The sequence below is a fragment of the Furipterus horrens genome, unplaced genomic scaffold (genome assembly GCF_987537825.1).
Source record: "Furipterus horrens unplaced genomic scaffold, mFurHor1.1.pri manual_scaffold_5, whole genome shotgun sequence".
In the NCBI taxonomy this organism is placed as follows: Eukaryota; Metazoa; Chordata; class Mammalia; order Chiroptera; family Furipteridae; genus Furipterus; species Furipterus horrens.
Window position 1 is genome coordinate 96,775,723 of NW_028327175.1, and position 143,642 is coordinate 96,919,364.

Consider the following 143,642-nt stretch of genomic DNA (forward strand, 5'->3'; position numbering starts at 1 on the left):
ACTATAGGGATGGAGAACAGATCAATGGTGGCCAGGAATTAGGGGTAGAGGAAGGATTTGACTACAATGGGGCAGCATGAGGGAGTTTTTGAGGGTGAGAGAACTATTCTGTATCCTAATTATGATGATGAGTAAATAAATCTATTAAGGTGCTAAAATACAGAACTATAAGCAGAAAAGTCGATTTTACTCTGTAAAATTTTTAAATAATAATTTTTAAAAATCTAATCAAAGTAGATAAAAAGCCAAGAGGAAAATTTGTAGACAACAGTCAGAGAATTCTGTAATATATAAAGTGTTTCTACCAAAAAGAAAAAGATCATATTGGATTAAAAAATATATGTGCTGTTTATAAGAAACCAACATGAAACATAATGATATGCAAGTAGATAACGGTAAAAGAAGGGGAAAATATATGGCACACAAACACTTAAGAAAAAATCTGAACTGGCCTGGCCAGGTAGCTCAGTTGGCTAGTGTCATCCCAATACACCAAGGTTGTGAGTTTGATCCCTAGTCAGGACACATACAAGAAGCAACCAATTAATGCAAAAATAAGTAAAACAGCAAATTGATTTCTCTCTCAATACATTTTTAAAAATTAAAAAGTTTTTAAAGCTGGCTATATTTAGATTAGATTATATTGATATCAAACAAAGTAGACTTCAGACCTGGGAAAATAATTATGAATAATGCCCTGGCTAGTGTGGCTCAGTGGATTGAGCTCCAGCCTGTGGACAGAAGGGTGGCTGGTTTGATTCCAAGCCAGGGCACATGCCTGGGTTACAGGTCCAAACCCCAGTCAGGGGCATGAGAGAGGCAATCGATCATGTATCTCTCAAACACTGATGTTTCTCTTCCTTTCTTCTTCTCTTCCCCTTTCTTCCCCCTCTCTAAAAGTAAATAATTAAAAATAATTAAAATCTTTTTAAAAAAAGAGAAAGAGGGAATTACATAATGATAAAAAAGTCAACTAACCAAGAAGACATAACTATCTGAAATATGTATACACTTAAAAACATTGTTTTGAGCCCTGACAAGTGTGGCTCAGTTGGTTGGGCACCATCCCCAAAACCAAGAGGTCACTGGTTCAATTCCCAGTCAGGGCACATGCCTGGGTTGCAGGCCAGGTCCCTGTTTGGGGATATACAAGAGGCAACTGATTGACGTGCCTCTCACACATTGATGTTTCTCTCCCTCTTTCCCCCTCCCTTCACCTCTAATAAATAAAATCTTTTAAAATATATATAAAGTCTTTAAAAACATTGTTTTGAAATACGTGAAGCAAAAACTGCTAGAACTGAAAGAAAAATAGACATCATACAAGCACCAATTTTACAGCCATGTGAAGTAGCACCTTTGAAGTGGGTCCTTCAGCTTTCAGCTGATAGCTGCCCCAGGCAATAGGAGAGACCCTGAGCCAGAACTAGCCAGATAAGCCACTCTTGAATTCCAGCCTCTCAGAAACTGTGAGACAAGTGTTGTTCTGTTAAGCCACTAAATTCTAGTGTAAACTGTTACTCAGTAATAGATAGATGATAAAGCCACCATTAAACCTCTCTGGTTCTTTGACCAGGACCTGAGCTGAGAATTTAAAGCTGCAGGCTAATCCTTTTCTTTCTGTAACTCTGCAGTGCAGTCAGAAATAGCCCAACTCACCAGTCTTAGCGTTTTCCTTATCCACTTGTTTTCACACAGCATTGGTTGCAATAGGCACTTCATCTCAAGCAACCATGAGTGGTAATTAGGTTATCTGAGATGTCTCTTTTTGCCAGGGATACCAGAATCCATCTGCATTGGCAAGGTGCTCAGCCCTGAGTTCAAGGTTAAAGACATAACCAATTAAATTTCACAATCCCATCTATGAAGTTCTATTTATCTTGCCAGCTGTCTTCTGACAACAGGAAGCACTAAAGGGACCTCAGAGGATGGACAAAGGGGAAAAGGGACTTCCTTCCATTTTTCCAGGTATTGTCTGTATTTCTCAAGCAGCAGCAAACATTTGGCTTCTGCCCTAACTACTTGCAGCACACATAGCCCGGGCTGCCTGTGGCTTTCTTCAGAAGTCTGAGCACCCATCACAGCATCCCTCCCCTTACTTCCTCAGTAGTCTAGGCACCACCCAAGGGCACCCTGTCCTCAGAGTTCTGAACATCAGCTGCATGGAGTCACAACTTAGAGCTCCTAGGTCCTGGCAAATTATAAATTGTGGTTTCTGCTCTCCTGACTGGTCTCTGATTGATAATAGTACTTGGTACCAGGACTGGGGTTGAAGTATTTGCTGGGTAAATTACTGAATAAAATAATTTAAATTGAACTTACAAGATCTAGGACACTCAGCTGCCGTCTTACTGTCCAAATTATTCATTCAATAATTAAATCATTCAATGTTTGATGTTCTGCTTCCACTTCTTAGCCCTATAAATTTATTTTTTAGCCTTACAAATTTAAATGAAACTGAGTCTCTGCAACCCTCTGTTTGAACAAGAAATCTGATAAATTTTGAGTTTTATTAAATTTTTATACGCAGGAAAAGGAAGGAAGTGCCAATGATCATTTTCCTGGCTTAACAAAATGAACTTTAATTATCTGTGTCTTTCAGAGAGCATATACATCAGATTAAACATCATTACAAGGGCAACAAATTATTAAATAAGATAACCAGAATGCAGACTTTTAAGGAATATTGGTTACAGTTCACAGAATATAGTAAAAACCCCTGAAGCCTGGATGTCTTAGAAGACTCATTTGAAAAAACACCACTTCTTGAAGAGGATTACATATTTGCACACTCACATCAGGAAGGATACTTTTGTGAATCCTCTCAATTTACTACTTTGTCAGAAATGGCTTTCTGATACTCAGTGAGGTCTGCATTCCTGCAGCTGTAGGACAAGTGCATGTATTTTATACTTTCCTAAGCTTTTTATTAGCATTTTAAAGGTTACTCCCTAGAATTCCATTAGTTAGCATTGAAAAAAAGGAAAGACCTAATGAGGCTAAAACAAAATACATACAATGAAGCACCAAAATAATTTTTAGATAATATTTATACACAGTGAAGTGCATAAGTCTTAAGTGCACAATTTGAAGAACTGTAATAGCTGTATACACCCACTTAACCACCGCACCAACTAAGATATAGATTTCTATATCCCCAGAAATTGTCCTCGGTGCTCTTACCATGAATTCCCCCACCACCACCTCACATGCAACCATTGTTATGATTTCTATCATGCTAAAACACATCTTCCAGTCCTTAAACTTTAAATAAATGGAATCATACAACATGTACTCTTTTACATCTGGCTTCTTTTGTTCAACCTAATTCTTTCCAAGTGTGTCCATGTTGAGTATAATTGCATTTTATTATTTTTATTGCTCATTGTATTCCATCATATAAATATACTATACTACAATTTGTTTGTACATTCTTCTGTTAATGAACATTATAGTGTGGCTATTACACATTCATATACAAATCATTGTTAGGACATATGTTTTCATTTCTATTGAACAAATATGCAAGAGTGGATTGGTAGATCATGTAGTAAGTGTATGGCTAACTTTACAAGGAGCTGCCCAAGTGGTTGTACCATTCTTCATTTCCACCAGCAATGTCTGAAAATTCTAGTTTCTCTACATACTCAACAGCAGTAGGTGTCATCAGTCTTTTTAAGTTTAGCCACTGGCATCTCATTGTGAGCTTAATATACATTTCTCTAGTGACTAATCTGAGTACATTCTTATTTGTTTATTTGCCACCCAGATATTTATTTGGTAAGGTTTCTGTTCAAAATTTTTGCCATTTCTTATTGGTTTTGTTCTTCATATTATTGAGTTGTAAGAGTTCTTTATAATTTCTAGATTCAAATCCTTTATCAGATGTGTTTTACAACTTTTTTTTTCAAGTTTGTGACTTTTTTTATTTTTTGAGCTGTATCTTTTGAAGACCAGAAGCCCTTAATTTTAATAATGTCCATTTTATCAGTTTTTTTCTTTTACAGTTGTGCTTTTTGTATCCTAAGAAATATTTGCTTATCTTAAAATCAAAAAGTCTTTTTTCTATGTTTTCTTCTACATATAGTTTGACCTCTTACGTTTAGGCCTATGGTCCATTTTTAAGACTCTATTTATTTATTTTTAGAGAGGGGAAGGAGGAGAAAAAGAAAGGGAGAGAAACATCAATGTGTGGTTGCCTCTTGCAGGCACAACCGGGGACCTGGCCCACAACCCAGGCATGTGCCCTGACTGGAAATCGAACCGTTGACCCTTTGGTTCACAGGACAGCACTCAATCCGCTGAGCCACACCAGCCAAGGCTTGACTTAATTTTTTTATTAGGATGTGAGTTTAGAGACCAGGTTTATTTGTTGGCATTTATATAGCTAACTATTGCAGCACCATTTGGTTTTTTTTAATAGAGATTTCATTGTATTAGTTTTAGGTATACAACATAATTATTATATATATATACATATACATATATCTCCAGAAAGTATCCAGCCATGTAGTATGAAGAATAGAGGTATTTACTGAAAAAGATACAAGATACAAAAAACATTGTACATAGGACAATGATGCCTCAATATTCTTCAAAGTAGGTACTTTGGTACCTCACACAGTTCTCCCAATTGCCATCAGCTGCCTCATTGTATTTTCCTGAATGTCATCAATGGTCTGAAATCTCTTCCCTTTCAAAGGTGATTATAGTTTTGGAAAGAGCCAGAAGTCACAGAGTGCCAAACCTAGGCTGTAGGGAAGCTGAGTCACCTGGATGATTTGATGTTTTGCCAAAAAACTGCATGAGACATGATGCATAAGCAGGCACATTGTCATGATGAAGCTACCAATCACCAGTTGCCCATAGCTGCAGCCTTCTGAATCATCCCAATAGTTTCCGCAGAGGATTGTTCAAGCTTAATGCAAAATTTGATGGAGATTCATTGCTCTACTCTCTCAGTCATTTTGAATGCAATGGCCATACAGTACACATGCTCACTCAATGGTGTCTACCACCCTCACTGACTAATACAGTGAAGTGTTCATTGTTCACACATGCGCATTCCAGTCCACTCTCCTTAGCTGCCAGGTTACATGGATGTCACGCAAACCATTCTCATTATATTAACCATAGCTGGACCTTTTCTAGACAGACCTCGTATACTGTGAAATAATAAGTACTGTAAGTAAAAGTGACACCATTCGTCGAAAAAAACTATCCCTTTCCCTGTTTCTTGTATTGTGAAGCTCTTTTATTACGTGCCTACACATTTAGCATTGCTATGTCTTCTTAATGAACCGACCTTTTATCATCATGAAATGTTCTGCTTTTTCTCTGGTAAATGTAGCCATTGCTCTTTTATTATTGCTAGTGGTTGCATCATATATCTTTTTATATCCTTTTACTTTCAACTTATCTGTGTCTTTATATTTAAATTCCATCACTTGAAAACTGCACAATATTTGGTCCTGTTATTTATTCTTTCAGCCTTTAATAATCTTTGTTCACTTACAGTTAATATAATTATTAATGTTGCAATTATTGCTATTATTTTTCTAATCCATTCTTTTTGTTCCTGTGTTTTCTTCTTCTGCCTTTGAGTTCTTTGTCTCTTAGAATTCCATCTTATCTCCATCTTTGGCTTTTTAGTTATAACTCCTTGTATGTTTTATTGATTGCTCTAGATATTAGAAAACTAACCCTTAACCCAGTTTACCTTGAATTAATGTTTACCACTTTAGACATATTCTGCCTTTCACAAAAATGTAATTTCATTTACCTCTTCCCATCTTTTGTGCTATTATTGTAATATACTTTACTTCTAGATATTCTATAAACCTCACAATGTGTTGTTAGCACTTTTCACTTTAAACGACCAATTTTCTTAAATAAATTAATAAAAAAGTCTTTTTTTTTTTTTTTTTTACCTACATAGTTTCAATTTGTGGTGCTCTTCACTGCTTCCTTTAGATATGAGTTTCCATCTGGTATCTTACCCTCTGTGTGGCAAACATCCTATTGTAATTTCACAGTTCATGTCTACTAGAGACAAATTATTTCTACTGTTGTTTATCAAAAAAGTCTATTTTACCTTCATTTTGAAGGCCATTTCCACTGGCTATAGAATTCTAAGCTGAGAAGGTTGTATTTTCAACCTTTACATATGTCTTTCTATTGTCTTCTGCCTTCCAGTGTTTCTGATGAGGTGTTAGCCATTGTTCTTTTTTTTAAAGATTTTATTTATTTACTTTTAGAGGGAGGGAAATGGAGGGAGAAAGAAAGGGAGAGAAACGTCAATGTGTGGTTGTTGCCTCTTGCACGTCCCCAACAGAGGACCTGGTCCACCACCCAGGCATGTGCCCTGATTGGGAATTGAACCAGCAATTCTTTGGTTTGCAGGCCGGCACTCAATCCACTGAGCCACACCAGCCAGGGCTCATGAAGTTTTTTGCATGTATGGGTTAATGCGTTTCATCAAAGTTAGAAAATTTGGTTTCACTTTTAGTTTCACCAAGTAAGCACCTAACCAACCTGACCATCCTAGAGATAACAACTGTAAGTTCTAGACAATATCTTTAAACAGCACGAAGGCACTGGATGGTGAACAAAGCTGGCATATTCTGAAGGGGGGGTTGAAAATTGGAAGACAGGACTGGCACAGTGTGAGTGTCCTACTTTTACAGCTCTTAGCCTGAGGTCAAGACAAAGACAGTGTCATGTAACAAGTGCTCTGTCCAAACTAAAATTAATATTTCTGGCTTGAAGAACCAGAGGACAGTATCTGGGACAAGTACAGCCAATGGAAAGTAAAGCGGTCTTGTGGAAAGAAGAGAGCCAGGGGAGTTCCAGATTCTGGCACAAGTCCGCCCAAGTCTCTGGCTGACTCCTACACCATGTATGCAAGGGCAGACTCAAGGCAGTTTAAGAGAACTGAACTGAGATTTGAGCTGCTGCCCAAAAGACAGAGTTTGAATTTGAGCCCACCAAATTAATTTTCTGTTTCAAAAAATCAATGCAGAGTTATATAAAAGAATCTAAAAATCTCTCCAAGGTCTGGGATAAAATCCAAAAATCTCAGCATACAACAAACAAAAAAATATGACCTATCTCAAGAGAAAAGAAAATCATCCAAGGTCAATCCTAAAATGAGCCAAATGTTGACATTAACACTATAGCATTTTATTTTAAAGTATCTATTATAATTATGCCAATGGAGCAAAGGAAATATTTTCACAATGAATTAAAAGATAGGAAATCTTAGGAGAGAATTAGGAACTGAAAAATAAATGGAAATTCTAGAATTTTGTTTTAACAATTTCTTTGTCTTTAGTATATGTCACATTTCCCTGCTTCTTTAAATTCATTTCTTATAATTTTTTATTTATTTTGTATATTATGTATAAAAGAAAAGCAGAGACTAATGTTTAATTTTTTTTGTTCATTTGTTTCTCAGAGGGTGCAATCCTTTTCCTCCATCAGGAGGCTGGGGTGGAGGAACGATTATTGCAATTCACCCCCAAAATATAGTTGATCTGGGGATGGTCTGCAGCTTTAACTAGAAGGAATTCACCTCTGAGTTCAGGTGAGATCAAGGAGCTCTCTCTGCCCAGTGCCATCACAGAGCAGCCGATCTTTGATCTTGTCAGGATTTGAACTCAGAAGGAGTTGTTGTTTAGCCTTGATTAGTTTTGCTTCACTTCTGTATTTAATTCTAGTAGTGTCTTAGAATCTAAGCACCGTGAAACTGTCAACTCTCTGCTTTGTAGACTCAACTCCATTGCCACATACTCAGTAAAAATTCCCAGAGCTAGTGGGGACTGTAGGATTGTCAGGTTGCTCAAACTATTTGTTTTTAAAGAAATATAATTATTAGAATATACCACTTTTTTTAAAGAACAAATTGAACTTACAGATATTGTACAAGCCAACTTTTTTTCAAATATAAATATTTACACATCTTTTGTTTAGTTGAAATGTTATTTTGGTTGTAAAACCAATCTCCCAGTTAAAAAAAATCAAATTCTATATTTGAGCTTCATTTACAAATGAACTAACAAGGCTTAAGTTAAACAATATTTTTTAATGTATTTTATTGATTATATTACAACAGTTCCAATTTTCTCCCCTTTACTCCCCTCCACCCAGCATCTCCCTCCCCCAGCAACCCCCCCCCCAAGTCCATACCCATGGTTCGTAAAAAATAACTATCCTTCCCTCTCAGATATTAAGACCCTTTGTAATCTTGTAGAGGACAATGGGCGAAGGTCTCAAGCTTCTCTAGCTGCTTCAAGCTGGACATGGTTGTCATCCTACCTACCCTGGGGTCCAGAAATCCCTAATAATAGTGGGGGTGTGGAGGGGAGGGTGGCCTTCCCACATGGGGAAGGATCGTGCAGACTCCAGGTCAGTTGGCTGTCTCCGGACAACGGCGTGCTTGGTTTAACAGGCTGGCATCCTTGTTGTGTTCTGGGGGCAACAAATTTGGCAAAAAGGGTTAAAAGACATCATTCAATCCATAACTACTAGATGACAAAAGGCAGGGATTAATTTTTCAATGTTCCACATTAGGGGAAAAAAAAAGAAAAAAAGGGCTTCTTTGGAGGAAGGTGTGCTAGGCACATCTCACCTGTCCAAAACCCCTTTGCCAATTATACTTAGTTTGGGCTGAGGGAAATAGTTTAGGTTTCCCCCCTCTCAGACCTCTGGGTCCTTTCTGTCCAAGCCATTAGGACAGAAAAGAGAAACCAGTTTTAAAGTGAAGCCCACAGACCACCCCATTCTTCACCAACCCAGCCATTTAGTTCAGCCAAACCGTTGAGTCTCAGGAGGCAGCACTGCAGAGAGGATTAAGTGAGGCTTATACGTATAGACAATCACTCAGGTAATGCGGTCACAGGCTTATGCCCTTTGAAAACAGAAAACACATGTTAATTTATGTAACATAACCCACAAACAAATCTCTAAATCTGTAAGACTGTCTTATTGGGAAGACATCCAGTTGCAAGTCACCTGACATTCTACTTGTCTGCAACTTGAATATCTTTGATGATATCACAGACATGGTTTAATTTTCAAGTGAAGCCATATTTTAAATGAAAAGAAACTTTTAAGACGGTTAGCTGCACTACTTTATAGTCTACCACTAATCACTGTGATTTTCCTTGAATAATGATTTTTCTCCCTAAGATTACCCTCCTTGTCTTTAAAGGGACTACATTAAGTCCATTTTTAATTTATCCTGTTCATTTGCATAAACAGAACAAGAGCAGCAAATGATCACTTATGATCTTTAGTTCTGCTTTGCTGGAACTTACTCAAGGAACATTTAGGGTGACCCTCAGTCTGCTCTTCAGGGCACAAAAGCTGGGTCACATACCTGGCATTCATCCTTGCCTGTACACCCCTGTCCTTTCCAAGTCTTTCTGGTTTTTCATTGTGCCTTAAGGTCCCTTCTAGCCATCTTTCAGGAACAACCTTCGTTCCTTCCCTGGAAAGATTGCTGTGGACTGCACAACCAACCATGGTACCAGGCCTTTTATCTTGTGGGCTTTTATTTCCTTTGAAAGTCATTCCCAGTTCCTCGGGGCTTTTTGGTAACAACCTGAGCCCAAGCATGTCTCCTTTAGGCTTAACATTCCAGTCAAAGACTTGGTCAAAAAAAAAGAAAAAAAAGGAACCTCTATTAACAACTGGTCTTATTAGTTCTATGCAAAGAAACTTATGTCACTACCCACTTGTCTAGAATGCCAAACTCTGGAGGGATCAGAGAGGGAGAAAAACACACAACGTGAAGGAAATTCTTTGTCCTAGTATTCACTAAACTGGCATTTCCATTCTTCATATTTTCATTTTTCCCTCACTAAAAAAAATTTTTTTTGTTTGTTTTTCCATTACTGTTGTCTCACTTTTTCCCCCTCTTGCTTCCCCGCACCCTGCCCCTGCCTTCCCCCACATTCAGTCCCCACCCAGTTGCCCATGTCCGTGGGTCATCTACACATGCTCTTTGACTCGACCCCTCCCCCTCTTACCCCCGACCCTCCCTCCCACCCCCCCTCCCACCACCGTTAGTCTACTTCTTGTTTACATAGCTCTGGTTCAACTTTGCTCATTTGTCCGTGTTGTTCATTAGTTTCTTGTAATAGGCGACAGCATAAGGTATTTTTCTTTTGTTGCCTGCCTTATTTCACTAAGCATAATTCTCTCTAGCTCCATCCATGTTGTTGCAAATGGTAGAAGTTCCTTCTTTCTTTCTGCTACATAGTACTCCATTGTGTAAATGTACCACAGTTTTTTGATCCACTCATCTACAGATGGGCATTTAGGTTGTTTCCAGCACTTGGCTATTGTAAATAGTGCTGCTATGAACATAGGGGTGCATAGGTTCTTTTGAATTGGTGTTTCAGGATTTTTCGCATATAATCCTAGCAATGGAATTGCTGGTTCAAAAGGCAGTTCCATTTTTAGTTTTTTGAGGAAATTCCAAACTGTTTTCCATAGTGGCTGCACCAGTCTGCATTCCCACCAGCAATGCACCAGGGTTCCCGTTTCTCCGCATCCTCTCCAGCACAAGTTGTTTGTTGATTTGTTGATGATGGCCATTCTGACTGGTGTGAAGTGGTATCTCATTGTGGTTTTTATTTGCATCTCTCTGATGGCTAGTGATGTTGAGCATAGTTTCATATGTCTATGGGCCTGCTGTATGTCCTCTTTGGAGAAGTGTTTGTTCAGGTCCTTTGCCCATTTTTTAATTGGGTTGTCTGTCTTCTTGGTATTGAGTCGTATGAGTTCTTTATATATTTTGGAGATCAATCCCTTGTCTGAGATGTCATTGGCGAATATATTTTCCCATATGGTTGGTTTCCTTTTCATCTTGCTGATGTTTTCTTTAGCTGAGCAGAAACTTTTTAGTTTGATGTAGTCCCATTTGTTTATTCTTCCCTTTATTTCCCTTGCCTTAGGAGATATATCAGTGAAAATGTTGCTGTGTGGGATATCTGAAAATTTCCTGCCTATTTTTTCCTCTAGGGCTTTTATGGTATCATGGCTTACATTTAAGTCTTTGATCCATTTTGAGTTTATTCTGGTGTATGGTGTAAGTTGGTGGTCTAGTTTCATTTTTTTGCATGTCCTTGTCCAGTTCTCCCAACACCATTTGTTGAAGAGGTTCTTTTCACTCCATTTGATGTTCTTTACCCCTTTGTCAAATATTAGTTGACCATATGAACCTGGGTTTATTTCTGGGCTCTCAATTCTGTTCCATTGATCTATATGTCTGTTCTTATGCCAGTACCAGACTGTTTTGATTACCGTGGCCTTGTAGTATAGTTTGATATCAGGTATTGTGATTCCTCCTACTGTGTTCTTCCTCAAAATTTCTGTGGCTATTCGGGCTCTTTTTTGGTTCCATATAAATTTTTGAAGTATTTGTTCTAGGTCTGTGAAATATGTTGCTGGTATTTTAATTGGGATTGCATTGAATCTATAAATTGCTTTGGGTAGTATGGACATTTTAATGATGTTGATTCTTCCCATCCATGAGCATGGTATATGCTTTCATTTATTTGTATCTTCTTTAACTTCTTTCTTCAGTGTAATGTAGTTTTCTGAGTACAGGTCTTTTACCTCCTTGGTTAAGTTTATTCCTAGGTATTTTATTTTTCTTGTTGCTATGGTAAATGGGATTTTTCTTTCAGTTTCTATCTCTGAGTTTTTATTGTTGGTGTATAAAAATGCCTTCAATTTCTTAATATTGACTGTGTATCCTGCTATTTTGCCCAATTCACATATTAGGTCGAGTAGTTTTTTTGTGGAGTCTATAAGGTTTTCTATGTACACTATCATGTCATCTGCAAATAATGACAGTTTTACTTCCTCTTTTCCAATTTGGATGCCTTTTATTTCTCTTTCTTGTCTGATTGCGGTGGCTAGAACTTCCAAGACTATGTTGAATAGGAGTGGAGAGAGCGGACATCCTTGTCTTGTTCCTGATCTCAGGGGAATGCTCTCAGTTTTTGCCCATTCAGTATGATGTTGGCTTCAGGTTTCTCATATATGGCCTTTATTATATTGAGGTATGCTCCCTCTATTCCCATTTTGCTGAGAGTTTTTATCATAAATAGGTGTTGTACTTTATCAAATGCTTTTTCTGCATCTATTGATATGATCATGTGGTTTTTGTCTTTCATTTTGTTTATGTGGTGTACTACGTTTATTGATTTGCGAATATTAAACCATCCTTGCATCCCTGGGATGAATCCCACTTGATCGTGGTGTATGATCTTTCTAATGTGTTGCTGGATCCGGTTTGCCAATATTTTGTTGAGGATTTTAGCATCTATGTTCATCAGCGATATTGGCCTGTAGTTTTCTTTTAAACAATATTTTATGCATGTATTTTTGTGCAAATATAATTCATATGCCACAAAATTCATCCTTTTACAGATAATCCAGTGGCTTTTATCTTATTTAAAAGGTTATGCAATCATCACCACTATCTAATGAGAGAACATTTTCATCATCCTTAAAAGGAATCTCATATACACTAGTAGACAATCCTCATTCACCCCTCTCCAACAGCCTCTGAAAATCACTAAATCTGGTTTCTGTCTCTGAGAAGCCTATTCTGGACATTCCTTTAAATGGAATCACACAATATGTGGTCTTTTGTGTCTGGCTTCTTTAACTGAGCATAATATTTTCAAGGTTCACCCATATTGTATTATGTATCAGTACTTCACTCCTTTTTATGTTTGAGTAATATTCCATTGTACACAGATAAATAGGTATAGATACTTATGTGTATCATATTTCCTTTATCCATTCATGAATTAATGGACATTTGGATTGTTCCCACCTTTTGGATATTATGAATAATGGTGCTATGAACATTTATTACCAGTTCTTGTTTGAACATGTTTTCAATTCTCTTGGGTAGATATCTGTAGAGTGGAATTACTAGGTCATATGATAACTCTACGTTTAACTTTTTTTTAAAGATTTTTTTTTTAATTGAATCTTCATTGTATTTTTTCCATTAGCATTTAAAGATCTTATTTATTTCTAGGGGCAGGGGGAAGGGAAGGAGAAAGAGAGGGAGAGAAACATCTATGTGCAAGAGACATCTTGATTGATCGTCTCTCACACACCCCCAACCAGGGACCTGGCCTGCAACCCAGGCATGTGCCCTGATCAGGAGTCAAACCAGTGACCAGCCAGGGCTCTATGTTTAACTTTGTGATAAACTGCCAAACTGTTTTCCAAACTAACTGAGCCATTTCAAATTCCCAGCAGCAATGTATGAGAGATTTAATTCCACAATATCTTCACGAACCCTTGTTATTGGTCATCTTTTTTATTATAGACATCTTAGTGGGTATAAAGTACTATGTTATGGTTTAATTGCATTTCCTTCACGGCTAATGATGTTGAATGCCTTTTTATGTGTTTATTGACCATCTGTATATCTTCTCTGGAGAAAGCTTTGCCCATTTTTTAAATTGGACTATTTGCCTTTTTATTGATGAGTTGTAAGTTATTTACAGATTCTGCATATTATATCCTCAGCAGATACATAATTTACAAATACTTCCTTCCATTCTGTGGGTTGTTTTCTACTTCCTTGAAGCACAAGTTTTTAATTCTGATGAAGTTTAATTTGTCCATTTTTGTCCCTTTGATGCTTATGCTTTAAGTGTCATCTAAGAAGTTGTTGCTTAATCCAAGGTCAAAAAGATTTACACCTATTCTTTCTTCAGGGAGGTCTTTCTTTCTTTCTTTGCTTTCTTTCTTTCTTTCTTTCTTTCTTTCTTTCTTTCTTTCTTTCTTTCTTTCTTCCTTCTTTCCTTTCTTTTTTCTTTCTTTCTTCTCTTTCTTTCTTTCTCTTTCTTTCTCTGCTTATTACTCATTTTCTTCAGTTTTATAGTTTTAGCTCTTACATATAGGTCTATGATTCATTTTGAGATAATTTTTGTATATCATGTAAGATAGAAACCAGTTTCTTTTTTTTTTTTTTTTTTGCATGTAGGTATCCAGTTGTTCCAGCACCATTTATTGAAGAAACATTTTTTTCCTCATTAAATGATTTCGGTACAGTTGTAAAAAAAAAACACAATTGACCATAAATATATGGGTTTATTTCTTAACTTTTCATTTTATTCTGTTGATTAATATGTTTATCTTTATGTCCATACCCATAGTCTTGATTACTGTATCTTCGAGGTAACCTTTGAAATAGAAAAGTGTGAGCTCGTTACTTTGTGATTCTTGTTCAAGATCGAATTTTAGGCCCTAGCTGGTTTGGGTCAGTGGGTTGAACACTGGCCTGCGAACCAAAGGGTCACTGGTTTGATTCCCAGTCAGGGCACATGCCTGGGTTGCAGGCCAAGTCCCCAGTTACGGGCATGCAAAAGGCAACCACACATTTATGGTTCTCTCCCTCTCTTTCTCCCTCCCTTCCCTGCTCTCTAAGAATAAATAAATAAAATCTTTTTTTAAAAAAACATTGAATTTTAGGAACAGCTTGTCCATTTCTGGGTGGGGAGCCAGCAGAGCCATTCATTCATTCATTCATTCATTTATTTATTTATTTATTTATTTTCCTCACTTGAGACATGCTCATTGATTTTAGAGAGAGGAAAAGGGAGAAGAGAGTAGGGGAGAAACATCAATATGAGAGAGAAACACTGAACAATTCCCTCTCATATATGCCCCGATCAGGACCAAACTGTTAAACTAAGCAATAGCCCTGACCAGGAATCAAACCCACAACCTTTTAGTTTATGAAATGATGCTGCAACCACCTGAGCCACACCGGCCAGGGCCAGCTGGGGCTTTTAATATGAACTGGAGATCAATTGAGGAGTATTGGACTACTAACATCTTAATAATTTTAAGTCTTCCAATCCATGATCATGTCTTTTTATTTATGTCTTCTTTGATGTCTTCCAATGATGTTTTGTAGTTTTCAGTGTATAGCTCTTGTACTTCTTTTGTTAAATTTATTCCTAAGTATTTTATTCTTTTAAAGAAATTGTTTTCTTAATTTCCTTTTGGATTGTTTGTTGTTAGTACAAATATAATTGATTTTTGTATATTAATTTTGTTTCCTAGCTGAACTCTTATTAGCTTTAGTAATTTTTTTTCTGGACTTCTTAGGATTTTTCTAGATGCAAGGTTATATCATCTGCAAATCGAGTTTTACTTTTTCTATTCCAGTCTGGATACCTTATTTGCTTTTCTTCCATAATTGAACTTCTAGTACAATGCTGAATATAAATGATGATTTGAGTGGTGAACACACAATACAGTGTACAGATGATGTGTTGTGGAATTGTGCATCTGGTACCTGTATAATTTTGTTAACCAGTATCACCCAATAAATTCAATAAAATGGAAAAAAGGTAGTGAGAGCGGAGATCCTTGTTTTATTCCTTGTCTTATGCAGCTTTCAGTAAGATGTTGTTTGCTTTGAGGTTTTTTGTAGATGCCCTTCATCATATAGAGGAAGTTTCCTTTTATCCCTAGCTTGTTGAGTGTTTTATCCTGAAAGGGTGTTGAATTTTGTCAAATACTTTTCCTGCATCTATTGAAATAATCGAGGGTTATATTTTAAAGTATATTTCATTGACTATATTGTTACAGTAGTCCCAATTTTTATCACTTTGCTCCCCTCTTCCCAGCACCCCTCTTCCCCCCAGCCATCCCACTGCCCCCAGTCCATGTCCATGGGTCCTGCATATAAGTTCCTCGGCCTCACTCTTTCCTATTTTGTTCTTAACTTCCCTCTGTCTATTTTGTACCAACCAATTATGCTTCTTAATCCCTGCACCATTTCCCCATTTCTCCCTCTTCCCCTTCCCAGCTGATAACCCTCCGGGTGATCCCCATACCTATGATTCTGTTCCTATCCTGGTTTGCTTAGTTGGATTTTATTTTTATTTTTTAGGTTCAGTTGTTGATAGTTGTGACTTTGTTGTCATTTTAATGTTCACAATTTTGACCTTCTTTTTCTTAAGTAAGTCCCTTTGACATTTCATATAACAATAGCTTGTTGATGATGAACTCCTTTAGCTTTACCTTGTCTGGGAAGCACTTTATCTGCTCTTCCAATCTAAATCATAGCTTTGCTGGATAGAGGAATCTTGGTTGTAAGTCCTTGTTTTTCATCACCTTTTCATCATCTTGCCAGCCCCTTCTTGCCTGCAAAGTTTCTTTTGAGAAATCAGCTGATAGTCTTATAGGTACCCCTTTGTAGGTAACTCTCTGCTTTTCTCTTGCTGCTTTTAAGATTCTTTCTTTATCTTTCACCTTTGGCATTTTAATTATGATGTGTCTTGGTGTGGTCCTTTTTGGGTCTAGCTTGTTTGGGACTCTGCTCCCTGGACTTGTATGTTTATTTCCTTTGCCAAATTTGGGGAGTTTTCCTTCATTATTTTCTCACATAAGTTTTCAATTTCTTGCTCTTCCTCTTCTCCTTGTGGCACCCTTTGATTTGGATGTTGGCATATTTAAAGTTGTCCAGAGGTTCCTAAGCTTCTCCTCTTTTCTTTGTTTTTTTTTTTTTTTTTTTTCCAATTCTTGTTTCTTCACTCTGTACTGGTTGACTGTTCTTTTCTTCCTTATGTTCCAAATCATTGATCTGAACCCCTATTTCCTTCCCTTCACCATTAGTTTTGTGTGGATTTTCCTTCATTTCACTTAGCATAGTCTTCACTTCTTCCCTTATGCATTTGCCATACTCAAGCATATCTGTCAAGCTTGTGAGCATCTTTATCATCAGTGTTTTGAACTCTGAATCTGTTAGGTTGGCTATCTCCTCATCACTTAGTTCTCCCTCTGGAACCTTGATCCATTCCTCCTTTGGGGCCATACTTCTCTGTCTCCTCATCTGACAGGCTTCTGTGTTTGTTTGCCTCTGTGTCTTAGGCAGAGCTGTCGCATCTGTTACATTGTAAGGGGTGGAGCCTTAGGGATTTGTCAGTACAAGGTGACCTGTTTCACCACATTGTGGCACTGTGTATGGGGGAGGGGGTCTGAGAGGGAACAATGCCGCTTGCTCAGCACTCACCCCTTTTCCAGGCACTTCTCCCACTTCCGTATGGGCCTGGTGCCTCTTTAGCTGTTGCCCTGGCCATCGTTCCCAGAGTGGGTGGGTCTGCACACATTCTAGGACCGTGGGGGCCCTTTAAACAAGCAAACTCTGCAGAGAGACTGGCAGTTTCTTCCTCCACCCCAACCCCCACTGGTTTGCACAGTCAAAAGCAATGAAGCTTTATTTTCCCCGGCTCTGGTATTGTGAGCTGTGCACTCTGGTCTGGGGCTGGTAGTGCTCCCCTGTTGTCCCTCCCTACTTTTAAATATGTGTGACTGTGCTTTCCGCTGGCCTGCTGCTGCTGCCACTACACTGCATCCTCTCAGCCCCAGCTTCGCCCCTTCTACCTGTCTGGATGAGTATTTCTTCTTTATATCTTTGGTTTTTGGACTTCCATGCAGCTCGGTTTTCTGGAACTTCTGGTTGTCTTTAGTTTTGAGGTAGTTGTATTCCTTCTTAGTTGTGGAGGGAGATGCAGCATGTCTGTCTAGGCCTCCATCTTGGCCAGAAGTCCGAAATAATCGAGGGTTTTGTAGGCAATATTTTAATTAGGAAAAACCACTACTTTTCAAATAGTTTAGTATGCTATATTTGTGGTTTATATGCATATATTAACATTCTCTTTTATAGGAAACGAGAGAAGTTGGTCACTTACATAAAGCATTATAAAATAAAGGCAAAAGCTAATTGCCTTTTGGCAAAACTCATCGTGTGTAACAACTGCCAGGATCAGAAAAACTATTTAGTGGTTGTAATTACATGTCCTGAAATAGGAACTTACCATGTTGTTTTTCAGATGGTACCTGGCCTTCAATAATCAGAAATAAGGTTTTCCCAAGAATAAAAAACACCGCACTGCATTTAGTGGTTAATGTAAGTCAATTGCTTTTCCTCTTGTGTCATCATATTATTAAAAGTATTAAGTACCTGGGATTTATGCAACAGCTGATTTATAAGTCAAATAATACACAAATTTCCTTTTAGAAAAAATGTTTTGTGGTCACAATTATTTCAAAATGTAATTACATTCCAATAAACTGACATATCATGTTTTAGCAATTATAGGAGTGTGATTTTTGACACATGGCAATTTTATAAGTTAGGCAAATGTAAAATGCTAAAAGATGTGAACAACTGTTCCTCTGTTTAAGTTTAGAGTGCTGCAAAATGGAGGTAATAATTTTCAATTAACATAATCAGACTATAATATAGCATTCTAAATCATAAAGACTTCAAATACAGATCTAAAGAAGGCCATTCCTTTGCCAAATGACAAAACTTTGGCAAATCAATACAGTGCCTTATAATAAAATAAAACTATGTTGGATTTGTTGGACTCATATATCACTTTAATGATAATTTCCACTGCAAAAATACCATTTAAGTACAAATTCAAATTACTAGGTCTTTTTGCCAGAGTTTATAGCAGAGCCAGTTGTTTTACACAAATTAATGTGGCTTTTTAAATTATATAATTTCCTTCTTTTAGAGTGTGCTTTCCTTCTTGCAGGCTGAGTTAACACAGCAGGGCAATTTCGTACACAAAATGTGCTATTTCCTTCTGAGATTGGTCGCAAACCACTCATGAAAAGCTTGAAAATTCTACTTTAAGAAGCTCAAACATGCCAATAACAAGTTAATTTTTCAAATATTGCTGAGTTTTCCATAAATAGGAAAACCTTCGATAAAAGGTAATCACATATATATAATAGTTTTTGTTGTGAACCAACATGACCTATTTCAATTCAAATACCATCACTTTCTTGTTTTGCTGCACTGGCTAGTACCACCTATACAACGTTGAACAGAAGTGGTGATAGTGGGCAAGCTTTTCTTTTTCCTAATTTTAAAAGGGTGCTTTCAGTATTTGTTTTGAAAATTGTATTTATTACATGTTTTTGGTAAATAAATACTCTGTAAAATATTTTACAAGATCCCTTCTATTAATTATTTGCCAAGAGTTCACAGCATCAATAGGTTTTGAAAAGTATGGAAAATTTCCTTTTCATCTATTGGTATGCTTATATAGTTTTTCTTTTTAAAACTGATATTGTGATGAATTACATTGATTTTTTTATGTTTAAAATCTCCCATTCTTGGAACAAACCCAATTTTGCTACAATGTATTCATTTTGTATATATTGTTGGATTCTATTGGCTAAGATTTTTTTTTAATTTTTTAAAAATGTGTTTATTGATTTCAGAGAGAGAAACACTTATGTGAGAGAGAAACTGATTGGTTGCCTCCCATATGCACCCCAACCAGGTATCAAATCTATATGCTAGGTATGTGCCCTGACCAGAAATGGAACCTGCAACTTTTTGGTGTATGGGACGATGTTCCAACCAACTGAGCCATATGGGCTGGGGCTTGACTAGGATTTTTTAATGATATACTGTAATTCAGAGGAAGATGCTCCTCTAACTTTCCAGTCTCCTGTTGTCCTTGGTTGTTTTTGACATTGAGCCTATACTAACCTCATAGAATTTGTGGTCCTGTTCCTTTTTTTTTTTGTTTTCTTTTCCTATTCTCTAAGAATATGTATTAATTACACTCTCGTTCAATTTCTTGAATGTTTAGCAGAGGTCAACTGTAAAGTTGTGAATGCTGTCATTAAATATTTAAAATACCATTCAACCTCTTTGATGATTTTCTATGTCATCTTAAAGTCAGTTTTGATAATTTGTATTTTTCTAGGAAACTCACCATTTGGTCTAAGATTTATTTTTAAGCCCAGCTTCCTAGGTCTCACCCCTGAGTCAGCACAGCTTAGTGGCCATCCCCAAGAATATGTTGGAAAATTCAAGAAGCCTTCTACAGCTATCTTGTGCCCTACATCTCTCTCCCTTTTTTAAAAGATCTTATTTATTTATTTATTTAATGATTTTATTTTTTTATTTTTAGAGAGAGGGAAAGGAAGGGAGAAAGGGGGCAAAACATCCACGTGCAAGAGAAACATAAGAGTGGTTGCCTCTCACACGCCCCCAACTGGGGACCTGGTCCACAACCCAGGCACGTGTCCTGGCCGGGTCTTGAACCAGCAACTTTTCTTCGATTTACAGGACAGCGCCTCAATCGATCGAGCCACACCAGCCAGGGCATCGTTTTTAAAAATTGGACTGGTCTCTTGCTTGCCCCAGATAGCACTGTAGTCTTATGTGACTGTGACATCAGCTTTCCCCAATTGTTTGGCACCCACTGGTATCATTTTCAACATCACCCCTCATCATGAGTTTTTTTGCAGCACTCCAAGTCAGGTCAGCCCCAGCAGTTGAAGCTGCCAGCTGTCATGGCTATCATGCCATTTGGAGGGGAGGGGAGAGGAAGGGAGGGGAGGGGAGGGGAGGAACATGGAAGCAGTTTGAAGATAAAATGCCACAGACTCCACTGTTATTCCCAAGGTTCATAAGTTGTTGTTGTTGTTTTTTTAATAAGTGGCTTTCAATTTGTTGTATGCCTTCAGTTAATTTCCAGAGTACTGAAATGGTTGCATCTGATAATTTTGCCAGTTTTGTCATCGTTTTTATTGAGGTGAGGATTTGCCAAGGTCTTCCTTCTGTCACTTCCCCTCTTCATTCTTCACTGCTTCTTACAGTGCTCTATATAAGTTTCTTCTTTGTGAAGTAAATCCATTAGCAATTCTTTCAGAAAGGATCTGTGAGAGATAAAATGTTTTTAAATCATTTTTTCTTATGAGCCCAGTTAAAATTATGTCTAGGATTCATAGTAGTTCTTCATTTTTGAGAATTATGACTCAACTATTCTGGAAAATTCTTAGTTGTTATATCTTCAAATATCATTTCTACCTCATTCTTCCCATATTCTTTCTGGAAACTCTATTAGACACATGTTGAATATTCTATTGTCTGTGTCTCCTAACTTCTTTTTCAGATATTTTTATCATTTTGTTTTTCTGTGCTTCAAATCTCTCTTCCAGTTCACTAATCCTTTCTTCGACTGTGTTCAATCTGCTGTTAAATCCATCCATTGAAGGCTTTATCGTGATCTTTGTTTCAGTTACTACATTTTTCATTTTTAGAAACTATATTTAATGCTTTGTCAAATCCTGGTAGTTTATAGTGTTTTTGTTTTTTTATTTAATTTTATTTATTTTCAGAGAGAGGGGAAGGGAGGGAGAAAGAGAGAGAGAGGAACATCAATGTGTAGTTGCCTCTCACACGCCCCCAACTGGGGACCTGGCCTGCAACCCAGGCATGTGCCCTGACTGGGAATCAAACCGTCAACCTTTTGGTTCACGGGCCAACACTCAGTCCACTGAGCCACACAAATCAGGGCTATAATGTTTATTTTCTTGAGGTTTAGATTTTATTTTATGTCTTTAATAATTTTCAACATAGTGAATTTTTAAAAGATTTTATTTATGTATTTTTATAGAGAAGGGAAGAGAAGGAGAGAAACATTGATGCAAGAGAGGAACATTGGTTGGTTGCCTCTTGTATGTGCCCCAACAGGGCTGAACCCACAATCCAGGCATGTGTCCTGACCAGGAATCAAACCTGTGACCTTTTGCTTTGCGGGACAACACCCAACCAACTGACCCACGCTGGTCAGGGCAACATAGTGAATTTTTGCATTTTCTTTCATGTTGTTTTTGTATCATCTCAACATCTAGGGACTCTGATTGTCTTAACTGTTGTAGTACTTTGATTCCCACATATGGAAAATTATTCCCTCAAGGGCTTCAGCATTTCTTAACTGTAAACTCATTTGGTTTTTTTTTTCATTTTATTTTGAGAATCCCTTGCAGCCTGGGGGAATACTTTCAGGGCTCCCCAGTCCTCCATCCTCATTTTTTGGTTCTTCCTCATGAGTATCTTTATTTCTGTTCATTTCTTGGCTTTTGAGTTACTGAACCATTTCTAAGAAGTGATCTGAAATCCTACAGACCTGTGAAGCCTGGTCAGGGGCTTTGACTTCTCAGGCTGAGTCAGGCAAGCTTATCACTTCTCTGGCTAGACACATTATCTCTAGTTTATCCTTTCACTGAGAGTGGCTTTTCAAGGGTCAAGCTTTATAGGGTTCTTGGGTACAATTTCCATTATAGGTGGGCCCAGGTTGATATATATATAAAATGTCCATCCCAATATTTTACACACATACACACACAGAGGAATCCCGTATTATCCTGTTTTGTTTTCTTCTTGGCAACCATAGTGAAGGGTCTCATCTCCTGTCACTCCTGATTACTGACTCTCATTGACACCTAAAGGAAGACACATTATCAACTCACTGGCTGTCATCTGCAATGTTTTATCCCCTATTTCTTACTGGATTCCTGAGATTTCCTTTTCTTTCATGGGAGCTCAGCTGTGCATTTAAAATAAAAATTTTAAATTTTATCACACATTTCAAAGTTTTAATAGGGGAATTTTTTTGTTATCTAGCCTGCCAAATCAGAAACATATGAGATTTTTCAGAGTACGATTCAAAACTGCTCTTCCTCTGCCAAAATTCTGATACAGCCCCCTAAGGAATATGCAAAATTTGGATGGAGCTGGGCCAGTAATTGGACAGAGGTGGAGATCATTCCTGTGTAATTTGAAAAACAACACACAAACCACTTCCCTAGTGTTCTGATTCAATTCCTGGTGTTTTAGATTTTGTATTACCTAACGCAGTTTCATGGCCTATAAAAGATACTGGGTGAATGTATACTGAATGAATGAATGAATGGATGGATGAATGGATGAATGAATGAATATCAGCACATGCTTTGTGATCAGCGTAAAATAATAAAAATGCCTATTGTACAGGCCTAATATATGATCAAGCTAGACAGTACCTGACACAACCCAACACATAGTAACTGCTCAACAAAGGTCCATTTTTCTTATCCTAAAACAGGGAAGAGGAGTTTACCACCACTACATGAGTTTGGCAGACTCAGGTCAGACTAATTCCAGGGCGTGGACAACCTGCATTACAGCCTTGGTCCAGGTCTCTGACAACCCTGATGAAGGTCAAGTGGGAAGCATGTGGGTTGGCCTAGATTCCATCGTTGGATTTGGACCACAGGTGCTTGAGGAATAGGCCAGTCAGCCTGGAGGACAGGTCCTAGGGGGTGTGTCAGTATTCTTTAGTAGGCCCCACCTATTCATCTGTTTGGAGCTTGGCACAGAGTTGTAAGGAGTCAGGAACACATTCAGTTGACACCCAGATGGCATCTTTTGCCCCATAAAGTCTTAGCTTTCCTTCTCCATCCCCTGTCCTCTCCTTCATTGTCTCCAGCCCTTTCCTGCCTCTCTCTCCAGAGAGCTCCTTCTCCAGCACAGCTGCCTACCCAAGGGGCCCCAACTCATCCACTCTCCAGGTGTCCAGCCTGTTGCAGAAGGGCCCAAAGGCTCTTCAAAAGCCATGTGCCCAGACAGGCTCCTTTCCCCCACACTCTGTCCTCCATGATTCCATCTCCAGAGTGTCACACTGGAATCCACCCTCCCCTTTTCTGCTTAGTCTCCATATCTCCTTGATGGTGTCTACCCCTGGGTATCTCTGCAGTCAGGCCTGACAGCCACCCTCTTCACCATTGCCTGAGGTCAGCCACTAGCACTGCCATCTGGATTATCACACCAGGGACGGTGGCCCCTGAGCCTGACCACAGCCTCAGATCTGCTTTGCCTCCAACAGTGGTTTGCTCTGCTTCTGTTCTTAAATGGGCCAACACTATAAACCAGAAGATTTCACATTAAAAAAAAAAAAAATTATGTCTTTGAGAAATTTTTTAATTTTATTTTTTGGTTATTCAATTACAGTTGTCCCATTTTTTCCTCCATTGCTCCCCCTTCCTTTGAGAAATTTGCTGTGCCTACATACAGTTCACCCCGTTGGAGGGAGAATCAGCTGTCCCCAAGTGGCAGCTGTTCCCTTCAGAGGGGACAGACTCCTGATGAACACAGACCCTAACCAGTCTGCCTTGCCCCTAAAGGCCCTTGAGATTGAGGCTCCTTTCTCTCCTGTTCATCATCATCCTCACTGCTCCCAATTAAAATGCCAAAGTTGCCCTGGCTGGTGTGTCTCAGTGGATTTAGCACCACCCTGCAAACCAGAGGGTCACTGGTTCAATTCCCGGTCAGAGCACATGCCTGGGTTGCAGGACAGGCCCCCAGTTGGGGGCAGGCAAGAGGCAACCACACATTGTTTCTCTCCCTCTCTTTCCCCCTCCCCTTCCGTCTCTAAAAATAAATAAAAGCTTTAAAAAATAAAACAAAATGTCAAACTTGCCCCTCAGCAGTTTGTCTAAGTCCCATAGAGGAAATGAGCCTCCTTAGCCTGGCATTCAAGGACCTTCCCCATTCTGTTATCGGAAAGGGAACCGGGCCATGAGTGGGTCTGCCTAGGGCTGGCTAGTAGTGTGGGTTCTTGACTTCATGCAAGGAAGGTTTCACAACATGAGTCCAGGTGATTTTTAGAGGATGTGTGTTAAAGCTTGGGGCAGTGAAGCCAGGATGGGTCTAGAAGTAACAGGAGAAGGACTAGGTGGGCAAACGAGCCTAACATGGGCTGCTTTGGCTCACTAAGTCATAGACAAGGAGATCTGGGGGACAAGGTCAAGGGTTTAGCCCAGGATGAGCTGTCCCTGCAAGTCTCATGGGGTCCCTTGAGGTTTAAGAGATGTGTGCCCATGAGGGAAGAAGAGGAGAGGTAAGGAAAAGGTGCTGGTGTGCTCCTGGGAGGGAGAACATGCACTGGAACGGCTTGAGGAGTTTTAAAGGCTAGGAGTTTAGGGGAAAATCTCAATATTCATCAGTTTTATGCTGATGTGCCAAAATGAGATTTATCCCCTTAATTTCATCTGTCCTTGGGTGTGGCTGACAAATAGCATTTACTGGATCTCTGCTACCCATATCCCTGAGTAGGGTGATTTAAGCTTTGTACCCTCTGTTGGGGAGTAGAAGTGCAAGCTTCACTCAAGTGTCTTTGGTTTAGGGAAGATAGAATTTACTAAACTGGCAAACACTTGGCATTTAGATTTACTAGATGGCTGCAAACCACTTGTTTAAACTATGTATCTCAGGTTCCCTGTTCTGCTTGTCCTGGCTTACTAGCTTGTCTCAATTCCTCCCATGCCACCTCTCTAGCCTCACCCATCCTTTTGCTCCCTGAGAGCACCACAGCTCACTGCCTCACAGGTCTCCCATCTCTCAAATGTATCCTGTTTCCCCAAATCTTCCTTGCATATAAATTGGGCTTTTGATCCTCTTTAGTTCACATAATTGTACAGAGCTATATACACAAATGTGTGTACACTAATGTCCAAGTAATAAATGTCCAAACCTGTAGAGAATTTTTATGTTTATTTTAGCCAAACATATGCCAGGGAGCAAGATTTTAAATGCTCCAGAGAATAATAGTATTGCAGTGTCTTTTATGCATTTAAATTAAGGAGAGAAATAAGAGAGATTACATAAAAGTGTGAAAAAACAAGGTGGAGAACAGATTACAGGAAGTTAACGAAATTATGTGCTCTCTTGGGGGTGGTCACTCTTTAGAAGGAGGGATGTTTCAAAGGTGTGTTAACCCAAATACACAGAAACAATGAACAGGGCTTGCTCAAGGCAAAGATAGCTCTTTGGAAACAAGTTATGTGCCTGGGGCATGACTGCCCACCATGATCTGCCCAATTACAAATGTATGACCAGATCACCCTGTGAAGTCACTTCCCATAGAACCCCTTTTTTTCATCCATATAAAGTATGGACACTATTCAATGGAATGTCTTTGAGGAGAGATTTCCCCTCAAATTTTATTATGATAAACTTCAAACTTAAAAAAGTTGAAATAATTGGTTAACGAGACCCTGTGTCCACCACCTACATTCAACAATTGTTATCATTTGTTTATGTGTGTTTATAGGATCGGTCGGTTGGTTTTGCTGAACCATTTGAAATTAATTAATAAACATCATAACATTTCACTTTCAGAATACAGTGAATATTTTAGCATGCATCTCCTAAAAGTACATTCTCTTCAAACACAATACCATGATCAGAATCAAGACAATGAACAATTAACAATAATTTGCTGTATAACATTATCTAGTCCATAGTTTTTCCCAATTGTCTCAGAAGGTATTCATTTTGTGGCTGTTCTGTTGTTTTGTTGGTCACATCAGGATCCAATCAAGGCTTGAGGGCTACGCCACCTTGTGTCATTGTGTAACCAGGCAGCATGGGGTCTGGCTGCTTGTCACCATGTATATGCATAACAGGAAGATTCATAGGGAAGGAAATAGGTTTTTACTAACAGGGTTCCCAATTAGAGGGAGTTGGGAGCATTCCTGTTCTGGGCCCTTCTCTTTCCCAAGACACAGGAGCTCCCATGCTCCCCAAAACATTGCAACCCAAAGCCATGGGCAGAAGTTCCCCATTATTTCATCTGTCCTTTTGGAGCTTAAGCTGGCCACACAAACAGGTCTCCATCCTCTCTGGAGTGTGCCCTTGTGGGTTTCAGAGTCGCCATCATCTCACAGCAGCTCTCTCTCTCTCTCTTTTCTCTCTCAGGGTCTGGGGTGCACTGCCAGATCACTCCAGACAGTCATGCAGGAGAAGCTCCATCTGCAAGGAACTTCCCAGCTCATGCCTCCATCAAGGCAAGAGAATGGAAGCAGTCCAGGACCTGTGTGCCATGCTGCACTGGGCTGTAGTGTCCCAAGGGCTGGCACCCAGCAAGGCATATACCCCAGCATGGGCCCCTGCCTCCAGGAGCTGGCTTCCAACTGTGCGAGGCCTAAGACCCAAATAGTCCCAGCATCTGCCACTCCCACCCGTGCAGAACAAAACAGGAGCACAAGAAGACAGAAGACCAAGCAGCCAAGAGTTTCTCCTCGCCTTCTGTTTAAAAGTCCTCTCCCAGAATCCTGTGTGCTCCAGAAGCCAGTGGGAGTGTCCAGCTTTTCAACCAATGAGGGTAATGTCGGCCATGTTTGCCTTTGCCCCTCTTCCAGCCGCCATGTTGCATAAGCGGGCAAAGTCTGCAGTCACACATGCTCTGTACAAGCTCCCTTCCGCTGAGTGTCAGGCTGCTTGTCTGCTTCGGGCAGTCTCCCACCTCCAGCGGCCCTGCCCTTCACAGGGAGGGCAAGCTGCTTTAATCTTCAATTCTTCCTTGGGGTTTTCTCCCTGCCTCCTCCAGCAATTTGGCCTGACCACTCTGTTACAATTGCCTCCACAAATCCTTTGTCCCTTACTTTTTTTTTTAAGCAAACAGGCGAATTGTCTCATATAAAGTTCCACCTTCTGGATTTGTTGCATTTCCTTGAGTTGTCGTTTAACTCATTCCTTTATCCCCTATATTTCCTGTAACTAGGAAGAGAAGTAAATGTAAAGGCTTGACTAGGCTGTTAAGACACTTTGACAAGAATATCTCATGGTTGGTGCAGTGTACACAGGGGAAAGAAGTTTGATTTAATCTCCATGTTCATACTGATTATCTGGCACTAATTGGTGAACATTACAGGGAAAAAGAAAAAGCTGTGTATAGAGATCAGTGCTGCTGAATGTAGCATGGGCTTCCTTGTGTTCGTGAGCCCCGTATTCACCAGGAGTGTTCCCATAGGGGCTGGAGGACCACCAAGTACACTCATGAGGAGTCTCTTGCATTGGGTAGAGCATCACACTCCCCTCACCCACTCCAGCCGGATACTTGGTTGTCATAATGACTGCAAATGTTCATAGACAGTGGACACTCATGCTCTATAACATGTGGGATGTAAAAAGAACTGAGAACTTCTGGCTGAGAAGCTTGTATAGAAAGTGGCTTTCGACCTTCTTTCAGCAATAAAAATACTTTTCAAATAATAGCTTCACAGACCCACAATACAGAATAGAATCACAGTGCTTAAAGCCAGGGTGGCTTGCACCATGGCTCCTCTCCAGAATGCTAAGGCACTAAAGGACACATGTGAAAACCAGAGTTCAGTGGCCTGAGATGCAGACACATCTAAAATTCTCTGCTTCTATCACAGGATTAGGACATCCATTCCAGTCCTCACAGCCGCCACCACTCAGGCTCTGGATATCTGCAGGCAAACACTGACCCTCTCACGCTCCTGGTAAGGGGACAGCAGTGCCCACCTACTCTTACAGGTTGCAGGAAGCAGGATCCAGCCAGTGCCTGGCTTATGGCAGGGGCTCCATGTTTGTTAAAGCCAAATCCAAATTTCATTTACTTGCTTGAATTAAAAATACACGCACATGGCAGAAAATTCAAAAGGTGCAGCAATTTATACTGCAGCTGTCCCCAGCAGATGAAGATACAGTCTCTCCCAGCTCCCAGCACACACTTGCTTGTAATAGATACATACGCCTCTGCTCCTTCGTTCTACCCAGTAATCTCAGAGATCACTTCATTCCAGTACATAAAAAGGTTTCGCATTCTCTGTTTTTTGTAACCTCTTTTTAAAGTGTACTACAGACACATTAAAGTGCACATAGGGGACTTCCGGCCAAGATGGAGGCGTAGACAGACATGCTGTGTCTCCCTCCACAACTAAGAAGGAATACAACTACCTCAAAACTAGAAACAACCATAAGTTCCATAAAACCAAACTGCATGGAAGTCCAGCAAACAAAGATATAAAGAAGAAATACTCATCCAGACAGGTAGGAGGGGCAGAGCCAGGGTGGAGAAGACGTGGTGTTGTTGCGGCAGCAGCAGTAGCAGCGGCAGGTCGGTGGAAAGCGAGCAGGTCGGTGGAAAGCGAAGTTACGGGTTTTAAAAAGTCAGGAGAGACACCTGGGAATGTTCCCAGCTCCTCACCGGACCTCACAGCTCAGGGTCCCAGCACCGGGGAAAATCAAGCCTCATTGCTTCTGATTGTGCAGAGCAGTGGGGGTTGGGTGGAGGAAGAAACTGCCAGTCTCAGCAGAGTCCACTTGTTTAAAGGGCCCCCACGGTCCTAGAATATGCACAGACCCACCCACTCTGGGAAAGATGACCAGGGAAGCAGCTAAGGGGCGCCAGTCTGGTGCAGAAGTGGGAGAGGTGCCTGGAAAAGGGGCGAGTGCTGGACAGTCAGCATTGTTCCCTCTCGGACCCCTCCCCCACATACAGCGCCACAATGTGGTGAAACAGATTGCCCTGTACCGACGAATCCCTAAGGCTTCGCCCCTTACAATGTAACAGGAGCGACAGCTCTACTGGGATGCGGAGGCACACAAACACAGGAGCCTGTCAGAATGAGGAGACAGAGAAGTATGGCCCAAAAATGGGGAACGGATCAAGGTTCCAGTGGGAGAATTAAGCGACGAGGAGATAACCAGCCTAACAGATGAGGAGACAGACAACCTAACAGATACAGAATTCAAAACACTGGTGATAAAGATGCTCACAGGCTTGACAGATATGCTTGAGTATGGCAGACGCATAAGGAAAGAAGTGAAGGCTATGCTAAGTGAAACAAGGAAAATCCACACAAAACCAATGGTGAAGGTAAGGAAACTGGGGTTCAAATCAATGATTTGGAACATAAGAAAAAACAGTCAACCAGTGCAGAATGAGAAAGCAAGAATTGAAAAAAATGAGGAAAACTTCCCAAATTTTGTGAAGGAGATGGACATACAGGTCCGGGAAACACAGAGGGTCCCGGGTGAGCTGGACCCAGAGGGGACCACACCAGGATGCATCATGACTGAGATGCCAAAGGTGAAAGATAAAGACAGAGTCCTGGGGGCAGCAAGAGAGAGGCGGAGAGTTGCCTAGAGAGGGGTGCGTATAGGACTATCAGCTGATTTCTCAGAGGACACTTTGCAGGCAGAAAGGGACTGGCAAGCAGTATTCAATGTGACGAAAGGCAACCTGCAACCAGGATTACTCTATCTAGCAAAGCTATCATTTAGAATGGAAGGGCATATGAAGTGCTTCCCAGACAAGGTAAAGCTAAAGGAGTTCATCATCACCAAGACATTATTATATGAAATGTCAAAGGGACTTACTTAAGAAAAAGATCAAAACTATGAACACTAAAATGACAACTCACAACTATCAACAACTGAATCTAAAAAATAAAAACAAAATCCAACTAAGCAAACCAGAATAGGAATAGAATCATAGGTATGGGTATGATTTGGAGGATTATCAGCTGGGAGGGGGGAGGGGGAGAAATTGGGAAATGGTGCAGGGATTAAGAAGCATAATCGGTTTATACAAAATAGACAGGGGGAAATTAAGAATAATATAGAAGAGGGAGAAGTCAAAGAACTTATATGCACGACCCATGGACATGAACTAAGGGGTGGGATAGCTGGAGGGAAGGGGGGTACTAGGCAGAGGGGAGCAAAGGGGAAATAAAATGGAACTACTGTAACAACATAATCAATAAAATATACTTTAAAAGTGCACATTAGGGAAATATTCAATGAATTCTCACAAAGTGAACACATCCATGTGACCAGCACCCAGATGAAGACACAGGAGAATCCAGCCCTGCAATGCCAGCCCTGTGCTACCCTAAATGTAACCACTACTCTGACTTCTAACACTAGAGTTTATTTTGCCTGCTTTGTAATTTTTTTTAATATAAATAGACTCAGAGTATGTTCTGTGTTTGGCTTCTTTTACTCAACATTATGTCTAAAATTCATTCACGTTGTATATAGTTGTAGCTGATTCATTCTCACTTCTGTGAGCTACTCCAGTGAAGGAATACATGACAATACATGACAATCTGTTGATGGGAATCTGGACAGGTTCCAAGATTTAGTTATAACGAATAGTGCTTCTGTGAACATTCTAGTACATGTCTTTTAATGGACAAAATTCTGTTAGGTATTTCTGATAAATAGGTACCTATGAGTAGATGCCTCACTCATTTTTAGGGCTTCACAGTAAGCTGTTATGTGGATGAACCATAATCTATAAGTATTTAAATTACTTCCAACTTTTTTGCTGAAATAATCTTATATATATAAATAACTTCTCATGAATGTGAATATATTGGAAGTGGAATTGTTGTGTTTTAGGGTTCCATATAAAAATTGTTCCATCACTAAAATAAAATTTAAAACTATGCTTCAAATTAACCCTTTCTCCCCAGTTTCTCAATACAGGCACTCTTAGCATTTTAGGCAATCTTTACTGTGTGAATTGGTCCAAAGAATCAGTCATTAAATGTCTATTGCATTTCCTAGTCACAAATTAAAAAAAAAAAAACAGTCCCCACACATTTCCCATTGGGAAGAGTAGTACTTCCCTATCGGGGATTGCTGTTGTAACCAATACAAGAATGGCCTCATCAGAATTCTTGAGTCATACCACAACCTCTTGGAATATCTCCAGTGTCAGAGATCTTACTGACTCACAAGGCAGCCCTTCCAATTTCAGGCAGCTTTGATCACTGCCCAGTCCTTGCTCTCTCTCTATCTTTCAGCTGTTATTCAAGTTCACTTGTCTCAACATGTGGATGGCAAATCTAAACCATCTTGAGCTTCAGCTTTTCCTACTGGCTAAAAATCCCCAGACCATCCTCTCTTTACATATAGGACATATTATAGTGTCCAAACCTTTCAGCACACGGGGAAGGAGTATCATTTTATTTATTTAACTCTAAAATAGTACTGCTCAGCCCTGGCTGGTGTGGCTTAGTGGACTGAGTACCGGCCTGTGAACTGAAAATTCACAGGTTTGATTCCCTGTCAGGGCACATGCCTGGGTTGCAGGCCAGGTCCCTAGTTGGGGGCATGAGAGAGACAACCGATTGCTGTTTCTCTCACACTGATGTTTCTCTCCCTCCCATTCTCCCTTCCTCCTCCTCTCTCTAAAAATAAGTAAAATCTTTAAGAAAAACACTGTACTGCTCAGAGCCGATATGAAAGGAGCATTCATTTTACTTGATTTAGCCTTCATTAGCTGTTATCTTATGGTCACTCTTGATAGAAACCAACTCAAACTGGCTTAAGAAAAGCAAAACAAAACGAAAATCAAATCCAGTGGTTCACATAGCAGTCCCAGTTTAGCAACCCCAGCAAGAGAGGGTTTGTCTCCCTGCAAATGTGCATGAATCCAAGGAAGGCTACTGATCAACCTGTTGGGTCATGTGCACACTACTTGGACCAATCATTGTCCCCAGGAAGATGGGTACTATGATCGCCCAAGCCTGGGCCCTATGCCCTCACGTGGTAAATGGGTGAACGCGTGATAAACAGCGACACTGACAAGAGGAAAATCAGTCGACGTCTATTACCTTAGAGATGGATGGCATTTGCTTTTTCAAAAGCAGAGCTCATTGAATCTCAAAATGAGAGATGACTTTATGGATGACTACAAACTCCACATCAGCACAGGTCTCACTTATCCTGAAATAATGCTATGGTAGTCCCTCTCTATATCACAGTTCACTTATCACGGCCTCACTGTATCGCGGGATTTTTTAAAATATTATATTTAATTATTTATCATGGATTTTTCACTATATTGAGGGATTTTGCGGTACTGTATACATATGTTGTTAAAGTTATGTAGGTTTAAGAGTGTAGAATATGTTTAAGAATGTAAGTAGTGTTTATAAAAGTGTGGAAAAGGTTAAGGGAGTGGGAAAGGTTTATAAGGGACTGGGAACAATTTATACATGTGTGGGAAGGGTTTATAAAGCCTTAAAATATATATAAATACTAAAATAAGTGTAAGGTTCCTACTTCGCGGATTTTCACCTATCGCAGGGGGGTGATACCCGCGATAAGTGAGGGAATACTGTACTAGCTTTTTCAAAACTCCATTTATTTGGCAAACATGTTGCACACCCACTTGCCAGGCTTCCGTAGATGAGTGGGATAAAAATGAACACCATGTTGCCCTTGGACTGGAGGACCCACAGCGCAGTGGGGAGGCAGACATGCTAATAGCCAGTGTTGTAATATCAATGCTGTGAGGAGCTCCCTGGAGAAGGTGCCACTTGCGATGAGCATACAGGAGCAGGTATTTGCCTGGTGGACACGTGGGAGCAGTGAGAATGGAGGAGAGGGACAGAGACATTCTGGGAACAGTGTGTGCAAAGGCAGAGATGTGGACAAGGACTTGGAGTGTCTCAGAACCACTAGGAGTTCAGTACTGTAGTAGGATGAACTATGGTGGAGAGGCTGAGGACGGGGGTGATTGGATAGAAGGACCAGATGGTGACTTCCAACCGAGTGAGGTGATACCTGTAGCCTCAGAGCCATCAAGTTCCCATGAATTTAGGTCTCTGTGACACCTTATCAAAGGAAGCGCATTTCTACTGGTATTCCAGAGAAGGTGGGAACATCCGAGCCTGAAACGTGTACTGCCGACAATATAAGAAATGTCTAATACTGTAGGGAATTTTTATGAATTTGAGCCAAATTGAGACATATGCATCACTTTGAACATATGCAAGGTCTCAAATGCTCCTATACAGGTGGTCTAAAAGGGAGGTTTACTCTGGCATTTCAAAGGTATGTTAACCTGGATACACAAGAACAATGGACAGGGCTTGCTTAAAAACCTTTTACTAAAGAAATTACAGGTCTGGGGCAGTGACTACCACCATGACCTGCTCACTTGAGAATTTATGATCAGATGACCCTGTGAGGTTACTTTCGGTTAGAATTGATACAGCACTTCCTTCTCACCTACAGCACTGATGTGTCCTATTGTAGAGGACCACGTCAGGAGCAATGGCTAATGTTTATGCATAAGATCCTGCCCAGGAACAAATTCCAGCTCCCACCTTTGCTGCCCTTGGGAAGCTCGCAGGTGAGTTTCTTAGTAGCACTGTTATCCAGCCTTTGTCAGGGGTTCACAAGCTTGAGTTTAGGGCCAGACCCCTCATTAGTCCATTATATTCCCTCTTACTATCCCAGACCCTGATCCACAGATGGCTGCGATTTTGGTTTGCCCAATCATCAAACCCTTCCTTGGCTCCCTGAAGCCTGTAGAGAATGAACAAGATAATCCCTACCCTCGAGGTATACTCTGGCAGGTTAAAGGAAATCCACATTGCCTTTAAGGAAGGGTGTTTCACAGCAGTTGCCCTTGGGAAGGAGAACTAGGTGGCCTGAAACGCAGGGGTGTGGGAAGACAAACTTTTCAGCATATACTCATGGATGAATTTTGAATTTTGCACATTGTGCATATAAAGCTTCCTTTAAAAGACAAATTTTGTGTATATATATATATGTATATATACACACATATATAATGATACATCGGGAGTGACACGGTATCTGTCTCCTCCCGTGTTGAATCGACATCTTGCGATGACGCTGGAGTGTCCTCTCCAGCGAAGCTGAAGCTACAGAGCCTGGGCAGGGTGATATGGAGGGTCTGCTGTTGCCCATGCAGCAGACACCCCCTCTCTTCGCAGCTGAAGGGTCCAAGGGAAAGACGGAGTCGATACAGCTTGGCTTCAGGTGCGCCGCAGGAGTTGCCGGTGTTGACTACAATGTCAAACCGCCTTAGGGACTCCGGCTCCGGATTTTCTGTCGGGGTTTACTCCCTTAGCCTTTCCCCTGAAGAGGTATGCCGCAAGGCAGCGGAGGTTTTTTGGAGTCAGAGTTTTCCTTCTCTGATGTGCCCTGACTGGAAGATCGAACCAGCGACACTTAGCTCGCAGGCCGACGCTCAATCCACTGAGCCAAACCACTCCCGAGTCGGACTGCACAGCCATTCTCGGCGGTGCAGATAAACTCTTAAGAAGCTACACCATCGTCTCTCGAGACGGACGGCTGCCAACGATAATGATACATACACATATGGATTAGAATAGAGTATGTATGTTAGCAAGTTCTGAGGGTATAAAAGTCAGGCTTTCTAGGGGAGATAACATTGGAGATTGGTTTTGAAAGACAATTAAAATGTACCCATTAGGAAAGTGGATGGGGGGGGGGGTAACAGAGAGGTCTTGCAAGGAGCGGGTACAGCATGGGCAAAGGCCTACAGGCCTGGGAAAGCAAGATGTGTTTAGGGAATCATGAGATGCATGAGGCTGTAAATGAGGTACCTGAGGTATAATGGGGAGCTGGATCCACTTGGGTGGGAGCGCCCAGCTGGAGGGGCTCTCCAGGCAGTCTGAGGGTCAGGAAAGGGCTGAGGACAGAATGAGGGACAAGCAAAAGGTAAAAAGCCAAAGCTTAAAAAGCAAAACAGGGAAAATTACAACTAAACTATAGAACAACCATCACTCAGAACTGTCAGAAATCAAGTTTAATGGAAGTCTGACAACTACGGAATTAAAAAAAACACATCCATTCAGACAGGTAGAAGGAGAGGAGACATGGAGATGCGGAACAAGCTGGTCCTATACTCATGTGGTGGATAAAAATTTGGAAGGTATATCTTGGGAGCAAGAAATTCCCAGCCCCACACCAGGCTCCCCAGCCCAGGATTCTAGTGCCAGGAAGGTAAGTCCCCACAACTTCTGGCTGCAAAAATCAGCAGGAATTGAGTCAATGGAAGAAACTTCTGGAGTCCCAAACAGTTCCTCTTAAAGAACCTGCACATGGACTTACTCAAACTCACTCCCTCTGAGTTCCAGCACTGGGGTAGCAGCTTGAAAGCACCAGTGGCATATGGTGAAGAACTTGTGTCTGGTGAGAACTAGGGTACAACTTGCTCCCAGACAGAAAGACAGGCAGAGGCCATTGTTCCTTTCCTGAACCTGCCCATGACAGAGCCACAGAACCAGGAGGCAGGTGCCATATCTGAGACTCTGTCAACCTGGCTAACACTATTTGTCCTGCCCTAGACATCCCCTGAGGCTCTGCCCCACCCAACTTATGGGCCCACCCAAGCTTTTCCATATGATTGGCTCACACTCCACAACTTCTTAAATTCTCTCAAACAAGCAACATTAAGCCTCAGAGAGCCCCCACTCCCCATACCTCTTGTTAAGTGGCTCAGGCCTGACACTAGCAGCAGCTAGTCTATATTCACAGCTTGGCTTCACCTAGTAACCTCCAAGCCCAGCACACATACCAGCCAACTACACATTGCTTTGTAGCTCATGCAGGGTAGTCCCAGGCAAACACTGGTGGGGGTTGACCTTGGCCTGCATCACCTAGGAATCTCAAGACTGTGCACCCAGTGAACAGCTACCAACCACCACCCTGCACAGCTGATCCTCCATGGAGGGTGGAGGTTGATGGGCAGTGGTGATTGCCAGTCTTTGCAGCTGACTGGTCTGGGTAAATCCCTCCCATTGACCTGCCAACAGCAATCAGGGCTCAACTACAAGAGGAGGGTGTACTCAGCCCACACAAAGGATGCACCTCAAGTACCCAGCTTGGGTGATAGGGGAGGCTGTGCCACTGGACCCTACAAGATACCTACTATGTTAGGCCACAGTAGCAAGACAGGGAATCATAGCAGCTCTACCTAATACACAGAAACAAACACAAGGAGGCTACCAAAATGAGGAGACAAAGTAACATGGCCCAAATGAAGGAACATCAGAATTCAAGAAAAAGAACTAAACGAAATGGAGATAAATAAGCTATCAGATGCAGAGTTCAAAACACTGGTTATAAGGATGCTCAAGGAACTTAGGAAGAACCTCAACAGCATAAAAAAGATTCAGTCATAAACAAAGTTTACATTAACTGAAATAAAGAAAATTCCACATGAAACAACAGTAAAGGGAAGGAAGCCAGGATTTAAATCAACAATTTGGAACATAAGGAAGAAATAAACATTCAATCATAACAACAAGAAGAAACAAAAATTCAAAATACGAGGATAGTGTAAGCAGCCTCCAGTGTTCCAGCAACTTAAAGTGTTCCAACATTCGCATCATAGGAGTGTCAGAAGGAGAATAGGAAAAGCAAGAGATTGAAAACATATTTGGAAAAATAATGAAAGAAAACTCCTCTAATTTGGTGAAGGAAATAGACATACAAGGCCAGAAGGGACAGAGAGTCCCAAACAAGATGGACCCAATGCACCAAGACATATCATAATCAAAATGCTAAAGGGTTGAAGATAAAGAGAGAATCTTAAAAGCAGCAAGAGAAAAGCAGAGAGTTACCTACAAAGGAGTTCCCATAAGACTCTCAGTTGACTTCTCAAGAAAATCTTTGCAGGCAAGAAGGAACTGACAAGAAGTATTAAAAGGGATGAAAAGCAAGGACCTACAACCTAGATTACTCTTATCCAGCAAAGCTATCATTTAGAATGGAAGAGCAGATAAAGTGCTTCCCAGGCAAGGTATCGCTAAAGGAGTTCATCATCACCAACCCATTATTACATAAAATGTTAAAGGGGTTTATTTAAGAAAAAGAAGATCAAAACTATGAACATTAAAAAGGCAATAGAAATTCACAACTATCAACAATTGAATCTAAAAATAACAAAAACAAAAACACTAAGCAAACAACCAGAACAGGAACAGAATTATAGGTATAGAGATTATTTGGAAGGTTATCAGCTGGGAGGGGGCAGGGGGAGAATGGGGGAAAAGGTGCAGGGATTAAGAAGCATAATTGGTAGGAACAAAATGGACAGGGGAATATTAAGAATAGTACAGGAAATGAAGAAGTAAAAAAACTTCCACACATGACCCATGGACATGAACTAAGGCAGGGATTACTGGAAGGAAAAGGGTACCGGGTGGAGGGGGGCAAATGGGGGAAAAGTTGGGACAACTGGAATAGCGTAATCAATAAAATATACTTTAAAAAAAAGTAGGCAAAGACCTGGAATCTAGGCAAACCAACACACTTCCCACTTGACCTCCATCAAGGTCATCAGAGACCTGGACCACACCAAGGCTGGAATGCAGGTTGTCCACACCCTGGAATCAGTCTGACTTGAGCCTGCCAAGGCTGTGGGGACATGGTCAGCTCCTCCTTCTGTACAGAACCCCTGGGCTGCTCCAATTGAAAACAAACCCACGGGCTCTTTAGTTAGGGGCCCGATAGCCCGCCACCAAAACCACAACTCAATACCAGAGTTTAGTGAAAAGAAAAAGAATTGTTTATTTAACAGTTACATAGATTTAGTTATTTGCGGATTTCTGTTGTTAAGTCTTATGCTCTTTAAAACACCCACACACACATATCCTTGCCTCCCCACTACCAAACCAGGCTAGTTTTAGGAAAGTTAGAGAAACCCTTTCCCTACTTTCCAAACACAGTTCAGCTTTACCAGCAGCTGCCAATCATTCAATCTGATTGGGGAGGTCCTTTCTGTGCTGTGGTGCCCTCCAGCTCTCAATGCAGAACCGCCTGGATTCTCAGCCTCCTTGCAAACTGCCTTCTTCCTGCAAACCGCATGGATCTTCTCTCCTTCTCAAAACCGCATGGCGAGAGCCTCTTAAAGCATCCTGGAGACCCCTTCTCCAGGCCACATGGAGAAGGCCCCTTCACCAAGCCACGTGGAGGGAGCACACGAGAGAGCGAGAGAGCGAGAGCCCGAGAGCGAGCACACGAGCGAGAGCAAGAGAGCTAAAATGTCCTCAGCTGCTTATATATCCCTGACTGCATCCTCAGACGCAGTGGGCGTTGCAAACAGTTCTGACCATTCACAGAACCCCACGCAGGCTCTGTGTGCTTTCTCCATACCATCCCCTGGTCCAAAACCCCTCCCATCTACCTGAGGCTTTGGATGCATTAAAGCCATTTTGCATAAAAAAAAGACACTAGCCACCAGTCTCAGGCAAGTGGAGGCATTCTAAAAGCTGCTTCCTTTTCCCCATCCCGCAGTCGCAAACTCTGGGGTTTTTTGGAACACCCCTGTTTCTGTAACACTTCTTCTCTAAGGCTGCACTGTCCAATATGAGAGCCACTAGCCACAGATGGCTATTTAAATTTCAAAGTCAATTAATTAAATGAAATAAAATTTAAAAATCAATTTCACAGCTACATTTCAAGTATTAAATAACCTAAAAATTTTCTCATCACATACTTTTAAATGGCCAATGAAACAGAACAGAAATTATTTAAAATGTACAGCGAGCTTTCACAAAAGGAAGAGAAACAAGATGCCAGAAACAAGAGGGAACTGACGACCCCTGCAGATGACAACTAATGAGCTCACTCTGAGTCTGCCCTGGGGTGTGGATAGAGTGAGCAGCAGGAACTTGTGCTTAAAGCCCATGTAGGGATAGGAGACAGCCTTGGGGTACACCTAACGTCAGAGTGGACTTGAGATCTCTGCATAAAGCTGGGCTCTTGTAAAGCCACACTCTCTGCAAAAGGGGAAACTCAAGAAAATGTGCCCACTTACAAGGAGTAAGCAAGCTTGTCTGTTTCACGCTGAGAATCCAAAACTCCCAACCCAACATGACATGGTTTGGGATGTCAATTTACTGGATAGAGACAGTCCAGAAACTCCCCAGCCAATACACTGGGGCCCAATCCAGTGACATTCAGGGTGCATGAACAAAAGGAGAAAAGCCCTGAAGCCATGTTCCCAGGATCCAAGGTTGCAACAGATTCTACTGGAGGTAAAAAATAATTAAGAATCAGAGGTCCTAGTGTGAGAAACGCTCACAATAAAAACCGGGACACAGGACTTGAGCAGCAAAGCGAGGCCTTTATTCACGAGTCTGCAGAGCCGGGCGCGCCCTCACAGCCAGGAGAATGTGCGCGCCAAGTAGACAAAGGAAACTGGTTTTATAGTCTTAGCTTCCCCACCCTAAAATTGCCACCCTAAAGTGATTATCTTCCTTGCCCTAAAGTGAGAGCGATTAGCTCCCCCTCCCCTCTCCTTCTTCCCCATTTCTCCATTACTGGTTACTCCGGAGTTACAATCTAACACGGTTATCTAAATGCCCCTTCTGTGGTTTGTAGATATGCCAGTGCTGTCAGCTCCCTTCTCAGAGATCCCCTAATTACATTTGCCCTTAAGACCCTTTAATTACATCTGCCCTTTGTTACTAATGACTTTTTACTGGTTTGGGAGTCACTATGTCCTTGTTTCTAACAATTCCTCCCTGTCTCTTTTGGAAAATTGACTACTCAAACCATTCTATTTATCCCTTCAAATTTAATGAGGATTTCTCGACTTTCTTCCTCATGGTTAGGATTCTCTTTGGCCTTCAGGAGAGAATATGAAAAGTTGCTGGCATCTGTTTAGTTAGTGCAGTCTCAATTAGCCTTTGAACCAAACCTCTAACGCATGGAATAATACAGCAGCCTAAAGCTGTTAGGACACCTGCTACCACTATGAGGGATACCAGAGCTGATGAGATCATTCCTTTCCAGTTGCCAAACCAGTTTTCTAACCATCCTGTTATGGGATTGTCAATACCTGAGTTTTCTGCTAGCTCATTTGCTAAGGTAGTTAGTCCCTGCAGGGCCTTAGGGATAGCTCCATCAGGGGCTGTATTGTTAGGGACAAAGGTGCAACGCTGCCCCCTGAGCATTACACATACACCTCCCTTTTCTGCCAGCATATCCAGTACCATCCTGTTCTCCCAAGCCACTCGACTGGTGGCATCTAATTGTTGAGCGATTCCTTCTATAGTATAACCCTTTGTTGGTTATAATAAATATAGTTTATCTGATCAACAGAAGAGCACTGACTCAAACCCTGCTGCTATCTGATTTCTAGCTTTAAACTCATCTGGAACTCCTCTGGGGGCTCCAATGGCGTCATTATAGATTTGAGGATTATAGGATTCACCAGGTGCCACTGACCCTTTCTTTTTTTTTTCCTAACAGGGGCAGTCTGGATCGGTTTTGGAAATGCTAGGGTAAATGGGATAGCCAATTGAATCAGGGCACAGGTTCCACTCCACCAGTCAGGTAGGATTTTCCAGAGACTCCTCTGCCCACAATACCACCAGACATCTGTTCTGGGGATTTGGAGGGGAATATAGTTGCCAGCCCCACTGTGAAGGTGGCTCGCATTTCTGGTATGAGTGCATGTTAGGAGTTCTTCCGCAGGGGTACCCGAATTTGCTTCCCACCTAGAGAGGCAAGAAGAGTAATTCATGGGCCCCACTGAGTATGAAGGGAGGGATTGAGTCCCATTACTCCTTATAGAGGGAAAGAGGAGAGACAAGCTTCTGCAAGTCTCGTTTCCCCATGCATTCTCATCCTGGTAGAGAGCGAGCATACAGGCCATTCCCAAGGGGTCAGAGTCCCAACCTAGTGGAAATGGTACGACTGTGCCTGGGGTCTCCCTGTGGTACAAGCATAACAGTTGCTTTTACTCAGGGATTTAACGGTAAATTTGACCCATTCTACCCAAGCATTTGCGTCTCCGTACCCAGTCTCTATCTTTAAGGTTTGTCTGAGATTTAATACCTCAAAAACTTTTCCCTTGGCTGGATTATTCTGGGGTCTTTTCTGAGGAGTTTCTGAGGTCTAGCTGGGAGAAATTCGATTTTCTAGGGAAGGAGGAGTTGTCACTAAGTGAAGACCTAGCCACCCTACTGGATTTATGCCAGATACATCCACTCCTAAGCCATAACCTCTGGTAGCCACATGGGGTTCCTGACTTAAGGCCTGTGGCTGGTTAAGTGTTAGAAGAGGGTTGCACTGGAGAGGCTGGCAGTTTGGGGGAGGAGCTTCTTTGCTTAAAGTTATTTTAGGCAAAAGAGACCAGTTTTAAAATGAAGCCCATTGACCAACCCATACTTCACCAACCCAACCACTTAGTTCAGCCAAACTGTTGAGTCTCAGGAGGCAGCAATGCAGATGGGCTTCTTAAGTGAGACTTGTATGTACAGACAACCACTCAGGAAATGAGATCATAGGCTCATGCCCTATGAAAACAGAAAGACACACACATGTTAATTCACACAACACAATTCACAAACCAGTCTTTAAATTTGCAAGACTGTCTTATTGGGAAGACATCCAGTTGCAAGGCATTTGATATTCTTCTTACCTGTAAATTAAGCATTATTGATAATGTCACAGACGTGGTTTAACTTTCTAATGAAAACAAACTTTTAATTAAAATAAACTTTATAGACACAGTTAGCTGCACTAGTTTATAGTCTACCACTGAGCATTGTGATTTTCCTCAAATTACGATTTTTCTCCTTAAGATTACCCTCCTTGTTATTAAAGGGACTGCATTAAGTCCAGTTTTAATTTAGCCTGTTCATTTGCATAAATACAACAAGAGCAGCCATTGATAGCATAAATCTTTTAAGTCTGCTTTGCTGAAACTCACACAAGGAACCTTCAGGATTACCTTTAGTCTGCCCTCTGGGCACAGAAGCTGAGCCACACACCTGCCATCTGGCCTTGCCTGTAAAACCCATGCTTTTTACAAGTTCTTCAAGCTTTCCATTGTGCCTTAAGTTTCCTCCTAGCCATTTATCAGGGAAGCAACCTTCGTTTCTTCCCTAGAAAGATTGCCATGGACCGCACAACCAACTAAGATGCTAGGCCTTTCCCTTATGGGCTTTCATTAGCCTAGGCATGCCTCCTTCAGGCATGACATTCCAGTCAAAGCCTCGTCTGACATAACTACTATTAGCAACTGGTCTTATTAGTTTTATGCAAAGGAACCTTATGTCACTTCTTACTTCTTTACAATGCCAAATACTGGAGGGTTCTGGTAGGGAGAAAAATATAAAGGCGTGAAGGAAAATCCTTGTCCTTCAAAACTGCATTTCCATGCATTATACCTTCTATTACTAAAACCATACAATTTCTTCTCAAAACCTTTATAAATTTCTAACAAACCTTTTCATTTACATGCCTTACATACACCTTTCCTGGTTCCCTTTCTTTTATGTGAAGTTTTAAAATTTCCCTGGGAAACCTCAATTTTTCCTTTCAGAGCATAAACAGAACACAAGCAGCTGAGGTTTCCTTTTCCCAGGTTTAAAGCTTCCATAACTTTTTTTTTTTATAATTACAACTTTCCTCAGACCTTCTGCAACATTCACAAACTTTCTAAATACCCTTTACTGCTTTAGATTTAACCATAACATGCTTCCAATCCTTGTTCTTTTCCACATGGTGAAGGACTGTACTCAAACTCAGTATCTGGCAGCTAAAAGTTCCTAGATTTGCAGAGATATCCTGCAGCTTTTTGAAGTTCCTGCTTCTCCTCCTCTCTTCTAACATACACTTCCTGATCTTTCCTGAGGAATTTTTCAGTTACTTTATTTGGCCCATTCATTTACTTTTTGCAATTTCTTATAAATATTTGGCCAGTTTCTGTTACAATGGTTTAAGAGTCCCTGTCCTACAGCATTCTCTGGATTTAGACCAGAATACTTCCTCATTTGGTCCCCGAGCTTCTGTAGGAATTTGATGGAGCTGTATTTCAAATGCCTTGGAGACATTCTGTGCTTGGGGAATGGACTCCTCGATTCCCCTGATGATGAGGCTCCTAAGGTCTCTCATCTGAGCCCTATCCTCCGGCCTGTTATCCCAATTAGGGTCTATACTGGGAAACTTTTGTTAGGCCGAGACAATTCCCTGACCGGGAGGATGTTCCCTTTCCCAAATCCTCATAGCAGTCTGTCTGATCACTCCCTTCTCTTCCCCACTGAAGATGTCTAGTATAGACATTAATTCCATCCACATGTATATGCTGGGTCCGGGGAACTAATCTAATTGTTCCGCCAGTCCAAGGGGGACCTCTACCAAGTGCTTCATATTGAGCGTACAGTTTCTAACTTCAGTGCTTGTTGAAAGAGCATTTGACATATCTAATATGTCCTGGACCCATGGAGACTTCCCTAAGGGGAAACCGGCTGCTCTGAGGGAATGGGGAAGTTCTTTAGGTCTTGCTTACATTGTTTCAATTCCTTTCTTAATTTAGATAAGTTCGCACCAGCGCCTTAGGTGTCATGGGAGAAGATACTGGTGGGGTATCTCCTAGGTGTTCCTGGCCTCTTCCGTCTGTACTGTCCGTCCGCGGTGCCTCTGCCCAGTTGGCCGCCGGCTGACCAGGGCTATAAGGCAGTGGGAGACAGGACAGAGGGTCCCAGGCCTTATCTTTTGCTTTTTTACAGGGAAGAGACCTGCAGATCTGCTTGTAGGTGGTGATCAGCAGGGAGCATATTCCCTCTCTTCCTTAAAGGCTGATGCCTGGCCCTGGCTGTTGTGACCCAGTGGACCAAGCACCAGCCCGCGAACCAAGTGTTGCTGGTTCAACTCCCAGTCAGGGCACACAACCAGGCCACACACCAGGTCCCCAACTGGGGGCACGAGCGAGAGGCAACCACACAGCGATGTCCCTCTCTTCTCTCTCCAAAAACAAACAAACAATCCAAAAAAAAAGCTGAACACACATATAAGACCAGGGCTTGACAAACCCAACATTCATCAGACCCAAATCGGGGCTAGAAGACAGATTTCCCCTAAATGGGTTCCTTTGGCCAAAGGAAACAACAGTATTTTACCACTGTCTGTTTTTCCTTACTTTTGGTCTGGGGATCCTCTCCCCAGTGCTCTAACATTCTACCTAATGGACTGTTTGATGGGATGTTTGTGGGGCCTTCCTTGGCCCCACCCCTAGGCCTAGAATTTCTATTTCCCATCCTCAGCTGATTCCCATGGCTGAATCCGGTTGTGTTCTCAACCTCCTTCACCAGAGATCTATTGAGAACGGACCCAGCGGAGGGGCACTCCACACTCACTTACTTGCACATAGACCGAGATGCTTCGTTCGTCTCCGGCCGCTTTCCTCACAGGACAATGGACCCAGCGGAGGGGCACTCCGGCCGCTTCCTTCACGGGACAACGGACCCAGCGGAGGTGCACTCCAGCCGTCTCCCTCACGGGACAGCAGACCCAGCAGAGAGGCACTCCACACTCGTACCAGCCACACACACAACTCGTACCAGCCACACGCACAATCAGCTTCCCGAGGATGCCCAACCACCAAGGCAGTACTTAAATCCAATTTTCCTACCTTGGCCCATGCACGAGGTTGCCTGGTTGCCGCGGTGTTTGCTTTTGTTTCCCCCTGCGTCGATCCACTGCTGTCCCAACAAGATGTCTCGGGTTGTTTCAAGACACTGAGGCGGGTGGGCCCTGGGTCAAGCGGGCCACCCAAAAGCGGTAGGACGCGTCTCCCCGCCTTGGCTCAGAGCCCCTTCCCGCACACAGGTGGAGGATCCCGGACGAGCCCCCAAATTGTAAGAAAAGCTCACAATAAAAACTGGGACACAGGACTTGAGCAGCAAAGCGAGGCCTTTATTCACGAGTCTGCAGAGCCGGGCGCGCCCTCACAGCCAGGAGAATGTGCGCGCCAAGTAGACAAAGGAAACTGGTTTTATAGTCTTAGCTTCCCCACCCTAAAATTGCCACCCTAAAGTGATTATCTTCCTTGCCCTAAAGTGAGAGCGATTAGCTCCCCCTCCCCTCTCCTTCTTCCCTGTTTTTCCATTACTGGTTACTCCGGAGTTACAATCTAACACGGTTATCTAAATGCCTCTCCTGTGGTTTGTAGATATGCCAGTGCTATCAGCTCTCTTCTCAGAGATCCTCTAATTACATTTGCCCTCAAGACCCTTTAATTACATTTGCCCTTTGTTACTAATGACTTTTTACTGGTTTGGGAGTCACTATGTCCTTGTTTCTAACCCTAGGATTGAAATTCAGGAGACACAACAAACAGAAGATCTCCAGAACACACAAAAATCTGAAAGAGAACACAAAGTGTCTTAAAAGTGATTATAAAAAGTGTTTGGGAGACTTCCAGCCAAGAGGGAGGCCTAGACAGACATGCTGAGTCTTCCTCCACAACTAAACAGGAAAACAACTATCTCAAAATTAGTGACAATCAGAGGTTCCAGAAAATCCAGCTGCATGGAAGTCCAACAAATGAAAATATAAAAAAGAAATACTCATTCAGACAGGTAGGAGGGGTGGAGCAGGGGTGGAGAGGATGCAGTGTAGTGGCAGTGTTGCAGAAACAGGGGTGTTCCAAAAAACTCCAGAGTTTGCGGCTGGGGGATGGGGAAAAGGAAGCAGCTTTTAGAATGCCTCCACATGCCTGAGGCTGGTGGCTAGTGTCTTTTTTTATGCAAAATGGCTTTAATACATCCAAAGCCTCAGGTAGATGGGAGGAGTCTTGAACCAGGGGACGGTATGGAGAAAGCACACAGAGCCTACGTAAGGTTCTGTGAATGGTCAGAACTGTTTGCAACGCCCACTGCGTCTGAGGATGCAGTCAGGGATATATAAGCAGCTGAGGACATTTTAGCTCTCTCGCTCTCGGGCTCTCGCTCTCTCGTGTGCTCCCTCCGCGTAGCTTGGTGAAGGGGCCTTCTCCATGTGGCCTGGAGAAGGGGTCTCCAGGCTGCTTTAAGAGGCTCTCGCCATGCGGTTTTGAGGAGAGGAGATCCATGCAGTTTGCAGGAAGAAGGCAGTTTGCAAGGAGGCTGAGAATCCAGGCGGTTCTGCATTGAGAGCTGGAGGGCACCACAGCACAGAAAGGACCTCCCCAATCAGAACTGAGTGATTGGCAGCTGCTGGTAAAGCTGAACTGTGTTTGGAAAGTAGGGAAAGGGTTTCTCTAACTTTCCTAAAACTAGCCTGGTTTGGTAGGGGGGGAGGCAAGGATATGTGTTTGTGGGTGTTTTAAAGAGCATAAGCCTTAACAACAGAAATCCACAAATAACTAAATCTATATAACAACAGAAATCTGCAAATAACTAAATCTATATAACAACAGAAATCTGCAAATAACTAAATCTATATAACAACAGAAATCTGCAAATAACTAAATCTATATAACTGTTAAATAAACAATTCTTTTTCTTTTCACCAAACTCTGGTATTGAGAGTTATAATTTTGGTGGCGGGCAATCGGGCCCCTAACTAAAGAGCCCGTGGGTTTGTTTTCAATTGGAGCAGCCCAGGGGTTCTGTAACAGCAGCAGCAGCGGCAGGCTGGCAGAAAGCGCAGTCGTACGTTTTAAAAAATAGGGACACTTGGGGAGCGCTCCCAGCATCACACCAGACCCCACAGCTCATGGTTCTAGCACCTAGGAAAAGAAAGCCTCATTGCTTCTGATTGTGTAAACCAGTGTGGGTTGGGGCGGAGGAAGAAACTGACGGTCTCTCAGCAGAGTCCGCTTGTTTAAAGGTCCCCGTGGTCTTAAACATTCACAGACCCACCCACTATGGGAACGATGGCCAGGGCAACAGCTAGAGAGGCACCAGGCCCATACGGAAGTGGGAGAAGTGCCTGGAAAAGGGGTGAGTGCTGAGCAAGCGGCATTGTTCCCTCTCAGACCCCCTCCCCCACATATAGCGCCACAAAGTAGTGAAACAGGTCGCCTGTACCGATGAATACTTAAGGCTCCACCTCTTACAACATAACAGGTATGACATCTCTACCTAAGAGACAGAGGCAGACAAACACAGGAGCCTGTCAGAATGAGGAGACAGAAAACTGTGGCCCAAAAGAAGGAACAGATCAAGGTTCCAGTGGGAGAACTAAGTGACGAGGCTATAGCCAACCTAACAGATATAGAGTTCAAAACACTGGTGATAAAGATGCTCACAGGCTTGACAGATATGCTTAAGTACGTCAAACGCATAAGGGAAGAAGTGAAGGCTATGCTAAATGAAATGAAGGAAAATTCGCACAAAACCAATGGTGAAGGGAAGGAAACAGGGGTTCTAATCAATGATTTGAAACATAAGGAAGAAAAATACAGTCAACCAGTGCAGAGTGAGGAAACAAGAACTGAAAAAAATAGGAACCTCTGGGACAACTTTAAATGTGCCAATATCCAAATCACAGAGGTGCCAGAAGAAGAGGAAGAGCAAGAAATTGAAAGTTTATGTGAAAAAAATAATGAAGGAAAACTCCCCAAATTTGGCGAAGGAAATAGACATACAAGTCCAGGAAGCATAGAGAGTCCCAAACAAGCTAGAACCCAAAGAGGGCCACACCAAGACACATCATAGTTACAATGCCAAAGGTGAAAGATAGCGAATCTTAAAAGCAGCAAGAGAAAATCAGAGAGTTCCCTACAAAGGGATGCCTATAAGACTATCACCTGATTTCTCAAAAGAAACTTTGCAGGAAGAAGGGATGGGCAAGAGTGTTTAATGAGATGAAAAACAAGGACCTACAACCAAGATTACTCCATCCAGCAAAGATATCACTTAGAATGAAAGGGCAGATAAAGTGCTTCCCAGACAAGGTAAAGCTAAAGGAGTTCATCATCACCAAGACATTATTATATGAAATGGCAAAGGGACTTACTTAAGGAAAAGAAGGTCAAAATTTTGAACATTAAAATGACAACTCACCACTATTAACAACTGAATCTAAAAAATAAAAACAAAATCCAACTAAGCAAACCAGAATAGGAACAGAATCATAGGTATGGGGATGATTTGAAGGGTTATCAGCTGGGAGGGGGAAGAGGGAGAAATGGGGAAATGGTGCAAGGATTAAGAAGCATAATTGGCTGGTGCAAAATAGACAGGAGGAAGTGAAGAATAATATAGGAAAGGGTGAAGCCAAAGACTTATATGCACGACCCATGGACATGAACTATGGGGGGTGGGATTGCTGGAGGGAAGGGAGCAAAGGGAAAAAGAAATTGGGACTACTGTAACAACATAATGAATAAAATACACTTAGAAGAAAAGTGTTTGCCTTTGGACGAAAGGAGTGACTAGGAGGCATTACAGAGGCTTGGGGCAGGAGTGGGGATATTGGGAGGGTACTGGAATGTCCTGTGTCCTGAACTAGGTGTTGGTTACAACGGTTTGTTCAGTCTTTGAAAATTGAGTGAGGTGTACACCTACAATTTGTCACTTTTCAGGATATATGCTGTAATTCAATAAAATAATAAATGATTTTTTAAATACTAGAATCAGAAAAATATAAGGATCAGAACTGTACAGAATATGACTTTATATGGGGCAGGTTTATAGAACTAAATAGAAATTTTATAAATGAAAAGTGCACTCAATGAAACAAATTTTTAAAAAGGAAGTGAGTTACTTATCAAGTAAAATGTACCTGAAATGAAAATTAGTGAACTGGGAGACATTATCTGTGTCCAGTATGCACGAAAAGCTAAAAGGATAAAAAATACAGTTAGAAGACACAGAAGAGAGAATAACAAAGTCTGACATATGTCTATTAGGAAAATGAAAGAATGGGGGAAAGACAATATTTAAGAGATAAAAATTAATAAGTTTCCAGAATTGACAAAGACCCAAGAAGCACAAACCCTACCATGCTTAGAAACAGTAAGTCTACATTTAGAACCATCATAGCGAAAGTGCAGAACAAGGGTAACAGGCAAAAATGTTTAAAGCTATTATAGAAAATAAATGCTGATTATTTGACAGTAAGATTGACAATAGAAACCATAGCAACAGAAGATTAAAAAAAACAAAAAAAGACAACAGCTCTGGCTGGTGTGGCTGTGACTGAGCGCCGTCCTGTGAACCAAAGGGTCCCTGGTTCAATTCCCGGTCAGGGCACATGCCTGGGTTGCAGGCCAGGTCCTCAGTTGAGGATGTGCAAGAGGCAACCATACATTAATGTTTCTCTCCCTCTCTTTGTCCCTCTCTTCCTCTCCCTCTAAAATAAACAAGTAATCTTATATATATATATATATGTGTGTGTGTGTGTGTGTGTGTGTGTGTGTGTGTGTGTGTGTGTGTAGAGAGAGAGACAATGGAGTAATATCATCAAATAATTCTCAACTGTAAAACCTATACCCAGCTTAATTATCCTTCAATAATAAAAGTAAAATTAATTTTTTTTTTCAGAAAAGACAGAGAATTTCTCTCTCATAAAGCCTTTCTAATGAATTGTAAAGTATGTATTCCAGGAAGAACTGGAATTCAGAATGAAGTGGTCGGTAGGTTGCAAGAAGTGAAGACAACAAAGACATTAATACATATGTGGATAAATCTAATAAGCATGGGCTTTTAAAAAGCCCAATTTTAGTGTTGAAATAAAATACTGGAAATAATTTGCAAAATTTTGTATTTGGTTTTTCAGGTCTGTGCTAACAAACTGACACAAACTGGGTGGCCTAAAATAGAAATTTATTCCCTCACAGTTTTGGAGGCCAGAAATCAAGGTGTCACTGGGGTTGCTTCCTTCTGGAGGTTCTGAGGAAGAATCCATTCCATGCCTCTCTTCTAGCTTCTGGTAAGCTGCTGGCACTCCTTGGCTTTAGCTGCATCATGGCTATTTCTGCCTCCATTTTTACGTATCTTTGGGGGCCACTATTCAACTTACTACAGATGGCAAGAGAGTAATTAAAAAGTTCTAGGGTTCTTGTTTTGTTTGGGATTAACTTTATTCTTTTAAAATAAAATATGCATGCTGGAAATTGAACATCTTCTATATTCTAAAATATTTGAAACAGAATTATAAGAACAGCTGGGAAAAGAATAAAAATTTTTACCAATAGAAGATAAAATCAAAGAAAGACAATAAAAGAAAAAGCAAAGTATACAGAAAGCACAAAACAAGATGACATAAATAATCCAAATATATCAGTAATTAAATAAGTGAAAATGAACTAACTTGACAATTGAAGGATAAACACAATCTAATTATCTGCTATTAATTATAATTTAACCATATGTTATTCAATAGATGCTCACCTAAAGATATAAAGATTCAGAAAGGCTAAATCTAAAGTGATAAGGAAAAAATAAACTAGGCAAAAGAAAGCTGTTGTGCCTGTGTGTCCTATAATTATGAACATATTTAGACTTTAAGGCAGAAATAAAAAAATACTAATAGGAAAAGCAAAAACAAACAAAAAAAAAAACACTAGTATAAATAAAGAGCCTCACTTACAATGCTGAAAGGATCAGTTGACCAAAATAAAATAATTCAAACTTGTATGTATGTAACAACAGTCTCCAAATATAAAACGCAAAAATTACAGAATTATGATAAATGGACAAATCCGCAATCACAGGGAAATATTTTAATATACTTCTCCCACTAATTGAGAGCTAGACCAAGCAGACATAAATTCCTGTGAGAGATTTAAACTACCTTCATAAAACTCCACATTCAATAATTAGAGAACATATATGAAACATTTTCAAAACTTGACCATCTACTAAGTCAGAGACAAGCCTTAATAAATACCAAAAAATTAATATCATATATACCATATTCTGTGACTACAATATAATAAAGTGAGAAACCAATGACAGAAAACATAATCAAGTCCCCATACAGTTGAAAGTTTAAAATAGACTCTTGAATACTTACTGGTCAAAAAATGAAAACAACACATAAAACTCGTAGAATGTGGCCACAGGAATACTTAGGGGAATTGTTTTTTTTTGGGGGGGTCCTCATCTTATATGTTTATTGATTTGAGAGAAAGAGAGACCATCGATCGGTTGCCTCCAATACTCAAGCCCAACCTCGGAAATAGAACCTGTGGCCTGAGAATTGAACCCCAAACTTTTTGGTGTACAGGACAACACTCCAACCAAGTCATGCAGCCAGGGCCCACCCTGTGTTTTTTTAGATCAACTATCTATAGAATTCCATCATATGGTGTATTGTAACCTAACTAGTCTCCCATCAAAGATCATTTGGTGGTTCGACTTCAGGTGTTACAAACAATGCAGTAAATCAGTTTCCAGAAATGGAATTGCAGAGTCAAAAGGTTTTTAGAGCATTTGTGTTTTTGATAGTTTCCAAACTGCCCTCTATAAATTTATAGTTTCCAACAGTGGATGCTAGGGCTATTCACCCACACTGTCACCTTCACAATGAATCATCAAACTTCTAAGTTTGCCAAGCTCGTAATTATAATGAATGAGGTTAGGTGCTCCCTATATTTTTCCTTTTCTTTTGACCATTTTTAAAATTACTGGTTGGTCTTAAGTTCTTTTGAGGAGGTATTTATGTAACAGAGAAATTAGCCGTTTTTTCTGTGAAGTATTACAATGTTCTTATCATCAGAGACTCTTCAAAAGCGAGACACAGCAACTTTTTCCAATTCAACCACAACCTACGCTCTAATCTCATCCCCCACCCGTACCCCAACCCCAATACCCAGGCCTTCAGCAGACCCTGGAAAGCGACTCATATCTGCGTTCCCATCGCCTCACAAATTCGGATCTGACCCCAATCTCACCCCTTCAAGGCCTGTGGACCTTTGGTGTGAGCCGGCGACCCCTAGGCCGGGAAGAGGGTGTCAGAGTAGGGCCAAGTTGAGCAAGATTCCGGGTTCCCGCCAGTTCTACAGTACGAAAAGCTAGCTAGGCGAAAGCAGAAAGCACTGCGGGCCTGGCACAGGCTCCAAGGCCAGACGGGAGAGCGGCAGTTGGAGGGCTGATGGAGCCACCAGAGGTTTCCGAGGGATGCAAGGCTCGCGCGATGGGCGGGGCGGGGGCAGAAAGCGGCTGCGGGTGAAGCCTCAGGGCTAGCACACAATGAGCCAGGCCAACGCCATCGCAACACACAAGCCTCTGAGCTCGCTAGGCCCGAAGTAGCCCGTCGCCCAGGCAGGGCGCAGCGCGGCGTACGTGCGCGCGCGCGCGCGCGTGCGTGCATGCAATTTGCGATCAGGCGTCGCTGCGGACAGCCCCGGCGGCGGGGCGGGGGGAATTATATTGCGGGGTCCTTCTTCGCTCACCCTGGTTCCTCTCGGAGCGGAGACGGCAAATGGCGGACTTTGATACCTACGACGATCGGGCCTACAGCAGCTTCGGCGGCGGCAGAGGGTGAGGCGGCGGTGCGCGGACTCCGGCCGGGTGCGGGGACCGGGCGCGGTCGGGGACCCCAGGGCGGCAGCCTTCGCGTTCTCACCCAGGGCGGCGAGAGGTAGGGTCTGGGCTGGGCTGGCGGAGGCCTGGAAGAGCCGCCTGGAGGGCTGGGGCCTGGAAATGGCGCGCTCGGGGAGGGGGCGGTTAGGCTTCTGGGGTCTTGCTCGCAGGGCGGATCCCCAGCTCTGCCGAAGACGACGTTTCGTCTTACTCCTTCCTCAGCCTCAAGGCCAGGTGGTAGCGGCACTGGGCGCCCAGGAAGATGAGCTCCCGCTTCCAACGCCATCCCCATCCCCCGGTATGGCAGAGCCAGAACAGGTCTCTGCTGCAGCGTGCGGTCGGGGCCACGGCCTGCCCTGCTTGAGACCCGGTCCCTGCCTTGACCCTCCTGTTTGTTTGCGCAGCAGGCGCCCTAACTCTCTTGACCGTGCGGCCAGCTTACTGGTCGGGAGGTCGGGAGGCCGGGAGAGAGACGATCCCCTTCCCCTTACGTATGAGGCAGGGATTTGGTGGCTGGAGCCCGGGAGTGGTCCGGTTCACGTCGGGAATGGGGAGACCAACCAAACACACACATCAGAGCATTTTTTTTTCTTTCTTGAGCTGGAGTGCGGTATTGACAAGGTGCTGCGTGCTTTTTGGCAGAAAATGTTATTTCTCCTTAGTTTCTCGTTCCGACCTAGAGAAAGAATCACATTTAGCCTCGTTCTGATTCTGACCTTAACCAGACAATATACAATTGAGGCGTCCTGTTTAAAAGAAAATCCTTGACTAGTAAATAAAAAGCTTATGGTGTTTAATTCCAAGAACCCTCACTGGATTTTTCTTTAATACAAGTTACCTCGTACAGAATTTACGAGATAGGCTATAACCATCTTGCTATTTGTCAAGGACACACTTGGCCTTTGTGTGCTTTTACAAAAAGATCACTTTCCCAGGATAACACCACAATAGTACCTACTGAGGTGTCCAGTCTCCTGGGTTTCAATCCTAAAAGTATCTTTGTTTGGTGAAGAATGATCTTTTAATGCCTTGGTTTGGGAATGGCTCAGAGGCTTGTTTGGGTTTGGGAGTGTACCCAGTACCATTCATTACCCTATAACGATGGAAGTGGAGCCACCTGTTATTTCAAAGAATATTTTATTTGCTAATAAAAAAGAAATAGATGTTGGATGACATGTGAAATATTATTGCCTCTGGGGTAGGTTTCTAAACATCATATTTGTACTGGAAATTTAGTAACTGGGATTTTTTTCCTACAGTCATTTAGAAGTACCCAGGGAAACTAGTCTTAAAAGAGAGTGGTTCAAAATAAGGCAGATCCAAAGATTTTTAGTTGGTTTGGGACTACCATAAGTCATACTGAGCCTGGGGCTTTTTTTTTTTTTTTTTAAATTCTGCCTTTTCACAAATTTGCCATCTCTTCCAGAGACTTGCAGTGCTCTGGTTAGACTTCTAATGGATGTCAGTTTTGACAGTTGGAGTGATTTAAAGTGATCAAAAGTAAAATTCTCTTAAGGTTCTATTTCAGATATCAAAAGACAAATGAAAATGTTAACCATTTGCTCAGATGTACTCCAAAACCTGATATGAGAGAACAGTACTAGCTCTCCATATCACCTAAGCTTCCTAATTAAAAAGTCCCTTTACTACTAAACATCTTCTATATCTGACCTTGAAATTTTCCTTTGACTTCATATTCATGTAAAAGTGCATGGGAAATATTGCTCAGATTCTTAAAAACCTATTGGTGAATTTGTGTGTTCATTTAGGCAATGTCTGAAGTGGGTGGACCAGACTTGTAGTGTTGGTGGTCTGTGGCAAAGCTATCCTTTTCCAGAGAGTCAGTATTATTTTATGTTATTGTGATCTCTGAAATTTAGCAAAATGGTAGAATAGTTGAACAGATACTCTTTTATGATCATTTCAATTGTTACTTGAAGTATATTCACACCAACAAATGTCTCAGTGCTATTTGCTTATGTTCAGATACAATGTTTAAGCATTGTAGAAGATCATACCACCTGTGGAAAGCCAGTCTTCTATTGCTTTGTTTGGTACTTTCATAAGGCACGTCCCCTCTAGTCTAAAACACCTTAGGTAGATAAGATGCCTCAACTCAAAACCACTTTGGTCACAGGTGAGAAGAATTCAAGTTTGAAATGTACAGTCATAATCTAAAAACTTGGTTTTTATAATTGTATATTCCCCATAAGTTTATTTTATAGCCATATGTAATAACCAGTGCAGTTGTGGGGAAGCAATATTCAACAATTGCTTTATTTTCCCATCCTATAGAGAGAGGCATGACCCCAGCAGCCAAAGAGAGAACTGGAGACTACTGTACATTGTTGCTTAAAAAGCAAGTCAAAACCAAACTCCAAATTATCAAGAGTTAATTGTCCAGATCTTGAATGTATTTTGTTTTGAAGCTTGCTAAATTGTTCAGAGGTTCCAGTTTTTTATTGTCATTGTTGATAAAGTGGAGAATAATACTGATTTTGCATTTCTGACTGCAATAAAGCCTTTAGAGCAGCGATTCTCAACCTGTGGATGGCGACCCCCTTCCCACTTTGGGTGTCGAATGACCCTTTCACAGGGGTCGCCTAAGACCATCGAAAAACACATATATAATTACATATTGTTTTTGTGATTAATCACTATGCTTTAATTATGTTCAATTTGAAACAATGAACATACATTCTGCATATCAGATATTTACGTTATGATTCATAACAGTAGAAAAATTACAGTTATGAAGTAGCAGCAAAAATAATTTTATGGTTGGAGGTCATCACAACATGAGGAACTGTATTAAAGCGTCGTGACATTAGGAAGTTGAGAACCGCTGCTTTGGAGTGTTTAACCTAAAACCATCAATCCCAAAAATTGGGTTGGAACTTGGAGGTAACAAGAAATAAGTTTGCTGCCCTGGCCAGCGAGGTTCAGTTGGTTGGAGCATTGTCCAGTAGACCGAAAGGTTTCAAGTTCAATTCCAGGTCAGGATACATACCCAGGTTGAAGGTTCAATCCCCAGTCAGGGCATCTACAAGAAATTGACCGTTCCCTTCCTTCCTTCCTCTCCTCACCCCCCTTTACGCTCTCTAAAATGCAATAAAAAAAAGTCCTACATAAGGATTCAAAAAGAAGAAAAAGAATTTAGGTTGTTGAAGTGGTGCCTACTAAAAATTAATTAAACTACCCAACTTAAAATATATTTTACCAGGTTCCAGTTAAGAGGGTTAGAATTCTAAACTTTTGAGATTTATAGGACTTAAGCTTGGCATCTCCGTCTAAATTTTCGAGCATATTTTAACTTAAAATTGGAAGGAAAGCAGTGTATAAAAACAGCTATTTTCGCTGATACCAGGCTCTGTAAAGGTATTGAAATGCTTATTTTAAAATTCTGTTCACCATTCAAATTGCAAGTTGTTAGCGTTTATTGTCATCTGAAAGTGTTAAAACAAATACTTGGTTTTACCAAGAGGTATCTGGGATACAGTTCAGGAAAAAGCCCTTGCTTCAGAATCAGGCAGACCAGAGCATGAGTGTCAGTTCAGCTGTGTGATCTGGAACAAGGTTCTTTACGTCTCAAACGTCTCTGTGGGGCTGTTGGGAATATTAAATGAGATGATATCTAAAGTGCACAGCACAGTATCTAATACATAAAAGTGCTTAGTAATTGGTAGCTATTGGTTTATAATTTTTAATTCTTAAAATATTTCCCTTGCAGTTAGTATAGTGGGGAAAGTTTTGTTAACTGGAGTGAGTTTTTACTTAACTGGCTCTATTTATAAATCCAAGTAAGAGAAATCTGTTCATGAGTGTTATAAATGAGTACTAAGTAATTCGTTCTTTGAAGTTACTGGTTTGTTAAAGAATTTATGCGTGGAATGTTTAGTGTAAATACCTCTGGGATTTCTAAAAAGTTTCTTAGACTATTTTTTAAATTCATATTTCTGTTTGAAATTAACCATAGTATTCTGGGAAGACTTGACATAATTTTAGTATTTCCAGAAGTTTAGAACATCCAAAGCAGAATGTTTATGGGGGTTGGGGGTCAGCCCAAAGTCAAGTTCTATCTTCCAGTTTCCAGCTTCCCCTAAGAAACAGAAGGGAGAATTGGGTTGTAGAGTCTGCCTTGCCTCTTGACCTTTTCATTAAAGTTGGCTTTTAAAATTGAGTGTCCTGCACCCTGGCTGGTGTAGCTTTAGTGGATTGAGCGCCAGCCTGCAAACCAAAGGGTCGCAGGTTCGATTCCCAGTCAGGGCACATGCCTGGGTTGCAGACCAGGTCCCCAGTTGGGGATGCACAAGAGGCAGCCACACATTGATGTTTCTTTCCCTCTCTTTCTCCCTCCCTCCCCCTCTCTCTAAAAAGAAAATAAGATCTCTAAAAAGAATTAAAATAAAATAAAATTGAGTATTCTAGGTTCTTTCAAGTTTTTCCCATGTCACAGTTTCTAAGTTTCTTTTTGATGGGTCCTTTGGGTGTACTCCAACATGCTGATACTCCATTGAAAATACAACACCTCCAGTTAAGCATTATACTCCAGTTTAGGGTAGATGGAGACTTGTGGTCTCCCTTTGTTCTGCAGTTCCATTTTGGAGTCTTTTGGATATCTGGCTTAATAAAAGACAGTTTTCTCGTACCTGCTTCTGAGATAGATTTTGGCTGACATAGGTGTATGAACACAGGTATATATACTCTCGAGCCTTACACAGATAAGTATTGGAAAAGGGAGTGTTTTAATAGCTTTTTCAGGTAATTGTGGATATTCTTATTTGCTATTGTTCTATACCAAAACTCAACAAGTGATAGTTTACATAAAGTTTAGTTGCAGTGTATAATCTGAAATTTTATTAATAGACTTTTCATACTGTTACATTAAAGTCCTTCAGTCTGTCTTATTTTGAATGACGATATACAATGGTCATTTGGGAAATACAGGTAGACTGAGTTATGCAGACCTTCCAAATGTTGATATATTTCATTATACAGTAGCAAAAATTATGTTTGTTACTATCACCATCCATCTGAAAGATTGCTGGTATTGGGAGTCTGTCAAGCTTGTGTTGATGAATATAGCTTTATTAAAAAAAATTTTTTTCCCTTGAAAACCCGCATTTTATCATTGGCTACAAGTACTGTTATACTGTTAACGTGGGTATTACGTTTTAGACCCCCCCGCAATAGGTGAAAATCCGCAAAGTAGGAACTTTACATTTATTTTAGTGTTTATATATATTTTAAGGCTTTATAAACCCTTCCCACACACGTATAAACTGTTCCCAGTCCCTTATTAACCTTTCCCACTCCGTTATTAACCTTTTCCACACTTTATAAACACTACTTATGTTCTTAAACATATTCTGCACTCTTAAACCTACATAACTTTAACAACTTACCTATACAGTACCGCAAAATCTCGTGATATAGTGAAAAATTGCGATAAATAATTAAATACAATATTTCTAAAAATCGCGCGATACAGTGAGGCCGGGATAAGTGAACCACGAAAATGAGAGGGACTGCTGTATGACCAAAATCGTTTACAACCAAATCATTTTTCTTCACTCCAATTAACTGAACATCTCAATGTCCACAAAGAACATAGTTTAGTGTAGAGGGCATAAACCCAAGACTTAGTTTCTGCCATCAAGGAGCTGATAATTCAGCTGAGGTGGTGGTGTGGGGGTGGTGTTGGGGGGGGTCTAGGCATCTAGGAAGAAAAAATTCCATTCCAGTCAAAGGACTGCAGAAAATTCAGGATATAGCAATGACAGCAGTCGCTGCAGATTGGAGCAACAGGAAGTTGGACTCTCCTTGCAGTTGTAGATGGGGAGAGCACTGAACTCTTAAGATGATAACATGTAAATAAGCAAAGATATGTAGGACTGAAAGGAGATTAAAGGATGATCATAAGAAAAAAACATAAAGATTAGAAATTATTAGGGCTGGGCCCCTGGCTTGAGTGGCTAAGTTGGTTGGGTGCCCTTCCACAGAGCGCAGGTTGATTCCCAGTCAGGGAACATAACTAGTTGGGAGTTCGATCCCGTCTGGGCGCATTCGAGAGGCAAGCAGATTGACGTTTCTCTCTTTCTCTGTCCTTTCCCCTCTCCCTAAAAATAAATAAAATCTTAATAAAAAATTATTAGGGCTGGGATTAGATCAAGTAAGTAGATAAAAGATAAAATTAAGTGCTCAAGACTTCCAAAGTATTTATAAAAACTATATACAACTTAAGCATTGGTGCTGTCAATCTTAAAACTTCAAGACCAATGCTAAGATACCAAGAAGTATTAACCCATCTCTTTGGTATTTGGACCATTTTTACTGCTAGGTGATAACTGAGATACTTTAGTGCTGACCAACAACCCTGCTCTTTCATGTGCCATTCAGAAACACTTAGTACATATTATTTGGCATGTTGAGCCTACATAAAATCACAATAAGACTGTCTTTAAAAGAGTAAAGTACAAGTAAGCAAAAAGAACCCAGTGAACATGCTTAAAAGAGAAAAAAAGAAGTAATGGTCAAAATGTGTGACCTAGTTTCTAGACAATCAAAAAAAGGTTAAGCTCTCAAAAGCCAAGCCCTTATTTTATTCACACCATGTATTATTAATATCTTACATTAGTAAGATAGACTAGTTATAATCATTGAACCAATATTGATACATTAACTACAGTTCAGTTTATTCAGATTTCCTTAGTTTTATCTAGTGTCCTTTTTTTTCTGTTCCAAGACCCCATCCAAGACACCACACTAATTTTAATTGTAGCATTTTAAAAAACTAGCTCAATTCATCTTGGATTAAGGCACTTTATTTCCAAGCATATCTCTCTCTTAAGTATATGCATTTTCTAAAGCCTTCAATAAGCATCCAAAATTACTGTAAATCCCTATATCTTGATAACTGTCATTTACTACAGAATGTGTATGGAAGGCTTTGAAAGTTTCTGGTAAGCACTGGGGGCAGAGCAGTGCCTTAAGGTGAATTCTTCAATGTTCCCTGTTTCAGGGAGCTGGTTTCTGCCGTGAATGAGAACTTAATAATTTAATCACATCTGTTAACAAAAGAAAAAGCTCTTCCAGGGAAATGCAAAGTAGTTCTAAGGCAGAAACTCAGTCTTATACACTGCTTTATCTCCAAAACTATTATATTATGTCATACTTACCAAGGATGGAAGCAATTAAGTCACAGGCCTAGCAACTACTTCAGCACTGCAAATAAGTTATCTCACCAATATGATTGTCTTACTCAGAAAAAAATATTTGAATACAACAGAGGATTCCATGTATTTAGATGACATCCCCAATTAGGTACACTTAAGTGTTTTATCAAAAAATTTTGTTGGCTGTGACTAACAACAAGAAATACATTTTACATCACGACTTAACAATGCATACATATATACATGCTTGCACATTAACTATACAAATAAAAGCTTGCCCAACAGCACTAACTCATTAAAATATATACTATTCTCTCTACTGTATTTCATCTTTAAAAATGCTTGTCAGGACTCATTAAATTAATTTCATCATCTACCAATAGGACACAATAGGCAGTTTCTAAGCCTTGTTTTAGATGAAGAGTAAACACCAGGAGGCCTTTGGTTTACAGTCTTTTAGGGAATTTTTCTTACCAGGAAAAAGGCATTTTATCATAATATACTAAAGTTTTGGATTCCCACACAATGAAAGCAAATAAATGGGTTATCAGTTTACTTCATATGGATGGAAAAGGTTGCTCAATCCAAAAGTCCCAGATTTTCCAGAGGAAATAAAATCTTAAATCTCAGATCTATTTATTGGTCCTCAGAGAATACTGCCACAAAAAAATTTGTGTTAAAGCTATGGTGTAAACTATTTCTATGGATTGGTTCTAAACTTTACAGGCCAAGAGTTCTTTATTTTTTCTGAATTGGAATGCTTATTATTTGATTTGACATTCTACAAACCAGCTCCAATTAATTTTAAATGAAACTTCAATTTTTCATTAAATATTTTATTTCATATTGTCCACAAATAACTTACAACTACACAATTTATAAATACTTTAAATTTTTCAATTAGATAACTACAAAATGCCATATAGAGACCACCATTTAAAATCTAGAGTTCAAAGGCATTTTTAAATTTTTATTGATTTGAGAGAGGGAGTGAGAGAGAGAGAGAGACAATGATTTGTTGTTCCATTTATTTACGCATTCATTGGTTGATTCTTGTATGTGCCCTGTTTGGGGACTGAACCCATAACCTTGGCTTACTGCAGAGCCTTTTCTTCATTTAACATTTGAAAAATCAAAAATCTAAGTTACCTGTATTAAAACATATGCATTAAAATGAATATTTAATAATTATGTATGCCAAAATCAAATTTATTTTAATTTTACCTACTCTACACATAATTACAAGAATTAATTATATTAAACATAACTGAAAAAAAAAAGCTACAAACAAATAGCCAAGACCAAGAGGGGAACCTATCAATTAAGATATTTCGAAGGCAGAACAAAAAACTGCAATATACAAATCATGGTTGGTCCTGACTCAAATAAATCAGCTGCACATCAAAATATATGAGCTAAGCCCTGATCAGTGTGGCTCAGTTTGTTGGGTGCCATCCCTGAGAGCAAAGGGTCCCTGGTTTGGTTTCCGGCTGGAGCACATGCCTAAGTTGTGGGTTCCACAGATGGTGGCTGTACGAGATGGATGTTTTTCTCCCTCTCTTTCTTGTTCCCTTCCCCTCTCTACTCTAATAAATAAAATCTTTTTAAAAAATGAGCTATCACAGAAATCTAAATATTTCTTGAGCTGTTGTTAAGTTTTCATATGTGATCATTACAGTCATATTTATTAAGGCTATTTATTTAGAGGGGAAGGGCGGGGGAGAAAGAGAGGGAGAGAAATATCAACATGAGAGAAACATCTATCAGTTGCTCTTGTATGCACTGCGACCAGGGACTGAACCCGCAACACAGGCACATGCCCAGACTGGGAATTTAACCAGTGACCTTTTGCTTTGCAGGATGATGCCCAACCAACTGAGCCAAACTAGTCAGAGCACCAAATTGAATTATTATTTATGGTTCACTTGCAGTATTTAAAGGAGGAAGGGGGAAAAAAAGCCAATTTCAATAAAGAATATCCTTACACAGTAAAAATTATTAATTTTATTAAATTGTGACGCACATTTTAATATCTAATGTACAAAATTGGGGACAAAGCATTTCTGCTGCTTACAGAAGTAAAACAGTTATCTCCAGGAACAGCCCTCATGTAAGTGAGTTACAAGCTAAACTAGCTATTCTTTTTATGAAACATCATTTTTACCTGAGAGAACTGACAAACTGGTTATCAGATATGGGTATTTGGCAGACATTTTCTTGAAAATGAAGTCAGCCTGGTCTTGTTCTGGGTCGCTCAGTTAGTTGGTTAGAACATTGTCCCAATATGTCACAGTTGCAGATTCAATCCCAGTCAGAGCACATACAAGGAGCAACCGATGAAAATGCATAAATAAGTGGAACAAAAGATTGATTATTTTTTTCTTATAAATAAATGAATGAATGAAGTGAGCCTGTCATTCCAAGGAAAATAACTACAGTAGTCCCTCTATATCGCGGTTCACTTATCGCGGCCTCACTGTATCACGGGATTTTGCGGTACTGTATACATATGTTGTTAAAGTTACATAGGTTTAAGAGTGTAGAATAAATGTAAGGTTCCTACTTCGCGGCTAGAATGTAATACCCGTGATAAGTGAGGGAATGCTGTACTTGGGGTTAAAAGTTGGATTTCGTATTTCTGAGGGTGTAATTTATTACTTTAAAAACTGTCACTTTTTTTAAAGATTTTATTTTTAGAAAGAGGAAGGGAGGGAGAAGGGGAAAGAAACGGCAATGTGTAAAGTGCAACAGAAACATCAAGATTGGCAGCCTCTCGTACACCCCCAACTGGGGACCTGGTCCACAACCCAGCGATGTGCCCTGACTGGAAATCAGACTGGCAACTTTTCGGTTTACAGGTTGGCACTCAGTACATTGAGCCACACCAGCCAGGGCACATGTTTTGTTTTAATTTTTCTTTTCTTTTCTTTTATTGATTCCAGAGAGAGGGGAAGAGAGGGAGAGGATCATGGATGTGAGAGAGAAACATCAAATCTGTTGCCTCTTTCATGCACCCTGACTGGGGAAGGAACCCACAACCCTGGCATGTGCACTGACAGGGAATCAAACCCACAATCTTTTGGTTTGCGGGACAGTGTCCAACCAACTGAGCCACACTGGCCAGGACTGTCACATGTTTTAAAAATCAATAGACTGTCCCCAAGGGACAGTAAGAAGGGATAATGAGCAGGGGGGATCGTTGCTCAGTGGCAGGATGGTATAGCCTGGGAGTTTGCAGCACAGACCTTCAGGTGTCCATTCTGAATGGGGAGGAGGCTCTGCCTGGGCCTGCCATTTTTATCATCTGTTTCTTGTTTTACGTAAATCTGCTACTGTTAGTCCAACTGCTTCTGCATGAACAGTGTAGCCCGAGTAGGTTTAGTCTTCCTATTACACGTGAGAATTTTTATTATACTTTTATAAAGTAATCAGTATTTATGAAATGTTTTTATGGTCAATTTTAAACTTCGTTATAAAGATTTGAAATATAACAAACAAGGAAACGAGGTACAGAGGTGATTTGTCCTACACTGAGTTGAAGTCTCAAGTGAGTCTTCTCTGTGTGTTATTTTTAACCTGTTTTAGGAACTGCATTCATGTAATACAGCTTATTTTGTTTAGGTAATAGTCCCCTCTGAACTTAAATTAGCTCAAATAATTTTCTGACATTTGATTTTTTTGTTCGATTGGTAACAATATGTGTTTTATTATATGCACATGCACTCTCTGGGATTTGTCACTCAGTTGCTGGCATACGAGATGCTTCATAAATGTTAGAGTGGATAAATTGAAATCTGTCTAGATGGCTCCAGTTGCAGTGCCCTGCAGAATCTTCAGTGAACTACTTAATGAAAAGCTTAAAAATGCTTAAATCCTGTAAAATGGACTACATCAGACGGAGTATTATTTAGTACTGCTTCAGTAATTCTTGCAAGTGGCTAGAGCAGTGATTTTCAGCCTTTTTCATCTCGTGGCACACAAACTAATTACTAACATTCTGCAGCATACCAAAAAATAAGTTTCTTGCTGGTTTGACGAAATAGGTATTATTTTTTTAAATATTCGTTTTTTATTTTTTTAGAGAGAGAGGAAGGAAGGGAGAGAGGGAGAGAAACATTGATGTGACAGAGAAACATCTGTCTGTTGCCTCTTGTACATGCCCCAACCTAGGACTGAATCCACAACCCAGGCATGTGCCCTGACCAAGAATTGAACCAGCAACCTTTTCTTTGCGGAATGACGCCCAACCAAGCCACACTGGTCAGGACAAAAATAGGTATAATTTTGATTCATTCACACTGGATGGCTATTGTTTAGTGGGCTGCTGTCATTTTTTTTATTTGACAGCCTAGGGGAAAAGAGGTCAGTGTCCCTGACTAAACAGTCAGGTATTGCATGTTTTAAAAATTCTTGCAGCACCTCACTTGAAAATCGCTGATCTAGAGTATTAAGCCTCTAGTGGTTTTGTGAGACTAGGGTGAAATGAGCAAGTTGCTGCACTTGGATTAGTTTACCAGTTTCTATATCTCTAGCTCTTAAAATATTGCTTTCTTGAAATGGGATTCTTCTATCCTCCTGAAGCTGGATTTTTAGCCAGCTACATTCTTACTAGTGCTCCCATCATCTTACTACCATTCACCTAGGCAGCAGCAGTCCTTATCAAAGCTCTCCTGCTTCCCTACACTCAGTCAGAGGTCATCGATCCTGTCTTTTCCATTGTACATGGGGCACCCCCCGTAAGTTCTCATAAACATTAAATATACCATTTATCAAGCCTTCCTGCCTCCATTTTCCTGATGTATATCAGTCATAACACATGGAATTTATCATCTCTGTATCATCCCCTTTACCTTAAATTTTATGAAACCGTTGTAGCTTTTTGTTTTGGGGTGTTTTTTCTTTGCGTATATTGTACAACACACCCTCACATAACATCATTTCACTCAACATGGTTTTTTCTTTTCCTTTTTAAGATTTTATTTATTTATTCTTAGAAGGAAGAAAGGAGGGAGAGAAACAGTGATTTGCGAGAGGTACTTCGATTGGTTGCCTCTCGCATGCCCCCCCAACTGGGGACCTGGCCCGCAGCGCAGGCATGTGCCCTGACTGGGAGTTGAACTGGTAACCTTTTTGTTAACAGGCCCGGTGCTCAGATCCACTGAGCCACACTAGCCAGGTCCATAGCATTGGTTTTCATGTTTCATTATTAGTCTTTCTGCCTTTTTTATTGTCTTTCCTGACTGGCACATATGAAGAATCTGTGCCAATATAGAAGGCATATAATGTAAGCTTATTCCATTATTACTGGTACTAAGTTCAGTTAGCTGGTTAACGTAGTGACTGCCAGATATTTCCATTTGAGAAAGAACCTTTTCCCCCCCTTGAGGTTAATAATCTGGGGTGATAATTTGACATCACGTGAATATCTTGTTCCCAAAAAACCAGTTTATCAGTAATTTTGGCATCTGTTGATGAGCCTGGCCTGAACTGGTTACTAGTAGCTACATGCAGAGCAGTGATTTTCTTTGTTTTTTTTTTTTTTTGTTTTTTTTTTTTAGATTTTATTTATTTATTTATTTGGAGGTGGCAGGGAGAAAGAGAGGGAGAGAAACATCGATTGCTTGCCTCTTGCACGCCAACTGGGGACCTGGCCCGCAACCCAGGCACGTGCCCTAACTGGGAATTGAAGCAGCAGCCTTTCGGTTCACAGGCCAGCACTCAGACAACAGAGCCACACCAGCCTGGGCAGTGGTTTTCTGGTTATCAGTACATGATTTCTTCTACATTTCTTAGCTAGCATTTTTATCGATGTAAAGAATAGCTCCCCTTCCTGTTCATTCATTCACTCATTCATTTTAATATGTAGAACTTTTTAGAGCACTTTTAGATTTACAGCAAAATTGAATAGAAATTACAGAGTTCCTATATACCCCCTGCACTTGCACCTGCACAGCCTCCCCTGCTTGCTCAGAGTAGTGGTACATTTGTTATAATCAGTGAACCTCTGCATTGATAATGTCATCATAACCCAAAGTCCAGTTACATTAAGGTTCGTTCTTGGTGGTGTACATTCTGTGGGTTTGGACAAATATATAATGGCCCCACTTATATTATCTGTAACATTTATAACCTCAGGTTGTAGGTAGCAGTAATAATACTTCTTGTTACTCTCTTCATAGATACTGTGTTAGGCAGTGTTTGAAGCACCTTGTATTTGTTATTTCTCAATAACTCAAGATCTTTATATATATTAATCCAATTTCACAAATAAATAAATGCTTAGAGAAGGTAAGCTTAGATCATACGGCTAGTAAGTGGCAGAGCTGGGATTTAAACTGGTACCTCTGCAAATTAGCAATGATAAGGCATAATCAACGTTCTCCCTCTGCCACTTTTTAGCTCTGTAACCAAGAACAAGTTAACCACTCTGGTTATATCTGAGGAAATGGCATTGAGGTTTAAATGGATAAGTAATATGCACTATAATATGTATCTGAGAGCCCAGTGAAGTGTTTGCATGAGGAGTGGGGAGTAGTATGTATAGAGTACTTGCTGCAAAAATCTAAAATTCTTATTAGTGTGTTGTTACTACATTAAACTTTAGCAGCTTCAGTACTTCCCTACTGATTACAACACAGTGACTCTGGACAGTTTGTTTCTGTATGTATTAGTATTATTGGATGTGAGGGAAGGCAGTTGGTTAGGTTTTAGGGAATAGACATTTTGCAGATGCTGATTCTGTGTGAATATGAGAGAACCATTGGGAGCACATGTTAATTTGGATTTGATTTTTCAGAAAATGTATGTTTACATAGATTCTGTGATTCTGTCACTAAAAAACAGGCACCTTTTTCAGAAAATGATATTAGGAATACTCTAATAATTGCCAGGTGATGTTATTGTACATTAGAAAGGAGCATTTCACCTGGGAGGTGTAGCTAGCTGGAAGGCATATTTTCAAAGTATAGTTTACTGATTTTGCTGTTACAGTTGTCCCAATTTTTTTCCCTTTGCTCCCCTTTGCCCAGTACCTGCCTTCCCTCCAGCTCTCCCACCCGCCTTAGTTCATGTCCATGGGTCATTCGTGTAAGTTCTTCAGCTTCTCCCTTTCCTATACTACTATTAACGTCCCCCTGTCTGTTTTGTTCCTGCCAATTATGCTTCTTAATCCTGCACCATTTGCCCCTTCCTCTCCGTTCTTCCTCCCAGCTGATAACCCTCCAAATGATCCCCATACCTATGATTCTGTTTCTATTCTGGTTTTTTGCTTGGTTTGTTTTTGTTTTTGTTTTTTAGATTCAGTTGTTGGTAGTTGTGAGTTTGTTGTCATTTTAATGTTCATAGTGTTGATTTTCTTTTACTTAAATAAGTCCCTTTAACATTTCATATAATGGCTTGGTGATGATGAACTCCTTTAGCTTTACCTTGTCTGGGAAGCACTTTTCCTGCTCTTCCATTCTAAATGATGGCTTTTCTGGATACAGTAGTCTTGGTTGTAGGTTCTTGCTTTTCATCACTTTGAATACTTCTTGCCAGTCCCTTCTTACCTGCAAAGTTTCTTTTGAGAAATCAGCTGATAGTCTTATGGGAACTCCTTTGTAGGTAGCTCTGTTCTCTTGCAGCTTTTAAGATTCTTTATCTTTAACCTTTGTCATTTTAATTATGATGTGTCTTGTGGTCCTCTTTGGGTCTAGCTTGTTTGGGATTCTCTGTGCTTTCTGGACTTGTATGTGTATTTCCTTTGCCAAATTAGAGATGTTTTCCTTCATTATTTTTTCAAATAAGTTTCCAATTTCTTGCTTTTCCTCTTCTCCCCCTGGTACTCCTATGATTCAGATGCTGGCATGTTTAAAGTTGTCCCAGAGGTTTCTAAGCCTCTCCTCATTTTTTTCAATTCTTGTTTCTTTGTCCTGTACTGGTTGGCTTATTTATTTCTTCCTTTCTTTGAACCCCAACTTCCTTCCCTTCACCATTGGTTTCATGTGGATTTTTCTTTATTTCACTTTGCATAGCCTTCACTTCTTCTCTCATGCTTTTGCCATACTCTGTAATGTCTGTCAAGTCTGTGAGCATCGTTATCACTAGTGTTCTGAACTCTGTGTGTTAGATTGGCTATCTCCTCGTCACTTAGTTCTTCCACTGGAACCTTGATCTGCTCCCTCTTTTGGGCCATACTTCTCTGTCTCCTCAACTTGACAGGTTCCTGTGTTTGCCTCTGTCTTAGGTAGACGTGTTGCACCTGTTACATTGTAAGGGGCAGAGCCTTAGGTATTGTTAAGTACAAGTGACCCATTTCACCACATTGTGGCACTGTTATGTTGGGGGGGGTGTCAGAGAGGGAACAATGCCACTTGCTCAGCACTTGCTCCTTTTCAAGGCATTTCTCCCTCTTTCATATGGGACTGGCACCTCTCTAGCTGTTGCCCTGGCCGTCGTTCCCAGAGTGGGTGGGTCTGCGGACATTCTAGTACCGTGGGGGTCCTTTAAATAAGCGGACTGCTGAGAGATTGTCAGTTTCTTCCACTGCTCCAGCCCGCACTGGTCTGCACAGTCAGAAGCAATGAGGTTTTATTTTCCCTGGTGCTGGAACCATGAGCTATGAGGTCTGGTCTGGTGCGGGGATCACTCCCCAGGTGTCCCTTCCTACTTTTATAATGTGTGACTGCGCTTTCACTGACTGGCCACAGCCACTGCCTTGCTGCCGCCGCCACTACCATCACACCGTGTCCTCTCTATCCTGGCTCTGCCCCTCCTACCTGTCTGGATCAGTATTACTTCTTTATATCTTTGTTGGACTTCCATGCAGTTTGATTTTCTGTTAGATCTGGTTGTGTTTAGATTTGAGGTAGATGTAATCTTTCTTATGGTTGTAGGAGGCTAAGTGTGTCTACCTAAGCCTCCATGTTGGTGGAAGTCTGGAATGCATTTTTATTGTTTCGCATCTAGGACAGGAACACGTGGGCAGACTTGAATTCTGTCTCTTTCATCTCCTAGGTCCCGCGGCAGTGCTGGTGGTCATGGTTCCCGTAGCCAGAAGGAGCTGCCCACAGAGCCTCCCTACACAGCATACGTAGGAAATCTACCTTTTAACACGGTTCAGGGCGATATAGATGCTATCTTTAAGGATCTCAGCATAAGAAGTGTACGGCTAGTCAGAGACAAAGACACAGACAAATTCAAAGGTGAGTTTGGGAGAAATTCTTGTACATTATTGTAAGGGGAGAGGGTCTAAACCAGAATGTGTTAGTGAAGCAGAGGGCTTTAATTATGAAAGTGTTTTAAATGTTTGCTTGATCCAAGTATTATATCTGATAAAAACATAGCACTTTAATTCATAGGCCTTCAGTTCTGCATGGGGGAAAATGTTTTACAAATCTTGTAGAAATATATGGCACATACCCAAGTATACCTATTGTTTGCCTGACTGGTATAGCAGTCCTATCTCACAGTAAAGGCATTAACGTGGGAGAGAAGTGAATAGATGTGAACATATAAATCTGAGGATTTTTCTGGTGTATTTCACCTTAGCCAATTTGTGGGTTTTTTTTCTTGGTAGTTTTCCTATAATTCAATTATTTATTATAAAATCCAGAAGATAACCTAGTAAGTTATCACTATACATTTGTGACTTCAGAGTATGTGTTTGAGAGAGGGTTGGCTCAGATTTCAGATAGTGCCTATAGATTAGTATCTGAAGGGCACTTGAGCAGAGGAAGGAGTAAGAATGAAGAATCAAATGACATCATCATCTAACTTTCAAGGTTGTCTGAGGGGAAATATGCCCTGTAGTTAAGTACACCGTGCAAGGTACACGAGCATTTGGTTTACATTATTTATCCAGAAGTATAGCCATAAAAAGTAGAGTGACTTACAGTGGGGAGCTATACAAGAAGCAGAGATATTGCCCATCTGAGTGGTTCTGTGTATAGTGCCATTTTTTTATCTTTTTGAAAACTTTGACTTTAGAACCTAACACCTTGTTATCAAATGATCTAACAGTAAGAACAAATACATCAACCAAACTTGTGTAAGTCCCACCCAGTTTGCTTGCTAACAGACATTAGGAATTCAAACTTAAGGTCAAAATGTATAGATAAAGCCAGCCTTTGGTCTGAGTTCATAGCAGCAGCAGGTTTTAGACTCTGTTTCATAGAGGATCATCTTCCATTCCAGCAGCTCTCGGGTGTAAGTTGTGTGACTGGGCTGTTGTTGCCTCTTTGAACTTCTGAGTGGTTTTCTCAATTTCTCTAAACATTTAATCCACTTAGGGAAGAAGGCGGGGGGTGGGGCAAGCAGGGGACACTCTCCAGCCAAGCAGTCCGTTCTTTGTGTAAGTACTTAATGAGCAGATGGTGAACAGGAAAAGTTTGAACCTAGGCCTTCAAAGCACCTGCGGTCTAGTGGGCTTTGAAGGTAAAGTATAATCATCACATAGGATGAGGATACTCTGGCAGGGGCTGGGGGCGTACATGTTGCAGTATGAGCATATTAGGATGAGAAGAATATTTAACCGAGATGTAGACACTCCAGATGACAAGGAAGGGACACATGGACAAGAGTGTTGCACATAAAGGGAAATGCTTATTCAAAGATTTTTATACCAACTACCTGAATAGTAATAGGCACCTTTAGCCTCTCCTTCAGCGCATGTCGTCATTGTCTTTGAAATCTGTCCTAAAACCCCAGTTATGTTATATTAAAGTCATTCAGAAATCAGAACCAACAACTCTACAGTGATCCAAGAAAGATTTTAATATTATGGTTAAAACATATGAGAAGAAAGCTTTATAAAAGCACATCTGCTGTTTTAGTGCCTGTTCAGTTAGCACTTTCTGATAAAATATAACTGAGGGAGGAACCAGTCCAGTTCTATTTATTGAAAAGTAAAACACGTTCTTTTAGGATCTACTAGTCTGCAGTCATCTAGATGCAACAAAAGTGCTAGTTCTGATGGGGGCAAGGGAACCTACCATATTTTTAACCTATGATATCTTGAAGAAATGGAGTTTGTTTTCTCTTACAGGATTCTGCTATGTAGAATTTGACGAGGTGGATTCCCTTAAGGAAGCCTTGACATATGATGGTGCAGTAAGTATATTCACGTTTTCTCTGTCATGTTAGTAGTTGAGTTTTTCTTGCAAATACTTACACTTTTTTCCCCTTATCATTAGCTGTTGGGTGATCGGTCACTTCGTGTGGACATTGCAGAAGGCAGAAAACAAGATAAAGGTGGCTTTGGATTCAGGAAAGGTGGACCAGATGACAGAGGTGATTGATTCTTCTAAAACTGAACATAAAGCTAACTTGTTACAACTCTGAAACGTTACTAGTAGAACTCCGTCTTGTAGGTGTGATAGGTTTTTGTAAGCTTTTATAAACATAGAATCTAGAATGGATGATGCTTCTGCAAGCCTGGGGTTGTTTTTATTTTTCCTCTTGGCAGCAAAAACTCTTAATTTTGTTGAATTTCCCATCACATGAGTTATACATCATCCCAGTGAATTTTTCCATGTTTCTGCAGCAAGGTAATGATCCGACCTCAACTTTACTCTTTTTTGTGTATCCTCAGGAATGGGTGGCTCTCGAGAATCTAAAGGTGGATGGGAGCCCCGGGATGACTCCAATTCTGGTATCAGTATTCAAAGTATCACCACTTAACCTTTTTCAATGGCCTTGGTGCTGTTGTACATTTCTTGTGAGTGGCCAGCGTGGCCGGACTTCTTTAGTTCCTTTGATGAATGAAACTTTCCCAAAAGGTACCCAGGCATGCAATAAGCCTCTATTAGAACCTAAATATTTGGGGAAGGGCCTGAAAGGTCCTGTCCACTGCAGGCGAGTTAGGTGGACCCACCTTGTTACCTTTCCTTGGCCTACTGTTCTTTCCCACGTGTGCCTTTGTCTCATACAGTGGTCTCTTCCTAGGGTCTAGCCCAGGGAAACTCCTTGGTGGCTTCTGTGTGTATGGCATAAGTAGAAATAACAATTACTTCTAGAAATATTTTGGAGGTTCTAGAAACGTACAGAAAGCCTTATAACTGTGATTCCTGGCGGTTCCCTCTGAGATGGTAGAAGAATTCTGGTGACCTATTTTTTCCTGAGGGGTGCAGAGCTCATCCTTTAATGATGGGTGTGATCCACTCGACCATTCCTTTTCTTCACTTACCAGGGCAGGCCAATAGGTGCCTCCTCAGCTCAGCTCAAGAGGCCAGTTTGCCTTCTGCTTTGAAAGATCTCTTAAATATTCTTTTATCTTACTTTTTTTTTTAAAAGTAATTCATATGTAGTAAACCTGTCAATTATAGCACAAAGGTAGGACAGTTTTTAAATATATTTTATTGGTTATATTGTTACATTGTCCCAATTTCTTTTCCCTTTGCTCCCCTCTTCCCAGTAATCCCCTCCAGCAATCCAGCGCCCCCTTAGTTCATGTCCATGGGTCATGGATATAAGTTCTTTGGCTTCACCCTTTCCTATATTTATATTCTTTATGTCCCCCTGTCTATTTTGTACCAACCAATTATGCTTCTTAGTCCCTGCACCATTTCCCCATTTCTCTCCCTTCCCCTCCCAGCTAATAACCCTGCAGGTGATCCCCACATCTATGATTCTGTTTCTGTTCTGGTTGTTTGCTTAGTTTGTTTTTTTACTTTCTAGATTCAGTTGTTGATAGTTGTGAGTTTGTTGTCATTTTATTGTTCATGGTTTTGATCTTTTTTTTCTTAAGTAAGTACCTTTGACATTTCATATAGTAATGGCTTGGTGATGATGAACTCCTTTAGCTTTACCTTTGTCTGGGAAGCACTCCATCTGCCCTTCATTCTGAATGATATCTTTGCTGGATAGAGTAATCTTGGTTGTAGCTCCTTGTTTTTCATCACATTGAATACTGCTTGCCAGTCCCTTCTTGCCTGCAAAGTTTCTTTTGAGAAATCAGCTGATAGTCTTATAGGGACCCCTTTGTAGGGAACTCTCTGCATTTCTCTTGCTGCTTTTAAGATTCTCTCTTTATCTTTCACCTTTGGCATTTTAATCATGATGTGTCTTAGGATGGTCCTCTTTGGGTCTAGCTTGTTTGGTACTCTCTGTGCTTCCTGGACTTGTATGTCTATTTCCTTCAAATTTGGGGAGTTTTCCTTCATTGTTTTTTCATATAAGCTTCTGATTTCTTGTTCTTCCTCTTCTCCTTCTGGCACCTCTATGATTTGGATGTTGGCACGTTTAAAGTTGTCCCAGAGGATCCTAAGCCTCTCCTCATTTTTTTTCAATTCTTATTCCCTCATTTTGTACTGGTTGCCTTTTTTTCTTTTTAAATTCCAAATCATTGATTTCAACCCGTTTCCTTCTCTTCACCATTGGTTTTATGTGGATTTTCTTTTGTTTCATTTAGCACAGCTTTCACTTCTTCCCTTATGCATCTGTCATACTTGAGCCTATCTGTCAAGTCTGTGAGCATCTTTATCACCAATGTTTTGAACTCTGCATCTGTTAGGTTGGCTGTCTTCTGATTGCTTAGTTCTCCCACTGAAACCTTGATCCGTTCCCCCTTTTGGGCCATACTTCTCTGTCTCCTCATCTTGACAGGCTACTGTGTTTGTTTGCCTCTGTGTCTTAGGTAGAGGTCTTGCACCTGTTACATTGTAAGGGCCGGGGCCTTAGGGATTCGTCAGTACAGGGTGACCCATTTCACCACGTTGTGGCACTGTGTGTGTGGGAGGGGTCGGATAAGGAACAATGCCACTTGCTCGGCACTTGCCCCTTTTCCAGGCACCTCTCCCACTTTCGTATGAGACTGGTGCCTCTAGCTGTTGCCCTGGCCGTCATTCCCAGAATGGGTGGGTCTGCAGACATTCTAGGACCGTGGGGACCCTTTAAGCAAGCGGACTCTGCTAAGATACTGGCAGTTTCTTCCTCTGCCCCAACCCCCACTGGTTTGCACAGTCAGAAGCAGTGAGGCTTTATTGTCTCCGGCCCTGGAACTGTGAGCTAGCTGTGCAGTCTGGTCCGGTTCTGGGAGTGTTCCCCAGGTGTCCCTCTCATTATTTTTAAATGTTTGACTGCACTTTCTGCCACCACCACACCACATCCTTTCTGCCCTGGCTCTGCCCCTCCTACCTGTCTGGATGAGTATTTCTTCTTTATATCTTTGTTTGTTGGACTTCCATGCAGCTCGATTTTCTGGAGCCTCTGGTTGTCTCTAGTTCTGAGGTAGCTGCATTACTTCTTAGTTGTGGAGGGAGATGCAGTGTGTCTATCTAGGCCTCCATCTTGACCAGAAATCTCAGGACAGTTTTTTTAAAGGGCTTGCTTTCTGATGAACTTGAGGTTATTTCTGTGCTCTCCAATATATGAGAGCATCGGCGCACCCATCCACCCACCCTATCGCCTTCCCCCCATCAAAACAAAACTCAGTATAATATCAAGTAATGGGTAAGTATGGAGAAACTGGTGCAAGATGTCTCGTGAGTCTAAAAAGTTTTAAAATTTATTTCTAGTACTGCTCTAGCTAAACATGACTGTTTATATCTGTTGAATAATTTAATTTTTAAAAGTCCTATAGCCAATCAGAAATGAGCTTATTCATAAAAGTACAGTATAATCCAGTAAACCTGTAATTTTATGTATAAGCTAGTCTCTGATTGAAAAATGCAACAGATGTCCTCTCAAAGCCAATCCAGGTATAGCAGTTAGTAGCTTGATAAGCGGTGGCCTTTGACCTGTCCATTGTGCGTTTCCTAGTACTATGGAAATAGCACAGTGAGCTCATAGCTCTGTAACTGGAAGTTAAGTTACTAATGCTTTTCTACTATTGGCTTAGTTTGGGCTTCTCCTTTGAAGCAGAGACATATAGTAAACATAGCCAGAGAAGCTACCTTGCCTCCCATCAGTTTCACTGTGAACTGTAGTGTTTTGGTGAAGTGCCGACATGGTAGAGTAATGCCTACACGTATATATTTATGAAAATGAATCTTTTTTTACTCTTTAAAAGAATGATGCTATTTTTTTAATGGTAAGTGCTTGTAAAAATAAGCATGGCTAGAAGCAAGTAAAAAATTTTGAAATAAAGTTGTCAATGATAATGTACAGTTTTTTTCTTCTACTATACTTTGATCACGTGGACAAAGTAGTAGTTGTGTTTATCTTCCTTGTCAATGTGGGTGTGAGCTGATTTGTTTTTGCTAAACTGGTAGCAAAAATTACTTAACCTCATTAAGGAAAGTAACTTCCATCTTCACATGGAAAGGTACACATCACAGTTTAGATTAGTTTGGGGAATGTCAGGCTAAAAGACTGAAGACTTACACTTGACTATGCATCCCAACGTGGCAGAGAGTTGATTTTTCATATATGCATTAGTTAGGTTCTGTAGAATCACCAAGAGCACCAAATTGACAAATCCTGATGCACTGCTCCCAGGGGAAATAACATCAGGATTCTTCAAGCCTTTGAGCACCACACTTTGTCAGCCAGTCAACACATAAGCTTGTTTTATGTGTTTTTCTGCTTAAAGACACCTCATTTAATATATATTGTTGATTCATTAACATTGAATGCTCAGCCAACAGCACTATTAACTCCCTGAATGAAGTTTATTGAACGTGTATTTTCTCGCTAAGACATATCACAGCTTTCTTATGCTTGGGAATGTTAACTGCTGTGTGCATATCAGAGTGGCAGCAAAAGCATCAAGTATTGATTTGGGGCTTACAAGTAAATTTTAACAAGTAGGTGAATTTGCAAATACAAAATCTTAGAATAATGGGGATCAACTCTATAGAGTAGAAAATGCCTCAAGCTCAGGTTCTTCTCAAAGATACGTTCTTATGAAGCTTTGAGCAATGGCACCATTCTTAAAATGAGAAAAATAGTCATCTTTGGGAGCATGAACAAAGAGGACAAGCACATTTGTTTAATTAGAATCTAATTTTCTATAGTTTTACAGGAAGTTAATTTTAATTTCAGGAGGCCATACTGTTAAAAGGTTAATTAGCTTAAACCCCCGTGACTGAGGGACTTTCACTTAAATATAAAACTAAAGCCTAAGCTTCTTAAAGTCCATTGAGAAAATACTCTTTATTCTGCACACTGATGACAATTGTAACTTGCTTTTTGGGGGGGGGGGGAGGAGAAAGGGCGAGAAACATGGATGGGTTGCCTGTTGCACACCCCAACTGGGGTCCTGGCCCAAAACCCAGGCGAAACCCAAGTGTGTGCCCTGAACGGGAATCAAACCAGTGACCTTTTGGTTCCCAGGGTGGTGCTCAATCCACTGAGCCATACCAGCCAGGAAGTAACTTAATCTTAACACTCCTAAATGAGGTACATTTTACTTTTGTTGGTAATTGTTTTAGCAGATACACAAACGAATGGGGAAACTCCCCTTTGCAACCAGAGGAGGTGAGATATAGGTTAGCTGTGAGGGGCACTCTCTCTTCAGCATGCCTCCCTTACAGAGTGGGCCTTACTGGGATAACTGCTTTGTTTACCACACAGGTGCTTTGCTTTTAGAATGATCCACACTGAACCACAGCAGAAACAGGAAAAATGGGCAGTGTCACCCAGAGGTGACTTTGTATTTTTATTTTGTCTTTGTATCTAGTTTTTTCTTGTCATTTTACATTCTGTATTGTAACTTCTAAATTTCAGGTTCATCTTCTTAATAACTATAGATTTGTAATAGAAAACAGAATAAAATGTGCTTTGAGGATTTTCATATTTTTTAGCTATGTTAAAATATAGCCTCATATTATTTTCCACTTACCTGCAAGCTAAGAAGTTAAACAGCTATTTTATTTTTCTCTCTTGTTTTTGTTTGTTTATTTTTAATTTAAAAAGTGTTGGCATTGAAATTACCAAGCAGATTCACATTTGGACTCATTTTCAGTGCACTGTATTTTGGAAGAACTTCAGATGCTGGACAAAACTTAACATTTTGAAGTCAGAAACAATTTACTCAATATAATCAGCTTTGATACAGTTTAAAAACTAATTGTCTTTTTTCTTCAGGTTTCAGGGACGACTTCTTAGGAGGCAGGGGAGGGAGTCGTCCAGGTGACCGGCGAACGGGCCCTCCAATGGGGAGTCGTTTCAGAGATGGCCCTCCCCTTCGAGGGCCCAATATGGATTTCAGAGAACCAACAGAAGGTATGGTGACAACTTGTAAATGGAGGGTACCTTTTCATAATACCTTCTTAGGCAATGTAGACCACCCTTAGTCTTAAATAATAAGTTTACCTTTATTAGTATATCTAGGAATGGAATAGTTTTTCAAGGCTGTTAATTTTTAGAAATTGGGCTGGGCTGTAGAGATCAGCATCACTTTGGTCATTTTTCCCAATGGGAAATGGGATCCATTCTTTAAAAACTTTGTTTTTCCCCCCCAGAGGAAAGAGCACAGAGACCACGGCTCCAGCTTAAACCTCGAACAGTTGCAACGCCCCTCAATCAAGTAGCCAATCCCAACTCTGCTATCTTCGGGGGAGCCCGGCCAAGAGAGGAAGTTGTTCACAAGGAGCAAGAATGAGCTTGTGGCTGGGAGGGAATGGGGTGTAGGGGCAGTTAGAGCGAGACCACAGCCTGGCCAGCCCCCGGACCGGCAGTCCTGCAGTTACCATTCCTGCGCCTGACCTTTGTCCTCCTTTCTTAACAAAGGAAACAGAGCTTGTGAGTGCATGTCAGCAGTTAACAAGTGGTTTTTAGTACATTCTTGGCTTTGCTGTATCTAGTGCCTGTTTTGTGCTTTTTTTTTTTTTTTTCCCCTGCCACTCCTTCCCCCATTTTCCTTCTGTCTTTTTTCCTTCTTGCTCTTTGTTTCCTTCCAGCCCATGAGTTTCTCTAGAGGAACAAAGGCAGCCACCATGTGGGAAGTCTTTGGATATAGGTGCTGCTTCATTTTTCTCCTTTGCTTTCTCTTTACTTTCAACACACTGGCCAGACTCCAGTCACTTCCTTTGATTTTCTCAGTGCTTCTCTTCTGACCTGCATGTTGAGTTCTGTATTTCTGTGGCTTTCAAAAAGAAAAAAAAAAGTCATCACAAAGTGGATAGCATCTTGTTTTTATTCAGCTTTGATCAACATACAGATTTTGAGGCACCTTGTTTTCAAATTCTCTCCCATCCCTATTTATAGGTAATCCTGTGTCTGTTGCCCTCTCTCCAAATGGATTATTAGAGAGGAATACATTTGGCTCAAATTTCAAACAGTGGAACCTAAAGGGTAATGTGAAATGTCAGTAGGGAGTTTACATAGAAGATCAGTTGAGTGCACTGCTGTGTTCACATGTGTTATTACTGCTTTTCAACCCTGTCTAAACGGCTTCCCTCCTTCACTAGTATATCAGAGGCTTCTCTCTCTAGGTAGATATGTAGTGAATTGCCTGCTGCTGGTTTCCTTTCTGCTGGGCACAGGTGCTTTGGGGGACTGAAGGTTGGTGATGAGGAGGGGCTGGTAAAGTTGTGCTGGGCTAACTTTATAGTGTAGACATTTTTTCCAAATCCCTGTTACCTGTGAATTCTGTGTGTCTCCCTTGTGTTTATCTGTTCCCTAGTATAACTAACAAAAAGATACTGGGCTTCCCACCATCCCTTAATTTTATAATGAAAATGGGCCTAGAATCTGGCACTTTACTGTTTCACCTGATGAATTGAGAATTTTACTATGCATTGCTATCAAGAACCTCAAAATAATTGGAAGGTGGCTATAAGTTGCTGGGTCTCATCTTTGGGACAAAGTTTATTGTTCCCACATAGAGTGTTCAGCATGTATACAGGGCTAGGGGCTAGGCAATAGCTTTCAAGCTTGAACATCTATGTGTGGAGAAATTAAATTCCTTAGCACCTGGGTCCCAGTTGTTTCATTCAGAGCAATTCAGGGGCAGCTAGCAGCTAGAGCTCTAGAGAAGAGACCCGCCCCACCCCAGCCCCCAGCATGGCTGGAGGGCTGAGGGGTGTCCTGGCCCACGCAGCGCAGTGTGCTTAGACAGGAGTTTGTCCCTAGCTGGCATCCTTGGTTTCTCTTACTCTGTCTTTGTTACAAGGTCTCAGCAATTTACAGAACTCTCCCTTCTTTCCTTCCACCTGTCATCTTTGCTTCTGAAATAAGAACCATTTGTGTAACACCAATGCTTAGGGAAGACATGCATTATGTGGTTGTAATCAAACCTGATGCTTTCAGATGACCTACTTATATCTTCAATGTGGAAAAGATTAAGAACAAAACAAATTCATCTAAACTTCTGGGCAATCCAGTTGACTTTTAAATGTAAGAATGGAATTCCAAACACTTAACACATTCAACTATATGACAGAAAGTAAATCTATGGATATGGTATTTTGTGAATGATCTTTTAAATAAAAGAAAACCTTACGTAATATTTAATGCTTGTCTTTATTTTGAGTTATTTTTAGCCTCAAGAAATTAACAATTTTAAATTTGGAAAGCAGTATCCAAATTAAGTAGAGTACTGCAATTTAAGTGAGACAAGCATCTTGCTTTTGGAGATTGTAAGGATTAATGAGATCATCTTAAAAGGAATTAGTGATGATTGAAAATAGGATGCCAACTTTTCCCCCTCGTTTCCTAAAAAATGTAATTTTCCTAACACATAGAAACCTTACACAATGGTGTGGCTGTAGTTTTTGGTTGGGTTAGGGACTTTTTTTTTCCCAATAGGGAATAATTCAAATATTTGCACAATGTGCACCTGCTTTATTTATTTATTTATTAACCTTTTTTTAACTGCTTGTTTCTAGAAGAAATTCTGGGTACTCTTCATGACAGTGATGGGTGCTACTCCATGGCAAGCAGATCATGTTTGGGGAGGTGCTGCTGTGTCATTTGGTGGTTTTGTGACTGGGCAAGGTGCAGAGCTTTGAGTTGTTTGGGACAGGACTGGTTGGCACAGTGCAGAATTCGCTTACCTTAAGGTGAGAGCCTTGATTGCAGCCAGATGTAGAGAGATAAGGTTGGCTGTGGCGGGGCGGTGGGGGGGAGGTTGCATGAATGTCTGTTTACTTCTACTCCCCAGCCAAGGGCATGGCAGAAAGGACTTGATGCATACTGCTATTTTCCTTAAGGGGGAGACTCCCTGAGACCAAAAATCCTCTGCCCTAAATTGAGGAGTTGGGACTGGATCTCCTGGAGGGATTTCCCATGGCCAGAGGCTTGAAATCCAACTCTGAGGCTTCTTTCTAAAGGTCCTTTTAGATTCTATCTTTGAAAAGCCTGTGGAATGTTCAGACTCTTGCAACAGTCAGCCAGGTTTCCCAGGAAGTCAGAGGTTCTTTATAGTTGAAATGAAACTCCTGTGCAGCTGACTTCCTGCCTCCCTTCACATGTCGCTATAACTTCACAACGGTTGTTTCTCACAAGCACCTATTCCCTTGGTTTGTAATATTGCATATTACGGAAAGCATTTTAGTATCTGCCTCCCATTCATCCATAAGTAACTGAATCAAGAGAGGAGGGTGCATCTTTCCCCAGAGAAGCACCTAAATAAATAAGAGTCCTTTTCACGAACATTTTCACCTACTATGTGAATGGTCCAGAAATAAATTTAAAACGGTTGATTTCTCTCTACTATTGAGCTGGCTTCAGAGAACCAAGATTTAATGATGTTACAATGAGGGCCCTTTATTATTAATAAGGGGCTCAGGTTTCTAAGAACATTCTAGCCTCAAAATCAATTTTGTCAAAGGCCAGATTGTTTCTGTAGGTCCTAGGAAAGGAATTGTTTCCACGGCAGATGTCCAGAAGCCTGGATTTCCTGTGGTGGCTTGGATGTCTTGTTTCTTCAGGGACGTCTTGGAGAGCAGGAGGCACAAAGGGAAGAAGTCAGGAGCCGGGCATTTGGGTAAAGAAGAGGGGTGTTGGAATTGTTACGTAGTGTCCACTTTCAACTTGTGATTTTCAGCGAATAGCCTGGTTTTCTCAGTGAAGAAGATGACTTGGTAGAGAAAAAGTGTAGAACAGGGAGAGCTAATTAACTTCAACTCAGAGCCACTCAAGCCTGAGACTCACTGGAAACAGCGTATTTTTGCAGTGTGCTCTGCAGCCTCCAGGGGTTCCTGTGCCTGTTTGGTTTTTAAACAGCCTTATGATAGTCCCTCTCTATATCACGGTTCACTTATCCCGGCCTCACTGTATCGCAGGATTTTTAAAAATATATTTAATTATTTATCACAGATTTTTCGCTATATCGCGGGATTTTGCGGTACTGTATACATATGTTGTTGAAGTTACATAGGTTTAAGAGTGTAGATATGTTTAAGAACATAAGTAGTGTTTATAAGTGTGGAAAAGGTTAATAAGGGACTGGGAACGGTTTATAAGTGTGTGGGAAGGGTTTATAAAGCCTTAAAAAATATATAAATACTAAAATGTACGGTTCCTATGCGGATTTTCACCTACTGGGGGAGGGGGGGTCTAGAACGTAATACCCGCGATAAGTGAGGGAATAGTGTGCTTTAAATACATTTTTGTTCTTTCCCCTCAGTCCCCTTCTCACATTCCAAATGACTGTTGAGGTCATGCAGTGTCACTGCCACAGTGACAAGGTTCACTGTGGAATGTCAACTGCAGTAGGACTTGACGGCCTAGTGTCGTCCATGGGGCTTCTTGCTCTGGTGGAGAATGGGGTAGGCAGCCTGTTTTTTCTGCTCAGCCACTTCTGTCTGTCTGCCCAGTGGGACTTCTCACCAGTGCTCTTTCAGGGAAGTCTGGAAGGGAGGACGAGGTGTCACATCTCAGACTTCCTAAAGGACCTTTGGTACAGGACAGCTGTCCATGCTGTGTGCAGCAGGCGGCTCTCGCCTGGGCTGCCCAGACGTCCCCCAGGAGGGAGTCGGCATAGAGGGCGGGCTACTTGCTCCTCATGCTTAAGAGTGGCCTGCCTGGGCCTGGCCATGTGTATCCTTTTTCAGTGAGGAGCTTCACTCTATTTTTCATGTTTTCTTGGCATTGTTTTAATGTTAAAGTATTTGAGTTCCTTTCTCTTCTGTGTGAGGTTAACAAGCATATAAACATATCCAGTATCTTAAAGTTGTTCCTTTTGCAATTTTTTGGTCATGAAAATGAATCAAAATAATGAAGACTGTGTGTTTAATTATAACCTACTAACCTCTTCCCCTACCTGTAACCACCTTCTAACTGTAAAATATTAAATATACAAATAAAAAAGCAAACTCACAGCAGCAGGCTCTTTGGTATTCAGTTTGGACACTAGAGAGAATGTTTCCTGTACCTGTTCACTGAGGGAAACCAGGTAAATGTTAAAATCATTACTGGCCTACAAGCTTATCTTTCTAAACAGGATTGGGAAGGAGGGGGAATCGGCAGCTTTGTAGGTAGCCCAGAGTTTCTGTAAAGAGCACCAAGATTCCAACTAAGAATATATTCATTACATTTTTTTAAAGTACTTCATCAAAACAAAAAAGGAAACGATGTCATAAACTAAAAAGAAAAAAAAAAAAACCCAAAATACATTAACAGGTATTTCACAGAAAAGGAATTATGGCAAAAAAATGATGTTTAGCCCTGGCTGGAGTAGCTCAGTGGATTGATTGCTGGCCTGTGAACCAAAGGCCGCCAGTTCGATTCCCAGTCAGAGTATATGACTGGGTTGCAGGCCAGGTTCCCAGTTTGGGGTGTGCAAGAGGCAACCACACACATTGATGTTTCTCTTTCTCTCTTCCTCCCCCTCTCTCTAAAAATAAAATCTTTTAAAAGAAAATGGGGGAGAGGGAGGGAGATGATATAGGAATTAAGGATCATGGTAGGAGGGAATGGAATAGACAGAGGTTGAGAAGAACTGTATGCACAACTAATGGACATGATCTAAAAGGGGGGGACAACTGGAGGGAGGGGGCCACCGGGTGGAGGGGAGCAGAGGGAAGGGAAATTGGCACAAATGTAATATTATAATCAATAAAACACATTAAAAAAAATAAATAAAGGCAATGCTGACCTTAAAAAAAAAAATGGTGTTCAGCCTCAGCAATCAAGGAATTGTAAATCAAGACAAATAAAATACTATTTTACACCCATTGAAATGAGAAGTCAAGAAGCCTGAGAAACCAGTTCTGGAGTTTGTGGGTCTTTTACGTCTTGAAAGTGTGAGTGCAGCTGCTTTGAGAATGAACTTGAAAATTGAATGTTCCTATACTTTTTGCCCAGTGGTTCCCCTCCCAGGTATATATCCCAAAACCTATATTCAGATGACAGAATGTTGTACAGAAGTCCAAAGGAATGAACTAGAGCCACTCGCAACAGTATGGGTGGGTCACAGTTATGTTAATAGGAAGTCCCAAATGCTTACAGATAGCATCATACTTTATATGACAAACTGTAGAAATAACATGACAAAACCAATTTTTTAAAAATAGGTAGGGTGAGGCAGAAGAATGTAATATTCCAGGTTCCATTGGGTAGTGAGTGAATTACCAGAGAGAAATGTCATAAACAGCTGGGGATGAGGGGTGGGAGTAATGCTCATTTTGCATCTTGAGAGTTGGGGATGACAGAAAACACAGTGGGTCCCAACTGCTTCTAGAGTGTTGTGTGCACTTCTCAAAGTGCATCTTTTCTGAAGAAAATCTAAAGCTTTCTATTAGCCTTTAAAGGATATGTGACCCCAGGAGATTATCATCCTTGGATCTGTTCAAAGTTGTTGCTTTACTACCTGGGCATTTTGCTGCTATTACAAGTGTACATGCAACTTCATCAGCTGAGAACTAAAAGGTAAATAGCCCTGTTTGGAGTAATAAAAAAGTTTTAGAAATAATTATGGTTCTACAACATTGTGAGTATACCACCACTGATTTGCACGATTAAAATGGTTAAAATGGTAAATTGTGTTTGGCTGGTTTAGCTCAGTGGATTGAGTGTCGGCCTGCGAGCTGAGTGTCGCTGGTTCGATCTTCCAGTCAGGGTACATCAGAGAAGGAAAACTCTGACTCCAAAAAACCTCCGCTGCCTTGCGGCATACCTCTTCAGGGGAAAGGCTAAGGGAGTAAACCCCAACAGAAAATTCGGAGCCGGAGTCCCTAAGGCGGTTTGACGTTGTAGTCAACACCGGCAACTCCTGCGGCGCACCTGAACCCAAGCTGTATCGACTCCGTCTTTCCCTTGGACCCTTCAGCTGCGAAGAGAGGGGGGGTCTGCTGCATGGGCAACAGCAGACCCTCCATATCACCCTGCCCAGGCTCTGTAGCTTCAGCGTCATCACAAGATGTCGATTCAACACGGGAGGAGACAAGATACCATGTCACTCCCGAGTCGGACTGCACAGCCATTCTCGGCGGTGCAGATGGACTCTTAAGAAGCTACACCATCGTCTCTCGAGACGGACGGCTGCCAACGACGACTTTCTAATTCACAAGTGAATGGTTTATAAATAGAACTTGGAGGAATTTGAGAAGTGCATAGAAAGGGGGCAAGATCCACTCAGGTCCAACAAGGGTCTTTGGGTTGACAGGCCCATTTTTGTAGATGGAATATGGGCTCAGAGAGGGTCCAGGAGGGCTCCTGGTCGGACCTGGAGACGGCCAGTTGTCCGAAGTTGTTACCTCAGCACCTGCCGTTGCTAAGGCCCAAGACAGAAGCCGAAAATGTAGAACAGAACTCCATTCCCTTCCCGTTAACAAGTGTCGAGGCTTCTGGCTGTCTGCAGGCAGGAAACCCCTGTGAGGCAGGTGGTCCAGGGATGGGTGGAAACCCACGCGGGCTATTACAGTTGTGTGAGGCGGGGCCAAGCAGGCAGCCCAGCAAGGAGGACTATTGGCTTTCTCCCACTGATGGCCCTGCATTCAGGTGGTGGGAAGGGAAAGGGCTTTGGACACTTTGGGGGTCTGGGCTCAAATCCAGTTCTCTGCGCCATTGTGTTCTCGCCTGTGAGAGAAACTAACATAAATGTAGCCTTGCCTACATGAAATATGGGAGTGTGGTGGTGGTGATTGCACTCACAGGGTTGGGAGTCAGATGAGATTAGTGATTAGTTTTAGTTCCAGTCCCACCACATGCGGGGATGGGGACAAGCTCCTGGCACTGAGGGCCCACAGGATCTCCCACAAGCTCTAGTCCCTGCACCGCCCTTCTCCCGCCACAGGGCGGCAGCAGCGAGCCCAGCCCACCCTCAAGTTTCTGTTTCAGTTGAGTCTGAGCCTCCTGTCTCCACTTCGCCCCTTGCCAGCCCTGGCTGGGCCTTGGCTGCAGTTCTTGGCCATCCCCACCTCGGGTCCCCAAGAAACATCCAGACCCAGGCCTAGAGCTGGGGAGACCAGTCCCTATAAAGTGCCAGATTGATGGAGTATCGGGACCCTTGGGGGCCTCCCTGGGATCTCTGGCAGGTGGATACCACTAACAGTTCCATGGCCTTGCACAAGTTGCTGATGACCAGGATGACCAGCAACATGAACACTGGAGCCTACGCACGTGGTTACCAATCTCTCCCAGTGAGCAGATAGATGCCTTCCAGGCCTTCCATCACACCTCTACCAGCTGGGGGAGGGACTGCTGCTGGGGCAGCCACCATCAGAGTGGGGCTGTGGTCGCCCTGCCAGTGCACTCACCCTGCTCCGCCCCTCCATGAGCCTCATCTGGAAAATGGGGTGATGAGACGTGACTCCCAGGAATGGAGGAGTCATGATTGTCCTTCATTCTGTCCCTCAGCCCAGCTGCCTGTCATGCTCCCTCGAAAGCTTGTGGCTGGCTGTTTCTCTCTCAGCTGTCTGTCTCCAGCTGTTTGATCTGTCTTCTCCACCCACCCATGTCCCTTGTCCCATGTCCTGTGTGTGTGTATGTGTGTGTGTGCACGCGCACATGTGCTACCTGTCTCATTCTTGGGACTGGCTCTCTTGAGTATCTGGCTCTGGCTGTCTTGCTGTGTGTCTGACAGTGTGTGGGTCTCTCTCCCTGTGTCTCCCTCTCTCAGTCTGAGTCTCTTGGTTGATCTCAGGCTCGGTCTCTGCCTGTCCCTCCCTGTGCCTCTGTGTGTGCTGTGAGTGTGCTTTTCTTTCTCATTCTCACCCTGCCTGTTTCTCCTCTTTCTCTCTCTGTGATTCCGTGTCTTTGGGTTTCTGCATGTGTGTGTGTGTGTTTTTAGTGTTGGTGTGTATTTGTGTATTCTTTAGTGTGTGCATCTCTATGTCTTCCTTCTCTTGTTGCCTGTGTGTGTTTCCATGTGAACGTTCTCATTTTATTCTTTCTCCCTGTCCCTCTATGTGTGTGTCTCCCTGTGTGACTTGGGTTTATGTGTGTTATTTAGTGTGTCCATGTCTTCCTGTTCTCTGTGTCTGTTTGTCTCATTCTTTCTCAATCTCTCTCTCTCTGGTGCGCACGCGTGTGTGTCTGTCTCTGTTCACAGCAGAGCCTGTCCGGCAGGGCAGCGGATGTGTGAGGGATGATTCAGTGGCTGACAGGAAGCCCGCCGCCTTGCCTGCTGCCCGCAAGTATCAGTGGCGTTGCTGTCAGCTCCGGCAGGTGTGTGGGCTCAGCATGAGGTGGCCGCAGTAAAGAGCCCCCAACTCTCAGGTAAGCCTTTCCCAGGAGTGCCTGGAGCCTGATCCTGAGTCCTGAGTCTGCCCCCACACCCCCGACACCCCATGGGGGTTGGAGGGGCCTCGTTGGCCCAGCAGGAGCACTCGGAAGCCCACTGGGTAGAGTGGGAAGATGTCAGGATGCCTGGCACCCCCTCCTTTGGCCCCAGCCTTACCTAGCGCCCCTGACTAGGGAGCCTTCACCCTGGAACCTGCGGCACACAGATGGGCAGCCTGTTTCTGGGGCTTCAGCCACTTTCCTGCCCTCACCTTCCCCAGCCCAGCCTGCAGTCCTAGGAAGCCTCCAGGGTGGTTCCATCATTTCCAGAGACAGGTGAGGGGCCAGGACAGTAGTTCCCAAGGTCCATGCCCATAAGCGTAGGCTCCTTCATCTGTAAAATGGAACTGTAACATCTCAGACACGGGACTATGGGAGGATGGGTGAGACTACCTGCAAGCATGCCCAGGTCCTGCCTCAGGCCACGGGAAAGCATCTATCCCTGTTGCTTCCACCCAGGCTCCAGCCTGACCTGCCAGCTCTCTGCTGGTGTCCTGACAGGCTGTCGGCCCTGGGGAGCTCCCTGTGCCCAGCTCTATCAACAGGTGGCCCTGGCCTTCATCAGTCCCCCACTTCTGCCCTGGCACAAGGGCTGCCTAGGCCCTGCACCAGTCACAGCATCGAGAGCCTCCATTAGTAGCGTCTCGGCTGGTCTCATCTGAAGGCCAAAGTTATTTGGGAAAACGAAACAGACTTCAGAGCAGAGCCTTCCCAGGGCTCAGATCAGGACCTCTACCTACCCCTACCCCAGCCTGTCCTGCAGCCCTAGTGGGCCTCAGTTTCCCCATCTACAGCATGGTGAGTGCTGGGAGAGTGGGCAGTATCACCTCCAAGGACCTTTCCAGGGGGGAGACTCAGATGCCAAGGCCCAAGCAGCTCAGCCACAGCCAACTTCTCACAACCTTGTTCATATGAAAACTGCCTACTTCCCCTTGTGCTATTTTGACCTGCAGAGCCACAGGCTGTGGTAGCCTCCCTCCCTACCCCACCCAGCCCTGCTTCGCTTCTTGGGGCCTCCTGGAGCTGTTGGGTCTGCCTCTCCTGGGACCCACACTCCTCTCCCTCCACTCTTGCCCCACTGCCCTGCTCTCAACAAGACAGGGCAGATTTATTCAGCGTGGCAGGGAGGGCACAGGAGTTTTCCTCAAATTAGTCTCTTTTAACAAATATTTCATGATTCCTAAAAATGTAATATAAGAAAAAGGTAAAGGAATGTGGCCTTTGGAAACAGCCTGCCCTGGGTTTTGATCCTGCCTCTGTGACTGGCCAGCTGTGTGACCTTGGACAGAGTACACACCTCTCTGGGCCTGCTGTATCCCTACATATCCTGCGGGTGGCTGTGACAACTAACTGAGGGACTGGGGCAAGGGTCACGCTCTCCTTTCATCCCAGGCCCTCTCAGGGTCCCAGCTTAATGCCCACAGGAGGCAATGGAGGGAGCCTCAGCCCTGTCTGGGAACAGATGGGAAAGGCTTCAGGTACAGTTGCTCCACACTGCTTGTTGCAGGCCACTCAGCCAGCTCTGGCCTCAGCTGCCCCTGCCCCTTCCACTGGGACCGTGATGATGGCCAGCCATGGTGGTCACAGCCAACCATGCCCCGCCCAACACTAGCACCTTACATGCGTCATCTGGATGTCAGGCCTCATGTGACAAACCCACGGGAAGAGTGTCATTTTTTCCCCCATTTAACAAAGGGGTGACCAAAGGCCCGTGACTCTAGGATTCAATTTTTGTTCCCGAGCAGAATTTGCATTCTTGTGCTCCTCTCCCCGACCTCCCCTGCTGCCAGGTAGGTGGAGCCTCAGGGCTGGGGCTTCCCCTGAGCGTGCTTTTCACTTCAGGAAGCAAGAGGGCTCTCCCATGGTCGGGGACCTCTAGCGTGGAGGGCCACCCTTCCCCAGAGGTCTGCAGGCCATATCCCAGGACTTCGAGTGTCAGGTTGAGAGTGTGGACTTGCTTCTGGGGTCTTCAGCAGCTCCTGGGGATGGCTGGTGGTGGACTCATGTCTTGGCTCTCGAAGGGGCCTGTGTGCGACCCACCCCATGTGTCTGTGCCCAGGTCTCCTTTGGGGACGAGTCACTGTCTTAACCAAAGGACAAAGTTGTCAAGGGTCAGGAGCCTGAGGGAGCTGTCCCAACCAGCCATCTGGAAATAAGACCCTCAGTAGGTTTCTCTTCAGGAAGCTCCAGTCATGAGCCTGGCTGGATGTGATTGACCCTCATTTTACAGATGAGAAAACTGAGGCCAAGAAATGAGATGCTGGTAGTATTCAACCCTGGAGTCCTCCCTATAAGGCAGGTGTTCCCAACTCCAAACAACCTAAGATGGATGTGGGCCATGCCTGGGGACTTGGGGAGGAAGTCTGCCTTGCGGCAGCCACGCAAGGCAGAGCAAGGTATGCAGGCCAGGCGGGCAGTGCCCAGCCTCTGAGAGGAGGGGGAGCAGATGCCCCTCAAACAACATCCTGTGTGACGGAGTCAATCTTTCTCTTCACGTGGAGGCTGCTCCATCACAAGATTTGGGGATTCTCATGTTCCTGCTGACTCACTTGGAGTTTTGGGGAAGGAGAGGAGCCTCCCTGACAGAGGCTCCACATACATGGAGATTTGCCAAAGAGGTTTGGGGAGCTCAAAGAGGTGAGGGGACGGCCAGGTACATACAGGTCTCAGGGGAGTCCAGAGCAGGAGGGGGGCAGTATGAAGTTCATGTTCTCCCCACACCTGACCCTCCCCAGTTGTAAAGGGGGGAGAAGCCCTCCTCCCAGGTGCCTGAAGCAGGAGGCACAGGTGTGCACAGAGTGGGTGCTCAGGGATGGGGGCTCCATGCATCCGCCAGGACACAGCTCTCTCAGAGACACCCCGCTGCCCTCAGCTGTTTCTTGGCTATTTTGGGGGGCTGAGTCTCTATATGTCAGTGATTCTCCTTGGAAACCCACTCAAGAGGGCTGTGCTTGCCTTCACCAGCCTCTGAGGTGTGGTTGCAATCGTCAAGGCCTGGCAATGACAGTGTGGTCCCGAGGCCGTGGCAGGGACCAGCCACTGAGGCGATGGCCAGCAGGGAGGGACTCGGAGCCTCCTCCCCCTGCAGCCGCTCTCCTCCAGCCCGACAGCCCACCACCGGCCACCATGGACAGCAAGCTCCCTCTGCCCGGAGGGTGCTTTTCCCATGCTCTCAAGCCCATCTCCTCCAAGAAGCCTTTCTTGATCTCCCACCTCCCAGCTCCGAGGACAGGAGGAATCTGGGTGCACCGGTGTTTAATGAATGGAAATCCCACTCCCAGCTTCCCCAGGAGGCTGTGCATTGGGTGACATGCCCTAGATTGGGAGAGGGCTGCTGGGAGCTCCCATGCAGAAAGGTCCACAGACTCTGAGTTTGGGGAGTAAAGCTGGGTGTCTCTTTATCTGTGAAGTGGAGCAAGCCTCTCCCTCAAAGGGCACTTGTGTGGGTTAAGTGAGGGTGTGTGTAGGAATGTGCGCTCGCACGTGGTGCTGTCTGGTGGGTGGCCAGAAGCTCCCAGCACTTATCAAGTGTGCTGGCCTGGGGTCAGATGGGGGAATAGGTCTGATCCTGACCTGGGCCTCAGCAGGGTAGGAAGGGCGCTCCCACAGCCTAAGCTCAGCTGTGGTGCTGTCAGGGGACATTGGGGGTAAGAAACCTGAGAGTGCGGAGCTGGGCAGGTTCCTGGAAGGGTAGCCCTGCAGCCCTTCCACCTGACTCATGGGGGGCCCCCACGTTGTAAAGTTGCAGGAAAAGTGGCCTGGAGTGGACATGAGTACAGAGGCTGAGCTGCTGTGGCCTGGGGTGGCCTTCCTGCTGCTGCTGGGGGTGGTGGCCAGCCTGTGTGTGCGCTGCTCCCGCCCAGGTAAAGGCGGGATTATGACAGGTAGGGGGTGTCATGGGCTCAATGGAGGAGAAGGTGGTATACCCAGAAGCCCTCACAGGCTGAGACCGGGCTGTGGTGGGAAAGGGCGGACAGATAAGCCTCACAAGACAGGACAACTCCTCCTCAGACTGGCCCCAAACTGCGCCTGAACACAATGGGTCTGGTCCACTGTGGGGCTTTGGTTTTGCTAGATCAAGGGTGTATGTCTGGGGCCGGGGGTTCTGCTCTGGACAAGGGAGGGGAGGCTGGGCTGCCTGGGGCATCCACTCTCCCTACATTCCATTCTCCTAAATGAATGGTGAGAAACACCCTGCCAATAACAGATGGCCCACGGTGATTGGCAGGCCCCCATGTCCAGTCCCAGGCCTGCACAGGAGGGCACAGGGGAGACAGGATGAGGAGGGTCTCGGATCTCAGTCCCCACTCTGGCTCTGGACACTTGCAAATCTGGTCCCGTTCTTGCAGGTGCGAAGCGGTCCGACAAAATCTGTCAGCAGAGGAGCCTGTGAGTGCCTCAGTGTCCCCAGCCCAGTGCGTTTGTGTGCCTTGGGTGTGGGCATCCCCATGCGCATCCCCTCGGGCATCTGCATGCTGTCCCTCACCCCTTCACTCACACCTCCTCCGTGCTGGGCTCTGGTGGGTTTCAAGCCATCAAGGGAAGGAGAGGGGGCCACCCAGGGGCTGTTCAGGCCCTGCCCTAGCCTGGCCAGCAAGCCCTTCAAGGGCTTCAAGAGGGGATGCCACTCTCCAGCTGGCCCAAGAGCATCTCCAGAGATGTGAACTCAATCCAGGGCAGCCTGCTGTGCTGAGGGGCAGGGGCTGGGGGAGGGGTGTTGACAGAGGAATCCACCCTCTGGGGCAATGGAGAGTTGGGTGTGGGGCAGAAACTAAGCACAGAGTAAAATGTGAGCTGTGTCTGAATCTCCCCTGGAAAATGCTAAAGGAACGCAGGGGAAGATTTGGGCCTCTCTCCCTGGATGATTAAGGAAGGCCTGATAGAGGAGGTGGGAAGGATTTTAAGAGAGAAAGAGGCATAAGGGGAAGAGCATGGGCAGTCACTGACATAGGAGCAGGTTGGACACTGTCTCCCAGGGATGAGGTGGCAGGTCCTGTGTGTCTTGCGAGAGATGAACTGGATTAGCCCTTGACTGTGGGGAGAGGCCTTGGCTTTGCTCTCCAGGCCAAGGGAGTAACAGAAAAGCTGGAAGCTGGGGCTTATCTGCAGCAGGAAAGAGGGACATGGGGTAGAGATGAAATGGAGTTAGTGACCCCAGCAGGGTGGCGGGACCCGGGCGATGGAGCTCCGGGCACACGATGGAGCTCCGGGCACTTTGAGGGCCGGTTTTCTGCTCCACAAGTCCCAGGAGGGTCAGCCACGCTGAACACTGCAGACCAGGGGTGACCCACATACAACCCCAGGCCTGAGGGCAGTGGCCTTTGTTGTCCTTACATTGAGTAGGATAGTGACCAAGGGAGAACCTGGGGGGCCTCAGAGGCCTGCACGTGCATGTGTGCACAGGCCTGCATACCCACATACTCCCTACACACTTGCTCATGCATGCCCTACTCACACGTGCAGCACTGTATGCATACCCGGTGGCTACTCACATACAAACATGCACACACACCCTTCCTCATTTCCTTTTGCAACTGAAAAACCACAATGAGATTTGAAAATAGAATTTTCCCATCCAGGCCCACCCCTGGGGACAGACTGGATCTTTCCAGGCATCTTTGGCTACTTGGTCAGCTGGCCATCTAGATTGCCAGCCCATAACCTCCCCAGGGGTGGGCTGGGCTCCCCTGGTGTCCCTCCACTCTACTGTCCCCCTCTCCCCTCCTCCCTCAGTCTCTGCTCACTCAAGGCTCCGGATTGACCGTAGACTAAACCTGCCCATATAGGGAGTGGGAAAATAGGGCCAGGGTCGGAAAGGTGGGAGGGAGACTCGGGTGGTCCCCACCTCCCTTGGGTTCAGTCCTGCCAGCCTATGTGTGTGTCAGGCCCAGTTCCTGCACCGCTTCCTCCAGGAAGCCATGCCTGGCTCTCTCCTGTGGATTGAGAGTATCCTTCCTAAATCAGATCACCCGGACCACCAGCATCCCAGAAGTTTCTGGAAGGCTGGACCAGATACCCATATTAGGCCAGGGGAGGAGCTCCAAATGCCAGCTAGGGCTCCAGCCCTCATCTCTGCATTTCAGGCAGTAGTAAGAATGAAGGGAAGGACAAAAAGGCTGTACTCCCATTGCCAGTGACTCCTTTAAGGAGCTTTCCTGGAACTCCCAAAAACCTTGGCTTGCATTTCATTGACCAGAGCTTAATCACGTGGCCACACTTAGGTGCAAGGGAGGCTGGGAAATGCAGTCTTTTAGTTGGGCATGCTGCTGGCAAAACCAAAGGCAGGTTTGTGTTTCAAGGGAAGAAGGGGACACTGGGTAATTGCTAGATACCTGGCTGTGTCTGTTAACCTTGAAGTAGCCCCACCAGCCATTTGGGAGTAAACAGTGTGTTTGAGGGATGTGCTTTCTTAGGAGTGTTAGGCATTCCTTGGAGTGGTAGGTGGGTAGGGGCAGCCTTCTTGTTGCTCCTGGTTGAAGCCACCACTGGGTCCCTGAGTTGTCGCCTCAACCATCACACCCCAGAGTCTCAAGGTGGCCTCCCCAGCCCTGCCCACACACCCTTTGACCATCTCTGGGGGTTCTTGGGTAAGCCACGCTGAGAGATGGGTTCCCTGGCAGCTGCCTCCATCCCAGGGCCATGTGAAAAGGGTGGGAGTGCACGGGCAGGGCGGAGAGCAGGCCAGAGAATGAGGGCATCAGGGTGCAGGGCTCTAGCTCTGAGACCTGGAGGGGTGGCAGCTGCTTCTTACTCTTGCCCTGGTGTGTCCCTCCTCTCTGTTTCTTGTCCCTGTCTGTCCATCTCTCCTGTCTCTCTGTCCCTTGGGCTGTGGGAGGCCAGGCCCTAGCTCAGGACAGTCCCATGTGTTTCCAGGCAGGAGGATCAACAGAACTTCACAGTGGCCCGGACCTACACCTGTGAGTCCCCCAACACAAGGTTCCAGGGGCTGGACTCAGGGTTGGGGGCTTCCTATCAAAGTCCCTTCTGTCTTCATCACCCTGAGGCTGTGGCCACACCTGATCTGATGGGGTGAGGGGGCTACACTGGTAAGCTGGCCAGGGGTCCAGCCAACACCCCCTTGTCTTTTGCAGTGGTCAGGCCCCTTATGGACACAGCCTCTGACCTGACACCAGAGAGGTAGGAATGAGCCCCTCATCCCGCGCTCAGAGGGGTCGCAGCCCCCAGGGGAGGCAACAAGGAAGACCCTGGGGCACCCACCTGGCTGAGTTCCGGCCAAGACCTTACTCCCTCCTCAGACCTCAGAGTTGCGTTGCTGGATTCCAGAGCCCCACAAGGAGTCTGGACGGCTGTGGCCTTTCAATTCCCCTAAACCCTAGGGCCATTCCTTGTCCCTCAGCCCCTCCTCAGCCCCTCCTTCCTCTCCCCTGCAGGATGGATAAGCTGCTGCAGTTCTCCCCCAGCCTCGAGGGTGAGTGACCCTCAGACACAGGAGTGGGGCAGGGGTGAGGGGGGACTGAGACAGATACTGTGCAGAGGTGCAGGGGAGTCGTGGGTGGAGGCAGGGGGGCCGGGCCTGACAGGAAGGCCTTTGCAGACGAGACACACAGGCGGGCTGGGGGGCCCTAATGGGTTAGGCCTAGTGAGGGAGGGACAGAGAACAGGTACAAAAGTATGAAGAAGGTAGGAAGCCCTTGGCCTTTCTTCCAGATTCTGCGTACCCAAGGTACCAGAACTTCAGAAAAGGTAGGTGGGCTCCAGGGATGTGGGGGCCATGGTGGGGGCCCCCCGCTGGACCTTAGGCCTAATTCTGCCTCCTCCTGCAGGGAGCAGACATGGATCAGATGCAGCCTACATGTGAGTGGCCTTCTCCCAGCCCTGGCATCTCCTCCCCACACCCACACACCCCTGCCCTTATTTATGAGGGAAGGTCTCCTGCCCCAGAGCCTGCCAGCCGAGGCCCAGACAGGTTCTCGGTAGCATTGTTTTCCTTCAGGTAGCTTAGTGGGGATGGGGACAGCAATAGGAATGTGGCCCTACTCGGGGGAGGGGCTGTGTGTGGGGGGGGTTCATCCTGCATCACCCAGTCAGAAACAAGTTACAGGGGCATCTGGAACCCCAGAGAGGAAGGGCCCTCAGATATCTCATCTCACAAATGGGCAAACTGAGGCCTAGGGAAGACAGAGATTTGCTTAGGGACACATGGCAAGGGGGCTAGTGCCAGGCTGCCACCCCTCAGCCCCAGGGTGTGGGGGTCAGGGGGCCAGGGAAGTGGGAAGGAAGGATCAGGGGACACTCTGGCCCAGCCCCATGGGCCTCTGGGAGGGCAATGGCTGGAGCAGCCCTTGCCTCACTGCTCCCCCCAGAAGCCCCCACCCTGACCACAGACCTGCCCAGCAACTAGTATTGTGTTTGTGTTTTCTGCCAGAGAGCCCACTACCATGGACTATTACAATGGGAGGCGGTTCCAGAAGCCCCAAGAAGGTGAGGCAGAGGAGGAGGGCAGTAGGAGGAGGGCATGGTGGCTCAGCTTCACTGGTGGAACCCAGGCGTTTAGGAGGACTTGGGGGAGGAGGCTGGGCCTGAGTTTGCCTGGATCTTGGAGCAGAGGGAAGATGAGGAAGTTGGTACCACGGGCAGGAGCCCAGGTGCAGAGGAGGGAAGCGATGTGCGGGAGTCAGAGGATCGGCCACAGGAGTGAGAGAGCATTAGAGGGATCTGGGGAGTGGAGGAAAGCTGGGCCCCTTGTCATCCAGGCCCCATTCAGGGTTGGGCACATATGGGACCTTGGAAGCAAGCCCTGGGAGGGCAGACTTGCTGATGGCTGCTGAGCCCTGCAAGCTTCTAGGATGCTGGAACCCTAGGCCCTTAACGCCTTTGCTTTACAGAAAGAGGACTGAGGGCAGATAGTGCCTGCTAGGAGGTACACAGGCCTGGGTTCCTGCCTGGGCCATGCTTGGGTTGGGGGGGTGAGGTGCCGTGGTGGGCAGGGAGTGGGGTCCTCTTCCCCTATGCCACTTCCAAATTGGGGTGGGGCCCTCATTTCTCAGAGCTCTTTTTTTTTTTTTTGTATTTTATTTATTTATTTTTAGAGAGAGGGGAAGGGAGAAAGAGAGGGAGAGAAACATCACTGTGTGGTTGCCTCTCACCCACTGGGGACCTGGCCTGCAACCCAGGCATGTGCCCTGACTGGGAATCAAACCACTGACCCTTTGTTCTGCAGGCCAGTACTTAGCCCACTGAGTTATACCAGCCAGGGCTCTCAGAGCCCTTTTGATATAAGTGGATGGTGGATGGGGCAGTGGTTAGAGTTTAGCTTCCTCATTGGAGGTGGGGGGGCGAGGCCACAGTGACAGGATCCGGTGTGCACCCCCAGCCCAAGACCATGGGCAAAGGCTCCCGGCCCAGCCAGCCTGCCTGAAGGGTCTGCTTCCAAATAAGCTTAGACCTGGTTCTTATCTCTCCTGGTCCCCCAGTGGCTCTCCTTGCCCCTCACTGTCTGATAGAGATGGGCCTCCCTCCATCCAACTATCCATTCTGGCCCTGAATGCAGCCCTGTCTCGTAACCTCCCCTCCCCAGTGTCTCTGGAGGATAGAGAAGGAGCCCAGGGTGGCGGTGGCTGCGTCGGGCCAGTGCCCATTAAAGAAACTTGTCCAGGAAAATGTTTGAGGCCCCTGGGAGACCCAGAGGTCTGGGGGCTTGGCAGGACAGGTCATCTGCCAAAGGAGTGCTGGGTGGAGGGAGGGAGGAAGAGCCAGGCTTGATGGACAGGTTCCACAGTAACCAGAGCCCTCTCCCCTCTCCCCCCGCAGATGACGACGAGGATACCAATTCCTATGAGAACGTACTCATCTGCAAGCAGAAGCAGCCTGACCCAGGTGAGGCTGCCAGCTCAGAGCTGAGCAGAGACTTCGGAGACCTGACATCCTCCCAGCTCAAAGGCATCACCCGCCTTGAAGCCTGAAAGTTCACCAATATCTCTCATGCCTCTGGGTCAAGTGCTACCTCATGTCCCGGGAGAAGGCCCCATCATCCTGGGCCTCAGTGGAAATGCTCTATGGGGATCCCTCCCTTCCCAGAGGGGCTGCCCAGCACGAGGGCATAGGATGCCTCTCTGGAGGGGCCGTGACACCTCACTGGCCCTAGGACTAGCTGTGGTGGTTCCCATCCACAGTCCCTCTCCTGCTTTCTCTCCCTGCAGACGATGAGGGATCTGAGGATTATCAGAATTCAGCTTCCATCCAGCAGTGGCGGGAGTCCAGAAGGGTTGTGGGTACGTGGCTCAAGAACAGGGGCTCCTGATCTGTCAACGGCAGCCAGCCTGGGAGGATGGGGAGAAAGGTGGGAGTTGGGGGGTCTTACTTGGGAGGGCCAGGCCAGGGTGAGCTCCCCTGCAGCCAGTTCAGCTAATTTCACAGTGAAGCCTTCAGTGCATCAGCGGCTCCATTGGCCTTGAACCATGGCAAGCTGCCACTCAGCAGCCTGGCCTCTTGAGGTGGGGCCCTCCTTCCAGGCAGGCTGCCCATCCAGCTGTATAGATGGAGTCCCACTCACTCTGCTTCCCATGCAGGACAAATCTGGCAAATCCCAGAACCAAGACAGATACTGTCTAGAGTAGCCTTTTCCATCAGGCTGTTTTGGGGCATCTAGGAGTTTGAGCCCTGGGTGGGTGCTCCAGCTTGGGGAATGTCTGGGTGTGTCCATGTGAACCAACTGACGGTTCGTCTGCTGGTCCACAGAGAAAGTCCCGAGAGGAGCACCTCCCTCCTCAGCGGGAAGCCCAGATGAGGACGATGAAGAGCCCGATTATGTGAACGGGGACATGGCAGCCACGGAAGCCTAGAGCAGACCTGGGAAAAGGTACCTCTGCCTTGGTGCAGGTGGTGGCCTCACTGGCCAGGGGAGCCCCTGTCCAAAGGAGATGAGAGTTCGGGCTGGAGGAGCCATGGTGGTGGCCAAGGGGCAGCACCCATGGGTGCTGAAGTGGAGTGACTCTGCAGGGGTGCTGGGCCTTCTAAGCAGTCCCTGCCCACCCTGCCCCCAAATCCCATGGCTGGCTTGGTGGGGTGACAGATTCATGGCAAACACAAGGGTCTCAGTCAGTGGGGTTGTTAGGCAGGGAAGGCTGGGAGTCGTTGGGTAAAGGTGGGCTCTGAGTGGGTCTCTGCAAACTTGGGGGACTGACTTAAGTGTGGAGAGGTTCAGCCCAGGAAGGCAGCAGGAGAAGTAGGTACTGAATGTTCTGTGGAGTCAATAGGGCATCTCCTGGGTGTGGGTGCGAGGTGGAGGAGTTGAAGAGGATTGCAGGTTTTTGTCTGAGCATTAAGAGGATGTCTCTGTCAGCCACTAATGTCTGGGAGGCAGCATTACAGGCAGTGCTGGTTTTGTGGGCAAGGCCAGTTCATTTCTGAGCCTGTTGATTGGAGAGAGATCATGCAGGGGCAAATACAAAATAGGCATCTGCACTTAGAGCTGGGGAGAAGTCGGGCTGGAGAAGAGACACTGAAGACAGGTCAGAATAAACAATGCCTTGGTCAGGACCAAAGAACACAGTCAGGATTTCAAAGGTAAAGGGGAAGCTCCTGGGAAGAACTCAGTTTGATAGGTAGGCTCTCTCCTTAGCCCAGCGGTGGTCGCACAGCCGAAGGCTGACCATCACTGTGCATCGCTCCCCGTGCCAAACCAGTTGCTCCAGGCCCAGGAACAGAGTGCTAGCCAAAGCAAACTTCTCCTTTTAGGCAACGATTTTCATCTTCACTGAAGGAGCCAAGGAACCCAAAGCTCACAGGAATATTGACTGTCTCCCAATGATCACTTCTCCAGAGATGCTTGACTTCTGGACCCCAACAGTGACGGGAGGTGCACCATGTCCCCAGGACCATCCCTCTGGCCCCACAAAGCCAGCCTGGTGCTGAGAGCAGGGCAGCTCCAGCCATAATCGAATGCCCAGCACTTAGGGCAAGTCACATCTCTACCCCATGTCTAAAACATCATACAATACCGGTGTGTCCTTTTCTGCTTTGGATTTGGATCTCAAATCATTTACCAATGTCAGTTACTGGGAGTATTTTTGTGATTGATAAGCTTGTGCAATTAACTTATACAGATGGAGCCATATTTAATATCCTTACATTCCAGGGCAGATTTTGTCTATCTTGTAAGCATTACGCATACTAGCTTCCGCAGACACTTAGGGGGAGCCCTGGGGCTCCTTTCTTTGGCCTCAATGAACTGAGGAAGAGATGAGGCTACAGCCTTCTGTGGGCAAATCTTGTGGACAAAGCGCATCAGTTCTGCAGAAGGGGCAGGCAGGGTGCAGCGGTGGAGCCCTCAGTTGCTCTGAGCGCCACTGCTCTGGGCTGGCCTTGGCTCAGTGCATGGGCAGCATGGCTGTCTCTCAGCAAAGGCAAAGGCCCACCTGAACCTTGACTCAGAAGAGTCAGTCAGGGAGAAGTGCCTCCTCCAATCAAAACCCTTTTAATAAACCTTCCAATCTTGGCTAGCTGGTGTAGCTCAGTGAACTGAGTGCAGACTTGCAAACCAAAGGGTCACTGGTTTTGAATCCCAGTCAGGCCACATGTCTGGGTTGCACGGGCCAGGTCCCCAGTTGGGGGTGAGAGGCAACCACACATTGATGTTTCTCTCCCTCTTCCTCTGTCCCTTCCCCTCCCTAAAAATAAATAAACCTTTCTAGTTTAAGAGCAGTAATTCCCCAGTGTCTGCTTTCCTTGATTCATGTGAAACCAAGGGAATCAATCAGCTTCTTGTTTCATAGAAAGGGACCCTGGGGCCTACAAAAGTGAGGTCTGGGAGCAGGACCTTGGGCCCCAAGTCAAGCTTTCCAGGAAGCCACACCAATTCTTCCCGATAAATTAATGCCACAAATTAGGAAATTAGAAAAAAACTTAGAATACAACTGTGGCCACTTGTCACCTCATACCCTGAAGCCCTGACCTCATAAGCTCAGAGGTCAGCTTAGGCCTGAGCAGGGGATGTAGGGGGCTGTGAGGGTCCCTCCTTGGTTACAGGTGTGGAAGCCCTGATGTCTCTCTGGGCCCCTCACCTGCAAACCGGGCACAATCATTTCTTCACCTCACAGGGATCCCAAGGCTGAGACGGAGTAAGAACATGTATTTTTCTAAGACTTCGCCTTGCAGTTTCTGAGGATCTTAAAATATTGTCCCCCGTTACTAGAAACCCAAACCTAAACGGCTAGAAATCGCAGAGCCTTTTCGGTGTTCCTATTCAACAATATGGTCTGGGCAAGTGACTTAACCAGCCCGGGAGGGACGGCACAAAGCAGAAGTGCCAGCAGGCCCTTGCCCTCCCTGCTTCCTCCTGCTCCAGAGGTTTGGGCTAGGGCACTAGAGCTGCTGTGAATCCAACTTGGGAAGGAGAAAAGCAGATGGGCCACCCAGCTGTTCCAGCACTACGAAGAGCATGGGCACACATGGCCGCACAGCTGTGGCCTTTGTCCGGGAACCCCAGGGCAGGAAGGGCCAGCATGTCACTCAAGTGTTTTCAATCAAAGCTTCTCATGAGACCACTAATCACAAAGCTATCACCCCACCACCACCACCATCACCACCACCACCTTAAAAACACCATTTGAAATGACGTCTGGGATTCGCTTCAGAACAATCCCAGGGCAGGGTGGGGTGGTAGGAAAGCAGAGGAAACAAGACAGGCCATGTGCTGGTATGACTTTAAGATGAGTAGGCGAAGGTTCACTCCACCACTCTCTTTTATGTACAACTGATATTTTTCACAATAAAAAAATCGAAAAAAAAAAAAAAAATAGTACCTTGCCAAAAAGAAGGAGAAATTCTACAAGTCAACATAAAATTCCCTGAGAAATTCTAAAGCACCAAGTACAGCACAGAAAAGGCGACATGGCGGGAGTTCGCTGTGGGCCTGTGCCGCACCCCTTTCCTCAGTGAATCCTGTGCGTACTTCCTGAAGGGCTCACAGCCCTGGGATGTTCTGAGAGGTTTTTCTAAATGTAAATAAGCTACAATAAACCCTGCCCTCATGTGGAACTGTCCTCCAGTTTTCTAGAAAAACTCAGATTAGCTTGACCAGTTTATTACTTAAATCACCTTTTCTACTTGTAGCACGTAGAGGCACAGAGACAGGAGGGTGGCTTTCTTTACGGCCTTGCATTGCCACATTATTGCCGACAATGTTGTATGGTTTTATTAGCTAAAATGCCAACAGAGGCCCAGATCGGGGGCTGTGCCCAGAAGGTTCTCTGGGGCCTTTCCTGTCGCCACACCGTGAACCTGGGGCTGGATGCAAATGCTCCCACAGATGAGGAAGCACCAGGAAGGCCATGACATGCTGAAGAAAGGCGAGTTCCCATGCCAGTCTGGGCAGCATTTTCTTCCAGAGCAGAGGGCTGTGGCTCCTGTCTCCCAGGGACCCTTGCAACCCAATCAATGAGTTCTCCACTCTAACTGGCCACCGGGGCCATTGTCTTCTGACACAGCCTGGCCAGGAGCCCTGACATCTGCAGGAGGGAGTTCACACCTTCCGCAATTTTCATATGAGTGTATCCAATTTCCTGAAAAACAAATCAAATTTAAACTGGGTAAAATGAGCAAGGAATTTATTCTTTTAAATCTGTACTAATGGCTTACTCAAAATTGATGCAATGAACTCAAACTCCAACTAGAAAATGAACTCTTAAGTTATCATGGATTATGTTTAAACTGAAGTTCAATTTATTTCCTAAAAGGATATTGATATTTCTTTGTAAAATACTGTTAACACAAAGAAAAAGTCAATATTAAAATATTTATAAAACACATATCTGATAAAATATTTGTATCCAGAATATACAAAGAACTCTCAAAACTCAGTAATAAGAAAACAGCCCAATTAAAAACAGGGTAGATTTGAACAGATGCTTCATCAAAGATTTTGCATGGCAAATAAGCACATGAAAAAGTGCTTGACATCATGAGTTGCTTGGAAATGCAAATTAAAGCCACCAGATACTACTACATACCTATTAGAATGACTTAAAAACCAACTGAGCATTCCAGGGGCTGGCTGGGATGCAGATCAGCTGAAAGCTTACAGGCTGCTGGCAGGATGCAAAATGCTATTGCCACTTTAGAAACAGTTTGGTAGTTTCTTATAAAGTTAAACTTATACTTACCATTAAGCAATCTCACCTCCAGACAATGGAATACTACTCAGCAATAAAAAGGAATGACTCTTGGACACTCACAGCAAAAACATGAATAAATCCAAAATGCATTTAGCCAAGTGAAAAAAGCCAGACTCAAAAGATTATGTTTTTGCTTGATTCCATTTGTATGACATTCTGGAAGATTCTGTCCCCCAAACAGAAAGTAGGTCAGCGGTTTCCAGGAGCTGGAGGGAAGAACTGACTACAAAGGGGCACATAAATTTGGGGGTGGATTATAGTTGTGTTTACACGACTGAATGATTTTTATCAACCCAATGTACCAAAGAGCCTGAATTTTACTCTATGTAAATTATACTTTAATTAACCTGACCTAGAAGAGAAATAAACAAATTTCTAATGAACAGCGTCATCCTATGGAAGAGTAGGTCACTGACTGGCAGAACTGGCTTAAACAAACTCCCAGCCCCCAGGACAAGCAGCCACCTGCCTCCATTGTAGTCAGAGACACTCATTGAACATCTTCCTGGTGCAAGACTGTGAGTAAAACAAAGAAAACCACAGTGCAGCCCACATTCTCGAGGGGAGAGGCCTGGCTCTACTCTCACTGACCTTAATAAACTCTAGTTTCAAGTATTCTGCCATTTGGAAGGTTTTGCAGACTCGAAAAATGTTGCCAATGATGTCTTCTGGTGAATAGCCAAGGTGCCACAGGTGAGCGAGAATCTAGACAAAAGAGGACATCTGTAAACGACAAGGATACTCAGGGGAAATGAGGTGAAAGCCACACCAGTCTTGGGCCTGTCACATTGCTAGGAGCAGACAGATTATCCTACAAAACCCAAGTGATACTGAGAAGCCGCTGAACACCATGGAGCTGGTGGGCCATGACCTACGTATCATGTGGGGATAATTTAACTGATTTTTCCAGCAGGCAGAAAGATAATATTGCAAATGTTTTAAAATGTATTGAAAGGTCTGTTACCATCCCCAAGGCTCTTAAACACTATTAATCCTCCCCAGAGCGGAGGCAGCAGAACCCTGTGCCTGCTATGCTCTCCCTAGCTTCGAGTCCTAACGCGCTATCTGCGGGAGCAGCCCTGAGCACGCCCTGGTCAGGGCAGAGGTTACAGCAGTGGCCTCAGCCTCTGCCTTCTCAGTCCACCCCAGGATCTGGAGTCAGCTGTTTCTGCCTTTGTTTGGGCATGTTGGGGTAAATTCAGGGTGCAAGGAAGCTCTGGGTGCCTCAGTCTGAAGGCCTCCTTCAGGCCCACTCAGTGATCTAGTCCTGGTGCCTGGGTCTCGGCCTCAGTCTCCTGCCTTGTCCTCCAATTTGACAGTAGGTCTAGCCCTGCCGTAAACTCAACTTCTAGCCTTATTTAGTGGGAGCAAGGAAACCCGCTGTGCTCAGACCAATGGCCTCAGATCACTCCACTGCCACCGTGTGATTTGAGGGTCACCTGAACCCCAATGGTGCCCACTGGAACCTGCTCACAGGACCAGACTCTATAATTAGGTGAGAAACCTCCTGGGTTCTCTTCTGGCCGACTAGAGACTGCTGGGCCCCCAGATGCCCACTCCCACGTTCCTCAGGAGGATGGAGGGGAAACCTCCGCGTAAGAGAGAGGTGGCTTCACTTCGAAGTAAGGGGTTGGGCTGGTCCTTCTTTGTGTGTTAGGTGTAGAGGATATAATGACAGTACAAACACATGGCTTTGAATTCCAGGTCTACCACTTTTAAACAGTGTGATACAGAGAAGGGAACTCAGCCTCTGCCATGGTTTTCTCATCTGTAGGGTGCACCTAGTATCATTTTAAGAATTCAGTGGCCCTCCCTCAGCCCTGCTCAAGAAGAGAAAAGTCCCTTGGGCATCAGGGGTTGGGGGGGCAGACCTTGTAGGCTTCGTCGATATTGGCATTTACACAGTGCTGGATCATCTCCTTCACCAGCAGGGGGTGCGGCTCGTCGCAGACCTGACCAAACCAAAAAGATGAGGCTGAGGGGACCACCTGAGAAGGACCCCTGACACCAACTTCTGGACGATGTATGTAACCAACTTCTCAACTAGTTTTTCATTGAATTTTCCAGCAAACGGAACCAGGTCAGGGAAAGCCCCTTATCACCAAACAGGCACCAAGTAAAAAGAATACGATGCTGACCTACTATAGCGAGGAAGGCTTCAGACACCATGTCACCAATTTCTCCAGCAGATGAATTAACAAGGCCACTGAAGAATCTCTGCTCGGGGCAGTTTCAAAGCCATTATGAGTCACATCTCAGAGCCCTTGGATGATCACTTGCTCAGAACCACTTAGAACCCACTTGTGACTTAGGAGGTCTTCTGGGCCCAGCCTCCCACGGGAATCGCAGTCGGCTTTTCCTGGACAGGACCCCCAGGCCCAGCGAGACTGCAGAGCCGCCTGGTGAGTACTGGGGCGGCTCTCCCTAGGCCCAAAGGCTGCCTCCCCATTGGCTTCAGATTCCACCCTCCAGGGCAATATCAACATTTAAATCTAAAGGAAAGCCTTCTGATATCTCAAGGTAGTGTCTACACCTACCCTTGGCCTTCTCTTCCCCATTCAATTAACTTCCTCAGAAGTCCTGGTTTCCAGAGCCTTCAGTGCTGTGCTCCGGGAGGAAACAAGATCTGAACTGTCACTACAGGTGACTATGCAAGGTCCCCTCAGTGTCCTCAAGCATACATCACTGCCAAGGCCTATGCAGAGGCTTTCAGCACAGCTTACTTCACCTCAAAAGCTGGTAGGAAAGAGCTACAGATAGAACACATGGACAGCCCCATCCACTTCTTACCCCCAAATAAGGGGAAAATCAGACATGAGCTATTGCCTGGGGCAATCGGTTTTCAAAAGTATTCCGAAAAGAAAAACCCTTCGCCAATGTGGGAGAGTGGGAATCTTTTGGCTTGGCTTTGAAGAGATTTGCTGTGCCCTTGTGCCCGAAGTGCAGGGAATGCTGAGGGGAAGTCAGTGTCTGCAGGCGGAGGGGAGGAGAGGGGAGGGGAGGGGAGGGGAGGGCACCAAAGCCTGTTTCCTTAGCCACAAAATGCAGAGGAGAACCTCTGTGTGCAGGGCTGCAGAGAGGCTCAGAGCACACAGAGGACAGCACCCAGCACTTCCACTTACCTCACTCTGGTGGCCTCCCAAAGTCCCTCCTAACTCTCCAGCACGGGGAGTCAAGTGGACAGACAGGAGCAGGGCTAGCGCCCTGCCTGCCTGCCGAGGGCAAGCCCAGACCAGCGGCCACACTGCGCCTGTCCCCTTCCTCCCAGCACCTCCCCACCTCCACTCTATGGGCCCTCGCACATAAACACCGGTTTTGAATGCTGTGATGCCCAAGCCAGTCTTTGTACCTTGAACACATTTTCACTGTTAATGAAGCCAAATCCCGAGAAGGTAGACTGCAAGTTGTTCAGCGCCTGTCGAGGAACACAACACGTCCAGGGTGACTGTGTCTCAGTCGTTCCCCATCTCTCTTAGCTCAACACCCGCCTTGCAAGCCTGCTCTCAGCCAACCCAAGTCCCCACCGTGTGTTGGGTCAATGCTCCCCTCTCTGGCTCTGCTCTGCTCGGTGCGGCCCTCACTTCCCTCTCCCCCCTAAAATAAGGGGCAGGGCAAGCCTGGGAGGCTGGCGCCTCAGCGCAGCGACCACACTCACCTGCCTCATGTCTCCCTGGGCGGTGAAGACAATGGCCTCCAGGCCGTCGTCAGTGTATTGCACCTTCTCCTTCTCGATCACGGCCAGTAACCGCGCCAGGACCTGGGCGTCAGTGAGCTTCGTGTAGCGGAGGACGGCGCACCGGGACTGAATGGGCTCTGAAGGAGGCAGGAGGAGGGTGAGGCTCCCCTGGGCAAGGCTGGCATCCCCCCTGCTGGCTCTTCAGTTACTCAGAAGCAGCCGCACAGCCCGCACAGCCCAGCCATGTTGGCACTACTCTCTCTACCCAGTAGGTGCTCACCAGTGACTGATTAATCGGGGATAAATTCCAAAATATCAGCCAATAAGCAACAGGAGAGGCCTCTGCCAGCACTGCCTGAGACGACCTTGGCTGGCCACAGCTCCAAAAGGGAAAGATCCTCCAAGACAGAGATACCCACATGTCCCAGTCCGCAGGTAAGCCAGTGCTGGCCCAAGTGGACCCAAGATTACTGTGTCTGCTGAGCATCAGGGTCCTTTGGGACGGTCACAACCTAGCCAGCTTGGCAAGCATAAGACACCTGTGTGGTTTCTTTAAAGATCCACAGCAGATTGACCACAGGCAGGGCTGAGAACCACTAGAGAGACAAATACAGAATTCTGGAAGCTGTCCTTGATCTTTGGTTTAGACTATTACAATAGCATCTCCAAGCCCCAATTTGGTCTCTCTCTGCTGCCACACTGGCCTTCCTCAAAATGTTTTGATCTGTCACCTCTTCCTGCCAAGGCAAACCCTTCAAGAGCCCCCCAATGTTTCAGCACAGCTCACCTCTCACCCTTGTATATAAATCTTCTGCAAACTTCACCTGTCTCTACTCTCCTAACTCCGCTTCTGGTACCTTGTCTCTCCAGGAACAAACAGATCTTGCAGCTCCTGAGGGGCTCTTGCCACCTGCGTTGTTCTTTCCTCCAGTTTCTTCCCATCTAAATCACAACCATCAATGAAAGCTCCTCAAACCCTCTCCTCATGGAGCTGCCTGGATCTCCCCAGCCTGCAGTGACCATCCCTCCTTTGTCCACACTTTTCAAGGAACATACTCCTGTTAGCTTATCTGCACTAAAGAAACCAGTTACCTTCCCAGGTGTTGGGGAGGCAATGGATAATGTTATGATGAGGCCCTGGCTCCTCAGAGCTTAGGTTTATCGGAACCGGAGGAGATATAAACAAGAATGTTACAGCACAGTAAGGCGGGGCCTCGGCAGAGGTTTCTAGGAACAGCTCTGGGAACCCTGGCTAGAGAGCACAATCAACTCAGCCTGACGGAGCTTCTTGGTGGAGAAGCTGGGTTTTCGGGCTGGAGAGGCAGAGGAATAGCACATTTGAATGCAAGAGTGACAACAGAGCCCAGGGATTCGGGAGCTGAGACTGCGGTGCGTGGGGTGAAAGGAGATGAGGCTGTGGGCAAACGGGATTCTGTGTGCTAGCCTGGGGGTGGGGCGGGAGGTGGAGGCAGGGCTGTGTGGGCAATTCGAGACCACTAGAGGGTTAGGCAGGGGAGGGTTAGTGCTGGGATGACCTGAGCAGCCAGCTCAGGTGCAAGAGAAGCTGGCAGAACGATGCACCAGAGAATGGGGGAAACAGTGAGGCCAGACCTGGAGTGAGCACAAGAGGGTAGAGGTTTGAGACACTGGGGAGGGTTTGATTTTGGTGAGGGGCTGGCTGTGGTGGTGGGCAGACAAAGGAGGGCCTGGGGTGGGTCAGAGCCTGCTATCTGGGGAGCCCCTTTCCTATCCATGTATGAGCTCCTGGAGGGCAGGGGCAGAGCCTCACACAGATCTGCAGCCTCTACTGTGCCCTGTGCAGAGTAGATCCTGTGTATGTTTCTCTCAAGTGGATGAGACTTTTCAAAGAGCAGCTTCCCTAAGAGTTAGTCCCTTTCAGCTTACTTGAAAGCAGGAAGCCTCACAACTGAACCTTATTGCATACTTGATTTATTAACAAAGACAAGAGAAAGATCAATTAGAAACTGGAGCCCATATTTTAAAGCAATTAATATTCCAATTATACTATAAATTTCCTTTAATAGATTTTTATCTTTCAAGAAGTTCCAAATGCTGAATTTGCAGAATTTAAATACCTGTCTGAATAAGGCCGCCATGGCCCTCCTCAGAGAAAATGTGCCTCTCTCTAACTGTACGACTACAGGACCCAAGTCAGATTGAGCCACTAAGCTTCAAAAATCAGCTCTGCAGCAACCTGATGAGACAAACCATTTCCTCTAACGCTAAGAAAGAAATTCCTGTAGAAACTTCACGTATGTTTGCTATATCCCCTTAAAAACTAAAAATAATCCAAGTACTGTATCACAAGAATTACTTTCATAAAGAGAGGGCCAGAGCTTCCTCCACCAAGTGCAGTTTCAAATCACTGTAACTCATTAACATACAGCTCAATGCAATATGCATGGTGGGCAGCAGGGGGTCTCTAGGTAGAATACCCACCCTGCCCTCGTAGATTTCTCTCACCACTAGCTCAGGAAACAAACTACGTACACATCCATCAACCAAGAACTTTAGGTACAGTTTCCTCCACCACACTGTTGATGCTTGAAGGAAGAGAACGTTTCTCATTAAACTCTGTATGCTCTGCACTAGTGGTACCCAACACCTACTGAGAACAAAGTAAATGCTTGTTGAACGAATGGCTGAATAAGTTAATGAATAAATAATGATCATCTAGAAAAAGTAAAAGGACGTAAAGGATTCTGGGTAACAGGAGGAGCCCGACACCTTTGTGGGGGCACCATGGTTGGTAACCTGCTTGCTGTCACAGCGTACAATGGCCTGGGTGGAGTAGTGGCAGAGAGCTGAGCTCACAGAGGCTGGGGTTTAGCACAACAGACGTAAGGCAAGGACAGCGGGACAAGGGAGCTGTGAGAAACGGTGACAGAGAGAAAGCTGGACTGTGCCACAGTCTGTATCAGAAAGGGAAGGATGTGAAATCACCAGGAAGTTGAGATACTAAGACAGGAGGGCTCAAAGCAGTGAAGACACAGATTGCTGAGAGGGAGGGAGGAAAGGAAGGAACTGGAAGGACAAATGCCACATCAGAGAGAAGACTCAGAGGTAAGGTTTCACATGTGAGGCAATCCCCAGTAATAAGCATCTCTGGTGCGCAGACACAGTGCATGCCAAGTACTCAGACACACAGGAAGTGCAGGAACATGTCTGGAGGGGGCAGTGACTATGACACTGCAGAGGATGTCAAAATGTCACTTGTGCCGGTGATGGTGCAAGAGTCAGAAAGGCGTGGGGTTCCTGTCCCAGCTTCCACTGTGTATCTTTGGGCAAATTACTCAACCTGTCTGAGCTCCAGTTTTCTCATCTCTAATGTGGAGCTAATAATACCTCTGCAAATAATTATTTAAGACTAAATGAAAAAGATGATTTACAGTATAGTGCTCAGCTCACCATAGGCATTCAGAAAGTCCCCACTCTTCTGCTCAAGAGCCCGGTGAGCACCATGTGGCCCCCAAGCTGCCCAGAGCTGACCCTCACCTATAATTTTATCCGAAGCATTACAAGCAAGAGCAAAGCGAGTCGTTTTGGAGTAGATTTCCATGGTTCTCCTCAAGGCCTGCTGGGCTCCATCAGTCATGCTGAGAAGAGAAACGTAAGAGTGCCGTTTGCCACTACAACCCAGGGCTCACTGGACACAAACCCTCCCTGCAGAGCCTGGGAACTGGACCTCCTGACTGAGCATGCTCAGCCTCTCTTCAGGACCCTGTCTTCGCCTTACACAGGCGGGCTGCACACAGGCATAGAGCGGGGGATCTGCAGCCTGGCCGCCCAGGCTCATCTCGCAGCTCCTTCAAAAATCTGCTCGTTTTGGGACCACAGGCACATTATCTGGGCCTCACAGTCATCACCTATTAGGGAGATGATGGTTCTGGAGTGCCTGGAATAATGTAAATACTTATATATAATTGCTCAGTAAATGTGGGCTGCTATTACTGCTATCATGTTACAGTAAAATAGGTTAAGATGCATCGAACTATGGACTATAATATGGCAATTACAAACTATGTTCCAAACCAGATCATTATAATGTAGAACACTGCTTTTTACATTAAAAGAAAAAAACAGGATACAAAAATTATATATATTATAATCTCAACTATATAAAAATGCATAGTGTAGAAAAAGAAAGTTAAGCAAGATATTAACAATATTTTCTAAATTTTCTTCAAAGAATGAGTTACTGTTTTTTCTTTTTAATGTCATTCAAAACTATCAGTATAAATGAAAAGTTTTAATTTAGGAATTGCCTAAATGTCACTGAATTGTATACTAAAATGGTTAAAATGGTAAATTTTATGTTATGTGTATTTCACAACAATAAAAAAAATTTAAATAATTCATACAAGTTATGCTGCAACAAACACATCAACTGTGTTTGTAAGTTACTTAATTAAGACAGGTTTAGGACGCAGACCTCCTATTAAAACTGCTTTTGAGGACAAGCAAATATACCACAAAAGTGCCAAGGTGGGAGCTTCTTCTCTGGACTTAATAAAGCCCGGTAAGAGATTTAGAGATCAAGGTCAAAATGTTTGGCAAGCACTCTACCTGTCTGCTTCATCCAGGATGATGATCTTGTGTCGTCCTTTGGGAAGGGTGACTTTCTGCTGGGCAAACATTTTGATTTTGTTCCTCACAACATCAATGCCCCTGAAACAAGGAGCCAGCATTTAACTCTCACCTTCTGAGACAAATTCAGTGACCTTCACGGGAGCTTTTAACCCTCATATGTCATCATGAACCCAATTTTAGTTAAGTGTCCTTTTTGAGCAATTCTAACTTTTTCAATTTATAAGAATTGTAAGTTCATTAAATTATTCCTTCTTGGAGGTCTTCAGAAGAACAAAAAAATTTACTTACTATTTAAAATATAATAAACTCATTTTATCTTGTCATTACATATGGGTCCATTGAATCATTTTATAATCAGACATATTTTAAGGTCTTAGTGACCTTATTCTCCCTATATCTTGAAACCGTTTAGTATTTTATCATCCTAGTAAGTATTCTATCATTATTTATCAATTATTTCCAGCTCTGCAAAAACATAAAATAATTTTTTTAAAATGAAAGAATGTGATGAAATTGCCTAGAAGAATAATGCAATACTGGGGGGAAAATACTATTATTATTGTCTCATCCCTCATTTGTTTTAACAGACTTTTTGTTAAGATTTCATTTATTTGTTTCTAGAAAGAGGGGAAGGAACAGAAAAAGAGAGGGAGAAAAACATAGATGTGAGAGAGAAACATCAACTGACCAGCCTACAACTTAGGCACGTGCCCTGACTAGGAATTGAACCAACGACCTGACCTTTCACTTTGTGGGATGGCGCTCAACCAACTAAGCCATGCCAGTCAGGGCCCATCCTTTGTTTTGTTTTATTTTATTTAATCTTTATTGTATTTTTTTTAATGTTATTTTTTTACTATGTTGCTTGAGGTACTGCATTATCTTTCTAGAAGACATAAAAGAAGTTCAGAGACACTGTCTTTGCTATCTTTTCTAAAGCTTTCATTGACTGAAACTAAAAAACAAAAAACAAACAAAAAAAATCCCTAAACTTTTCATTTTCTACCCACAATGTCAGAGGAAAAAACTGACAGAGGAGGATGTTTCATAATTATTAGACAAATCAGAAAATTACTGCAGAAAAGCAAATAGCACGCTAGACTAACTATGGTGAAATTGATCATATAAGCAATGTCTCAAACTATTTCCTCAGATGCCAAAATCCTAGATTTTCTCAAACTTCAGGAATCAAGAACTATGCTCATTTTGGCAACACATACATGAAAACTGGACAAACAGAGAACATTACCATGGCTCCTGTATAAGGATGACATGCAAATTCGTGAAATGTTCTGTATTTTTAAAATCAGTAAGTCACAGGGATGTAACATACAGCATAGGGAATATAGTCAATAATACTGAATAACCCTGCACAGCGTAACATGGTTACTAGACTTACCAAGGTGACCACTTCATTGAGTATATAGATGTTGAATAACTATATTATATACCTGAAATTAATATAATATTGTATAGTAACTGTCATTTTAATCAAAAGTAAATTTAAAAAAAGAATCGGCCCTCGCTGGTATGGCTCAGAGGGTTCAGTGCTGGCCTGCGAACCAAAGGGTCACTGGTTCAATTCCCAGTCAGGGCACATGCCTGGGTTGCAAGCCAGGTCCCCAGATGGGGGCATGCAAGAGACAACCACATACTGATGTTTCTCTCCCTTTCTTTCTCCCTCCCTCCTCCTCTCTCTAAAAATAAAATAAATAAAATCTTTAAACAAAAAAGAAAATGACAGATGCTCAACTCAAACTTGCTAATGCCAATTTGGGATTAAAAAAGAAAGACAGTTTGACAGATGCTACAATACAGTTGAATCTTGAGGACATTATGCTAAGTGAAATAAGCCAGTCACAAAAAAACAAATACTGTATGAAACCACTTATATGAGGCATCTACTACAGAATCAAGTTCATAGAAACAGAAAGTATAACAGTAGTTGCCAGGGACAAGAGAAGGGGGAAAAGGGTACAGAGTTTTGGTTTTGCAACATATTAAAAGTTCTAGAGAGACTTCCGGCCAAGATGGAGGCATAGACAGACACGCTGCGTCTCCCTCCACAACTAAGAAGGAAACAACTACCTCAAAACTAGAAACAACCAGAAGTTCCAGAAAATCAAACTGCATGGAAGTCCAGCAAACAAAGATATAAAGAAGAAATACTCATCCAGACAGGTAGGAGGGGCGAAGCCTGGGTGGAGAGGATGCGGTGTGGTGGCAGTGGCAGTGGCAGGCCGGCAGAAAGCAGTCACACATTTTAAAATGTCAGGAGGGACACCTGGGGAGCATTCTCAGCTCCTCACTGGACCTAGCAGCTCAGGGTCCCAGCATCAGGGAAAATCAAGCCTCATTGTTTCTAACTATGCAGACCAGTGGGGGTTGGGGTGGAGGCAGAAACTGCCGGTCTCGGCAGAGTCTGCTTGTTTCAAGGGCCCCCACGGTCCTAGAACATCCACAGACCCACCCATTCTGGGAATGATGGACAGAGCAGCAGCTAGAGGGGCGCCAGTCTGGTGCGGAAGTGGGAGAGGTACTGGAAAAGGGGCAAGTGCTGGACAGGCGGCATTGTTCCCTCTCGAACCCCTCCCCCACATATAGCGCCACAAAGTGGTAAAACAGGTCGCCCTGTACTGGCAAATCCCTAAGGCTCCACCCCTTAAAACATAACAGGAGCGACAGAGCTACCTGGGACGTGGAGGCAAACAAACACAGGAGCCTGTCAGAATGAGGAGACAGAGAAGTATGGCCCAAAAGGGGGAACGGAACAAGGTTCCAGTGGGAGAATTAAGCTACAAGGAGATAACCAGCCTAACAGATGAGACAGACAACCTAACAGATGCAGAATTCAAAACACTGGTGATAAAGATGCTCACAGGATTGACAGATATGCTTGAGTATGGCAAACGCATAAGGAAATTAGTGAAGGCTATGCTAAGTGAAACAAGGAAAATCCACACAAAACCAATGGTGAAGGGAAGGAAAGTGGGGTTCATATCAATGATTTGGAACATAAGGAAGAAAAAACAGTCAATCAGTACAGAATGAGGAAGCAAGAATTGAAAAAAATGAGGAAAACTTCCCAAATTTTGTGAAGGAGATGGACATATAGGTCTGGGAAACACAGAGGGTCCCGGGTGAGCTGGACCCAGAGGGGACCACACCAGGATGCATCATGACTGAGATGCCAAAGGTGAAAGATAAAGACAGAGTCCTGGGGGCAGCAAGAGAGAGGTGGAGAGTTGCCTACAAAGGGTGCCTATAGGACTATCAGCTGATTTCTCAGAGGCCACTTTGCAGGCAGGCAGGGACTGGCAAGCAGTATTCAATGTGACGAAAGGCAACCTACAACCAGGATTACTCTATCCAGCAAGGCTATCATTTAGAATGGAAGGGCAGATGAAGAGCTTCCCAGACAAGGTAAAGCTAAAGGAGTTCATCATCACCAAGGCATTATTATATGAAATGTCAAAGGGACTTACTTAAGAAAAAGAAGATCAAAACTATGAACACTAAAATGACAACTCACAACTATCAACAACTGAATCTAAAAAATAAAAACAAAATCCAACTAAGCAAACCAGAATAGGAACAGAATCATAGGTATGGGGATGATTAGGAGGATTATCAGCTGGGAGGTGGGAGGGGGAGAAATGGAGAAATGCTGCAGGGACTAAGACGCATAATCGGTTGGTACAAAATAGACAGGGGGAAGTTAAGAATAATATAGGAAAGGGCGAAGCCAAAGAACTTATATGCATGGCCCATGGACATGAACTAACGGGGGTGGGATTGCTGGAGGGAAGGGGTGTATTGGGCATAGGGGAGCAAAGGGGAAAAAAACTGGAACTACTGTAACAACATAATCAATAAAATACACTTTAAAAAATAGTTCTAGATATCGGCTGCATAACAATGTGAATATACTTAACACTACTGAACTATACACTTAAAAATGAGTAAGATGGTAAATTTTATGTTATGTGCATTTTAACACAATTAAAAATATTTTAAATTTCTGTTAAAAAAGCCAGCCATCAAGTCAAGTGCCTATGACACCACCGTGACGAGCAAGCAATGCCCATTCACTTCCACTGCGAAGGACTGAAGGAAAAGACAAAGCTGGCTGGCCAGGCAAGCTCCACGTACAACAAAGAACGGAAAAAGGCGGTTTCTGTAACAATTCAAAAGGTCAAACACTTGCTGCCCTTTAGTCCTAAGTCCCAGGTGTACCTGTCATTTGAGGCATTGAGTTCCAAAACGGCATCCTTGAGAGCTGGACCCAGAAGGGCTCGGGCCAAACACAGAATGCTCGTAGTTTTGCCAGTTCCTGGGGGGCCCTAGGAAAGAGATCTCCAGTAAGTTCTTCAAGCCAATAGAATGAACCTAACATAGCACCTGATTCACTGTTGGCCACTTTTCTGCACTCACCTCCCCCTCGAACCCTCAACCCCAACCCACAGAACACACTACATCAATGCAGCAATCCACCCTCAGGCCTGCTGACCAACTTGGGTGAAATGTTTTCCTTCACAGAGGGGAATGTAAAGGCTCTGGGGGGAACAGGCCTCTCTGAGGAGGAAGTTCTGTGCATAAGAAATCACTTCAGAGGGAAGCGAAAATGAGACTTCATGACATTCACCAGGGCTGAGTACTTACAGCAATGATAATATTGGGCACATTCCCTTCTCGTGCAAAGACCTGAAGGAGGAAATGTTCATTAAAACTGGTGAACCTGTAAACCGCAAGGAGCCAAGCCTCCCCAGCCATAGGCCTGTGTAGTAAACACTACCACACATTCCTCCATATGGATGCCCCACGGAACTCTCACCTCAGCATATTCGAAACTGAATTTGTCACTTTCCCTTACAAAGCTGAGGCCTCGCCCACATTTCCCCTTCTATGACGGTCAATGCCATCAACCCTATCACCCAGGTTCAGGAACCCGGAGGTCACTGTCACCCTCCTCACACCACACAGCACTTACATGACTAAGGCTTAGTCATTCCTCGTCTCCTTGCCTCCAGTCTTGCCTCACTCCCATCCATTTCCTGTGCTTAATCACACCAGCATTCTCAAACACACATCTAATTAAAATGTTTTCACCTGATCCTTACTGCCCTCATCATGAAACCCGAACTGCCTTCCTATTTTTATTGAATTTAATATTAATTATATAGGTTTAAGTGACAATTCTATGGTGCATCATCTGTATATTGTACTGTGTGTTCGCCACCCCAAGTCAAGTCTCCTTCCATCGCCATGTATTCCCCCTTTATCCTCTTCTACCCACCTTTTCCCTGTTGGTCATCAGCATGTTGTTGTCTGTGTCTATGGGTGGGGGTGGGGGTGTGTTTGTGTTTCGCTTAATGCCTTCACCTTTATGATTTCACTCATATGTGGAATCTGATGAACAAAATAAACCAACAAATAAAATAGAAACAGACCCACAGAGAACAGACCGACAGTAGTCAGGGGGTCGGGGGTGGTGTGAGGCAGGAGGAAAAAGTGAAGGGAGCTGGGGATTTTCTAACGTAAATTAAGAGGTATGCTAGGCTGGCGTCATGAAGCCCAAACTCTTAAACATGGCTCACGCGGCCCTGCCCAATCTGGATCCTGCCCACCTTACCAGGTCATTTCTCACACACCTCAATAAAAGTACTCTACAGCCTTGTTATCAGCATCCCCTGGGAGCCTGTTTAGAAATGCCGACCCTGGCCTCCTTAACTACTGCACCAGAATCTGCATTTTAACTAGATCCCCAGGCAATTCAAATGCCCATAAATGTCTGGAAAGCACTAGTCCAAACAGATGGCAACCACCCCTCAAAACAAGATAAGCTTTCTCACCTCAGTGACTTGGCACATACTATTCCTGCTACCTCTTCTCTCTCCACCCCTCCTCCAAGTCTGAGTAACCCCCACTCTAGCTTTGGTATCACTTCTTCCACTTGGGAATGAAGACACTGTGAGGTTAACTCCTCTCTGAATTCTTCCCATGTGCTTCCACAGAACCCTGTAACTTCCTAGCAGAGTGCTTACCATGTTGCCTGCTGACTCTAATGCTGCCCCACTAGACTAAAAATCTTTCTCGGGCAGGAATCATGTCTATTCTGCTCACCATTATATCAATAGTTCCTAACCGCCCCATATCTGGCCTGGAGAACATACTCAAATATTTGTAAAATAAGTAAATACTTGTTAGCTATTAAATTCTAAGCCCCAATTACTACAGACTGTCTCTGTCACATTTCAAATAGTTGGGCTTTTAGATTCTGCCTAAGGACCTCTAGGGCTAGGAATTCAAAGCTTATTCTACAGTTAAACATTTCTACCTTTCCACTTTGAAGCCACCTGCCTTGTCACTTAGTCCCTCTAGGTAGGAGAGTGGGGGTAATCCACCCTGAGGCCTGTTTTTATAAGCCCCCTAGCTCAGAATGGCTTTCACGTTTCTAAAGAATTGTTTAAAAATAAAGAATGTTTGACAAAGACTATATGGTTTGCATAAAGCCTAAGGTATCTATTAATTGGTCTTTACAGAAAGTTTGTCACCCTTACTCTTAAAGAATATAAGGCTGATAACCCCTCTCCAAAAAGCCAGCCCTTCAAACATCTGACTTTACCCACCACTTCCAGTCTTTCTCCAAACTGAACGTCTCCCACTCTCTCAACTCTTCTGGATCCATAGTTCACCCCCATCACCCACCTTGCCTGTCTTCCTCCAAATGCCTCGAGCTTATCAAAGCACAATAACACGGTTAAGTTCATCTATAAAAAAAACAAACAACACCCACCTCCAGCCTGCTCACAGTGTCTTCATTCCCGACAATTTCATTCAACTTTACTGGTCTGTATTTCTCAACCCTGTTTTTAAGAAAATGTACAAAGATGTTGACATAGCTATTTTCATGCTACACAAAAGAAAGCACTGAAGAACAGCAATCCTGAGAGCTTTGACAGATGATATACAGTCAATATACCAAATGGCTGCAGGTTTTAAATTTAAGGGGGTGCCCAACTGCCATTTGAAAAGTTAAGTGCATGAGAATTACATACCAGAGGCTTCAAATTTACCAAAGCAAAAAAATACCTGTTGTTGCTGGAGAAGGGCCAGAGCAAGCCATCTGGACCAATGCAACACTGTGGAGCAACTGTCTGGTCCCTCACAAGAGGTCCAGCACACATAGCACTGACATCATTTTACCTGACAAGACATAGGTGCAACCAAGCCGCCTTCTCATCCCTTACCTACCAGTTTCTGCAGACTTAGCGAGGTGCACAGCAGGGCTGGCGAGACAGAAACTACAGGCCTCTGCTGTGACCCTATTAGGCTATGTGAAGTGGACAGGCTAGTGGCTTAGTCAGACCAATACTTCTCTCTTTTGCAAGCTATGCTATGAGAGAAATGATTTTCTTCAGGGAGAAAGAAGTGAAAGTAGATTTGGAATGATGTGACCATCAGAACTTCCTTTGTCCTTTACAATACTCCCTGGTGTACAATATTATGCAGGTACTGGTTGTGCTCCAGAAGCAGCTGCATGCAAAGCTTTTTTGTCACATACTACAGGAAAGACAGCTCTCCTCCAAGACTAGCATATATACAGCATGCTTGTTCCTCCTCCTTTCTTCTTCATACGCAGCCCCTTTCAGGTGCCAGCTACTGTGAAAGGAGTTAGAGACCTCAAGGTGGGGGGGGGGGGGGGACTGGGCGGGGCAGACCATACAGAGACAAGCAAGATATGGTTATTGCTTTCCCAATGGCAGGGAGATAAGAGTTTAGCAAGTCTTACTCCAGTGTTAATCTTGTTATAGAAACAAAGGGTTGTGGAAGTCCAGAGCAGAGAGAGAATCACCCCCCAGGAATGTTAGGAGCTGAAATTTGAGCTGGATTTTGAACAAGGCAAAGATGCTCCTCTTTCAGGGCTTTCATAGATGCTCCATCTATCTGAAAGTCTTCTCCACAGTCCTGTCTTACTCGAGTTCAGGTCTTTGCTCAAATATCATCTCATCAAAGGCCTTCCCTGAACACCATAGCAAGCAATTTACTCCACAGCACTTGTCACCATCAAATACAGTATTTCTACTTTTCTTTTTTTCTTTCTCCATCAAATGTAAGCTCCATGACAGCAGTTTGTTTTGTACATATATTCAAGTATCCTAAGCATGTAGTGTTGTGCGTGAAGAGTCTAATCGTCGTCGGCAGCCGTCCGTCTCCAGAGACGATGGTGTAGCTTCTTAAGAGCTGAAGCTACAGAGCCTGGGCAGGGTGATATGGAGGGTCTGCTGTTGCCCATGCAGCAGACCCCCCCTCTCTTCGCAGCTGAAGTCGTCGGCAGCCGTCCGTCTCCAGAGACGATGGTGTAGCTTCTTAAGAGCTGAAGCTACAGAGCCTGGGCAGGGTGATATGGAGGGTCTGCTGTTGCCCATGCAGCAGACCCCCCCTCTCTTCGCAGCTGAAGGGTCCAAGGGAAAGACGGAGTCAATACAGCTTGGCTTCAGGTGCGCCGCAGGAGTTGCCGGTGTTGACCAAAACGTCAAACCGCCTTAGGGACTCCGGCTCCGGATTTTCTGTCGGGGTTTACTCCCTTAGCCTTTCCCCTGAAGAGGTATGCCGCAAGGCAGCGGAGGTTTTTTGGAGTCAGAGTTTTCCTTCTCTGATGTGCCCTGACTGGAAGATCGAACCAGCGACACTTAGCTCGCAGGCCGATGTTCAATCCACTGAGCCAAACCAGCCAGGGTTTTGAATCTAATACATTCAGAATATCGTCATTCTCAACGTGTAATCAATATAAAAATTACTAATGAGTTTTCCTTAACACTAAGTCCCCAAAATCCGGGTTTATATTATACACTTAGAGCCCATCTCAGTTTGGGCTAGCCTCATTTTCAGGGTTCAATAGAATCCCGTGGCCAGTGACTGCACAGCACAGCTGCAGATATTACAACAAGCTATACTGCGCTCCATTTAGGTATCTGCTCTCATCCAGAAGAGGGGTGGGCTTGAGGGATGGGAATACACAGAGTGTAAACCACTACAGGGTGTAAACCATTACCACGAGCCATGGCGAGTTCTGAGAGGTGCACTCAGGTGGAACCAGAGCGGAGAGCCTGCAGTAGGTGACCTCCCAAGTCACGTTATCATCTCCTCCCAGCTACCCAGGATGCTATTTAAAACGAGCCAGCCAGAAAGGAGGGTGCCTTCCGCGCACAACCCGTAGTTCTAAACCTAAGGAATCGCCCTTGGCCTAGCGCAGAGTGGGTGGTGAAAGGGCGTTGCTAGGATCATAATTCGCAATGTTCTGATCGACACTCCGCTTTCAGAGATCAGACCCACCACTCTCAACCTCAGGTGGGCTCAGCGACCCATGTCTCTCACCCTCTTCAAATAACAATCTCTTGGACGCTCCCATGGAGCCTCTTGCTCCGTTCTGGTGCCTCTCCAAACGAGCTCCCGCCCCTGGCTTCTCCCGGGACAAGACCCGCCTCTCGGCCACCTACGCTCCCAGAGCACCCATCATTTATGATCTGGGCCCTCACCACGGTAGCTCGTAGTGGCCGGCGCTGCTGGGGACCCTGCTGGGGGCCGGGGCAGCATCCTGGGCCCCGCGGACAGACGCGTCACCGGGGATGTCTTGCACCTCCATTCTCTCAGGGCCTCTTCCCGCCGCCCAAGACCCCGCCCCATGACGCCATCACGCGAGCCCAGCTCTCGGGACGCTAGGGACACCGGATGCCAGCGGAAGCTGTGCGTCCGCCCCTTTCCGCGCCTGCGCAGAGGGTACCGGCCTGGTGAGTTGCCAGTTGCTAGAGGCCGCGGTTGCTATGGGAGACCTGGCGTCCGGTCTAGGAGAAAGAGGAAGGCGAGACCTAACCGCCCCAACCGCGTAGCCTTCGGAGAAGGCAGGTCACACCCGGAAGGGACGTTCAGCGGTTTTGTCTTAGTGTGACTTGTTGGGAGGCCTTCTCCGCGCGGCCCGTAGAACAGCTGCGCCAAGGTGGGAACGGAGCATGCCGCTTGTTGCAGAGAGGAGCAGGGATCCGTGTGTAAGCCGTCCACATTCAGGACCCGGCGGCAGGTACAGACAAGGACTGACGTCCAGCGGTGCTGGGTGGCAGGAAGCTGACATCTGGAACCTTTCCCCGATTGCCCAGAATGTTCCGATGCAATACCACCGCCCACTGAATGGGCTTCTCCGTGCACCCTGGAATTCGACGTTTATTATCAGGGAATTCTTACAATGCTGCAAGATGGGAACTACTCCCGTTTTGCAGAGGAGGCCACTGGCCCTCTGTAAGATATGACTCAATTTCATTTCAAAGAAATAGGTACCTGATATTCCCAAGTGATATGAGCATTGTTTTTGGCTGGTTTTCTACGTATTTTATTAATCTTCCCTCCCGTAGCTCAAATGCAATAATAATAATAAATAAAAATATGAGTAATGATTATCATTCACTATTACCTGAAATCCCTTGGTGGTAGAGTTAAGGGGCCAGGAGAAAGCAAAGCAGAGAAATCTCTGGGATTGGTTAAAAAGGCAAAATAAAGAAACATACTTTTACATTGATGGGCACAGTATGGTTAATAATTAACATTTTACAGCACATAGAGGTGGTATTGGGGCAACAAGATAACAGGGATACTGTGGTCTCATGCTCTTGTGCCAGCAGTTGTGCCCTGAGGGGTGTGGAAAAGAAAATTACTCTGACATTTCAAAAGTATGCTATTTTAAATAAAAAGCCTGTAGACAGGCTCAGTAAAGGTTAAAGACTGATCTTTGTCAAAGAACCTACAGGTCTTGACATGACTACCGACCAAGATCCTCGATTAGTTAGGAATTTTTACGTTAGTAAGGCCTGCCATGCAGACTATTCCTGAGCTTATCAGGTTTTGTATGTGGCCCATTTTTCATTCACAAAATATAACAGGTAGAAGATCTTGTCTTCTAGGTGATTTATTAGTCATTCAAATAAATATGGGCGCCAGAAGCTATTTTTCTGTGTTTCTATTTTTATCCTTATATTTTAGTTTTCCTTCCCCCCAAACGCCCTGCCCATGATGGAAACTTATTGGGGAAGGCAATATTGCTGTTATATTTATTTTTCATGTGTAAACTCTGTGCTTCATCTTTCCAACCTGAATGTTTAGTTCCTTGAGGACATGGTGCCTATCCTTCAATTCCTAGTTTCTTCCCTTGTACATAGTAGGCATGTAGCTGATGTCTGCTGATCGCTTATTCCAGTTATGTAGCCAGGACAGCAAGGTCCCAGCAGCAGGCACAATTCACAATTGTGTCCTACGAAATGGGACAAGAACATGTACTTTCTCATTCTTTTCAAGTTATTGCCAGTTGGCAGAAACCTCAAATGACTCAAATTCTGAAGCAGTTTGTTTTAATGATGGTAGTCATTAAAGCTTCCAGGTTCAGAACTTACTCAGTGTTTTTCTTCTTTTATATGATTTGGAAAAAGTGCTTGAGGTTGGCTGTCTCTCTTCTGTTCCCCTTAAACTAATGGAGCCATCTTGCATATTTTTAATTAATTAACTAATTAATTTTATATTGATTTGAGAGAGGGAGATGAAGGGAGAGAAAGAAAAATTGGTTTGTTGTTCCACTTATTAATGTATTTGTTGGTTGATTCTTGTATGTGCTCTGACTGGGGATCAAACCCACAATCTTGGCATATTGGGACGATGCTCTAACCAACTGAGCGACCTGGCCAGGGCCAATCTTACATATTTTTAAAATCACTATTCACACAGGTCCTTTATTTCTCTGAAGGAGAAAATATAAATTTTTCTTGAAATAATAAACTTTTCTTGAAGCGTCTCCTTGTGGTTTTCCCTTGGGATTGTTTCCATGTGGTAATAATGTTCATATTTTCCTTATAGTCAAATATGACATATGCACACCTCCGGATGTTTGTGATTAGAAACTAAACATATTCAATAAATGTAGAAAAGAGTGCACAATTCTTTCCCCTTTCATGGTTCTTTTCCAAAAAACCCCTCTCTACAAGAGGCCTGTTGGCAATCCTAGGACTCTGCTTTCACTAATGTGCTTGGAATGCCAGGAGAATCAGAGGAGGTGACCTTTGGGACAGAACTGCACTATCAGGACATTTTTATTTTCCCTATACTGAGCCTTCTGTGACTTGTTGGACTTGGGCCCAGACAGAGCTAAGAGCTTAAGAACTCCAGCCCTCCCCTAGGGCACACAGCACCCCCTAGGGCCACACAGCAGGCAGGGCATGTTGGAGAAACCACAGGTTTTGAAAGAAAAAATGAGCCAAAGTGAAGTCCTACTCTTCCCGCCAAACAAATCTGTGACATCCCAGAATATTGAATTCACCACTAGGCTAGGCTTCCATATTATTTTCTCACAAGAGGGCCATTAGTTATACAAAAGAGGAAAGACTGAAAAGGAGATAAAATTGAAAACGAAATCCTTTATTTAAAGCCAGAGCCTTCCAATGAAATTATCACAAGGGACAGGCAACAAATATTGATTAAAATGACACTTTGACTTTTACCATTAGATTATAGCTCACCTCCCCTATTGTTGGATGGAGTTGAAAATCTGGTAGCATCTCAAAAGCAGGACTACTGGATACACCTGCTTTCCATCCACCCATTGGCTCAGAATATTGAACCTGCTTGTTGGTGTTTGCCTTGTTTATGTTGAATTTTTTTTTAATTAATTAATTATTTATTTTTATTTTTAGAGGGGAAAGGAGAAAGAGAGGGAAAGAAACATTACTGTGTGGTTGCCTCTCACTCGCGCCCCCAACTGGGGACCTGACATGCAACCTAGTCACGTGCCCTGACTGGGAATCGAACCAGCGACACTTGGCTCGAAGGCCAAGGCTTAATCCACTGAGCCACAGCAGCCAGGGCTTACGTTGAATTTTTAAAAATTCACTTGTTGTTTTCCAGTGGATTTCTTTATTAATTTTAGCTATTGTTTTAAAGATGGTGATACTATTACTGAAGTAATTGCTTTCTCTTAGACACTATAGTGTTCCATCACCGTTAGAGTTTTTCTGACATTCTTATTAGCATTTTCAATATTAAAAGGCTCATGATGTAGTGAAAAAGCATATTTCCTAAATATTTCTATGGTATAAAACTTTGTCGTTTGGGTAACATTTGTCCTCATGAATCACTTTGAAAAGGTTTGTAGAATTTGGAAACTGGTAATCATTTAGCCTGACTCTTGGTTTCTGTCTTTAACAAATATTGATTTAGTGCCTGCGGCCACTGTGATAAACACAGGATGCGTGAACAGGGCAAGCTTCTTGCCCTCATGGAGCTTATGTTGTAGGGAGGATAACAGACACCAAGCAGCCAATCACACGTTTCCTTAATTATAATTATGATATGTTAGAAAGGTGCTGATTGAATGTTAACATATCAGCAATTGGGTTCCACCCCACCTAGGAGATCAGAAAGCACTTCTCTGGGGACAGGCATTTGACCAAGATCTGAGTCCTGAATCTGACATCTGAACACCTGTTGGCTTTGCCTGGAAGGCACCTGCTTAACACCATCCCTGTTTCTCACTGTATTCTCCGTTATAGCCTTGTTTATTTCTTTATTGTCCTTATCCACAATCTGTAATTATCTGGGTTTATTGCCTTGTTTATTGTCTTCACCCCTAGAATGGCAGCTCTTTGAGAAATGGAACTCTCTCTGTCCTAATCACTATGATACCCTGTTGCCTGTACAGCTGGCCCAGAGTAGGTGTGCCATAAGTCCTGAAGGGATGGAGGACCGAATGACAATGAGAGTGGAGCACACAGTGGTCAGATCAATCTGGGATGAGTGGGAGCTGGGTTGGAGAGAGATGAGTCTAGTGTAGGACAAGAGCAATGAGCCCCTGGAGGATGCTAAGTATAAGCTACATGACCTAGTTTATATTTTAAATCACTCTGGTTGCCATGTGGCAAGTGATCAGGAGGGAGGCAAGGGTGCATGTGGAGTTAGGTGTGTAGTTTTTGTTTTTGTTTTATAATCTTTTAATCTCTAAATTTTACTGAAAATAATGTCAACATTCATGTGTTCATCATAAAGACAGCTATTAAAATTTTGCCTCCTTCTTTTAAAAAAAAGAAATAAAACATTATGGATACTGCTAAAGCTCTCCACTGTGTTCTTTCCTCTTTCTTTTTCCACTTCCTCTTTACAAGAGAAGAAACTGAGGCACAAAGAGGTCAATTTCTGGTCCCCAGGGTCTTGTGGTAAGTAGGGGAAGACATAATCTGGACTAGATGGTCTGAACCCAGGGCCTATATGTTTTATATATTTTTTTGTACTTTAATGAGACATAGATTATCTGTTAACAAAAAGTACTACTGTTCAGTGAGTTTTTAAAATGTCCATAAATTGAATCATTCTATGAATAACTTATAGTTTGTTTCTATTTTCACTTAGCACTATGTTTTTGAGGTTTATCTAATCAATATATTACATCTTATAGAATGTAAAATTATCTCTTTTGTTCACTACCTGGCACAGAGTAGGTGCTCGATGAAAACTTGCTGAATGAATTCATTTGTTTTCTGCTGTAGAGTATTCCATTGTGTTTCTGAGACAGTTTCTCTAGAGTAGAAATATTGGGTCCCAGGTAAGGGCATCTTCAATTTAATAAGGATCATTAGAATGACTTTATGGAGAAAGTCTCCAGACAAATCCTCACAGAATATTCATGGTCAAAGTGGAATAAAATCTCCCTTTCCACCACCTTCACCCTCATACACTTGATTCCAGTCACACGAGCCTCCTGGGCTCTAAATGAGAAAACCCATGTACATCCTCACCACAGGACCTTTGCACTCACTCTTCCCTTGCATGTCCACATAGCTTGCCCCTTGCCTCATTCTGGTCTCTGCTTGGTGTCATTTATTCATTGAGGCTTCCCTGCTTCCCTCCTCCCACCAATCCCTTTCCTCTCTACCCTGCTTTCCTTTTTCTCTAACATAACTCTAGCTGATAATGTATTAGGTATGTATTGTATGTTTCCCCCATTGGAATAGATTTCATGATAGCAAGGATTTTCTCTATCTCAACCACTGCTATTGTCAGTGCCTTGAATAGTGAGTGCTTGGCCCTTTACAAGACATTGATAAATATTTTTTGAATGAATGGATAATCTCAGGGAGTTTCATAAGTACAGACATGATGAGGAAAACAAAAACTTTGTTTTAGTGTTTTTGTAGCCCTCATACATAATTGTTATATATTTGATATGTTAAGAATTTTATGAGAACTTGGCCTATTAGTGTCTTACAGAAAATGTATAATTCTATCAATAATTTAAATGTAAAATTGACTTAAGTTTAAACAGTGATCTTAGACTGAAATTTACCAAATTTACAAATAGTATTAGGATATTTAAGAGAACCTGAGATTCAATATATTACAAGTTTAATTTATTAGACTTATAAGATATATTTAAGTACTTGGAAAGTTTATCAGAAAACTGAGATACTTAAAAAGAAATTCAAGCCCTGGCTGCTGTGGCTCAGTGGATTGAGCGTCAGCCTGCGAGCCAAGTGTCTCTGGTTCGATTCCCAGTCAGGGCACATGACTAGGTTGCATGTCAGGTCCCCAGTTGGGGGGGTAAATGAGAGGCAACCACACAGTGATACTTCTCTCCCTCTCTTTCTCCTTTCCCCTCTCTCTAAAAATAAAATAAATAAACAATTTTTTAAAGAAAGAAAATCAAATACATTAAACCTGTAATTGTAGTTTAAAATGTTTCAGAGAATTTAATTATATTGAATCTAAAAAGACTTTAAAAAGTTATTGTCAAAATTTGCCAGAATTATAGAAAGAAAAATAAGATTTGTAAACTGAACTTGAAAGCTTGAGGAAGAACAAGGTTTTTAAATTTTCTAATTTTCACAAGGCAAAACAACATTTCTAAAGTAACTTTCCAAATAAACTTTCCAGTGCACAGAAGTTGCTTCTGGGGCATCAGAGAACCCACATTCCCATGGGACGGGTGTGGCCACCTGTGTCCTGAAAGGTTGTTCTACCGTATGATCCCACTAGCAGTATCAGGAGGCAATTTTTTAAAGTGCCATTCAATCAATAGTCAAGTATTATTATTTTTTTAATAAAGATTTTATTTACTTTTAGAGAGAGGGGATGGGAGGGAGAAAGAGAGCAAGAGAAACATCAATGTGTGAGAGAATCATTGATCAGTCATCTCTGGCGTGCACCCAGTTCGGGGACCTGTGCCCCAACCCAGGTGTGTGCCCTGAACCTCTGGGAATCAAACAGGAGACTTTTCAGTTCACAGGATGACACCCAACCCACTGAGCCATACCCGACAGGGCTCAAGTACTGTTATTACAGATGAGAAAACTTAGGGCTCCTGAGATTCAGCAAGACCCTGTTGCAAATGCACACTGAGTCCGTAGGGACAGCCCACAGCTCCTGCCTCAGGCCCGCTCCTTCCAGCTTGGACATTTGCATCTCAGCCTGCCTACCTGGCCTCCCCTCAATGTCTGGGGCTGGTGACAGTCTTCAGGCCCTGTTGAGGGTCAGTAATAGTAACTAACAATTGGCCCAGGTAAAAGGGCTTTATGCTTTTCCTTGAAACCCCTCTGTGAAGTTGCTATTATCCCCATTACAGATGTGGAAACTGAGGCACATGGTACCCCAGGTTTCTCCGTAAGTAGAAGATGGAGCCTGGATCCGACCTAGAGGTCTGCCTCCGAGCCTGTGCTCCTTGCTGAGTCTGAACAGCTGTTCTCACATTTGCCTCTCTGAGGACATTTTGCCTCTCTAGGAATTTCCTTCGGGCCTTGGTAGCCTGGGGTTAAGGTCACTCTCTGTCCACAGGGGAGACACACCTGTCACCTGAAAGGTCCTCCCTCCATGCCTGTCTCTGCCTCTCTGAGCCTCTCCCTGAATCAGGTGTGTGTCTCTGAGTGTGTGAGTGTATGTCTCTTGCTCCTGTCATTCCAGTTAATGAGTTCCCAGGGCGACACCCAGCTGGGCTGTCTCTGCAGGCATCCATCCCAGAGAAGGCTGTCCTTTCTATGAGGACAGGCTCTTGCACATTCAGTCCACAAAGGACCAGCTGTGTGTGAGCACTGTTCTGGGAGCACTGTTCTGACCAGGGTGGGAGATGCAAAAATGAGTTCAACAACAAGTTCATGGTCTGAGAATCCTGGCAGGTGTAGTTCATGTGTCCCACAGACCTGAAGAGCACAGGAAGGGAAGGGTCACTTGTGGCTGGAGTGGCCCAGGCTATCCAGGGAAATGACCTGTGAGCTAGGCCTTAAAAGGAAGCACAGCTCAAGTTTGAATTCAGTGTTCCTGAGCCAGTGTGTCCAAGAGGACTCTTGTCTTAAATGTATACACCTCTCAACAATAAAGCTCTGGTTCTATCCCACAACACCTCTATTTTGAGGGGCCGAGAAGATGTCTACGAAATACACTGAGATACATCTTTTGAAAGACATTTGTTTTTTCTCACAAGGTGGCATTTTAGAGTGGGTGAGGCTGATGATTTCAAAGTGAGCCTGCCCTGCTGTAAGCAAACCCTGAATAGTAATACTTTAATAACCCTTCTAGAGAACAAGCTGCTCTACATAAAGACGTGCTCCGGTTAAGTGCCCTCTGCATGCAAAGTTTTTTTATTTTAACTGTTAAATTTTAACAACTGGGAAACTTTGAAAACTTCTTAACACACTTCTTTACCCCCTTAAAAACAAGGGTACAGAATTTTCCCTGATACTTTAGGGTTATTACCACAGAGGCCATGTGATTTGTGTGCTGTGATGTGGGGATGACCCCAAACTATGGGCGTGTGGGGGACTCTTGCCCCTCCACTCTAGAGCAGGGGTCATTAGGCTGTTGGAATCTTTACTTCTAATTTTATTCTGTTTGTTCATTCATCCAAGCTCTCCTGCTTCCTATTCTCAGTCAGCAAGTCTGCCCTGGCCTCCACATGGCCACTTCTACCCTTTCAAGGTAATTTTAGTTTTTGGGAAAGCCAGAAGTCACAGGCTGCCAAATATAGACTCTAGGGGAATTAAGTCACTTGGGTGGCTTGATGTTTTGCCAAAGAACGCTGTAGGAGACGTGATGCGTGAGCGGGCACGTTGTCGTGATGAAGCTGCCAGTAACCAGTTGCCCATAGCTGTGGCCTTCTGAATCATCTGAATAGTTTCTGCAGAGGAATGTTCAAGCTTAATGCAGAAGTCGATGCAGGTTCGTTGCTCTACTTGCTCAGTCATTTTGAATGTGACACCCACACAGTACACATGCTTACTCAATGGCGTCTTCTGCCCCCACTGACTAGTACAGTGAAGTCATCATTGTTCACACACGTGCATCCCAGTCCACTCTCCTTGGCTGCCAGGTTACATGGATGTCACACAAACCATTCTCATTATATTAACAATGGCTGGACTTTTTCTGGATGGACTTTGTATGTTTATTGCATGTAACACATTACATGTAATATAGAATATGTGTGTATATATAATTACTGTTTTAATTTTTATTTTCTTGATAAGCACATTTTAACATGTGTTGACCTTTTACATTTAACGTGTGTTGACCTATTTTGTGACTTGTTCATTTGCTTACAAACTGTAAAACTCTTTGAAGAGCAATTTATCAGTTTCTAGCAATGCTTTAGAAGTATATATTCTCTGACCCAGAATTTGCTTCTAGAAACATGTGTTATAGAAATGTTTACACATGTGCACAAAGACATCTGTACTAGGATATTCATTGCAGCCAGTTAGAATGGGAAAAAGCAGGAAATGATAGCCACGTCCATCACTACTGGAATGGATAAATAAATGATGGTATATTCATACTACATAATCACTAAAATGTGAAGGCCATCTATGTACACTGACTCTGTGGAAAAAAGTTGCAGAAAAAAAACAATCTAATGTATCTAAGAAGAAACTATAACTGCCTGGAGCAGCAAAGTTAGTTGTGTCACCCTCTGGGGAGAACAGCGGTGTGGAGGGAGCACTGGTAAAGAGACAAGGTAAACTTTCCCTCCCGGTTTGCTCCATGCCTTTCTGTTAGTTGTAGTCTTCTACAATAAGAATTACTTGTGAACTACTTGTATCCTAAAATTTTTATTTTCAAGTAAAAATTATTCTGTCTGAAGTCTTGCCACTTCGGGCATGGTCCAGGGACAAGCAGCATCAGCTTCAGCTGGGAGCCAGTTAGAAATGCAGTCTCAGGAGGCACCCAGCAAAGTTCTCCAGCCTGGCTGCACAGAATCGATTACCTGAAGTTTTACACAAATACTGAGTCCCGGGCAACTGCAAAGTTTCTGATGTAGTAGGTCTGGGGGCCTGAGCACACAGCAGCGCTGAACCTCTGCTGTAAGACATCCAATAAAGGCAGGAACAGCAGTGTGAGTGGCAGTCTGGGCACTCCCAGGAGGAATGTGAGGGCCAGGGAGGGCCCACTAGGCTGCTGCAGTGCTTCAGGTCCTTTTTATTCTGTTTCCTACTGGGCTCTCTGTTTCGTGGGGTATTTGTGCTGCTAAATCACGGAGCCCACTTTGAGCTAAGAAGTCTTAGATGTACTGAAAAAAAAAAAAACTACGTGTCCACGCAGGATCAATTAGGGTTGATTAACCGCACTTAAAAAACCTCACGGAAGCAGTTTGACATTTCTTTCAATAGCCGTCTCCCCAGGACATTATTTCTCAGCGTGAGGTCACGCCTAACATTTCAATACCACCTCCACTGCAAATGGAGTAGTTCAGCTGGGTCCAATCTGTCTAGCTGGTGCTCCAGTTTTGGGGGTGTATTTTATGTTTCTCCTAATCTCAGAAGTAGCCAAGCGTGGTCTCATTATCTGAAGTGTGTCAAGAACATTTTCAACAAGGCTTAGTCCCAGCATGCTCACTCATGCACATATACGCTCACCACTTTCTTTGGGAGTCTTGGAAAGGATGTTACTTCCAAGACCGTTACATCTCACAGAAATGTTTTCCTCATACCTGAGGCTGTTGGGTGGGTGCAGGGTGTAACTTTGAAAGTCCTAACCCTGCAGGATTCCGCCAACACTGCCATTTACTATGCTCCAGGAAGTGTCCTAGGTAAGGGGAGGGTATGGAGGAGGCTCACAAAAAATGAATGACCAGTGCACAGTGGGAGTCAGGCACTAAAGGAGTGCAGTCTGACTTCCATGGAGCAGACGCGTGGGAGTAAAGGGTTCTATCTGGGAGTGATGGCAAGTCAAAGATGGGCACAGACACAGGCAGTGATTGAACTAGGACTTCATCCATCTGTCCATCCCTCCGTCCATCCATTTATCCATTCAATTATTCAACACGTATTTACTTAGTGTAACAGGACTGAAGAGGCTGGGCCCTATCCGAGTGTGGGATAAGGAGGAGGAAGGGCTTCAGCTCAGCATTGCAGGTGCTAAAATAGCAGAAGTCTTAGGCAGTGGGGAGGAGGAGGAGGGACTTCAAGCCCAGATTTGGAGGGTAAGCATCAGGGACAGTTTCTTGGGGGAAGTGACACCAAGGCCAGGCCGTGATAGCTGAGCAATTTATTGTCCCACAGGAGGCCAAGAGGTGGGGAGGCCCTGAGTTCCAGGAAAGGGTGTTTTCCATGCTAACATCTGGGGGAGGTCTTAGAGACCAGTAGAAGCCCACAGAGGTACATTCACACCAGGTGGAGTAACTGGAATAAGCAAAGGGACAGCACCATGAGTAGGTACAATCTGGGGAATGGTACGGCACTCCACAAAACACAAGGGGTGCTTCCTGGTACTTCTGCAAGTGCCAGAAAGCCAATCCTAAGTCTCAAGCCCAGGAAGGTACCCCGTGATAAAGGCATCGGGACGCGGCACAAGGTGAAGCGACATCCCCACTCACTTGGAGGGAACTGGAGTCCCAAACCAGGTCTCCAATCAGGGGTACAGCCTACACAAGCCCTCCCATCCCCACCTATAGAGGAGATGGAGATGGGCGGGTCCAAGCAAGCATTGTCCCGGAGATCCCCACTTTGGACAGTCCCTGCTCAAATACCACCTCTCCACCACCGCCCGCAAATATTTACATCCTGTTTATGCTGAGGCCTCCTAGGGCCTCGATTTTCATGAATAAAATATGAGTTCCTAGGCTGAGCCAAGAAGGGAAGAAACCCCGCCAGCTGGTAGGGACCAGGAGCAGTTTAGTGTTTCGGTTGCTGTCGCCGCCCGTGTGGTATTTGGGGAAATTTGAATTGGTTCGTCAAGGCGGGGGCAGGAGAATTGACATTTTCTAGACTACCTGGGCGTTCCTAGAACTAAACTACTTGCAGTATACTTTCCCTGAACTTTACTCATAGGGCTCTTTCCTGCGAAACTCAGACTCTTTATCCTTCTGAAATGTTGTTAATAGTAAAGGCAGAGCAATTCATAGCCAGAGGGGATAATCCCATTTAGAAATAAGCAGAATGCCTTATTTTAAAGATGAGAAAACTAAGCTCAGAGGGCAAGGGGTTTGCCCAAGGCCACTCAGCCAGAGTTCCCTGTCACCTGGTTCCATGTTCTTTCCATCGCATCGTACTTCCTGCAAGTACACAAATTTTAGTAGACTATTTTTCAGAACAGTTTTAGATTTACAGAAAATTAAGCAGATAGTACAGAGAGTTCTCATATACCCCCCTTTTTCAGGCACACAGTTTCCCCTGTTACTAACATCTTGCAGTAATGTGGTGCATTTATTACAATTAATGAACCAATAGTGATACATTATTATTATTAACTAAAGCCCATAGTTTACATTAAGGTCCATTCTTTATGTTAATCAGTTTTACAGGTTTTGACAAACGTATAATGTAGTAAATCTACTAGTATTACAGTATCATACAGAATAGTTTCACTGCCCTAAAAATCACCCATGCTCCACCCACTCAGTTCTCCTCCCTTCTCTCCCCTCTCCTCTCCCCTCTCACCCCCCAGCTCCTGGAAACCACTGTTTTTTTTTTTTTTAAGACTTTATTTATCTATTTTTAGAGAGAGGGGAAAGGAAGGAGAAAGAAAGGGAGGAAAACATCAATGTGTGGTTTCCTATCTCACGCTCCCAACTGGGGACCTGGCCCGCAACCCAGGCATATGCCCTGACTGGGAATCAAACAAGCAACCCTTTGGTTCACAGGATAGCACTCAACCCACTAACCGACACCATCCAGGGCCCACTGATCTTTTTACTGTCTTCATAGTTTAACCTTTCTTAGGATGTCATAGAGTTGGGTTCATACAATATGTAATCGCTTCAGACTGACTGGCTTCTTTCACTTGGCAATATGCATGACATATATGTATATTTTAAGTGCCTATAGAAACATCTTCATGAGTAATGGAGAGCTTATGGGTTGGTGGAATATTTTGCATTCTTTGTCCAAGTTGTGCTCCTTCCAAAGACGTGGAAATTCTTGGAAAATTACACAAAACTCTTCCTTAATTATAACTAGGGAAAGATTCAGGTTGGTGCCTTGAGCTGCTTCTTTGAGTTTCAGAATTTTTTCTCCCATGCTTTTCTAATGCCATCTATTAATTTTTTTCAATATGAATGTCTTGTCATTAATTTTTACCTCTCACTTTGTCTTGTTCTCTGTTTGGACTCTATAAAACCTCAATTGGGAGTAGGTTAAGGAGAAGTTTCATTTCCTTGGCCACTGAATGTTTTTCCTCTGCCAGGCTCTGTGCTAAAGAAGCCATTTACTGTGTTATTTTATATAATCTCTACAAACCTATAATGAAGAAATTATTTCTATTTTTATATGCAGTGAAGAACTGAGTGACTTATCCAAAATCAGACAGCCAGCAAGTGCCTCAGGGGGGGATTTGAACCCAAGTTACCAGGCCAAACCAGGGTTTTGAACCTCTACTGCTTCCCTGGGCAGTCCTTAACTTAAAATTTTTCATTCAAATAAAAGTGTCCCAAATATCCCTCCTTTTCAGAGTGGGATGAATGTCAGTAATCTGAAGAAATACTTTTTATGGGAAGGAAAGTTTTGGTTGAAAACTGCTGATGGAAAACAAAACAGGAAGTCAAGCATTCCAGCTTAAATGGACCATCTGGGAATCTACTAGGTTAGTCCTGCCATAGGCCTGGCTGTGCAAGCTTCACCCTGGGCTCAGGGAGAGGGACTAGGGACTGTAAACAGCCCTGGGCCAGATCTGCCTCCCTTGGGGGTGGGAGTCGGGGTGGTGGTGGTGGTGGGGGCAACATCCAGGCTGAAGCTGGAAGCATGAAAAAGAAGCAAAGAAGGCAGGAGCACAGGACACCACCTCACTCATGGGGAAGCAGTGTGGGTGTGTGGGTGGAGGGGGTGGGAGGACACAGACATCAGGGCTGGGGTGAATGAATCAACCTCAGAGGCATTTGGAAAGCCTGCCTGGCGGGGGCTGGGGTGGCCCTTGCAACGCACTGTAGTCATTTCCTCCCAGCGGTCCCTTCTTGGTGAGCACAGAACAGAGCACTTACAGCATGCCAGGCATTGTGTGACGAGTCCTGGAGAAAATGCTATCTCAAAGAGAGAAACGGAGGCACAGGGCTGTGAAGGTCATTGTCCAAGGTCACACAGGCAGTAAGCAGTAGGACCAGAATTCCAAGGGGGGCTGATGCTTCCCAGAGGCTGCATCATCCTGCCCCATAGCCTTTATGTTTGGAAAGGCGCTCTAGATCTCCCATGTTTTTCCAGAAAGTACACCGGGACCGGGTCTGAGGTGTCATTTCATCTCCTCCCTGAGGCAAAAAGTGGGGAACAGGGACGAGGGGTCCCAGATGTCTGTGGTCTCAGTGTGGTTGGGTGGTAGGAAGGAGCAGCCATGGGATGGGGGCTTCCTGGGGAAACAGGATTCATGGATGCCTTTTTTTTAAAAAAGATTTTATTTATTTATTTTTAGAAAGAGGGGCAGGGAGGGAGGAAGAGTGGGAAAGAAACATTGCGATCAGTTGCCTCTCGCTCTCCCGCAACCTGGGATGGAACCACACCCAGATGCGTGCCCTGACCTGGAATCAAATAGTGACCTTTCACTTTGCAGGATGATGCCCAACTAACTGAGCCACACAGGTCAGGGTGGAGTCATGGATACTTTCTGAGCCTCAGACTCCTTGGGCTGGGACACCAAGGCTGAAAAGCTCGTAAGGCCCACGGGGCAGTGCCCTCTCTGCCCCAGCCCACCCCTGGCTGCTGCACCATGAAGGCTGAGCCATCCAACTAGAAGACAGATGGCTGTGTCCACATTGTAACAGAGAGCCCGACCATAACCCAGGTGGAAGGAAAGTCTAGGTGAGGCTGGCCAGGACCCTCATCTTCCTCCTAGAGGTGCTGTTGCTGCTGGCAGGACCAGGGAGGTGAGGGAGACCAGGCCAGAAGGTCGCCTTGGTGGTCTTCTACACCAGGCCCACTGTCAGGGCCCCTGTGGGGCAGGAGGTCAGGTACCTCCCTTAGATGCAGCTCTGAGGTGGCTGAGATGAGCTTCCAGCAGTCAGCCACACATCGACAGGCAGTCATTCAGGTTCGAGGACCCCATCCGAGGGGAGGGGCTTCCCTTGATATCTCCGCCCCTCTGCTTCTTTTCCTGAGGCCTGTTGTGGGCTTCTAGCAACTCGAAATCTCCGGAAAATGGACCTCAGTCTCCTATTTCATAAAATGAGGAAATTTAGCCAAAATGTTCTAGGATCCCATAACATTCCAAAATACTGTGATTTTTGTGCCATTTATACATTTGTTATTTAAAACAAGTACTAAGCTTTACTCGGTTACTTTCCCTGGAAACTTGTATTAAAAGTACACCTATATTTTAAGTACATAACCAGAGCTTATATACTAATGTTCTGAAATTACCTCGCAAAGCAAAGGATCATTTGTTAAGTGAATTAACTTAATTTTATCAGGAAAAAAAAAGTAGCCATAAAGTCAGGCACCCTGGAGCCTGGCCTGGTGGCATAGAGCTGGCTTGGTTTGTGAACTGAGCACTGGGTGACTTCGGGCAGTGTTTGTAAAACTGTCGTTGATTTCTCTGTCTTTACTTTTCTTGGTTTAATTGTTGCTGTTGTTGCAATAAAGATTCAATTATTTAAACAAAAAATAAAAAACATGAGCATCACATGTTTATTTTGTTAGCTATTTAAAAATGTGTAACATTAATCTCCATGGCAATTAGATCTTTGATTTATGGCAATTAGATCTTTGATTTATGATAGTTTTCCCAGGACATTTTCTTTAAGGAAATAATCGGCCCTGTAAGTTGGTGGGCATTCAGTGTGGGGATCCATATGTGGTTTCTTTTGAACAAAGAGCCATGTTGCTAAAAAGTAAACTGACAATCTCTGATTTAAACGAGGTCCCAAAGACTTAAACTGTGAAAAAAAGATAATAAATTTTACTATATTCATATTGAAAAGTTCTGCCCATTCACAAACATACAATGAAGTTAAATGACAAGCCACTAACTGGGAGAGGTCTTGGCAATTCTTTAAACTGATAAGGAATAGTGTCTAAGATATGTAAGTACTCCTACAAATCATTAAGAAAGAAGACAAACCATCCAATAGCAAATGGACAAATGAGTGGATAATCATTTCACAGAAGAGGAGACTTTTGAAAGATGCCTCATTTGTAGTCTGGTTTTGGTTGCTTTTTTTTGCTTTCTTTTTGTTTTTTACAATAACCAGGCCAGCAAAAATTAAAAGGCCTGACAATACACAGTGCTATTATGGATGCCAGACCAAAAAGCTTGTATTCTGCTGTGAAATATAAATTGGTACAAACACTTGGGAAAACAATTGGACAGTATTGTAATAAACATGACTCTGTCATTTCCCTCCTAGCTGTGCACCTGAGAGACACCTGTGCAATGGACACCATGAGTTTTGCAGCAACAACAAAACTAAACAAGACCCCAAACTGGAAACAACCTAAAGTTCTGTCAATAGGAGAACGAGTATGTTGAGGCACAGGACCCAAAGGGACACTCCGTGGCCATCCTCATCTGTGTGGCTGGACCCCAAACATTAAATTGTAGCACAAGAGAAATCACAGAAGAATGCCTACAGCACACTTTCCTTCACATGGTGGAAAGCATGCAAAAGGAACACAGCCTTGTTTTAAGGGCTCGTACATATAAAGAGAAGCCAAGCAAAGGGAGGAAAACCAAATTCACGAAAGCAGCTACCTTTGGGGAGGAGATGGGTTGGAAAGGGGCATGTAGGGGATTCAAGGTCCTGGTGAAGTTTTATTTTATAAGCCAGATTTTTAAAAAAGAGTTATTTGTTTATTTTTAGAGAGAGGGGAAGGGAGGGAAAAAGAGAGGGAAAGAAATATCAATGTGTGGTTGCCTCTTGCACGTCTCCAACTGGGGACCTGACCTACAATCCAGGCATGTGCTCTGATTGGGAATCGAACTGGCAACCTTTGGGTCTCAGGCTGGCACTAGAGCCAGAGCAGCCAGGACCAGATATTTTTTAAAAATCCTCACCCCAGGATATTTTCATTACTGTTTTAGAGAGGGAGGAAGGGAGAGAGAGAAACATCAATGTGAGAAACATTGATTGGTTGCCTCTTGTATGTGCTACTACTGGGGATCGACCCGCAAGCTAGGTATGTTCCCTGATCGGGAATCGAATACACAACCTTTTGGTGTTCAGGATGATGCTCCAGCCAATTGAGCCACTCAGCTAACACTTAGGCCAGGTGTTCTTAACATAGGCATTCATTTTATTATCCTTAAGTCATGTCTACAAATGTGCTTTATATGTGTGATATTTTATAATCAAAACCAAAAGCAATTTACCACATAGCTCCCGCATCTATGAACGAAGGACCAGGGGTAGAAACCTGCCCAAAGTCACACACCGATTCTACCCTCAGCCCCACCTTGATCTAGAGACTCCCATCCCACCCTCACCCTGGCCTACAGACTCCCCCATTATAGAAAAACTCCCTGTGTGTCTCCTTACTCACAGACACTAGTTCACTTCTGACATCAGATGTGTGGATTTCCCACCCCCAGAATTCTCTGCAACGCCAACTGGGGGTCCTATAATTTCATTCGATTCTGATACTACCTCCCTGGAGTTAGTGCAGACCCTGCAGCTAAAGGACTCAGTCCCAGAGGATGACGCCCCTCCCTCCACCTGGCAGTCCAGGTTGTCACCTGTGCTTCTGATGGGCGGCTGGCAGATAAGACCCTCTTGATTTGTGCAGCCCCTCTGACTTCCTGTGGGGCCTCTGGGGACTTCAGTTCCCAGGGCTGAGTGGGAGGCTGGAGTTGCAGAGAGGAAAGGGAGTGTGCAGGGTAGGGGGACTGAGGAGTGGGTGGGCACCATGGGGCTAAGGCTCCGTGGGAGTACTTCCCTGCACGTGGCTGAAGCATCCTTAGCTGTGTAGGGCACCAGCCCTGGTACCTTGTGGGGAGGGCTGTGATAGAGCGGTAGATTGATGGGGAAACTGAGGCACAGAGCAATTACATGTCTTCCAAAGGGTCCTATGGAAGGTTTGTGCAGAGGTTGCTCTCAGCTCCCAGGCCGGGGGAGGAGAGGAACCAGCTCATTGATGACATTCACAGATGCCTTCCGCCCTGCTAAAGCTTTGACCAGAACTGACCACTCTGGACTAACATCTCTGCTTCTGCCTCTCCGTGTGCAACCAATGAGAAAAGACAGATGTGGCAATGCTTTGTACAGAAGCAGTCCCCCTGCCCAAAGTTACCTGGAACACTTTTTAGCCCCACAATCGAGAGTCAGACGTGGCCCCAAGCACCCTTGCTATGCTTTCATCAGAGCACTGTGGCTCTGGAATGAGTCAGTATATCCTTGTGTGTGGAGGTGGAGCCTGTCATTTGCATTTGGCAGATTAGGAGACAGAGGCTAGGACCTGAGCCCCTCATCCAGGGTCACATACTCAGTGCATCACATGCATCGAAGGCAGCTCAAGGTCCCACAGATCGGTGGCTTCCCAAGCCTGTGCCTCTTCCACCACGTACCCTTCCCAGAGGGGTTTCTCCAAGGTGAAGGGTGAATTGGCACCATTGTAACCACAGCTCCAGAGGGACACCCAGCTGGGTGCTCTCTACACCTGGTTGGGACCCCTAGGAATCACCTTGTCTGTGGCTCTACTTTTCTTTGGATCCATTCTCCATGCCTGAGGGTCACAGGGAGGGTCACAGAGTGGGAGGTTCTAACGCAGAACACGACCTCAGGAGCACGTGGAGAATGTGGACTCTCACAGCAGCACAGCAGGTTTAGAAAACAAGTATGTGGTTGTCCCTGGTCCTGCATTCTTGCGCAGGCAGCTGAGTCCATTCTCCACCCCAGGTGTAGGCAGCAAAACCCTCTCTTCAGCCTCAGAGGCATCAGGGGCTGGGGTCCCTCCTCTCGCTGGCTGGGAGGAGCTGGGAGCCCAGAGTCTGCGGGCCCTGTCTCCTGCCACTCCATGTGCTCTTTCTCAGCCCACCCCCTGCTGGACGTTGAGGCAGGGGTGGCTGAGCAGCCCCTCCCGGGCCAGTCCCTGTGCATGTGACCACTCCCCCACTTCTCCTCCCCGACTGCCCTGTTCCCGTAACCTGTCACCACACGGTCCCTGCATGGCCTAGGGAGCCAGGTTTCAGGTCTAAAATTCATGCCCCTCCCCTACCTAGAGCCCTCCAGAGCCCCCCGTTGTTGCCCTTGGAAAAAAACCCAACTCCCACAGCCCAGCCATATCAAGCATCTCTGACAGAAGCCTGCTGCTCCTAGGCCTTCATCTCAGCTCCACTTCCTTGGGCTCTGGTGGCCCGAGTTCTTCAAGGTTCCTCACAACAACACCTTTGGGCTGCTCCCCGCGCCTGCCACACACTTGCCCTTCGTGACACATCTGGGCTGTCACCTTCTCCAGGAAGCTGCCCTTGGCCCCACACACCAAGAATGAGACGTGGCCCAAAGCACCCTGTGGGTAACTCCATCAGAGCTCTTACCGCTTTAGACTGTGTATATTATCTGTGTATCAATGTTTCCAAAGTAATTTTGTAGCCACCCACTGGGCAGAAAAGGAGCTTTAGGATTTATAAGGGGTTTTGCTGCTAGGACACCAGCCTTTTGACTATGAGCTCTAGCTTTTGTATATTATACACACATGGACCACATCTGTGGGGTGAAGGAGCAGTTTATGAACAAGGAAGCTGCAGGGGTAGGCTGTAGAGACAGGAGGCTGTGGTTTTCCAGAGAGCTGCTAGCTTTCCTGTTGGTGCTTTGGCTAATGGTGCTTTATCTTTCCTGCAGGGATTGGACAAATGACCTCCTAGCTTCTCTCCAAGCATCTGGCTCACAGACACCCAGGCTCAGGGGGCCCCAGGAGGTGTGGATGTGGGGGATGGGAGGGTGTGTGGATTGGTCCAAGAAAAGCCAAACAAAGCAGTGCAATTCTATAAGGCAACCAAGGTGGCTGAGAGCCCTGGGAAGGGCAGGAAGTGGGAGTAGGAAAGTCACTGGCCTGGCCTGGAAGTCAGAGTGAGCCTCCTTAAGATACTGGCTCCCGAGCGTTCCAGGAACAGCTGCCAACCATGACCAAGTGCTTCTCCTTCAGCAGCAAAGTGAACAAAACAAGAAGATTTTTTTCCCCCAGAAAATCCAGATTTATTTAGTTTAAAGGGCTGTCCTATATTCCAAAATTATGTTCCTTCCTTCATCTGGTGCTAAAGCATCCTTTCTTGGAGGATATGATGGCAACAGCGTCTTTTCGTGGTAAAATAACAAATTAGTCACATTCTGTCAATCTCGAATTTTTGTGTTTTTGTTGGGATGATGGGTGATTTGTGTGACTTCTCAGAAGGGCCCAAAAGGCCCAAAAGAAATGTCCGCTTACACCAGGGCTGCAGAGGAAGTTCAGCCTTGTGAAAGGTGGGCAGCCTTGGAGCAGCAGGGCCAGCAGCAGTGTCCTGGGGGGAAAGACACCGGCAGTGTCGCCTGGCAAAATACTCGCAGAAACACAGAGTGAACACGCCTCCAGGTGTGCTACCACCTTAGCTAATAGACTCAGTACACAGATGTGCAAACTTGGGGACATGGAGGAAAGAGGAAGAAATGAGGAATAGCAGCTGTGAAGGAAGGCCTTGCAGTTGGAAACTGAGGGACGGAGAAGAGCTCCACATCCAGCACCTTCTAGAGACTTCCTTTGGCAAACGGAGGCTGGGCACCTGCAGCCCAGCTTGGGACCCAAGGAGGAAGGAACCCCAGGGAGAGTGGAGCCCATGAGCAACCAACCGAGGCCTCTTCCCTGAGAGGTGAGTGTCCACCCCAGCAGCATAGTCCTTGGCATGTGTCCCCCCGACTGTTAGTGGCTGTGGGTATTGTACACCCACAGAGGGGGCGGCCTCTTCTCTTCGTATTCTCTCGTTTCCAGGGCCCCCTGTTGAAGAAGCCCATTCAGGAGTCACTCAGAAAGAAGCAATTCACCCTGTTAGGTCTCGGCTGAGGCCCTGTGCCACCTGCGCTATTGCAGGTGCCCCTCTGCTGCCCGTTCACAGCCACTGATTCATCTGAGAGGCAGGAAGGTAGGGATTGAAACCAGCTCTGGCCCCGGGTGGCCTCGATTCCACATGGTGCCCCTCTCTGCCTGCTGTGTGAACTCGGACTAGTTTCAGACCTGCATCTAGATGGGGCAGGTGATGGACCCAGCTCATGGGGTGCCCTGAGGATTACAGCAGCTCACAGAGTCTCAGGTGCTTAGAACCATGCCTGGTATGTAGTAAACAATAAACACAGCTCCCTGCAGGCACTCAGCATGCATGTGTGGACCTGGCACTTGCATTCAGTGCCTCCTCTCAGTGTCGCTCTCTGTGTGGCTCTGTGGAGGAGGAGGGTATCCTGGGTTACCTGTCCTGGGTCTTATAAAGCTGGTGTGTGGCAGAGCTCAGACTGGAGTTCAAGGTAATGTCTCCCTGCTGTCTTTTTGCTGTCGGCAGAGAGCCCTGCTCTGAAGCCCAGCGTCCTGGCTAACCTTGCTCTCACAAGCTGTGTGACCTTGAGCATGCCCCTCCACTTCTCTGTGACTCGGTTTCCTCTTCACTAAAGCAACATCATTATCACACCAGCTTTAGTGTACTTGGTGAGGGTCACGTTAGTTAACACCGAAAACCCGGATATACGTATAAACAGACAATAGCCAGACCATATACAAAAAAGAACTGACCCTGTCTCTGCAGCCTCCAGTCCAGAAAGCCAAGTGACAACCCCAGATAGCCAGGACTTGATCAAGAAATGCCAGCTTTCTGAGTTTTTGCTTCCTCTTCCAACTCAGGACAAACTGGAAAATGCCAAATATGCTCCCCTCACCAATCCCTGCAATCAGCTACCCATGCCAACAGCCATCTCCATCAAGACACACCCATGCCTTCGCTTTGGTCCTCTCCGAAGCTTTCCCGCCCACGCCTGCCCGTGACTCCCTTACTATAGCAAGCTCTGATTAAACTGTCTTGGCTTGTTCTTAGCTGGATGGTCCTTATTTCATACAAGTTCTTAGCTTGAAACCTACCTGGTAATAAGATTATGTAGAAACGCCAGCTATTGTTCACTCAGCAGCCCTTATGAAATGGAGGAGGCTGCATGGAAAAGAAGACCCCTACGACCTTGGAAATCCCCAACAGGAAGTGCCCGTACCCAGAGGCGGATTTAACGGCGGTGGCACGGGGCGCGTGCCCTGGGCCCCGACTTCTGAAGGGCCCCGCAAAACCCCAACTTTACACTTTTTTCTAATGACACCAAGTTTGGTTTCATATGTGCAGTTTTAATTACATACAAGTTGTAAACTTGCGAGGCCCTTCAGAAGTCGAGGCCCAGGGCGCGCACCCGGTGCGCTGCCGTTAAATCCACCTCTGCATACCTCCCAGAAGAAGACACCTTTTGCCACCCCTGAGCTCCCTCAGTCAAACTGAGAGAGGTGCCTCAGCTTCCTCTCCCAGGGAAGGAAGAGCTGGACTCAGGCAAAGCCCAAGTGTTTGAAAGGGGTGTGGCCTTCAGAAGGATGTCCTCAGCTGATAGTTCCATGGTGATATCACTCCCAGCCCCAGGCCAATGACAGCATCCATTTTTTGTGTATTCAACAGGAAAAGATTTGGGTTTAAATGTTCTTTTTCTTTTTTTTCTGCGTCTATGAGTTTGTTTGTTTTTTCTATTTGCTTAATTCCTTTACCTTTTTCACCCAATCCCCCAGATCCTCTTCTGTTCTAATACCTGCCAGCCTGTTCTTTGTATCTATGAATCTGTTTCTATTTTGTTTGTTAGCTTATTCTGTTCATGAGATTCCACATATTAGTGAAATCATATGGTATTTGTCTTTCTCTGACTGGCTTCTTTCACTTAGCATAAGACTTGCCAGGTCCATCCATGTTGTCGCAAAAGGTAAGATTTTCTTCTTTTTTTACAGCTGAGTAGTATTCCATTGTGTAAACGTAGCACAGCTTTTTATCCACTCATCTACTGGTGGGCACTTGGGCTGCTTCCAAATCTTGGCTATTGTAAATAACACGGCGGTGAACAAAGGGGTGCATATATTCTTTCAAATCACTGTTTTGTGTTTCTTTAGATATATTCCCAGAAGTGGAATCAACTAGGTCATAGGTAGTTCTATTTTTTATTTTTTGAGTAAACTCCATACTATTTTTGACAGTGGCTGCACCAGTCTGCATTCCCACCAACAGGGCACTAGGGTTCCCCTTTCTCCACATCCTCGCCAGCACTTGTTGCTTGTTGATTTATTGATCATGGCCATTCTGACAGGTGTGAGGTGGTATCTCATTATGGTTTTAATTTGCATTTTTCTGGTGATTAGTGATGTTGAACATCTTTTCATAAGTCTATTGGCCATCTGTATGCCCTCTTTGGAGAAGTGTCTATTCAGGTACTTTGCCCATGTTCAATTGGATTGTTTTTTATAGTCTTGATCTTTATAATGTCTTTATAAATTTTGGATATTAACCTTGGATGTATCATTGGTGAATATGTTCTCCCATTCAGTGGGTTGTCTTTTCATTTTGTTGATAGCTTCCTTTGCTGTGCAAAAACTATTTAGTTTAATGTAGTCCCATGTTTATTTTTTCTTTTGTTTCCCTTGCCTAAGGAGATATAACAGAAAAAAATATTGCTACAAACAAAGTCTGAGACTTTACTGCCTGTGTTTTCTTCTAGGATTTTTATGGCTTCAAGTCTTACATTTAAGTCTTCAATCTAGTTGGAGTTTATTCTTGTTTACAAAGTAAAATGGTGGTCTAATTTTTTTTCTTTCTTCTTTTTTGCACATATTGAATATGTTTTTACCCCACTGTATGTTCTTGCCTCCTTTGTCAAATATTAATTGACCATAAAAGCATGAGTTATTTCTGGGCTCTCTATATTCTGTTCTGTTGATCTATATGTCTGTTTTTATGCCAGTACCACGTTGTTTTTGATAACTTTGGCCTTGAACTATACGTTCATATCAGGTTCAACTTTATTCTTTTTTTTTCAAGATTGCTGTGTCTATTTGGGGTCTATGTGGTTCCATATAAGTTTTTGGAATATTTGTTCTAATTCTGTGAAATACATCATTGGTTTCTTGATAGGAATTATGTTGATTCTATAGATTGCTTTGGGTGGTATGGACATTTACTGATGTTAATTCTTTCTGTCCATGAACACGGATATGCTTCTATTTCTCTGTATCTTCTTAAATTTCTTTCTTCAGTGTCTTATGACTTTTCCAAGTACAGGTCTTTTACATCCTTGGTTAAATT

The 143,642-nt window shown here is 44.0% G+C and overlaps 3 protein-coding genes and 1 non-coding gene across 5 annotated transcripts; 3 read left to right on the plus strand and 1 right to left on the minus strand.

Annotated features, from left to right (window-relative positions):
* The first annotated feature begins 52,530 nt into the window (after nt 1-52,530).
* On the plus strand, nt 52,531-79,262 carry EIF4H (eukaryotic translation initiation factor 4H). Of its 2 annotated transcripts, XM_090276884.1 has the most exons (7): nt 52,531-52,671; nt 68,883-69,070; nt 70,912-70,976; nt 71,060-71,156; nt 71,458-71,517; nt 76,893-77,030; nt 77,270-79,262. In XM_090276884.1, the coding sequence occupies exons 1-7, from the start codon at nt 52,613-52,615 to the stop codon at nt 77,407-77,409; spliced, it is 747 nt and encodes a 248-aa protein (XP_090133010.1). In that variant the 5' UTR covers nt 52,531-52,612; the 3' UTR covers nt 77,410-79,262. The 2 variants fall into 2 exon arrangements, with proteins under 2 accessions (XP_090133010.1, XP_090133011.1); XM_090276885.1 differs by lacking the exon at nt 71,458-71,517 and having other exon boundaries at nt 52,533-52,671.
* Nucleotides 79,263-86,219: 6,957 nt separating this feature from the next.
* On the plus strand, nt 86,220-99,141 carry LAT2 (linker for activation of T cells family member 2). Its single transcript, XM_090279349.1, has 14 exons — nt 86,220-86,411; nt 90,217-90,337; nt 90,824-90,863; nt 93,348-93,391; nt 93,566-93,611; nt 93,866-93,903; nt 94,143-94,178; nt 94,259-94,289; nt 94,672-94,678; nt 94,820-94,916; nt 96,246-96,311; nt 96,635-96,706; nt 97,173-97,293; nt 98,172-99,141. The coding sequence occupies exons 2-13, from the start codon at nt 90,244-90,246 to the stop codon at nt 97,274-97,276; spliced, it is 675 nt and encodes a 224-aa protein (XP_090135475.1). The 5' UTR covers nt 86,220-86,411; nt 90,217-90,243; the 3' UTR covers nt 97,277-97,293; nt 98,172-99,141.
* Nucleotides 99,142-100,502: 1,361 nt separating this feature from the next.
* On the minus strand, nt 100,503-119,584 carry RFC2 (replication factor C subunit 2). Its single transcript, XM_090276886.1, has 11 exons — nt 119,435-119,584; nt 116,692-116,761; nt 114,558-114,599; nt 114,132-114,238; nt 109,872-109,973; nt 108,801-108,901; nt 105,264-105,421; nt 104,958-105,023; nt 103,480-103,560; nt 102,200-102,313; nt 100,503-100,996 (listed from the first exon to the last, which is right to left on the minus strand). The coding sequence occupies exons 1-11, from the start codon at nt 119,539-119,541 to the stop codon at nt 100,886-100,888; spliced, it is 1,059 nt and encodes a 352-aa protein (XP_090133012.1). The 5' UTR covers nt 119,542-119,584; the 3' UTR covers nt 100,503-100,885.
* LOC150009120 (U6 spliceosomal RNA) lies at nt 111,093-111,197 on the plus strand. The gene has a single exon (XR_016511499.1). It is a non-coding gene; the product is annotated as a U6 spliceosomal RNA (small nuclear RNA).
* Nucleotides 119,585-143,642: the final 24,058 nt, after the last annotated feature.

What these genes read in the sequence shown, in the direction of transcription:
- LAT2 (XM_090279349.1), top strand. Translation starts at nt 90,244, where the DNA reads ATGAGTACAGAGGCTGAGCTGCTGTGGCCTGGGGTGGCCTTCCTGCTG. An exon ending in ATCTGTCAGCAGAGGAGCCT is followed by an intron (nt 90,864 to 93,347) that starts GTGAGTGCCTCA and finishes ATGTGTTTCCAG; the next exon opens with GCAGGAGGATCAACAGAACT. An exon ending in AGTGGCCCGGACCTACACCT is followed by an intron (nt 93,392 to 93,565) that starts GTGAGTCCCCCA and finishes TGTCTTTTGCAG; the next exon opens with TGGTCAGGCCCCTTATGGAC.
- EIF4H (XM_090276884.1), top strand. Translation starts at nt 52,613, where the DNA reads ATGGCGGACTTTGATACCTACGACGATCGGGCCTACAGCAGCTTCGGC. An exon ending in AGACACAGACAAATTCAAAG is followed by an intron (nt 69,071 to 70,911) that starts GTGAGTTTGGGA and finishes TTTCTCTTACAG; the next exon opens with GATTCTGCTATGTAGAATTT. An exon ending in CCGGGATGACTCCAATTCTG is followed by an intron (nt 71,518 to 76,892) that starts GTATCAGTATTC and finishes TTTTTTCTTCAG; the next exon opens with GTTTCAGGGACGACTTCTTA.
- RFC2 (XM_090276886.1), bottom strand. Translation starts at nt 119,541, where the DNA reads ATGGAGGTGCAAGACATCCCCGGTGACGCGTCTGTCCGCGGGGCCCAG. An exon ending in TGCCCAATATTATCATTGCT is followed by an intron (nt 114,239 to 114,557) that starts GTAAGTACTCAG and finishes TCTCTTTCCTAG; the next exon opens with GGCCCCCCAGGAACTGGCAA. An exon ending in TGCTTCGGATAAAATTATAG is followed by an intron (nt 105,422 to 108,800) that starts GTGAGGGTCAGC and finishes TGCCTCCTTCAG; the next exon opens with AGCCCATTCAGTCCCGGTGC.